This window comes from Ceratotherium simum, chromosome 22 (assembly GCF_057802395.1).
Source record: "Ceratotherium simum simum isolate JZ-2026a chromosome 22, ASM5780239v1, whole genome shotgun sequence".
NCBI classification, from domain to species: Eukaryota; Metazoa; Chordata; class Mammalia; order Perissodactyla; family Rhinocerotidae; genus Ceratotherium; species Ceratotherium simum.
Window position 1 is genome coordinate 43,857,479 of NC_141921.1, and position 114,235 is coordinate 43,971,713.

The 114,235-nt window shown below is 54.8% G+C and overlaps 1 protein-coding gene across 2 annotated transcripts; it reads right to left on the reverse strand.

Moving 5' to 3' along the window:
- Window positions 1-23,073: 23,073 nt before the first annotated feature.
- On the reverse strand, window positions 23,074-91,884 carry SPSB1 (splA/ryanodine receptor domain and SOCS box containing 1). 2 transcript variants are annotated; one of them, XM_087446864.1, is made up of 3 exons: window positions 91,673-91,884; window positions 34,070-34,912; window positions 23,074-25,123 (listed from the first exon to the last, which is right to left on the reverse strand). In XM_087446864.1, the coding sequence occupies exons 2-3, from the start codon at window positions 34,761-34,763 to the stop codon at window positions 24,996-24,998; spliced, it is 822 nt and encodes a 273-aa protein (XP_087302990.1). In that variant the 5' UTR covers window positions 34,764-34,912; window positions 91,673-91,884; the 3' UTR covers window positions 23,074-24,995. The 2 variants fall into 2 exon arrangements, with proteins under 2 accessions (XP_087302990.1, XP_087302989.1); XM_087446863.1 differs by lacking the exon at window positions 91,673-91,884 and adding an exon at window positions 51,905-52,139.
- Window positions 91,885-114,235: the final 22,351 nt, after the last annotated feature.

Below are 114,235 nucleotides of genomic sequence, written 5' to 3' on the forward strand. Positions count from 1 at the left end.
CCAATCCTCCTCTTTTTGCCAAGGAAGATTGGCCCTGGGCTAACATCCATGCCCATCTTCCTCTACTTTATGTGGGACGCGGTCACACCATGGCTTGACAAGCACCGCGTTGGGGTGCGCCCGGGATCCGAACCTGCGAACCCCGGGCCGCTGAAGCGGAGTGTGAGCACTTAACCGCTGTGCCACTGGGCCAGCCCCTTTATTTTGCTTTAATCCAGCATCCAACCAAGAATTACACATGGTGTCTGGTCACATGTCCCTTTCGTCCTCGTAACCCCCCTGGCAGCACCCGAGCTTGCCCACAAAGCCCTGATCCTACTCTGCGGAGTGGCTCCTTTAAGGATCTGCTTTACCTCCTGACCGCACGCTCTCTGAGGGCAGGACAGAACCTGTGTTAGGTTTGGCTGTGTCCCCAGATCCCCAGAGTTCCCGGCATATAGAAAGCGTGCGATCACTATTTCCTGAAGCTGAATCAAGGAGACGACATAATCCTGTGGGCTCGCAACTATCCTTTCTTTTCGTGATAAAATCTGTCGACCCATCAAGGGGGCGCAGTTGAGGAAAATCTTGGAACTCACACTCTCGCTCAGTCTAAGCTGTGGAAAGTGTGAACCACGGAAAGAACAAGGGCAGCTCGTCTTTGCTGGGCATGTAGTGTCTGTCTGAGACATGGTACTGTCCTTTTATAGCACGGAGGGAGGCAAAGGGACACCCAGGCGGGGGTGTGGGGGGAAGGGCAGGGTCAAAGCCCAGCATCTTTCTGGCTCTTTCTGAGTCTGGGCCTCCCAATGTTGCCCATCCCTCCGCACCGAGGTTCGTGTATTCCCAGGCGATCTGGGGAGGCCCGGCTAAGTGAGAACGCAAAGCTGGGCTGCAGCAAATGCTTCCTGGATTATCAGCTCACGAGGGTCATTCATTCTCCGAGCCCTCTCACTGGCAGGCAGAGCTACAAGCTGGCTAGAATAACAATGGCCCGGACTGGGTCTTTGGAGGGACAGGAAGGCCCGACCAGCCCTGCGAGACGGAGAGGTCATTCAGAGTCACCAATATTTATTGACACAGCCATGACTGTTCCTGGGACAGCTGTGAATCAGAGGAACTGCCGGGAACAGCACTCGAAGGCCAGACTCACACTGTCTGACCAGCTGCCTGCCGGTGTCCCTCCCTCACCCCCACCCCCGGCGGCGGGGCAGGAACCTTGCTGGGGCCCGTGCTGACCAGGCTCAGGCACTGCGGCTGCGGGGTGAACACACGGGGCACCTGCCTCCACAGCTCGCTGCACTGTGCTGAAGACAAACTTCCTTCCTTCATTTGTTCAACGCACTTATATTGAGCGCCTACTGTATGCCAGGCAGAGTTCTAAGCACTGAATTTGGTTATTTGGTCTACATTTTTTGAGCACCTACTGTGTGCTGGGCCTTGTCTAGATGCTGAGTTCCAGGTATTTGTCCTTTTTTTTTGAGCACCTCCTACGTGTGTTCCAGGCATGGCATTAGAACGCTGGCCCAGGGCAACGCAAAGCAGTAAAGCAAAGCCCAGGACCAGCCCTGCCTCACTCCCTTTGGGTCCTGGCGGTGCTGCCCTGGGCTGGGGAGAGCAGTTTTCCTTCAGCCCAACAGGGATCTGTGCTCCCCAGGTCAGTCCTGTAGAGGAGCAGCCTCTTGAGGGGGCAGCAAGAGTGGGCAGCCCAGCTCCAGCCCAGGACGGGTGTCCAGGCCTGGCCACTCTCAGGCCGTGCAGCCAGCTGCAGCTCTCCCGCACTCCTGGGTGCCCCCCCATCAGAGTGGCCCCGTTGCTGGGAGACACCATGCAAAAACAGTGCTGGCAGTTCTGCAAACCTGGCGTCACCCCCAGCCCCACAGGCCACTACAAGGAGCCCAATCTTCTAATTAGAACCGGCCGGCTTGGCCCGAGCCCTCCCCAGGCCCGAGCTGACTTCAGTGGCCGTAAAACTTGCAAGCTCTTTCCTGTGTGCTCCCCCGGGATGCTGCCTGCAGGAGCCTCGGAGGCTAGTCACTTCCCCTGGCCGCGGGCCGGACAGGTGCAGCTGCGGCCTCCAGCCTCCTGGACAGCAGAGGCTGCGGCTCCAGGGTGCAGGGCTGGCACACTTGCTCATGCCTCCCAGGGCCTGGCATGCTGCGGGCATGGGGAAGGGACTGCTGGACAAATGAGGCCCTTGGCAGAGGCCTCTCTCCAGCACCCTCACCCCTTCCTGCTGACCCAGTCTGCCCCAGCCCAGCTCCCACGCTGCAAGACCCAGCCCAGGGGCACTTCCCATCTGTGCAGACATACCGTGTTGCTGTTATTTTACCTGTCTACCCAGGAATTCCTCTCGGGTTGGGACTGAGTTGTGTCTATTTCCACATCTCAGCACCCACCACAGTGCTTGGCACGAGCAGGGTTCAAGGAGCTTTGTTGGGTGGCTGAATTGGAGATTCAGCCATTGGTGCCAAAACTCGTCTTGGGTCACCTGGCTCAGGCAGGAAAGAGTCCACCCCTCTCCTCCAGGGGCCAGAGATAGTAAAGCCAAACTCTTTCTTCCTATAGACCCCCAGAAGCTGGCAGGGCCTGGGCCATCGATGTCTCCAGCCAGGTGGACCGGGCTGATTCCAGCTCATAAGCCAACTTTGGTCGAGGCCAGGCTGAGGTTTCCACTTGGAGAAGGTCCCCCTGGTTAGTCTGGCCGAGGACCCAACTCGGAATCTCTGACTAAGCCCAGCTGTCCGACCTCTAGTCCCCGGGTGCAAGGGAGCAGCTGGCACGAAACTCCCTCCCCCAGGTTCTCCTCAGCCCTGCCCGCACGAGAGGTGGCTGGGCCGGGTCTGGGCTCGAGACTGTGAGGTCTTCTGGTTCCCCTTTTGCACCCCAAAGGCCATGTCAGTTTGCAGAAAGCCATGGTCCCAGTCCCTGAGAACTGTGTGCAGTGGCTTCCAGCAGAGCCAAGCCTGGCTGCATGTTTTCTGGAAAGACGGCTGCTCTTTTCCGAGGTCTGGGGGTGTTTGTCCACACCAGAGGCAGTGGGATTCCCTGGTGCGAGGCCAGAGGGAAGGGCTGTCAGCTGAGACAGGGACTTCAAAGGGCTCCTCTGGGCTCCCCACTTGGGCCTCCAGCTGCAGGATGGGCTGAGCTGCCAGCCCAGCAGCTGGCAAAACACAGTTCTGCTTGCTTGAAGCACCAAATAGCAAACAAGGATGGTGCCCGAAGGCAGCTTTCGAATCGGAGTGACAGTGGGGTCCTCCCAGGGAGTGAGGGTTAGAGGGTGACCTCAGGTTGCAGGCACAGGCCAGGTCTACATCAGCATCTCCCTGGGGCAGGAGTGGGTGGGACACTCAGTATCTACTGCCCTGGCTTGTCCTCAGCCACCACTTCCAGGGGCACACAACCCAGCTCTTGCTGATTATTTAGTTACTAATTTGTGAGTGACCCTACTGGGAGAAAGCGGGGACTAGATAGCCTCTGTGTCATGATGCTAAGGAGGAGAGGAAACTGGCATTTATTAAGCACCAACTGCATACCTGGCTTGGTGCTAGATGTTGGGAATAGAATGAAGGAGGAACAGCCTATGGGGGTGGGAGAGAGTGGGAGGGATGTGAGTCCAGGCCGGGGGCTGCCTTGGGATCAGCTGGGAATGAGGAGGCCTTGTGGGTGGGACCTGCCCGTGTGGCCAGAGAATGAGGTCTTTGGTGGGCCACGTCCCTGGGAAGGAGGGAGGGGTGGAGGAGAGGAAATGGTGTCTGGGCCGAGGCTGCAGCTGCACCCTTCTTCCAGCCTCTTTCCAGCTTTCCCTCGCCAGCTCCAGGCCCCCTCCCCTGTCCCCAGCCCTCCCCCCGGCCACCTGCCTCCTGGTCTCAAACGTTCCCGTGTGACTCAGGAGGGTGGAGAGGCAGCCTGGAAGCGTCTCAGCATCCTCTTCCAGCCGTCCCCGGCTTCTGGCCAGAATTCCCCACCTTTTCTGTGGGACCCGGATGGCCTGCGGGGCCCCTCGGTCCTGCAGAGCACGTGGAACTTGAACCCTGCTTCCACTCAGGAAAAACCTGGTACATTCCACTCAGGAAAAACCTGGCTTGTCCAAGGGTGTGGCTGGCTGGCCTTGGCCAAGGAGGGCCCTGTGCCAGCTGAGCAGCCACCGAGGTGCCCAGGCTTGTACGGGGGCCGCCGCTCAGTCTCACGGACTTAACCAAAGAGTCATTCTAAATCTCTCCAGCGGGTCACTGAGGCCTGAACAGAGGATTCTGGGCTCTGGAATCCATGCCAGGGGACAAGCCTGCAAGGACCAGGAGACAGCCTCTAGCCCCTACCCCCGCAGGACCTCTTCCTCCCGGAGGAAAGAAATGGCCGGGGCCCTGCCCAAGTCTGGTGACTAAGGTTGCGGGAGGCCTCAGTCCCCCGGAGTCCAGTTTGACAGGACTCGGGGAGGCCTTGGGCTTTTATGGAGTGGCCCTCGAGGACGGCAGAAGGTAGCAAGACAGAGACCTTGGGGCAGCCAGCCCTGCCAGGACACTCTCCTAGGCAGCACTTTCCTTTCATTCCTCTTCCTGGGGATTGCTGAGACCATCCCAGGACATGTCCAGCAGGGCCCAGCCCCTTGTCAGCAAACACCACTGCCAGGGCGCCAGCAGGCCAAGCGGAGGCCGCCAGGATTCTGCTGAATGTGCGAGTCAGTCCCGTAGGTGCCAACTCAGGGAAGGGTGACTGTGTCGGAATCCACTCCTCTCCTCTCGTAAATCATTTACCTTTTTTCTTTTTTTTAAATCTTAAAGCTCTTTCTTGGGTCTGGAATTCTGCCCCAAGAGTCCATGGAGGTGGATCTGAGAAAGTGTAGGAAGCGGCTGAGTTCTCTCCTTCCCTCCAGCGGATCATTCTCCTTGGTTTTACCTCCTGTCACTTCCCGGAGAGCGGGGACAGTGACGCGCCAGGGCACAGTGTCCCCTTGGCTTTCACCAGCCACGGGGCCTCTGCTCCTCCACCCCTGGGTGCTTTTTGGCGAAGGTTCTCTGCCTGCCACTCGACTGAGTGCTGGGCCTGTCTGTGTAGGTCAAAGGTCAGGGGTAGCATTCTCAACTGCAGGATCTAGATGGTTCTCTGAGGCAGGTCGGAATAATTTGCCACTGGTAAGAGTTAGGGCTTGAGCATAGTGCATTAGGATGGATACGAGGCAAATCCTTGTAGGGGATGTGGTAGACAGAATCATCACCACCAAAGATGTCTGCTTCCTAGTCGCCAGAGCCTGGGATTGTGTGACCTTGCATAGCAAAACAGACTTTACAGATGTGATTAAGTTAATGACCTTGAGATAAGGACTTTATCCAGGATCATCCAAGTGGGCCCAAAGTCATCCCAAGGGTCCTTACAAGAGAGAGGCAGGAGGGTCAGAAAGAGAGAGAGTTAGGGACTGAATGTTTATGTCCCCCCAAAATCCCTATGTTGAAGCCCTAACATCCCCACCGCCCCTAGTGTGACTGTATTTGGAGAAGGGGCCTCTAAGGAAGTAATTAAGGTTAAATGAGGCCACAAGGGTGGGGCCCTGATCTGATAGGATTAATGTCTTTACAAGAAGAGACACTGGAGATGTTTCTCTCCCTCTCTCTCCCTCCTTCCCTCCCCTGTTTGCACACACCGAGGAAAGACCTGTGAGGACATAGTGAGAAGGTGGCTGTCTACAAGCCAGGAGGAGGGTTCTCACCAGGAGTTCATTTGGCCAGCACCTTGATCTTGGACTTCCCAGCCTCCAGAACTGTGAGACATAAATTTCTGCTGTTTAAGTCATCCAGCCAATGGTATATTGTATGGCAGCCAGAGCAGAGAGAGAGAGAGAAGATGGAGGAAGGGGCCAAGGAATGCAGGCAGCCTCTAGAAGCTGGAAGAGGCAAGGAAACAGATTCTTCCCTAGAGCCTCCAGAAGGCAGCTCTGCGGACACCTTGATTGTAGGACTTTCAGTCTCCAGAACTGTGAGATAATACGTTTGTGTTGTTTTAAGCCATTTTGTGGCAGTTTGTTACAGCAGCCACAGGAGGCTAACACAGGGGCCACCTGGGGTCTGGCCTGCCCTGTCTGGCCTTCCTTCCCCTTCCCCTGGTGGCAGCTCCTGGATCTTCCTCTGGCAACCTCCTCTCCCTACTCTCAGTCCCTCCTTGTGCTTGGGTGGAGCTGACCTAGTCCCTGGGTGGAGCAGGTGACCAGAAAATGAAAACATCAGAACAGAGCATCTCCCTGGCCTCAGGGCAGGTGGCCTGGAGTCAACAGGCTCCCTTCTGGGACATTTGATGAAACCGTGGGAAAGAGAGAGTCACTCTTTCCATCGAGGTGGGCCTGGAGCAGGCTGAGGGCCCACCTTGAGATGGAGCCATGCAGGCACTCAGGGACCTAGAACTGAGAGAGGTCACAGGTACCTCCTGGCCACCCCGTCAAGCCCCAAGCAACCCGATCCTGAACTTTCTCACACATGAACCGCTTGATCCCCCTTTTCGCTTAACCCAGTTTGAGGTGGGATTCAGTCACCTGCAACTCACAGTCCTATAATAATGTCACTCCCTGCCATTTGTATTGAGGTCCGTTTTCGCAGGTGGGAGAGAAGGGCTGGAATTACAGCCAGCAGCACAGGAATTACTCAGCCACCCAGCCTGCCTTAAATCAACTGCGGCCGCTTGAGTGTTTGTTGGGGGTAGTTACGAAGTATTGCACTACGCCTTGAACGGTTTTATTTGGGACCTTCCATGAAAACCTGAGGTTGCTCCCTACTTGAATGTCTTCCACCCATCATTGTATCGCCTGGGAGAAAATGGAGAACTACCCCTCCCGGGGCGGCCCCTACCTTAATTCTGCTGGACTCCATCCTGCAAATGGAGACCCTCTTTTCTGGTGTTTTATTCCATGATGGTCTGGAACAGAGGGCCTGGGGCCATGGGAAAGAAAGCACATGGTGGCTGTCTGGCAAATCTCATGGATGCCCATGTGATAACGAGCAGAGAGTAAATGTGCACAGATGCCAACATGATCATTACCATTGTCAGCACAGAAACCGGGTGGCAGGACTCCCCACATCCTCTGGCAGGCTGGGGTCCATTGAGGTCTCTGAGGCTTCAGTTTCCACATTCCTGGGGACAGAAGAGCCACAGCTGTCTCTTTGGCATCTGGGTGGGATGTCACTGTAATAATAACTATTATCTAGTATCTTCGGCTTGCCCCTCCAGGTCCTGGCTCCACCTCCCCCTGCTTCCTGCCTTGGAGGCTGCTCTGTGTGGACCACAAGGGGCTCCCAGGCCCTCCACCTTCTGGTTGGGGAGCACCACAGCAGGCCGGAGGGAGGGAGGAGAATGAGGACAGGGTATTCCTTCTCCCCTTCCCTCCCTTCAAGGCCTGTATTAATTTCTTGGAGCTACCATACAAAGTACCACAGACTGGATGGCTTAAAACAACAGAAATCTCTTCTGTCACAGTTCAGGAGGTCATTTAGCCTGAAATCCAGGTGTTGGCAGGGCCGTGGTCCTCTGAAGGCTCTAGGGGAGGATCCATCCCTGCCTCTTTCAGCTTCTGGTGGCTCCAGGTGGTCCTTGGCTTGTGGCAGCGTCACCCCAGTCTCTGCCTCCTTCTTCACACGGCCTCTCCTCTCTATGTGTCTCTCTGCGTGTCTCCTCTTCTTATAAGGACACCAGTTGTAGATTTAGGACCCACCCAAAATCCAGGATGGTCTCATCTCGAGATCCTTAACTAATTACATCCACAAAGACCTTATTTCCAAATAAGGTTACATTCTGAGGTTCTGGGTGGACATGAATTTGGGGGGGTACTGTTCAACCCACTGTAAAGCCCTCTTGCACTGGGTGTGTCCCCTGACTGAAGGTCACTGCTCCCCTCGAGCTGTCCTGCTCTGCACGACTGTCTCCCACTCTGGGTGTGGGTTATCGCCCCCCCCACTATCTTCTCACATCTCGGGGTGGAACGCTCTACCAGTGCCAGTCATGGGTTCCCACACTCGCCTTTTCTCCCTTGAGGTTTCCCTACACACCACCTTATAAGTAAACCCTTCTGGAATGATCCTGAAGGTGCCACCTGTTTCCTGTTGGGATGCTGATGGATACAACGACCAGCACTGGACACTTACTCCGTCTCCTTCCACCTGCACAATTAGTATCGTTCCCGCGTGAATGAAGAAACAGGCTCAATGAGGCTAAGTTACTTGCCTAAAACCATGCAGCTGAGGTGGCCCCGTCGCTCTGCCTCCAGACCTTTGCTCTTGACCACTGGGCTTCACTGCCCTGGGCAATGCCCTTCTTCTCTCAGAATCCCAGGAAAAACCGCTTCTGCCTCTGAGAGGAATTTTTGGGGTGTGGAGACGTGGGGAGAGTGGGGCCTGACCACGTGGACTGCTCCAGACTCTTGTCGCTGTGGGTGATAGAAACTCAGCTCCCACTGGCTTCAGCCAAAGAGAAAATTTATTGGCTCATGTGCCTCAAAAGCCCTGGGGGCAGCCCGGCCTGAGGCGCCTCTGGATTCAGATGTGCAAATGACGGCCCAAGGTGGGCACCTCTCCCTCTCCTCAGCCCTGCGTCTCCCTGGGCGGGCTCCATTCTCCGGCAGCTCTGCCCAGGTAGGACCGAGGCGGCTCTCGTCGACCCGGGCTCAGGTTCCCAGCAGAAAGAGAGCTTCTTTCCCGATGGTGTCTGCAGAAGTCCCAGCGAAGACGTTGGTGGATTCGGTCACATGCAGGTGGCTCCTCAAAGGGAAACCGGGGTACCACGGAGACTTCTGCGAGGGGCAGGTGCGGCGCAGCTCCAGCCTGGCAGAGCTGAGGTTGCATCAGTCGCCTGCGGCGGTAGGGGAGGTGGGCGGGCGGATGGAGGACTGGGGCTTCTTCCTCCTTAGCACGGGGGTCCTCCCTGGTCAGAGGTCTGGGAAGGAGGAAGTGGGCAGTCTGTCTGCGGGGGTGGGGGTGGGGGTGGGGGTGAGGTGAAGCACTTGGGTGCTGTGTGCAGATGGACCCCACCTGGTCCCAAGACTTCAACAACATAAACCCTCCTGAGGGATGGGGCTGCTACTTCAGTGTCTGCCCTTGCAGTTCCAGATGCTGCCAGCCACCAGATCTCCCCTGCTGCTCCCCACAAAGGCTCTGACATAGTGAATGAGCAGGCAGGAGCCCCATCTGCCACACCCTAGCTGTGCGCCCTTGGACCAGCCCCTTTGCCCTCTGGGCCTCAGTTTGCTGCGTAAAGGGGGCCTGCTGTCTTCGTTAAGAGGATCAAATGGCCCTTGGGACGTGAGAAGGTTGCCCAGGCCCCAGCAGACATTCGGCAAGCGCCCTGTCTGAATCTGAGATCCCGGCCTCTGAGTCTGTCTCCAGGCCTGGCAGTGGAGCTGGCGCTCTGCAGCTGGTCTCGTGTTTTCACGTTCCCTCCGTGTCCTCTCTGATCACCTTGTGCCCAGCCAAGCTGGGGTCCAGTGAAGGCTGGGCCACTGATCCTATGCAGTCCTTGCCACCATCAGCATCCTCAATAATTGCTGTGGAGGCTGATGTGCGAGACTGGAGAGACTCGGGAGTGAGGCAGGGAGGGCTCTGCTTTCCCCAGGTCCTGCGTTGAATAAACATGCCTTGTGCCGACACGGTGCCAGGCAGCGCGGGAGCCGGAGAGGCAGAGGGGCTGGGGGGAATCAGAGCCATCCCTATCTGAACCCGGGCCCTGCCTCCGCCCAGCTGCGAGTCACTGTTTGGGCAAGGCTTTGCCCCTCTGTGCCTCAGTTTCCTCCTCTGCAAAATGAGGACAGACAGCAGACCTCATGGAAGTGCTGCGAGAGCTAAATGAGGCAGAACATTCCAGCACCTTGCACGGGGCCTAGTCACTATCGTAGGCCTGGTAGCTGCTTTATGGAACAGCCTGGAGTGGTTTGATTTTGCTCCAGCCCCCTGCCCCACGGCTGTGCACAGTCAAACCACTCCTTCCTGGCCCCTGACTCATAGATTTTCAATCACCTTCAATTTTTTTTTCTTTTTTTTTTTTGGTGAGGAAGATCAGCCCTAAGCTAACAAACGATGCCAATCCTCCTCTTTTTGCTGAGGAAGATTGGCCCTGGGCTAACATCTGTGCCCATCCTTCTCTACTTTATATAGGACGCTGCCACAGCATGGCTTGACAAGCGGTGCATTGGTGGCGCCCGGGATCCGAACCTGCGAACCCCGGGCTGCCGCTGAAGCGGAGTGCGAGCACTTAACCGCTACGCCACCAAGCAGGCGCCCAATCACCTCCAATTTTAAAAATCGGAGGCCCATGCGTTCTAATTCCTGGGTCTCTTCCACTCCTCCCCTCGGCTTCTGTTCTGGCTCCTCCTATGTGCTGGATTGGGGGGGGGCGGGGTGACATGAGACACAAGGTCTGCAACCTTGCCTGCCCTGGTCCTTGCTGTCCTTTCTCTGGGGTCACAGTGTAGACTGTTGTCTCCTCTGACCTTCCCCTCAGCTCCGTCCTGGTGAGGGCAGGCATGCCCTGGCCCTGGCCCCTCCCTGGGCGCACAGTAGGAACGCCGGCCTGTCACATCCACAGCGTTTGTTAGCCCCACTGGCCCCATCCTCGCCCATGACCTATCTCTGACTCTTCCCCTCCTGCTTAAGCATTAATAAGTTGGATGTGTGAGAATCATCCAAGGGGGGACAAACGACTACCTCCCCTGCCTTGTTCCTCCCCAGAATTTCCCCTGACACCCTTCCTTACACCCAGGGAAGGAAGATGCCTGGGGGGTGGCCTCCTAGTAAGGTGAGGGGACGCTGGGCCCGGTGGTCAGTCTCTCAGTGTCACTGAGGTGGGAGTAATTTGGGGCAACAGGAAGCATCTCCCTCTCTCTCCCCTTATAACGTCGTCATTCCTACCGAATGCTTAGGACAAAAGTCCTCTTGTGGTGCTCGCTGTTGGTGTGATGGGAGAGGGCGGGGGGGAGAGGAGAAAATCTCAAGTGCACAGTCCCTTTCTGAAGGCGAGCAGGGCCCCCTTTGTCTGAGGTGGTCCCGGCAGAGCCCTGTCTGCAGCCAGAGGGAGGAGCAGGATGGTCCCTCTCCATCGCAGAGCTGCTTGGTGTGGTTTGGGAATTTCCTCCCTGAATGTTCCGGCCTAAAGATGCCATTTAGCTCAGATAGGTCAGCTAAGAAAAGAAAAGACCCCTGATCCCCCGGCTGTTGCTCTGGGGAGCTGGGGAGGGCCCCGCACAAGAATCTCGTGGCGCTGACCCCTCCCGTCCTACCTGTGGCCCGGTTTTCCTCTGGCTCAGCTCCAGGGGCCCTGCTAAGGCCCTGTGGAGGGGGAAGTACCAAGGAGGGGGCGGACACTTTACCAGGGCCCCAGGGGGCGCCTCCAGGAACGGCCAGCCTCCTTCCTCCCTCCTCTGGGCCCCCCGGGGTACAGGGCTGGCGGCTGGGGACAGAGGCCAGCAGGGAGCCTGGGCAGCTCTGTCACAGCCAGCCCGCAGGGAGTCAGCTCGCCACTCCCCCGGGCTCTGGTGAGAGACGAACACAAAGCTATTTTTATTTATGATAGTGTCAGTGGGCTGGCCTCTGTCTAGACAGCTGGTGTTATCATTCGAGGCCATCCTGGACTGTGCAGCCCCATTTATTGAGAACAGAAGACAGTGTGCAGATTAAACAGCTCATAAAAATAAGCTGGGAACCGACGCTGGGCCAGGAAGACCAAGGTAACCCGGCTAGGTCAATTGTCCCTGTTTGGTTTGGACACAGGGATGTTTTCAGAGAAAACAAGAAGCAATGTGGCCCGGGGGAAGCCGGCACGCCCTGCTGGTGCCCCTCGGCGGAGCCGCACGTGGGGAGGCTGCAGTCTCTCCCTCATGCGTAGGGCAGCAGGAGGGGACGAAGGAGACGCCACCTCGCCTAGGACAGGCCTTCTGGAGCAGCTGGACTCTGTCTGCAGAGACCTTGTCCCCCAGGGCCACCAAGCACCCAGCCGCCCTCTCCTGGCGCTCCCACCCTCAGCACAGAGGCAGTTGCTGGTCACCCCAGGCATTTGGGCTTCACCGGGGAGCCAGGCTCCGGTGCTCGAGCAGGACACGTGTCCTGGTCACTCATTTACCACCTCATTCATTCATTTATTTGTTCCTTTATCCATTCATTTGTTCATTTGCTCAGTCAATCCACAAATGCGTACTGAGCGCTTATGACGTGCTGGGCAGTGAGACTCAGGGCTTGTCTTCAAGAGGCTTCCATGAGGACGTGCAGGGAACAGACATGAAAACACACACTCACGTCCCGGAGTGAAATGCTGGAGACTCCAAATTGTCTGGTTTCATCACTTCCTTAGTTACGGGGCTGCCTGGTGCCCATGAGAGAGAGGTGGACACCCCAGCCCAGCCTCCCATGCCACCAACCTCTTCTCTTCAGTCCCGGTCCCAACCTGGGCCCAGCCCCCCGGCCTGCCTATCGGCACCCTCCAGCCCAATGGCGCCGTCCCACCCTCCCCGGGGCCCCCTTCCCCTCCTTGGAGCCTCTCCACCGACTTCCTACTCTGTTCTGGATGGTTTTTCCCCAGGTCTCAGCTGGGGCAGCCATCTCAGACGTCCCCAGCTCGGAGAAGCCCTGGCAACCCCCACCCCGGGCAACGGTCCTCACAGCCGCCTCTGTGGGCTATACAGACGCAGTGTCTCCCTCACTCCCTGGAGGGTGTGGGAGGCGGGGGCCGGGAGAGGAGCACAGTGCTGCGCGTGTGAGCCTGCTGGGCGGGGGCCTGAACCTGCCAGTCCCACCCGGACAATGCACTTAGCTGCCCTGCACCTCAGTGTCCTCATCTGGAAGACGGGGATGGACGCAGAACCTCTGTGTCAGGATGAGGGCTGCGTGGGTCAGGGGCAGAAAGTGTCTGGGGAGGTGGAGCACACTGAGGCTCAGCCATTACCTTTTCTCCCTTCCACCTTCAGAGCCTGGCGCAGAGCTGGATTCAAGGGGGATAGGTTTGCTGATGGCACGAACCAGGTGAGAGAGGGAGGTTTGCTGGGAAGTGCCCTCTCTGTTAGCATCTTGGGGTTCGACTTCTAAGCTCCAAACAGGAGTGTCAGCTCCTGGCAAAGGGAAGGAAGAGAAGGCAGCAGGAGTGGCTTTGACCCAGCCCTTCCCGAGGGACAGGGCAGCTGCAGGTGAGGCTTCTGTGTGGACACAGTGGGCCAGGGCTGGAGGGCCCAGGTCTGGGCAGGAGAGAGCGCCAGCGGGGTCCGGAGCGGTGGGATGGGAAAGGCGGGGACCGGCTCTGCCCTGCAGACAATCCCAGCACTCCTCTGCTTCTGAGAAATGGGGATGCTAGTGGCTCCCCTGCAGGTTTGCCCAGGACGGAATGTGCCCAGTGCTCAGGGAGCGCTGGATGTTGTGTGGACATCTGGGTCCTGGCTTCTCCTATAAACGAGAAGGCCAGGGCGTGATAGAGCCCACGCCAGGTAAACCTGCACGCCGAGCAGGCCGGTGGTCCTCTGGGTTGGGGGAGAGAGGAAAGTGGCCTCTCCTGGTATCTGGTGCTGTCCCGAGCACGTCCTGCCCTCCCACCCCCTCCCTGGCGCTGGCTGAAGGCACAGTTTGTTCTTCTGTGTTGCCCTGAAGGCTGCCCTGGCCTTTCAAGGCTAAGTCCTCCATTCTAATGTGGCCCCTGCCCTGTCCCTGGGCCTGAGGCCTCTGTGGTCAGAGAAGACTTGGCCTCCTTCTCCGTCACCTTTGGAAAACCCAAGGCCTTCTCCTGTTGGCCCTCCCAAGCCAGCACGCAGGCCCGCCTTCAAGAGCTGAGCCCCCCCACCCCAGCCTCTTCTTGTGTTCAGCCCACATGTATTTATTGAACACCTACTGTGTGCCAGGATCAAGTAGGGAACTTCCCATTCGTGTGGCAGGTGGAGTCACTCCATCCCCAGGGGCCACACTCAGGGCCCCACACAGTGTTCTGTCCAGAGCAAGGGCTTGGTGACACCTGCTGCATGAATGAAAGTGTGACTGCAGGGGGGCAGAAGGCCCTCGGCCGCCTGAGGAAAGTGGAATGGGTTGGGGTCAAGAGCCCAGGGTTTGTTGTCAGGGAGGCCTGGTTTTGAGTTCCAGCTTCACCACTTCGGCTGTGTGATCTTGGGCAAGTGAATGAGCCTCTCTGAGCATCCGAGGTCACGGCAGCACCTGCCATAGAGGACTGTCACAGGGATCGCACGAGTTCTCGCACGCAAAGAGCTTTTGCCGGTGCACGGCGAGTTCTCGGGACTGTGTTATTGGTTAGACGTGGATGGTATGATCACGCCCACTTTGGAGGAGGGCTATGGCGGCTCAGAGATATGGATCATTTTCCTAGGACCACCAGGGAGTGGCAGAGCTGCAGCTGGAGCCCAGGTCTCCACTCGGAGTCCTTTTTCGAACCTACTACTCAGGGGAGCAGGCCTCAGCTCCCCCTGGACTCCTGCCCAGGAACGATTTTAGGAAGAAGGCAGCTTTGATTTATCTGGGGGTGCTGGGGCCCTGGCCCCCCATCAAGCCAATGGCCCGGCAGCAGCATTGCTGAGCTAACCCACCAACACCCCCAGAGTGCCTGAGGGGCTGGTCACTGTGCCCAGAAGAGGTCTGGGTGCACAGGACCTCTTCCAGGACACTCTGTGCTGCGCCAAGTGGGCTCTGAGCAGCTGCTGTGACTGCTCCCAGAAAAACAAGACACCAAAGGGTGAGGTTCAAGGACCCACACAGATAGGCCCAGGCTCTTCTCTGGAGTGTAGACAGCTGGTGGGTGTCAGGACTGGAGCACCCAGGGGGATTCAGAGCCAGAGCCTGGACCAGGAGCTGCCCAGAGATGGAAGAACTCCCGTAGGTAAGCAGAGTAAATGATCCTGTATTCCTGAGGTGCTGGGTTTAAGGCTCCGTCAAGGGGCTGCCAGTGGGAGGCAGAGAGGCTGTGAGCCTAGGCAGCATTATTATTAGTCATATGGTAGTATTATTACTGTATCCACCCAACCCTTAAATGGCACTCAGTATGTGCCAGACACTGTTCCCAGGACCTTACAAAGAGCCACTCAATGAGGCAGGTCCTATCACCATCCACATTTTATAGAGGAACCTACACAAATGAACTCACTTCTCTCCCCCTGGAAAACTCCTATTCATCCTTCAAAACCCTGCTAGGGCATCCCTGCCCTGATAACCTGGTGGAGTCCATCGCTCCCCGCTCTGCATCACTTGGTGTCCCATCTCCCATGTCTGCTGGTCTGTGCCCACCCACTGAACTCCTTGCTCAGAAGCCTGGTTTTCTGAGTCTGAATCCCTGGCATCCCCATATGTCTGGCACAGACAAGGGGTCAGATGTGTTTGTCAAATGGGACAGTGGAGGCTGTGGTCCCTCTTCTCACTCCCATGGGGCCTCCCACAGGAAAAAGTTGCTTGTCTCCCTCATAGGTGGCCAAGATGCTCTAAAGGGCGTGTCTTCCAAAGGTGAATCTGGGCTGCGCTGCTGCCTCAGCTCTTCCCCAACTCATCCTTCCAGGAAGCTACGGGTGGGGGATACACAGAAGGGGTCCCCAGCTTCCAGGGATGGCTGCAGGACACACGAGGAGAAGATAGGACCAGGGGGAGGGGTGCTTTCCCGGAAGGGCAGGCGTATCTGAGATCCTTATCTTTCCCACTTTCCCGTAAACACATGCAATAATAATAAGGCCTTGGGCACGTGCTGGCTTTGCAACTTTCCAAGGCGTTGCCCCATCCCAGGCCTCATTTGATCTTTGCAACACCACGAGCTTGGCCGGAAGGTGTCACGACTCTCACTTTACAGAAGAGGAAATTGAGGCTCCCAGAGACGGTGTCAGAGGCTCCCAGAGTCACGGGATTGGTGACCGATGCTCTGAGTCCAAACCCCAGCCCTCCTGTCCCCTTGCCTGGGTTGCTGCCCTTCTGTGGGCTGCTGTGGGCTTCATCCTCCAGGGAACTTCCTTGATTCCGCCACCATTTCAGGGCTGGTAACGGGCTCTTGAGAGAAGGCGTCTGTCTTGCCCGTGATCTTTCTCTTTCTGATTCTCTGGAGGATTCAGAAGTGAGAAGGGGGGCAGGGGCTGGGGGCTGGTGGCTCAGAGAAGTCAGGTTCCTTAGGGCTGCCAGGAAAGGCAGGCTGGGGGCTGTCCCTTGTACCCCAGGCAGGCAGGGTCCCTGGGCCAGTGTGCTGCTCCCCCAGCCCCGCAGCCACCAGGCCCCGCTCCTCCCCGCGGCTCTCCGAGGCGTTTCTTTCAAGGGAGAGCCAAAGGCCGGCGCGCTAGCCGAGGATGTTTTCCTGCCCTGTGGACAAAACATTTCTGGCGCTTTCAGGAGGGGACTGAACACTCTGTCCACTTTGGCGGTGTTCAGGATTCCTGGACGGACACAAGTGCGCTTTCACATGCAACAAGATTAATGACACAAACCCCTCCCCGCCTCTCGCCCGCCCCACCCCCGCCCCACCCCTTTCCCTTGTCACTCGCTCTGCTCCATAGCAAACTTCTGAGGAGTCATTCCAAGTGGCCTCAGGAAGTGAACACTTGAGTCATGTGTCCCTCGCCACAGGCCTCCTCGGTGGGGGGAGGGGCTGAGAAACACCCTCCAATCCTGAGTCCTGTGAACCCCAAAAGTCTCACACTGGGGACATCCTGGCCCTCTGGAGGGGGTTGGCCTCTGGCCTGACACAGTGGCCTGGATCCAAAAGTCAATCCTACTGGTGCCTCCCTGGAACTTCCCTGGTTCACCGGGATTTCCAGAGGTTTGGGAACCTTCCAGAATGCCCTGATGAACTGTGGTCTCAGCCCTGGTCCCCTGTGGCCTTCCATGCTCCATTTAAAGAGGCTGGCACCAGGGGGCTGAAGTGAGCTGGGTGGTGGGACCAGGACAGAAGAGCAGGAACGAAAGGGAGAGGTCGGCGTCCGCCTCCCAGGCCACACCCAGTGCTGGGGGTTCAGCCCTGGCGCCTAGGGCCTGCTCCGAGGGGCGCCTCATCTCAAAACTGTCAAGGCTTGTTTTAGACCCTGTCTGTCCCAGAGGGTCCCAAGATAAATGTCAGACAGAACATTCCACAAGCTTAGGGTGCCTGCAAGACACCTGGAGTCAGGGCCACGCTGCCACCCCAGAAAGGCTGGATGCTTCGGGATCAGGCTCCCACTCAAGGCAGAACAGGCTTGGGCTGCGCAGGAGGGAGCGGCGAGGCAGCTGAGCAAAGGCCCGTGGGCCGGTGCCAGGGCCTGAACCCGCTGGGGCAAGCTGAACTCCGGCGGGAGGCAGGCTGCTAACCAGTAAGCAAGTTGTAAAAACCCAACTCAGACACAACATCTGGCAGCTGCTTCAAATAGTTCTCTGTCTGAAGCTGGAGTTGCTCGCAGCCCTCCAGTAAATCAAACCATGTGCAAAGAGGAGCCCCGCGCCGACCTGAAGCACCCTGCTTGGCCGGGGCCCAGCCGCGCCTCCAGCTTCTCCTGCTCTTTAAATAGCCCGGGGTTCACATTCCATTTCCTTGTACGATCAACTCAGAGCGGCCTGCTGGAGAAGCCGCAGGGATGCCAGCTACCTCCCTCTGTCCCAAAGAAAGATGGAGGGAGGGGGGACTGAGATTCCTCAGAACCTGGCACTTGGAACATCATGCCCCTGGCTCAGCCTCTGTTTCTGATGACCCTTGAGCGACGCCGGCGCCTTCCCAGACCCCAGGACAAGCTTGCTGTAGCTGGTCAGAGCGAGACCCAGAGAGAGTGCAATGCCTCCGTCCGCTGACAAGTTTCAAGTTCTCTCCACGTCCTAGCCTTGGCCTGGCCCTATGGCTTCCACGCACAGCCTGGGTGCCCACCCCGTAGAAGAACATCCATCAATTCTAGAGCAGATCTGCTCTCATGGGACGGGCTATAAGAGGCTGGGGCAGGAGGGAGATGGCACTGTAGCTAATAACTCAGGGAATCCTTGCCTTTTTGGCAGCACCCACCACAGGCCTGGCACTGGGCAATGTTTTCCACTCTCATAAATTCATAAATCCTCATGGTCATCCTAGGAGTGGGTACTATATGAACCTTGTTCTAGAGATGTGTGTAGAGAGTTGAATGGTGGCCCTCAGAAAGATATGTCTGTGTCCTAAGCCCGGAACCTGTGAATGTGACCTTATTTGGAAAAAGGGTCTTAGCAGATGCCACTGAGTTAAGGATCTCAAGACGATCTCAAGGATAATCTGAGTGGGCCCTAAATCTGATGACAGTTGTTCTTATCAGATGGACATGGAGACACAGAGGGGAGAAGGCTGTGTGATGTTGGAGGTGGAGGTTGGAGTGATGTGGCCACAAGCTGAGGACCGCCTGGAGCCACCAGAAGCTGGAAGAGGCCAGGAAGGATCCTCCCCTGGAGCCTCCGGAGGGAGCACAGCTCTGTCCACACCTTGATTTTGGACTTCTGCCTTCCAGAACTGTAAGAAAATAAACGTGTGTTGTTTTAAGCCACCCAGTGTGTGGTAATTTATTACGCAGCCACAGGAAACTAATACAATGTGGAAATTGAAGGTCAGAGAGACTGAGCAAGGCACGCAGCTCTTCACTGCTCCGTGCTCTGCCTCCCTGATCATAAGACTGATTTTTAGAAAACTGACCTTGTTTCCATCTAGAGGGACAGAGATTCCGGGCCCAGGCAGTTTCCCTGCAAGACGTCCTCCTAGGAAAGGCTCGTTCACCGACAAGGTGGCTTCGGTAAACTTTGGACATAGACAGGGGCCTCTGGGAGCCCCAGGCTGTGTGCGCGTAATCACGCTAGCTGCTTTTACCGACCACTTACTATGGCCAGGCAGCTTTCTAAGTTCTTACAGACATTGGCTCACTGATCCTCACAACCACCCTAACGAGGAATATTCTTCCCATTTTACAGACGAGGAAATGAAGGCACAGAGAAGCAATGGGGTAGGATGTCAAGGAACACCCCCTTAAAAAGCCAGTTGAAAGTGAAAGAAACCAGACGTAGAAGGTTGTGTAGCGTATGATCCATTTATGTGAAATGTCCAGAACAGGCAAATCTAGAGTCAGAATGCTGGGTAGTAGTTGCAGGGGCTGGGAGTGGGGAATGGGGAGTGACTGTTAATGGGTACGGGGTCTCCTTCAGGGTGATGAACATGTTCTGGAACTAAATAGAGGTGGTGGTTGCACAACATCGTGAATGTACTAAATGCCACTGAAGTGTACACTTAAAAATGGTGAATTTGGGGGCCGGCCCAGTGGTGCAGCGGTTAAGTGCACGCATTCCACTTTGGCAGCCCGGGGTTCACAGGTTCGGACCCCGGGGGCACATAACGCACCACTTGTCAAGCCATGATGTGGCGGCGTCCCATATAAAGTAGAGGAAGATGGGCACGGATGTTAGCCCAGGGCCAATCTTCCTCAGCAAAAAAGAGGAGGATTGGCATTGGATGTTAGCTCAGGGCTGGTCTTCCTCCCCCACAAAAAAACACAAAAAAAACGGTGAATTTGATGTTATGTGTATTTCACCTCAAGTTTTAAAAAGAGCCCGTTGGAAAAGGGTGAATTAGGATCGCCTTGTACAGAGAACCCTGAGGGGCTCAGCCCTGAGCATGTAGTGTCTCAATGGCCCCGGGGGAGGGCGGTACTGTTGCCGTTTCCCAGATGGGCACAGTAAGGCTCCTGAGGTCCTTGTTTGAAGTTACCGTCTTGGGCAGCAGGGAGAGGAGCATGAATCCCAGGCTGTCCTGGCTCCAGAGCCCAGGCCCCTCTCCCCAGTCACGCAGCCCCAACACACCAGCTGGAAGGCGAAGTTCTTTGCTTTTTGGCTGAAGAGCATTCTACCTGCAGTCAAGCAAGCAGCCCCGATGGCAGCTTGGCTTAACCGAAGTCCCTGGGAAGGGGCTTCACAAATGGGTTTTGGTTAAAAAATCTTTCAAAAAGTGGGGCCTAGGGGTGCAGGTGGGAGAGGAGTACGCGGTGAAGAGACAGGGGAGACATGACCTGGGAGAGACGGGGTCTGGGGTGGGTGCTGAGGTCGTGGGAAAGAGCCGCTAGCAGCTCCTGAGCGGACGGCCCTGCTGGACGGCACCTGGGCAGCGGCTCCGAACCTGCGTGGCCTCTCTCGGCCCCTGGTTCAGCTTTCCAGGGACTAATTTCCTTGAAGAAACTGAGGCTCAGGGGAAGAGCCCAAGGCTGAGGTTTCTCCACCTCTGCTCCGGTCTTTCTTCTTGGATCCACCTTGTTTGCCCCTCTAAGATAAGCCCTTCCACGCTGGGGCGAGAGGCCGGCGCTGCAGGCCCAGATCTCCGGGGCTTTTGGACATGCTCTGAAACACAGAGCGGGAAGAGGTGATTCCCATGGAATCTTCCACACCAGTGGTCTTCAAGCCCCCTGCAGGCCTCTGAAAGAAAGGGGGAACGGCAGGGGGGTCTGCGTGGGTACAACTCTGCATATAATTCTGGGCTCCAGGGCCCCCCAGGGCAATGTATCAGAATCAGCTATGAGTGTTTCAAGATGCAGGTTCCCAGGCCCTACCCACTGCATCCAAGTTTCTGGGTTTTTGCTTTTCCCCCAACGTGCCCTGGTGCTTCAAATGCAGGAGGTACTTGTGAACTTCAAGTTAAGGCCCCCAAACTAGGTCCTGTCACTCATGTGCTTCTAGAAGACACATTTTTAGGGGCGTCCGGCTGTAAGGTCCACCCTCAGAAGAGGCAGGGAAGGAATAAATGAGGCCTTTGCCTTTTCTGCCTACAAAGTGAACCCAGAAGAGGCTGCAGCTGGGCCGGGTGGGAAGACAGACCCAGGGCAAGGTCAGCGCCACCTTCCGTCTAGCCAGCTGCCCTCAGCCTGGCTTTTCCACCGGGAACATTCCCTCTGCCCAGGAAAATCATTATCAGACCGGCCGTGGCAGCAGCAGCTGTTCTCGGCCTAAGAAAAATGGTTCAAGAGAAGTGTTAGCTCTCTCTTACCTTTAAAAAAAAGAAAAGTAAAAAAAGTGAGAGCCCCTCGGAGGACACAGAGGTCCAAAGCTGGGACAGGACTTCGCCGAGCACACCGGGAGGACGGTCAGGCAGTCCTGCCCGCCAGCAGCTGAGCCCCGAGAAGCCCTCCGAGAGCCATGAGCTGCTTCCTCTGGGCTTGCTGGGCCAGGACATCATTTGTTGATTCTAGAGCCCAATCCCAGCTCATGGTTTCCTCCCTGGTTGCCATGGCCCCGTACAGAAAACACAGCAAACTCCTGGCCCCGGGCAGCTCATTTATTTCAAATATTCCTTGCAGCTGGACTCCAACCATGTTTGGGTGTCTGGACTGGAGCATGAACTAATTGCTCTGTCTTCGGCCCCCTCCCCAGCTCCCCCGGCATACTTTATGGTTCAGTACGGTCCACATTCCTCATCTCGCCGAGGAGGAGCTGGAGGAAGGGCGGGAGGGAAGCCGTGTGCAGGAGTGTGCAGGAGATGGACCGGGGCTGGGGGGGTGGGGGGTGGAGGAGGGAGGGCTCTTCCCATCTATGGCCAAACCGAGAGCCTGCTACCTGCTCAAAGGCAGGGGATTAATTACAACCACATGGGCCAGTCTGCAAGCTAGTTTTATTAAGACCGCTCCCTTCAACACGGAACCCTGCTCCCCCAGAAGTCTCCCAGCAGCACAAAGGCCCTTATTTTCTCTGTGCTTTCCACCACTCCCCTCCCCGCCTGACCCCACTCCTCCCCCTGCCACCTCCTTCTAAGCAAGCGGGAGTTCCAACTGCAACCCAGACGTGAACTCCAACCTAAAAATAATTCCAGCCCACCCCTTTCCTCCAGCAGTGTCTGGGGAAGGCAGCTAGGGGTCCCTCTTACCAATACCCACCTTGATCTTTGGAGACGTTACCCAGGAAGAAAGAATATTTATCAGGAAGTCGGTTTAGGAATGTTTGGTCCATTCTCAGAGACCAATTCCAATCCAGGAACTGCTATTTTCCAGAACAGAAGTGCATGAACTATTAAAGCACTTGTTTGCATGCTTGTTAATATGCCGGGCCCTGTTCTAAAGCCTCATTTCACTCTGGCTACCTTCCTCCGAGATGGGCACTATGATGACTGCCATTTTGCAGAGGCTCAGCTAGTGAGGGTCAGAGCCAATATTTGAACCCAGGTCTGACTCAGTAGGACATGTGCTCGTCGCTGAGCCAACTCACTAACACCGTGAAAGAAATTTCCCTTTACCCAGCAACTTTTCAAGAGAAAGAGCTGACACAGTTGCAGACAGTGGTCTCCAAACTCTCTTAGGCAAGGGCTCTTGGTGAGTTCCAGAAAACTGCAGATTCCTGGGCCTGGCCCCAGAAATGTTGATTCAGTCTATCCCAGGCAGGCCCGAAATGTGCATGTTCACAAACACTCCCCTGGTGAGGCTTGTTCACACAGTCTGAGGAAGGCTGGCCAGGAGCCTTTCAGATAAATGGACATGGGACTTGGTCCCAGGGGTCTTGGGCCCTCAGACCAGGGCACTGTTCCCAGCACTACCAGATTCTGACATGCCCACAGGGAATGGAATGCATTCTTGCCAATTCTTTGGAAACTAGTCACGACATGTGATCATATCTAGTACATTTCTTGACTCTTCACTTTATCACTCACCAATCCTCCAAATAAGCCAGAATTTCCTGCCTTCTCTGCTGGGGTGTGGGGTGGGGGACTCTGCCCAGAGCAGCTGGTAGAACGGCTTCTCTCAGCCTAAGCCTCAGCAGCATCTCTGCACTTGGCACTGGGGCGGACACAAAGACGAAGGAGGGACCAGCTCCTTCCGCAGAGTACCCACAGCCTGGACTCCGAGGACGCCCACACGGCTCCACACCCTGCTCCTAAAAGCCCACTGTCAGCTCAAGCTTTAACATACACGGACGAGCCAGTGGCTCTCACAAATGTGCAGAATTTTTTCTATCAGGTCAGCAAGTCCCTTAGCCTGGGCTGCAGGCTCACGAGCGCCCGAAAAGGATGGGGATGTTCTAGGATCACCCCTCCAGGATTCTCCTCCTTCCTGGGGCTCCGGCTGGCATCCCACCCTCTGCCAAGGGGCTCACCTCATTATCTGTTGAAAACTGTGGGCAGCGAGCTGTCTGGACCCAGGAGGAGTCAGCCATGCATCTTTCCTTTCCCCCGCGGCACAAAAAGGGTCCCAAAAGTGGCTTTGTATTTTAATAAACTTTCCTTTATTAGGTTACTATTATCAACCATCATAAAATAGAATGGGAGTTTCAAAACTGTACAGGCCACAGGGCTCTGGGCTGAAAGAAGGGTGGGGTCGAGGTTTGGGGAGCTGGAGGGTGGGAGGTGCAGAGAGATGACAGAGAGCCGGGCGATTCATCCAGCGTCCGTGGGAGATGGCTGGCTCAAGGCGGTCAGGCTGGGATCTGTGTGAGGGAGACTGGTGTGCAACATTCATCAGAACATGACCCACCCTGATGCAGGAGCAAGGGAAATCTTTACAAATCTTACAGGTAAGGTTCCCCCCTGAAAAAGAACCTCCAAATAATGAGGGGGTAATTTATGTTCCTCACCCAGTCTTGGCACCAATTTTGTGTTTAAAAAATATACTCCACTGGAAGACTTTTTTTTTTTGACAAGGTACCCTACAGCAGCTGTTCAAAACATAATTCTTACGGACAAATATATATGTATATATATTAAACATTTTAAACAAATAAAGTCATCTATTGTACCTGTACAGAAATGAACAGAAGTTAGATTCTAGGAGAGCTGACTTCAAGACAAAGGAAATGGCGAGTGCGGTGGCAGGGTGCTGGGGTCTGCTACGTGGGGGAGTTGTGGGAGGGAGAGGGTGTCCCTCTCCTGCTGGCTGCCCCGTCCCGCCCCACCCTGTCCCTCTGGCTCTGGGGTGTTGTGATGAACTGGGGGCTGCTCCACGTTGGCCCAGAGCCCAGACAGGGGCACTCAGCAGAGACCTGCACTGGCTTCTGTGAGGCTCCACTCTGCCCTGGTCTCCCCCACCCCGCCCTGACCCTGGCTTCTCAGGGGAAGGAGACCCACTCATCCTCCCTCTTGGTTCGAGTGGTCCTCTGGGAAGCCAGAGCTTCTGAGGATGCACGTGGAAAACCTCAGCTAGGAAAGCAAAAGCAAACCCACACCAAAAACCCATAGAAGGCTAAAGAAATAAGACCACGTGCAAAGATGTATGAGCCCAGGTGTGAGTGGCTGCCTGGAGAGACACGGGGAGCTGCCACAGACCGTGCAGATGGGTCCCCCAAGACTTTCATATTGCACGTGAGGCGACTGCTCCCTGAGGGGCCTGCTCGGGAACTCAGAGCAGAGCCCCCTGGAAACTGTAGGTCAAGGGACCCAAACAAAGACACCCTGTGCCACGTGGGGCCACACCACAGACCTGGCCAGCAAAAAGGACAGGTGAGGCACACACATCCCGGGGAGGGGCAGGTGGAAGAAAAGCAACAGAGAGAGGTGACCGAAACAAGGTTTCCTTTCTAAATGGAATAAATAAATGGCTTTTGTTATTGTTAAAAGAATAAATACAGGGGACGGGGGCACCGACAGCCGGTACTGACGCCGGGTGCTCATGTGCCTGTGGAAGGTCCAATTTTGGTTTCTGCCTCGGTGTCCAGCTGAGTCTCTGACGTCCTGAGCTTCGTCTGCCAGAGCACGCCCCGCTGGCCTGGGCCCCAGCACTCTTCTAAGCACCTCTTAGCACCTCCGGGGTCTGCTCTCGGTGCTGGCCCCGTCCCCTTGGGACCCGGTGTGTGGAGGAGCACCCCATGCCACCCCGAGAGCTCTGGCAGCTCAGTGTAGGGCTTCCTGGGAGTTTGTTCCATGGGTCTTTTTCCAAGGAGGGGCTGTGATTCGGCACGCAGGGGACTTCCACCAATGTCGGGAAGAGGAACAGAGGAGCCTGTGTCGAGAGCTGTTCGTGTCCAGCAGGGGCAGCATGGAGGATGCAGAGGAAGAGCGGGGACTTCCTCCCACGGCCGCGGACGCCCATCCAAGGCGCAGGGCGTGGTGGTGGCGGCTCGGTGAGCTGGCACCAGGTGGCTGTCGTGCTGGTGATCCTGTGGTGAGGGTCACTGGTAGAGGAGGTAGGCCTTGAGGGAGGCGGGCAGTGGCAGTGCGTGGATCTCGCCCAGACGCTCCTTCCCCAGGGCCAGGCGCACCGAGCGGCGGCAGAGATCCATGAGCGGCAGCGGCTCGGCTAGGGAAACGGAGGAGAGAGAAGAGAACATCAGGTTAGCACAGCTCTGGATGGTTCTAGAATGAACACTACAACAATAGCAAGAGTATCATTAATATTAGTTTTACCACACAGACAATTAATAATTAAGTAAATTTACATTTTAAATTAATTATTAATAGCTAACACAGAGAACCCACCCTGGGCCAGGCACCTTTGCAAGCCCTCTGCAAGCACTAACTCATTGAATCCTCACGATGGTTTATTGCGAATGATTTGATCATCACAGGCAGACAGCATTATCACCATCCCCATTTTACAGACGAGGAAACTGAGGGACAGACAGTCCAAATAAGTTGCTTAGGGTCACACTGCTGGTAGGAGATGGAGCTAGGATTCGAACCCAGGCCATCCCTGCTCTTACCCCTGGGACAAGCCGCAGCCTTCAATGTGTGTCCATCGGAGCACACGGAGCCAGCCCACCCCCAGCACCAGACCCCACGCAGGTTTTTAGGAAGGGAATCATTTTGTGTTAACCCAACTGCTCGTGGGTACTGTTGTCGTCTCCGTCTTACAGCCAAGGGCACTGAGGCGCAGAGGGGACCTAATGAGCCAGGTTTACAGGCTGGGATCCAAATCCAGGCCATCTGTGCTCAGCATCCACGGTATTACCCACCACATCACGCTGCCAATTAAGATGTAAGGAATGCCGCCTACAGGTACACGTTATAGGAGGCAGAGCAGAGGGGCCTTCTCAGGCCCAGCCCACCCTACAGCCTGAAGGTGTAGTGTCTACAGAAACCCCAGGTCCCTGCACTTCTTTCTACCTGACAGAGTGAAGCCGAGGGCCCAGGCAGAGGGAAACTGGACATGCCAGCCCAGCCGCAGCAACTGGGACCCTCAGGATCATGCCAGGGGACCCTCACAGCCGGGGGAGCCGGGGCTGGGGCTCAGGCAGAGCTGCCTCAGGCAACTGGATCTGAGATGGACTCTAGCTGCAGCCTGCAGCCTGCAAGGGCACCTCTGTCCTTGTGTCCCTGGAGGGCAGGGCCCTGTCTTCCTACAAGGGAGGCTCTGGCCAGCCCACATCTCAGATTAACTCCCAGTTCCAGAAGGAGTCCGAAAGTTATTCCCTCTGAGGCCCGGGAGGCTGCCAGTGGCGTAGGGGCCCTGCTCACACTGCCTCCCCGGAGATGACCCCTCCTTGCTCTCTTCCCTGAAACCAGGCACAGGCGAGCACATCTGGGGCTGCTCGGGGCCACCCTGCAGTGTTCTGGAGACAGAAAGAGCTGAAATGAACGGATCTGTGCCTTCATCCATGCTGCCCTTTAATGTTGAGACTCCTGTGTGAGCAAAATAAAGATCAAACCAAAAAGCTTAGGAAAACTCGGCATTTCCCTTGAGATCCCATTCCCCCAATAAAAAGTGGATTAAAGTTCTTTAATATTCACCAGTGTGTCTCAGAATATTAAAAACAACATTAGAAACTCAATTACTGAAGCCCAAATCTTACAGCTGGGGGCGTCGGGGGAAATGAGGAGTGACTGCTAAGGAGTACAGGCGTCTTTTGGGGTGATGGAAGTGTGCTAAAAGCAACTGTAGAGACGGGTGCACATCTGTGAATATACTAGAGGCCACGGAGCGGCACACTTTAAATGAGCGAATTGTACGGCATGTGAATTATATCTCAACAAAGCTGTCATTAAAAAAAAGAATAAATCTTAGGCTTGAAAATGCATTTACTAAATTCCAGGCTTTAAAAAAAGAAACAACTACTCTTTGTCTCCCCTGGGCAGTTACAGCCCCAGCTAGACAACAGGAGGAACTGAAATGGTAAACGTTTTTCATGGAAAGCTTTGAAATGGGGCCTTTCCTGGACAGCGTGGGATGGTAAACGTTTTTCATGGAAAGCTTTGAAATGGGGCCTTTCCTGGACAGCGTGGGATGATTAACGGGATCTCTGCCTGGAGGCAAAAGGATGAACTAAACGACCTTTCACCCTTTTGGGTCAAGGAGTCCACAGACTCCTGGGGAGTGGGGCTGGGTTCTCCCACCTGCCTGCTCACAGTGCCTTGGGTCTCCCTCATCCTACGTACAGCATCCTGCCCCAGCAGCCTCACATCTGGCTCCTCACTTCCACCCTGCACAGCAGCCTGACCTCAAGCAGCTCACTCCTTCTGCCTGGGCCTCAGTTTCCCCATCTGTAAGATGAGGAATCCAGACCAGATGCTCCCCAAAGTCCCAAGCAGCTGAGATCGTGAAGGCCAGAACTGCCTCACCGCCGCTCTTGGCCTGGACAAGCTATTGAGGCCCTTCCGCAGGATCGAGTGGGGGAATTCAGTGGTGCTTCCTCTCTCACTCAGGAGCTCTTTTTCCTCTGTCCCGCATCGGGCCAGCCCCTTCCCCCTCAAGGATGTGGCCCACTGGGAGGTGGAGGGTCTTCCCCTGGTGGCTGAAGTCACTTGAGAAAACATCAAGAGCCACTGAATGTGGCCCTAGAGACCCGCTGGGCTGTGGAGCGAGGGCAGAGAGGGAGTTCCCATCATGCCCTCTTGGCTTCATGGATTTCAGGTCAACTCACGAATATCCTCACGAAAAAACAGTATTTCTAAACAGCAGAGGCCTGCACCAGCCCCCAGCTCCAGCTCCCCTATTTCTGGTGACATCACACCCGAAATTAACATCACAGCAACAGTGACAGCTATGGCTTGTGGAGCGCCTATCATGTGCCTGGCAGGGACGGTGGCCCCCAAACTACAGATGGGGCAACAGGCTTGGGGAGGTGAGAGTTGGGGTCCGAGGTCTAAGAGCCAAGGATTGGCTAGAACTTGGACATACACCCAGGTCCACCAAATTCTAGAGTCTGGCTCTTTCTATGCCAACATGAAGAGGAAGCTCCCAGTAGCCCTTTGCAGTTTATTTACCCAGAGGGACGAAGACCTACAGCTACCGCCTTCCATCCCGCTAAAAGCTGTTATGTGGGCAGCTTCCTCTGCCTGACCACCTTTGGACCACACTGAATAACTTAGTTGTGCAGGGGTCGTGAAACCAGACGGGACATGTCCTGCGTACACGCCAGATCTTCCAGGACGGGTTACAGAAGTGGCAGCTGACGGCTGCAGTGATGTGTTATGAGCTGAAAATACGACCAGTCACCCAGGCATCCATGGATGGGTCTATTCTTGGGGGCCTCAAGTTCACAAACAGGTCATCCCCCCGCCCATCTTGTAGGAGGCAAAATGACGATGCACAGGGCTACGGTCTGATTGCTTTTCAAAGGCTGGTCAGAGATCAAGAATGCACCGGACACAGAACCAGACATGGGCACTGCGCCATGGAAAACGTCTGTCCCACTGATTTCGGATGGTGGCTAATAGGACCCAAGAAGGCCTCCCCCCACCTCAATACTTTTGACTGGGGGCTGCAGGCTCTGTATCCAGCTCTATCCACAAAGCGGGCGCCCACTGAGATTCCACTGAAGAAGCTCCCAGAGAAGGCGGAGTTTATGCGATGACTCCTGTCAGGCTGAGGCGCCAGGGCGACTATGCCCACAGCCAGGAAGCTGAGGCGCTCGCTCATTTGCATAGTTTACATGAATGAGAGGGGGCGGCGCTGAGACGCCAGCATGGAAATCAGGAAGTGAATCAGGCACTATTTATGGGAACAGAAGGTTGAGGAACTGGACGAGTCCATGGCCAACTTCCACATTTCTAGGAGAAATGGTTACCTGGTGGCCTCTCTGAACATGTGCGGCCCCAGCACCCCAACCCTGGCTCTCTCCGGTTCTCTGAGAGATTGCACGCAACTCAAGCCTCCAGAGCCTGTGCTGTGTCTAGTTCATGGGCTAAAGGAATGACTTGGGGTCTGTGAGGTCAAGGATGAACGTCTCAGGTCAGGAAGTGCCCCTGATTCAGCGATGTTCGAAGGATGGGAACATCGCTGAATCAGGGGCACTCCCTAGAGCCTTTTCACTGCAGGCTGCTCCAGGAAATGGATTCTAGAAAGTCGTGAGTGGAGAATGGCCATCCCAGGATATGTGTGCATTTTCCCTTTACATTAAGCAGTTCTTAGAAAAAAGAAGCAAAAGAGAGCACCAATCCCCTGTCCTTCCCAACTGGGGAGGGACGCCTAACACCCGGCCGGGTAACGCCAGCACCCTTGCCCCCAACTCTGAGAGCCTGCTGTCCTCATACGACTAGCCTTTCGGGGGCAGGGGGTTTAGAACAACCCCTTCCCCCAACATGGTCTCTCTCCCCCAGACGGAAGACCCTGCAGGGCGGGGTGATCAGTCTCCCAGACGAGGAGCTTCCCTGGAGCCCAGCTGGAATAACCATCAGGAGAGGTGCCCTGGGAGGATACCAGGAGGATGTCACCAGGTCGAAAGGCTCCTGGAGCCTCCCTGAACCTGCAATCAAGACAAACCACACCGAACTTATCTGGGAGCCGGAAAAGGGAGAATCTGACAAGGCTGAACCGCAGGGAAAATGCTTCCTTAGTTGGGGACGCTGTTAAAAGCAGTGGGGGGCGGGGACTCATGGGTCAGGGACTCTCCCTTGGGTGACAGCCAGTCTGCTGCAGGCAAATAGGCCTTTCCCTTCTGCCTCTCCAGAGGGCGGTGGGCAGGCCTGGGGGCCCAGCTGGGCCCTGTCTTCCCACGACACTGACCATCTCCACCCCTTCGCCCCAGGAAACAGCGAGGTGACACAGCTGCCCCTCTGGTTGCAGCCTCAGCCCCAGAGGTCTCAAGCCCCAAGGAGGAGTTGGAACAAGTGGCCAGTGGTCATCGCTGGCTGGATGGTGGGGGAGGTCACACAGGGACACACTGATAACTCGCCACCTTTGCTCTGGCTCCAGCCAGCTCGGCCCACAGCCCCAGCAAAGGGGGAGGGACTCTGCTGGGGAGGGTCCGCCTGGCTGCAGGGGAAGGGCTGGGAGAACAAACGCCCAGGGAGGGTGCACACGCTGCTTTGGCTGACCAGCTCTGCAAACAGCTGCTCCCTGCTGAGGTCAGGAGCTGGCGGCCGGGTTGGGTGGGGTGAGGAAGAAGGGCGCAGACAACTTCCCAGACATCCCAGGGAGCAGTAATGGATCAGAACCACCTCGAAGACTTCGAGAACAAAGGCCAGGCCAGGCCTACACCAAGAAGACGTAACTAGCCAGACCTGGCCAGAGCTTCCGCCTATCACAGCCTGCTCCCTGGTTAGACCACGGACCCGGTCCCACCCTGACTTTCTTCCTTCCTCGGCTGCCTTGGAAGGGAAAGCAAACCCTTCCGGACAGAGGACTTGGGTGCCCTTTGACCTCACCTGATCTGAGTGCTGGGCTTCACCTGTCACTGTCTCGTCTACCCCCACCCAGGTGGCAGCATGGGGGGGGGAAGGTCTTGTGGGAAGGGTCTATGTTTGCTGTCTCCACATCTGTAATGGGTTGAATAGTGTCCTCAAATTCAGGACCATCTGGAACCTCAGAATGTGACCCTATCGGAAGTAGGGTCTTTGCAGATGTGATTAGTTAAGATGAGGTCATACTAGAGTAGGGTGGGCCCTGAATCCAATGGCTGGTGTCCTTACAAGAGAAGAGACACAAGGAGAAGGCCGTGTGACGATGGAGGCAGAGACTGAGAGAGGCGTCTATAAGCCAAGGATGGCAGGCAACAAGCAGAGGCCAGGAGGAGGCATGGGACGGCTTCTCCTCAGAGCCCTCAGAAAGGAACAGAGCCTGCCCACACCTTGATCTTGGACATCCGGCCTCCTGAACTGTGAGAGAATATATTCCTGTGGTTTTAAGCCATCCAGTTGGTGGCCATTTGTTCCGGCAGGCCCAAGAAACAATGTACCACCCTTCCCCTCCTCTCTAACCCCACCACTCCCTCAGGCTTTTGACCCCACCCTACCCAAAGGACTGACTCTCGTCAAGGTCACCTGTGATCCTCTTGTTGCCGAAGCTGACGGACAATTCTTAGCCATTAACAATTTGACCTGGCATCACTTTATCCTTCTGGAAGTCCTTCACTTGGTGTCCAGGACACCGCTCTTCCCTCCCCCTCCTCCACCTGGCCTCCCAAACATGGACGTGTCCCAGGGCTTGGCCTCACCCTCTCCCCGTCATTCCCTTAGGTGATCTCATCCAGGGGTCAAGGCTCTAAACACCATCCAGCCGTGGGTGACTCTCCCATTGACCACTGTCCCCAACTCTGTCCTGTCTCCAGACTTGCAGAGCCACCTGGACTCGTTGTGTGAGCATCTCGAATTTAACATCCCCACCTCCATGGCACCCATTCTGGCTCTAACCCCCCATTACCTCTCCCCTGGACAACTGTTGTGGCTCCTCCCTGGCCTCCCAGCAGCCACTCTTGCCCCCACCATCCATTTCTACACAGCAGCCAGAGTGATCCTTCTAGGACATGAGATGCTGTCTCAACACAGAACCGAGGTGTCAGTAAGCAGGTGGAGGCTGGCAGTTCTAACACCTTATCCTACTCCCGACACGTGCAGCGGGTTGGGGACGCTGCACCACCCTCACGGGTTTTCCCATCTGGATCCTCCAAAGTCAACAGGCTGGCAGAGTGGGGCCCATTCATGTCTGACTGGAACTGGGGAAGGCAGGAAGCCAAGGGGGCCCTGGAACTGCCTGGCATTACGATTCTGGTGGGGAGGGGGGTCCTCATCATTTACCTGGAGTGTTGAGTGGGCTCAAGTCACCAGGCACTCTAGGGTCCAGCTCGCAGGTGCAGTTCTCATAACTCACTCCTACGCTACTTCTCTTCCCCTCAATCCCTTTTCAATTTCCCAAACGAGAAAAATTACTAAAGCATCCAGCCTCCTGTCTGATACAGAGCTGACCTGGCATCGATCTACTTACAAGACGCCTGCCTGGGCCTCAGGGACTATTTCGGGAGAACCTCTGCCGAGCCTTGCCCTGACTCTGCAAGTTCTGTTCGAGTGTGCCCTGACTTGCCACGAGTGAGAGGCCCCTGCCCCTCCGGGCCACCCCGGGGTCTGTGTTCTGTATTGGAGCTGGTGATGTGAACAGTGAAGCCATGCAAACTCACATCACTGATGGACCTGTTCCTGGAGACGGGCTGCCCGCTCTTGTGGAGACCGCCAGTCGCAGTAGCCTGGCCACAACACAGCAGGCCCAGCAATTCGCTCATCTGCCTGCACAGCACACACATGAAACTCCCTGGGGCCATGGTCAACCCTCTGCTAGGAGGAGGGAGGCAGGCCCGCAGGCCAGGGTCCCCTGAGATCCTAGGTCCCGAGGCTCCCAATCCCTGCCCACCCCTGCGCAGGGCAGATTTGCCTGTGGATTTTCTACCACTGTCACCTGGGGAGACAGACTCACAGAACTCGCCCTGCTGGTTCCCTAGACCAGGTCTGAGCTTACTGCCTCAGGGAGTTTACCTGCTGGATGCACACTTGGCCACCCCTGCCAGGAGTCCCATGACCTAGGGGTGCGGGCTGCACAGGTGAGGCAGACGCCCCGTCTGGCTGTGGGCTCACTGTCCTCACTCAGCCAAAGCCAGAGAAGGGGAGCGAGGAAAGGGGGGTGGAGGCTTCCAAAGAGGAATGCCTGAGTTTGCCCTGCCTGACGGCCTGGATGTTTTCTCTGGTACCTTCCAAAGACTGACGAAGAGAAGAGGAGGAAAGGGACAACTGACGGTTTGGAGGCTGCGAGACCAGAGTAAGCATCTGTGCTCCTGACCCCCGGCCTGCAGGGTGGGGTTAGATCTTGGGGCGCCAGGCCAGACCTACCCCTTAAAGACAGCGGGTGCTTAGGTGGACGAAGCTTTCTGGCCCACTCCCTTTCCAGGGTAGGATCTGCAGATGGTAGAAGGAATCCATGAAGGAGTGAGGGTCTAACACAGAGATGGATAGTTCTGGAACCCTAGGACCTCCTGCCACTGTGGGCTCCCAGCGGTGAAGCCACAGAGCCCTCCACCTCCCAAACCAGGAGAGTGCCACCACACGCGGGCTATTTTCACACATGGTCTGAGAAAGGACACTCCCTTTTCCAAAGGTACAGGCAGAAATTGCTGCTGACTCAGCCTGTTTCTAATCCACATTCTCCTCTCCAAAGGCCTCCTGACATCACGACTGAACAAGCCCCTCTCAGGCAACTGTGTCTCAAAGGAGCCCACTCACAATCCTCCAGCACCAAGAAAGAAAGACCCTAAACCTGTCTAATGAGTGAGAGAGGCCATTGGCTTTCATTTATGTGAGAGGCCCTAGTACCCTCAAGGCTGCAAACCCCAGCTCAATAACACGCTGGCTACTGTGCTAGAATTTGATTAGCTGCAGATCAAACCTGGAAGCAGGTCAACCAGAAACAAAACCACATCTATCAAAGACCCCCATCCATTCATTGATTTATTCATCCATCCACGCACTCATCCATCCATCCATCCATCCACCCAACCACTCACCCATCCACTCATCCATCCATCCATCCACCCACCTACCCACCTATCCACTCATCTATCCATCTATCCATTCATTTATTTATTCCTTCATCCATCCATCCATCCATCCTCCCATCCACCCACCCACCCATCCACTCATCTATCCATCTACTCATCCATCCATCTACCCATCTATCCATCCATCCATCTATCCATTCGTTCATTCATTTATTCCTTCATCTATCCACACATCCATCTATTCACCCATCCACTCATCTACCCATCCATCCATCCATCCATCCACCTATCCACTCATCCACCCATCCACCCATCCATCCATCCATTCATCCATGATGCTGCCAGGTAATCTGGCAGACTCTGGCTAGACTTCCTTATTTAATCAGAGGCAGGCAAGAGTCACCTCTGCGGATCTGAATATGCTGGGCTGTCTATTCAAAGATATTTTAATCCAATGACTGTGTAAACGTTTGACTAGGCCTGGCCACGACCACAGGGATATATGGAGTCTAGGGACACTGCCACTTCGGCGCACAGAGGACACTTACGGTCTAGTCCATTCAAGTACCGCATGCGGATCTCACAGTGGCCCCAGACGGCACTCACTACAGGATACAGTTTTTTGCCCTTGAGTCCCCGAAAAGCCACTCCCATGTACTGTCCATCCACAATGAAGCTCAGCGTCCCGTCGTCCATGTCTAGGGCCACCAGGAAGGAGTCAGGGACAATGAACGTCTCGTCTGGCTCCAGGAAGGCTGGGTACGTTTTGCTCGGCTGATTTTTGCCATCATGGTAGAGCCGGTTGCGCCCCAAGTCCCAGCCCCAGGACTCGTGGTTATTTCCCACGAGGGTCGTGTACCCGACGGAGTGCAGGGGGGCGTCTGCCGTCGCCACCCCCACCACAGCATGCGTGCCCCGCTGTCTCATGGCCCACGTGATCTGCCACACGTGCAGCCCACGCGTGTACCCGACCTTGCCCCTGATGGCGTCTGTGCTCTGGGCCACCGGATGCCGGTGAAAGATCAGCTTGTCGTCCTCTTTCACGAAGACGTTGAGCGAGCGGTCGTTGTTGTTCCAGGAGTGGAGCAGCTGGACGTCGTAGGACACGGGGGGCATGTCCAGCAGCAGGTCCAGGCGGGTGGGCTTGCAATAGTCCAGACCCTGGAGCTCCTGCTTCAAGGGCCGGTACGTGGGGTCCCTCATGTCCACGGTCTTGATCCCTCCGGTGACCTTCTGACCCATGTTCGTTGTTAGTTTCACTTTGCCGCTGACTCCCAAGGCAAACTCATCAATCGCGGAGCCTCGTCTCCAGTTTTCCAATCCGGCCCAGACAGAACTCCGAGGGACAGCTGCCGGGCGACCTCTACAAGCACTGGAGCGGTCAGTATCGCCTAATGGATAGAAAGTAAAACAGGAGGTGGGTGAGCAGGGGGTAAGGGAAGGAGGGGAAAAGGTTAACTAGGAGCACAAGGCTGACGACGCAGACACATCCCAGCAGCCTGGCTTCTGGGCTCCCACCACACCTGATACAGGGCAGGCCAGAGTCTTGGCACAGAAGGAAACCCTGCTCTGTCCCCGTGAATATGTTGTCATAAAGGAGAGGGACCGTCTGGCTGGCTGTCACGTGGAGAGGTGGGCTTGGGGGCTGGGCAGTATGCCCACTGTGTCTGGTGCATGGGCTGAGACAGACAGCCAATGCTTACCAAATCCCTAATCACAGTTTCTCAGGGCAGAAGGCCAGTTTGGCACAGATCCTGAAATGAGCCCCAACGCAGTGGGCATCGTCCTCAGTTAGAGCAAGGGGAAGCTTACTTGCCTGCCACTCAGAGGACAGGTGAAGCCCCGAGAGGCAGCAGAAGCTGTTTGAGATGCCAACTACCAGCTCCTCCTCTCTTTTTTCCAGCACAGCCACCTCCAAAAGCCGTACCACCGGATCACGTGAGGGAAGGGAACCCGGGGCAGGCAGAAAGCTCAACTCAGGGCTCTGTATGTGCACTGGGCCCGAGGTCCCTGAGGCTGCAGAAACCTCCCCAGCAGGTCCTGAGTCCTGTCTGGACTGGGGCCGTTAGCGACACTCTTCTCAAGGCCCCTGGGCAGGCCCCGAGCCAGGTGGGCACAGAGGCTCTCACCCACCACCCCCAAGTAGTTCTGGACCAATACCTGGACGACCACCACTGTTCCCCACCCACACCCTTCAACTAGCAGCCAGTGTTTGGCTCCTTGGGTCCCAATAGCCCATCTGGGGAGGAAGTCCCACTCCAAGACGCCTCTTTCCTGTTCTGGCTTCACCATCCCTCGGCTCCTTTAAGGGAGAGCGGGGCCGTGGGGATGGAGGAGAAATCTCACTGTGTCCGTCCCATCCTCTCCATCAGCAGTGCCCGGAGAGTTACACCCAAGGCGGAGGCGGCTGAAATGTGGGACTGTCAGGACTCTGACCACCCATGCCCTTCCTGTCCTCGGTGCCCACCTTGGATGAGGGCATGTAACGTGCCATTTTGGTTTCCTGGGCCTCACTCAAGAGAAAAGGGTCTTCTGCCATCACAGACCTCGTGGGCCTGTGGAAGGGACTCTTGGTGGCCTGGTTTGAGGGACAGGCTCCCAGGACCAACCAGACAGGGAGAGGGTAGGCTCCTGGCCAAATAAACATAGCTAATGTATGCAGAGCAGCCTGGGTGGAGGCCATTGGTGCCAGGCTGCTGGGAAAAGCATCAGCCCGGTCACTTCTCCCAAGGAGCACTAAGGTGCCTGGGACCAAGAGAATACAAAGGAGCCCGGTGTGGAGAGGGGGTTGCAGGGCTCCTTCTGCAGTTGGCATATTGCTTTTCCAACGTGGTGGAGGATAGGGCGCCTGCTGGGAGTGAGGGCAGGGATGGCAGCAGGGAAATCTGGGGACCTGGGCCCACTGGCCTCCCTGTGGGGCACCCAGGGCCAGCAGGGCCGGGAGGAGGGGTGGGATCTGCTGTGGGGCCGGACACCTCTCAGGCCTTCCAGCTGACCTGGAGCTGCCTCCCTCTCAGCTGGGAAGAGACCCCACGAGATGATGTCTTCAAGGCGGCCAGGCCTCCTGGAGGCTGGCTCTCAGCACAACATGCCCATGTGGGGACACATCTCAGTGGGCAGGTCACGCTTCTCGTCCTCCCCTTTCTGGTGTGGAACGGAGGGCTCCTTCACTCCCTGAGGCATGGCCATTGCTTCAGAGACAGACTAGGACCCCTTGTGTCAAATGTATGCAAAGCTGGTACAGAACTAGGATGTCCCTCTGCAGCCGGGGAACACCCTGGTTCTGGAAATTTATGTGGATATCATGTCCTCACCTCCTGGATCTCCCAGGACAATCCCAATTTCAAGCTTTCAGTCCCATCAACTCCTGAGAGCCATTGAAACCTCCAGGACTTCCCCTTGGTCCTGCTAAGGGGGCACCCCATGGTTTTGGGGCCTGCTCGCCAGGCCATGCAGGGGCAGGGAGAGCCTGGGTTTTAGTGTGGAAAGGTGGTCCTGGTAACTGCAGAGACTGGCCCTCAGCTGCAGCCTTCCCTGACCCCCCTCTTCCACACCTCTCCAACCTCCCTCTGAGCATCTTCCTGAGCTCGGGAAGGCTGGTCTGAGGCAGTTCTCAAAGTCAGAAGCACCCACACCCATCTCTGTCTGGACACCCCCCTCTGGCTGGTCCCCATTGACCTCTCTGTGCAGGACACTGTGGAGACACTGGTCAGCTTCTCTGGGAGGACGAGGAGGGACTTGACTTCCTAAGAGAGTTCATTTTACTGCTTCCTGGAGAGAAGCAGCCATCCTTTCTGTCACAACAGGAAGGACCTGTCTCCCAGAATCTCATGGCATAGAAGACCCCACCCCCACCCGTGGGAACAGGTGGGGATAGTGAGGAGGAGGCTGGCGGAGGGGAGACGGGGCAGGCGGGACGTGTGGGAGAGGAAGGTGATGCGGAGAAGTCCTTCCAACACGTTAATTTAAAATACTTGGAGAGAAATGGGTGGGACTGGAGAAGGACCATTCAGGGAGGTTCAAAGGAGGAAGTGGGGGGAGGAGGGGACAAGTAACAGGTGGAGGGGGGAAGGGGCAATGGGGTGGGGGTGAGAAAGGGACAGAGGGAGGGAGAAGAGGAGGGAGGGGGAAGGCAGGGAGCTCTCAGGCCAGTAAACCTGGGCCTGCACACACCTACATCTCCTACTTCAGCTGGACCAGGGATCAGTCAACTCTTTCTGTAAAGGGCTAGACAGTAAATGTCTTAGGCTTTGTGGGCCAGAGTCTCTGTGCAGCTACTCAACACAGCCTTGTGGTGTGAAAGCAGCCCCAGACCGTGCAGAAAGAAATAAGCATGGCTGAGTTCCAATAAAACTTTATTTACAAGAATAGGCCAGTCCACAGTTGGCGACCCTGGAGCCAAACTAAGGGCCCTGCCCACCGTCTCCGTTGAGATACAGCATCTCAATCGTGCCGCAGGAAGACGATGTGGGAGGGAATCTCCCCACAGCAGGGTCCGTGCAGCCTCAGACAGAGCGCCCACAGAAGACAGAAGAAGCTCACGGTGGCATGCCCGCTGTCTGTCCCCCAGCCAGCCCCATAAGCTTTTCCTGTTCTGAGATTCCACCACCTCCCAGTCCGCCTACCAAACAGATCCACTTACATGGCTCTTGTGCTAAGCCCCTACCCTCCAGGCCCCATGCTGGGAACCATCCGAGAGGGAGGGCCCCTCCAGGCCCTGGACCACATGGCCCTGAGTGGAGGCAGTCCCTGGGAGGAAGGGGGTGGGGAGAGGGGACGGGACGGGGAGGGCAGGTAAAGGTGCCTGCGGCATTGCAAAGGTGACCACTCTGCTGCTTCTGGGCCATTCTGCCATCTGAGTCACCTCCCAGTTGGTCAATGGCCATGGCAACCCTAGGGCCACTCGACTCACGTCACCTCCCTGTCCCCACCCTGTGTCCAGCAGCACTTCTTTCTCATCAACTTCTTGCTGTCTGCACCTAGCCACCTCCTCCTTGCCGTGCTAGACCACTGGAGCCCTCCAGCTGCTCTCATCCTTCCTATTTTTAAATGTGCCCGCAGAGAGCAATCCTTCTGGGGGTCTGCGAGGAGCTCCATTAGCCCCCTTCTTGGGGCTGTAACCTGGCAGGATGCTTCCCCCAGCCTCCCCCCCATTCGCACCTCCCCACTCTGCTTTCCTCTGCCCAGCCCTGCTCCAGGGGCTTCCAATTCTGAACTTCATGCACCAAAACAGTAGCTTGGGCCACTGCCTAGGACTCGCCCTTAGCTTTTCTGAGCTTCTGTTTGCTCCTCCGTAAGACAGGTGTCCCATGCTTACCTAAGACTCTACCGAGACAATGTTCCAGAGAGGACCTGGTACAATGGCATTTTCACTTTTGTTTTTATTTTTATTTTCTAGACCATGCTCTGTACACTAAAAGATCACTGTTATCCATCTTCTTGGTCACTGCACCTGGTCCTACAGATGGGTGCTATCTTTGGGCCAAGACCCAAGTGCTTGGAATGCTGAGCTAGAGCACATCAAGTTTAAGGTCCCTTGGAAGCCAGAGGTCAGCAAACTTGTTCAGTAAGAGGCCAGAGAATAAATATTCTAGGCTTTCCAGACAATATGTAAATGAATGGGCATGGCTATGTTCCAATAAAACTGTATTTCCAAAAACAGACAGTGGGCTATGTTTGGCCCAGGGGCCAGAGTTTGCTGACCCCTGTTCCAACCCATGGAAAACTGCTGACACTATCACCAAAATATCTGGACATGGAACTGGCGGGTGGGGAGTTGCACCACCCACGGTGCCGAGTGACAGAGACAGTGGTTTGGCCAACGTAGCTCCTGTTAAGACTGTGCCAGGGAGAGAGGCCCCAGTGGACACCACACTTCAGGTAGGAAGTGGGAGAGGCAGTACAGGCCGTCCTCTGAGACCACCCCGCTTTCCTGCTATTCCGAGAGAAAAATGCAGATGTCCGGGCCTTACAGGGCCTAGAGTTGCCCCAGGAATGCCAGGGCCTGAGAGGGCTCAGAGAGTCCTTGGTGAGTCTCCAGGAGATGGGAGGACCTAGCCCTTGTCCTGACCCAGGAAAAGCAAAGCCACAGAGCGCGTGGCCGTGTACTGCCCTGTAGGGCTGGAATGGGAGAAGCAGAGGACAGAGCTGGCCCTGCTGCTGCCGCCCCACCCACTAGTCTCACGCAGCCATGCACACTCATGTACGCGTGCACACACACTCAGAGCACTGGCGGCAGTGGCAACCGGGGCTAATGGGCAGGACAGAGGTGTGCAAGTCCAGGCAGTGCCCCGGCCGGCTGCTCCCACTCATCATTGCCTCTGTGGGAGTCCTTGTTCCCAGAAAGCACCTTTGCACATCAGCCCCCGTGTCCCCAAGACCACATCTGCTGTTTCCCCTCATGGCTGTCTCAGGCCTACCCTCAAGACAGACAAATTCCTGGTTTGTACGCTTCCTGCCCCACCAACCTCCGACTGCCCAATTAATAAACTGTTCCCACTGTCCTCAGTCCCCGGGGCCGCACGGGCTGGCTGCTGAAAACAGGTTTCCAGTGCCTGGGGCTTCCCGAAGGCCAATGACCCCCTGGAGAAGGGCTGAGAAGGAAACACCAGCCAGAGCCGGGGGCCCCGGTGGGGCTAGGGGATGCACGTGCTCATTGGGTGGGTCGTTAACCCTCATCAACAGGCTCAAATGCAGCAGGATGAGTGTTTCAACAGGGAGTAAGAATGCGTGTGTACACGTGAACACACACACACACATACACACACCCTAGAAACATGGCCAAGCCTTCAAGATTTTGCATTTACTTACAATAGAGTGAAAGAAGATCAAAAGCTTGGGGAAGAGGGGGAGGCTCCGTCTGCTATCAGGCCAGATTCCACTAAGCCCTATGGCGTGACTTGGCTGGATCCTTTCCTCCTGCTGAGAAGCCCCCACCCCACCCAAAACACACACATCACCCTCGCTGGGTCAAAAGTCAGCTCAGGGTTCACTGCCAAAGGAGATGCCTCTCGGACCCTCTAATGGGCACAAGCCTCCCACCCTGTGTCCCCGGCAGCTGCCATGGGATGGGGCGGTCTGGGGCTCCAAGAACCCACCAGAGCCGCCTGTCCATAAAGGAATTCCAGGTGGACCTCGGGGATCTCAGCAGATGAGCTTCCCAAAGCCGCCTCCTCCTCCCACTGCCGCCAGAGAGAGAGCCAACCAAGGCGGTCTCGGTCCAGGGTCTGGGAACCAGTGCTCCTATCACAAAGGCCTGCTTCGAGAAGGGCCTCCTGGGGCCACAGCTCTCCATTGGAAGGAAGAACAGAACCTCACAAACCATCTTCCCTCGAGTTTCCTGGGGCTCGTCCAGGTGGGCTCCTCTGTGCCCTCAGGTGGAGGGGCAGATCTGGAATTGGTAGATGTGCAGGGAAGGACACCCAGAACTGGACAGGGATCCCTAGAGGGTGGGGAGGAGTCACAAGCATCCCTGAAGCACACTGTTTGCGGTCTGAGACCTGGGCCAGCGAAGGGCACCCATCTTAACACAAGCCTTTAATGATCTAAGGCAGCGATTCTCTCTGGAGGGGGAGGGAAGGGGGAACCCCCATCCCTGTCTCCTGGGCACCTGTGGGTAGAGAACACCTGTTGGGTACACCCCCTGTTTTCACAATACAAGTCACAGAGAAAAGTGATGCTGGCAGAGGGAGAGGGGGGTGAGCAAGCCCTGTGGAATGCACATAGTTAAAAAGGTTGAGGGGAACTAGAGAGGATGTGGGGCAAAGGCCACTCATGTACAGGTGTGAGTGTGTGTCCGAGGCAGACAGACAGACCCCAAACTGGGACACGCTTCTCGGTGTGCAGGTGCCATATGGCAGTCCTCATCCAGGAGCAAAACACTCAACAATCACCCACCAACAGCTCTTCTGGGGGTCTCATCTATGAAACCCTACGGCCCTGCACAGGGACACGTGGACGAAGACGATCACGGCGCCACGAACTCCAGCAGCCCTGGCGAGGAGACGGCCCCTCAGATGTGCTGACTTAACATAAAATGTAACGTGATGCTGTTACGTTTTAAAAAGCAAATTGGAGAACAATATGCAGAGCGTGATCCCATTTCTGTAAGAAGAGAATTTACAAAGATTCTATCTGTGCGCGTTTATCTGTTTGTAGGCATAGAGAAAGGTCTCGAAGAATAAACACCAAACCTTTCACAATGGTTAATCCTGAAGGTTGGGGCAAGAGAAAGACACGTTCACTTTAAACACTTTTTGAATTGAAATAAAAAAAAAAAAGTGTGTATGACTTTTGTAATGAAAATGGTTTTTAAGCATACAAAAAAGAATAAAAGACCGAAATACATTGATTTAACACACTACATTCACAAGAACGCGTGGTCCTCAAAGCAATTCCTAAAGGATCGCCACGTGTCTCACTTATAAAGCCAGCACAGGACAAATGTTTAATTAACCCACCAAGACACACACACGTCAAGAATCCACAGTCGACAGAAGCGCATTTAGAATAAAGAACAAGAATTGCTGGGTACAGCTCTGGAGCCATCCCAAAGAGAGACATTATTTCTATAATATTTCTCCTAAGACTTCCAATTACACTGTTTGTAAATCACAAATTTTAATTAGCCCACTAAAAATGGGGTAGCTGTCTGTCTCCACTGGCCCAAAACAAGAAAAGAACAAGTGCTCTGTCCCCAAACCCGAAACCCAGCCACGGCGGCTGTACATGGGTTCTGCGCCCACAAAGACCAGGCGAGGAGGCGAGGAGGCAGAGACTGGAGAGGGGCAAGAATTTCAACCCTCGGCTCAGAGAGGCCAGCACGCTCAGCACCTGCCTGGAACTCAGCTGTCCCTTCAATTAAAGCCACATCTCTGCAGTTCCGCCTTCCAAAAAAGCACTTTCGGATCAATTGGCCCTGGAGCCCCATCTCTACTGAAAATTATCCTTTTGTTTTGTTGTTTAAGAAAAAGTTTGTTGAACAAGCAGTACCCTCCGTTGGAGACACATCTGAGGTGACTGGTGACACATGGATGGAACAGGGGTGGGGGGTAGAGGGTACACAGGGGAGGCCACTGGAGAGCAGCAGACCCACACTCACCTCCTTTAGCTCAGTTCCCCCTCAGACTGACCCCAGAACAGTAAAACCATTGTTTTGACCCAAGACGGGGAAAGAATGAAATTCAGGATGTAGAACAAGGTGACCTATTTATAAAGACTCCTTTCACCTGAAGATCAAATAAGCACCCTCCCTCCACCTCCCCGCCTCACACGTCGGTGGTTGCAGCCCAGAATTTTGCAAGAGAAGCATGCCCCGAGCGATCTGTTATTATATCAGAATGCAGTCTCTGCAGCCGGCTGAGTGGCTGCCTGGCTCCGCCTGCTAATTAGGGTTTCATGCTCCTGTGAGCCTGGGCTCAAGAACACGCTTCGGGGGTGGAGCACTCAGGGTGTGCTCCATGCAAGCCTGGCCAGGGAGCCTCTGGCCAAGGTGCCACCAACAGCAGGACGAGATCATGTGGTTTCAGTCCCCCACCCCATCCCACCTGCCCGTTTGAGGAGAGACACCTGGGAAAACCCAGGAGAGCTGTGTTCTTGCTCAAGCAAAGATATAAAAGTCAGTCTCTGCCCCTAGAATCAACAAAAAGTATTGGACCCTTCTGGAAAGTTCTGACGAGTGATTTTGGAGAGAAAATCCCACACGGTCCAGAGCTCTAGCCTCTGACCTCAAAAGACCAAAAATGCACCTGCCGTAAACACCTACGGAAGGACCCAGATTACTCACAGCACTTTCAGAAAGGGCTCGAATCAGTTAAGCCATGGCCCTGGGAAATCAGCATTACATTCATACAGAGACTAAAAATTAAAATAAAGAGGCACGACTGCAGCCCCATCGAGGTCGTGACGGCAAGGGCCTGTGCGTCGTTCAGAAAAGCCCTGATCTTGGAGGGACCTCAGGGACACACAAGGACACACGGCGACCTTCCTGAAAGTTACCGAGACAGCAGCAGATGCATTTCGAGTGGCATGAAGTCTAGATCACGGACCCCCTGATGTCGCTCAGCCTGGAGGTCGGGTGTTCGTCAAACTGGGCCCGCCTGCTCCATGTAGGAGCTGGGGCGCCCCCTAGAAAGGGGGCAGCAAGGCAGGGCGCAGAGCAACGCCATGGCCACCTCCACAGGAGAGCCCACGGGAGCCCAAGGGGAAGGGCTCCTTACCCCTACCTGGCTGGCGGCAGAAGCCTGCAACTCCCCGGGGGCACTGGGTGGCCCCAGCAAGCTCCTTCCAGCCCTGAGATAAGTGGGGCTCACCTTCCATGAGGCAGCGCCTGGGGGAGCCTCCACAGGGAATCAAGGGCCGGCCTCCGGCAGGATGCTCACTTGCCTGCTTCCCTCCAGAGCTGACTGGCCTGAGAGGAGCCCTGGGGCCACTCCGCCGGCCACCAGCCTCCATCAGGGTGGCCCGGGAACGGAAGTCTGACCAGGCCCAGGCTGTAGGGCCCGGAGGCCTGAGTGGGAGTGGTGACACTCTGGCCTCTTCCAGTGGGATGTGCCAACTGGGAAAAGTCATCTCAGAGTGGTGCCTTGGGTCACCCCGTGTCCCTCCAGGGAGAATGAGCAGGACGGTGACCAGGCTGAGATCTAAGGGGGAATCCACTCACAGAGATGGGAGCGGCCGGCTGCCTGGGGAGTTAGAGGGGCCGCTCCACTACTCCCCCTTCACTGGGCAGTGAAGCTCTCAAGAGGAGGGGAGGTGGCATCCGTGACCGCAATGTGGGATTGTGTAGCTAAAGCACTGGGCACACAGTAGGTGCTTAATACATGCTGCTCCCCGCCCCCTCCGCCTTCCTTTAACACCAGGGGACACCTAAAAGGATGGAATCTGGAACGCCAAGTGCGGGAGAGCACTTAGCCAGGGAACGCCACGGCAGGCGTGGGTTAAGACCTCACAGGGTGGCCCGAGGAGCCCAGCCCCGTCAAGCGGGCGTCTCAGAAGGGGGACTCCCGCAGGCAGCCCTCCGCCAGGCGGCGGAAAGAAGGTGGAGAGGCAGGAAGCCCCGCGTGAGGCCACAGCTCTGGCAAAGCTGCCTGTGGATGCACAACCTCAAAAACCCCAAATTAAATAGTGTAAACCCTTTAGGTCAAGAGCAGGGAAAGAAGTCCCATAAAATTTCTACAGGAGAAAGAGGCTGTGGGGATATTCTCCTGTAATTAGGTTCACAGGAGAGGTTCTCCAAGTGGGGTCCCCGGACCAGCAGATCAGCATCACCAGCTAGAGATGCAAATGCTTGGGCCCCACCCGCGACCCACTGGATCCCAAACTCTGGGGGTGGGCCCAGTTGGCTGCATTCTGATGAGCCCTCCAGGGCATTAGGGCGCTGCTGGTTTAAAGGAATTCTAGCTCAACATTTTGGAATCTCAAATCTGTATTAAATAAGAACTGCCAGGCTTGGATTTATAACCACAGTTTTTTTAAACTTCTCATTCTATCTGGATTTGAAATATTTCAGATGTCATACACACTCACAAGAAACCTCAATCCAGAAAATGTATGAAGTATAAAAGTGCCCCTCCCCCTCTGGAGCATATACAAGTGCAGATTTGGGAACAGTCCTCTTCTAGCAAAGGATCACACCACAATACTCTCTCCCAGTGTGCTTTAGCTCCATGTCCATTTTACGTGTTAGTAGCCGCATAATATTCCAGTATCATAATTTCTGTGCCTTTCCCTTATAGACGGACGTCTGGGCTGTTTGGCTGTAACGACAGTCATATGTGGGGAGTTAAGAATCTCTCCACAACAGGATGGCCTTAGGGCACTTTCTTTTCATTTAGTTCACGGCCACCTCTCCTCACCCTCAAAATCTTGGACCTCAGAATCCCTCGCCCCCTTGTCCATTGTTAGTAGACGAAAATCAAATGTCACAGTGACCCGCCACCAGTTTCCTGACCTTTGAACAGACCGTGGCGGGCAGAAGGCACCCAGGAGCTTCTGCACAGCTAGCTGGACTGAAGTTTGCCAACTGGACCTCGAATGGACCGCAGCCAATGAACTTGGAAGGGACTCTAAAAGGAATTGGGCAGTGTGTCTCCTAGTGCAACCTAATTGCCATCCCGTGTGGGGTTTCACGGAACTCAATAGGATGCCAAGGGAGAGGTAAAACCCCGGGCCTCACAGGCCAGCTGGTGAAAGAGAGACTTATACTTTTAAAGCCACGATAGCTTGCAGCAACTTCCTCTTCTACGTTGACGGCCTTCCTCCTCCAATCCCGTCAACACGGAAAGTCCTGAACACCTGGGCTGACAACTGCACAAGGCAGGGCCTCAGCAAATCCAAAGGTTGCGAATAAATTAATCTTGAACTTCCAGGCAAGTGGAAGGGTCTGGGTGCCGTAGACCCACGGTGCCAGCTCATCACATGGGGGATAAGACAAGCGGGCATCTATGGAGTATTACACACCATCAAAGATGCTAGCTGGAAGGGTCCCTGAACAAGAGGCCAGGAGACAGCTTTGCTATGTCAAGTGAAATGAAGGATGCAATTGGATCTGTCCTAAGAGTAAAATCTAGAAAAAATTATACAGGCATACGCAGGAAAAGAGATGAAAAGGAACCTAGAAAAATGAAAATGTCTCCGCGTTCAGAGTGAGAAGCTTAGGATTTTACCCTTCTTTCAAATTTCCTTACCATAGTTTTATTATTGTTGCAAGAACATAAATGGATGAACCCAAATGTCCATCAGCAGATGAATGGATAAACACATTGTGGAACACATACACAGTGGAATATTATTCAGCCATAAAAAGGAATAAAGGACTGACACATGCTACAACGTGGACAAACCTCAAATTCTTTATGCTGAGTGAAAGAAGCCAGATAGAAAAGGTCGCATATCATATGATCCCATTTATATGAAATAGCCAGAATAGGTAAATCCATAGAGACAGAAAGCAGATTAGTGGTTGCCAGGGGCCAAGGGAGGGGGAATGGGGGGTGACTGCTAACAGGTCAGGGCCTCTTTCGGGGGACTGAAATTGTTTTGGAACTAGACAGAGGGGGTGGTTGCACAGCATCATGGATGTACTAATGCCACTGAACTGTACTCTTTAAAAACGTTAATGTTATATTATGTGAATTTCACCTCAACAAATAAAAAACCATAAATGGATGAAAAATATCCACCTGTCCAAAATCCACACGACAGGAAGTGGGTGAGGAAGGGGGCTGTGGGCCGAGAGAAACACAGAGCATGCAGAGACCTGGCGGGGGAGCCAGGCCCGTTAGCCACGGTTACACACGGGGACAGGGCTAACGACATTCATATGTGGGGAGTTAGGAGCCTTCTAGGGCCGAGTCGCTGCAATCCAGTTCTCCGCTCCCCGCCTACCCCCCTTTTCCTTCCTCCAAAAGAAAGAGTGCAGAGCTGTGGTTTGGCAACGCTGCCTTGAGCCGGCACCTGTAGATCGAGTTTCTCTGGAGGAATCTGGAGTGCGTGCCTGCATCTCCGTGCCGGCACCCAAAATGTGGTGTGTGGAGATGACCGACACAGGCACGAGCACCACTGCTCTGAGGATGAGGACACGGAAGGTCCGACGTTATGGCGGATCACTGGTCCACACGCTCCCCACGCTGGGAACGAGGCGGGACGAGGAGAGAGAGAGGCTGAAATTCCCTGGTCCCGCTTTTTCACAGGGCAGGTCAACACCCCAAGGCCACTGCAAATTGGCAAAGGCCCTAGTCTGTGATATCAAGAAACCATCCTAGCCACTCAGATCCTGCTCGCTCCCTGTGCCGATGACGCTGGTGCCTGCCTGCCAGCTATGATGCCACACCACCAGGCTTTGGCCCAGGCCAGGAGGGCCTCAGCCTAATGCAGTTTGACTGGACCTGTTGCCACATGAAAACCTGCTCTAATGGGTTGAGTTTCTGCATTCTCATGAGGATTATTGCTCAGAAACCTGGAAAGACCCAAGCTTTCTCACGCCAGGTGCCACCGTCTCCCACAGACCCTTTCTGGTCAGACTCACTCATGTAAAACATGGAAAGTTGGCCAGAAAGGACCATGCTCAGGGCTTATGTGTATACAGCAGATGCCTAATAAATATCTGAGTTGCTTACTCACCTATCCCACAAGCACCTGTCAAGCCCCAATGGGGTAGCATGGGCTTCCCAAGACCCTTCCTTTGCTCCTCAATCCCTGAGAACTCCAACAAAGCAGATGATTCCAAACTGTGGGCCACACGTGTCTAGGAAACTAGGATAGTGTTCTGCCTACACTGCCAGCAAGCATCCTCCCCAGGCTTCTGGAAATCGGTAGGAACCAACAACATTGACAAGCTAGGCACCTGCAGAAGCGACCCAACCTGAGAGATGGTCTGCAAATGTTCAGCTGATGAAAACACCCAAGTCCAAATAAGGTGCCTGGGGCCTGGAATTCATTCCAAAAATATTTATTAGGCACCTACTGTATACACACAAGTAGAAACCATTGCCCTCATGGAGCTCACAGTCTATCATCAAATGATGATAACCATCATTTGAACAATTAATGCAGACATTTTTATCTGTTGTGTTCATGTGGCAGCCCCAATGCCCAGAGCAGGGCCAGAAACACAGTAGGTGCTCAATAAAAAAAAAAGTGTTGAATGAATGAATATCTAATACAGGGTCAGGTAAAAAGTGTCAAAGGAAAATGAAGCAGAGTAGTGAGGATGGAGCAAGCGATGAGGGAAGGTGGTAAGGGAAAGCTTCTCTGATACAGTCATACGTGGACAGAGGCCTGGATGAAGGAAGGGAGAAAAGCATGCGACTATTCAAGGGAAAGAGCATTCTGGGCAGAGGGAACAGGACATGCAAAGGCCCTGAGGTGGGAGCATGCTTGGCATGTTGGGAGAACAACAAAGAGGCCATGTGGCTGGAGCAGAGGGAGGGAGAGGCTGTGGAAGGAGACTGGGTGAAAGCCATGCAGAGGGCTGGACCAGGCCTTGTGGGCCGCAGTAAGGACTTTGGATTTTGTCTTCAGTGGGACGAGAAACCAGCAGACGGCTCTGAGCAGGCACAGGACGCAGTCTGACTTCTGTCCTAACAGAATCCCTCTAGGCCGCTGTGTTGAGAAGAGGCTGTTGGCCGCCAGAGTGGAAGCGGGGCGACCAGCGAGGGAGTCAGTGCAAGGATGCCGCCTGGAGAGGAGGTGGCAGAAGCAAGAGGATCCAGAACGTAACCCAAACTAGCTACATCCCAGTAGGGGATATCACACCTTGTCTAAGGAGAGGGCTGCTTACGAAAGGTGGTGGTGAATGAGGACAGGGACACAGAGCCAGGGAGATGGCGGCCTAATCCAGGCCCCAAGGACTCCAGCTCTTGTTAGGTCTACTCCGATGGTGACAACAGAGAAATCGGGCTACAAAACTCAAGGCGCAAGTCGTGAGGGCCACTCGCCGGTTTCCCTGGGCTCTGCCTCTGTGCCCCCATTTGCTGCTTTCAGAAGCGAACACAAATCTTTAGCACACCTGACTGTTCTACTCCTTACTGTGTGTGGACAAAGTTCTTCAAGTTTACACATCAGTCTCTTGTGAGTTTGGTAGATATCTCTACCAAACTGTATCAACACTGGATACATTGGGGAAAAAATCCAATTCCTGAATCTGCAAAATGTGGGTGGGCCATCAAGACCCCAAGGGTCCAGCCCATCCCCTTGGGATCCTCATCTGAGTAGCCCCACTGCCTCTATCCAAGACTTCTTGGAACTGAGACAGGGTTGATCAAGGGCAACTTGTTTACCAAGTGCCTGCAAAGATGGAGAAGACACATGCAGTCTGGAGCTGGGTCCCCTGGGCTTAGACTTCAGCTCCACCAGTGGGGCGAGCTTGAGCAAGTTCTCTAAACTCTCTGAGCCTCAGGTTCCTCATCCATTGAAACGGGGGTGATGACTGTTCGACCTCACTGGTTTGCTTTAAGGGTAAAACGAAAGCCAACACTGTGGATGAATTTGTAATTTAGTGGTCTGAGAAGGAAGCAAGGAGGGGAGGGAGGGTTTTTTGAGAAGGGGGTCCCTGGTACTTCCCCAGTGGTGGAACGCAGCCATGCAAATCCTGAAGGCCATTCTCTACCCCAAACTCAGCAATCTCCGCAAAGAACAGCCGCCTCCAGGCATCCGTGACTCAGCTCTGTGGCTACCTCTCGCCATCTCGAGCTCATTGATGGCAACAGAGAGGCCCCCACGGGAAGCCCTCAGGTGCAGTGAAGGCCGGCAGCGGTTTTGCCCGCCTCTGCTGATCTCTCCTTGGTGCCCCCCATGTTCCCACGCTGTGCCTGCTCCGGGCAGGGGTGGCAGCTGTGGCAGTGGGTCTGCAGCGTCCTGGGTGGGGAGGGATGGTCCGCCAGGCCTCTGCGCTCTCCAAGGCCAGGTGGCCGGGACACACACATCCAGAGAAGTTTCTGGGGAGAGCAACTTGGATCTGGGGTGAGTCTGTTCCATTTACCATGTTTTGAGAACACAAAAGGAAGAAAGGGGAAGTGGAAAAAAGGGAAATTGGCCCAATATCCATTTAATGGGCTCGTCCAGGATGGCAATCGGGGCAGAGGGCGGAAGAAGCAAGAATGGAGGCACTTGCTTGTCCAGCAAACTCGTCAGCCCGACTTCGGAAACGTAAGCAAACCCAGGATCGGCCACTGGCACTAGACCAGGTCCCCTGGGGCTAGGTACACGTGAGGGCTACAAATGCACATTTCACATGCTCGCCTCACAGGGCTGCTCTGCGACATCAGGCTGTGTCCAAAAAGCTTTTTCCTCTGCAAGCTGGACTTTCCGTAAAATAAAAACAGCAGCATGGTACCTTCACAGGCGAAACGGGGAGCAGAGGACGTGTCCCACACTCCATGTCAAGCACGGCCTTCCTCGTCACAGCTGTGGGCGGCTCAGATCACAGACCCAGGCGTGCGGACCCCTGCCCAGCCCTGGTGTGCTGCAGCCAGCCCCAAGGCTGTCTTCATGGCCGGCAGCACGTTTCCATGGCTGGATAATGACCACAGGTCCCCTCCCGCTGAACACACTGAGTATTTCTAACGCTGTCCCAAGTTTCCGTTCCCATATCAAAAGCGCCTCTTTTCTGCTGAGGCAGCAAGACCTGCCAACAAAACAAGCCGCTGGGACCCACGTTTTTGTAACACAACGCCTTCCCTTGAAACACACTAGAATGAATCACTGAGGTTTAATAGTATCGGCAGCTGGGCTGGTGGAAGGAATCCGTGTGAAAGTCGGACAGCGGAGCTCAGCCGGTCCCCACATGCCAGGCCCCAGCCCCTACCAGATAGCCCACCTCTCTTGATTGACAGTCCCCCCTCCCCAGGCCCCCAAACAGAAAACCAGACACAACTGAGATCCTGCCTGCAGAGCAGTCCAACTCCTTCCCCGAGGAACAGTCCCTTCAGGGGCGAGGGAGCCAGTCTCCCCGCGTGTCCTACATCTAGTTACGCTCAGGGCGGCCCATGGACTTCTGCACAGGCATCGCCTGGGAGCTTGTTGGAAATGCAGAATCTCAGGCCCCTCCCCAGCTGACTGCCTCCGAAAGGCACTATAACCAGATCCCAGGTGATCTGCGTGTCCAGGTGTGGGTCCTCCCCACAGCAGAGGCCTGGAGGAAACACACCAGAAAGAAAGAAAACAGAGGAGGGTCCATCCCTCTCCAGGAGGCCAGTCCTGAAACATACCTGACTCCCAACAAACCAAATCTGGAAGCCGACAAGTTTCACAGAAGTGATGGGCAGTGCCTGCCAGTGCCCCATCCTTCTGCCCGACCCACAAGAGTGGGGGCACATAAAACAGGCTGTGGATTCCCTGGCCCAGACCTTCTAAAAACCCTCAGTCACTTGGGGTCCAGGAAGACAAGGTTACAGCAACACCACTTCCAGGCTTCTCCTCCGCTCACAGTTGGTCAGGGGCTCCCGCTGCTCCCTCTCCAAGCTCCTTACAAGCCTCCTCAGCTCCCTCTGCTCCTCCAAACATCCGATTCCCCAACTAGCCAAGCCAGCCTTGCCATTCTCCAGGACCTCACGCTTTCTCGCGGCCACACCTGTTATAACACCATTCCCTTCCCTTCAAACCATCCCACCCGACCGGAATCCCGTTCATCCAAGACCTGTCCTGGCCCTCTCGGCCACGGAGCCTTCCCTGGTCGGCTTCACGCCCGAGGCTGCTTCACAGCACATCTCCTTCTTCCTGTAAAAGCTCCCCCAGAATCACCTCAGGACCCTGAGTCCTGCCAGAATCCAGAGTGACAGTCACTCATGGACCCAAGTAGCATTCTGGCTGAGGTCCGCAGCCCTGCCTGAGAACCACCCCCACGGCCCACCAGCGAGTGGCCTCACGGTCTCCCAGACACCTACCAGAGGATCCGGAGTTCTGGAATGTTTCCGGCCAGGGCCTGGGGAGAGCGCCAGGAGAGAGCCCCCGGGTCCTCAGACTGGGGGGAGCGCTGAGGAGGAGTGAAGGCAGCGCCCTGGCGCCCCGGGAGCAGGGTGCCTCCCTGCCGGCGGCCAGGCCCCGCTGGGTCCCCCAGGCCGCCTTCGCCGGGGCTGGATCAGCCCTGGCCTGAGTGATCTCCGCCGTCACCAAGGGGAAGCGGCCCTTGGTTACCACTGGCCCAGAGAACACAGAAGGCCAAACAAACACTGGACCGGCTCCTCGGCCGGCCCGCTCCTCACTGCTGGGAACAATTACAAGGTCATCGGCCAGCTCTGAAAAGCCCTCCAGAAGGGAGGCTGCGGGCCCACTGGGAGGCCACTTGTAACCCGTTCCCTTCCTCTTGCTGCCGCTGCACCCTCCCCAAGGCCCAGGAACACCCCCCCGGCCCCCGCACTGGGAGAAGCCCAGAAAAGCCAGGCTGGAAGTCACAGAGCAAGTTGGGCAAACGCAGATCACGGCCGGACACTGACCCCATTTTAGCAGCCACTAAGTCAACTTGCCAAAACGACAGGTGGGCCCAGCCTGGCAGGTGTGGAGGTGACGTCCCCGCAGACCCCAGCCCGGCCTACGGGGGCAGACTCACAGCAGCACTGTTCCCTTAGCCCCTTTCCCAGCCCCTCTTCCAGCAACAACAAGCTCTTTTTTTCCCAGGCAACTTGTCATGATATGGACAGAAACTCTCCAGCAAACGATAAAATGCCCAGCTTACCAGGCTCCAGCTGGGGCTAGCAGAGATTGGCCAGGACTGCACCTGGGCCACGGCCATCCCCCCAAGAGCTGGCCTCAGGGGGGACTTCAGGCACAGCCTGGCCACTGATCCCCAACCACCTCCTGCCCCACGGCCGGGGCCTTGGCTATGTCCCAGGTCCCCACAAGCAGAAACTGAAGGGAGGACTGAGTGGAAATGGGGCAGGGGAAGAGATGAGTGACACCCCACCCCGCTGTCTCCAAGCATCAGGGGGGCGGGGGACACACGCCAGGAGAGGTTTCCTGCCTCTCCCCCACTGTGGATTTACACCTGAGCCTTTAAGGTCTCCAGGCACCCATCCTAGCCATGCTCTCTCTTCCCTGCTCCCTCACGGGGAAGGTGGGAGCGTCCCCCACCTCCCCAGCCTTTTTTGGGGACTGACTGCTGACCTTGGAAGGGGAATGTGGCAGCAGGTCCAAAACTCCCAGAAGTCACGCTAGTCTCAGGCTAGAAAAGCCCACCCTGGCTTCACGGGCCTCCTCGGGGACAGAGAGAGACAGAGAGACAGAGAGCGAGACAGACAGAGACAGAGAGAGAAACAGAGAATGAGGCTGGAAAGGAAGCAGAAGGAATGGGAGGCAGGAAGGTAGAGGCCCCACAGCCTCGACAAATGTCAGCTCAGGGCCCCAGGTGGCAGGAGTGTCCCCATCAGGAGTGCAGGGCTGAGGCTCTGAGTAGAAGCTGCTCATAGAGTGGGACCCTTCTCTGAGCAAGGCAGGAGGGTCAGTGCTCACAACCAGAGGGGAGAAGGGTGGCAGGGAGCTGGGGTGCAGGGCAGGAGACTGGGGTGCAACTTGCCCACCCCTAGCCTTGCCCTGCTCTCCCATCCTCCCAAAGAGGGTTTCCAAATGCTCTTTGTCCCCAAACCAGGGAGGTCTTGAAGGTAAAACAAGCCAACCTCAATGACCAGGCAGGCCAGTGGCTCTAGGGCCAGAGAGTGGTCACCTGGCCAGGTGCAATCTATCCGCCTGGGTCATGCTCTTCGGAGTGAGGAGGGGACACCAGTGGTGGCCACAGCGGCAGTGGCAGCTCTATTGGGCGGGCCAGGCACTTTGAGGGGTCCCCTTTTAAAAAACAAAACAAAACAAATCAGTATCTCTGGAGGCGAAGGCCAGGCTCACTTGAGCATCAGGAGCCAACCTCCCCGTCCTCCTGCCCTGCTGGGCCGAGTCCCTGCTTGTCTCAGAGGGACCTGGGGGCCAAGTCCCACCCCCAGCCTGCCCCAGTCACAGAGAGCTGTTCTTCGGGGGATGCTGAGCGGCAGGAGTTAATCCAGGAGGTTAGAGTCTCAGACTCTGACTCTGACATGCTGAGAACTAAAATGGAGCCTTTCTAGAATAACCAGGCAGAAACTACCAGAAAGCCACCCTCCCCCTCTAATTTGAGCTGATGGAGAAGCTTCTTCCAGACTTTCAGGTGTGGACTTTGATATCAGAGGGGGAGGTGAAGGGGCCGAGAGTCACTGGACTAGGACTCCAGCCCCTGCTGGGACCCCCCCTCTTCCTCCCTTCGAGGACTTCCCCCAGGGCAAGGCGACCACTGCTGCTTTACCCAACGGGAGCCTAGCTAGGGAAGAAGCCACTTAGCAGTGTTCTCTGTTTAAAAATCCATAAACTGGCTTTCTCCTTGTAGTCCTTCTCCTCACATGGGGAAGGAAAAATTTAAACCTTCAGGAAAAAGTAGAAAGCTGCTTCACCCAGCCTCGCTCTTTTCTAACCACTAGCGATCTGTTCAGCAAATGTGATGGTGGGGTCCCCGCAAGGCAGAGCCTGGGTGGGGAGACTGAGGCAAACAAGCCACGCGATGCCCACAGCCTCACAGGAGAGATGAGGTCTTCAGAGTTCTAGTAGAAGAGGGTGCATGACCTGGGGGGCTGCTGGGACAGGCGCGGGCAGGCTGGGCAGGGTGTGGGTGGAGGAGGGGCCGGATTCACAGGGATGTGCCCTTAGAGGGGTCCTGCCCAAGGGCTGTGATTTCAATAAAGAGATGAGCCGAGGGAGGAAGTGGGCAGGAGAGGCAATGCTGGAGGGAGAGCCCTGCCATCACCATTGGCTGGGGAGGTGTATTTGGGAACCGGCATGGGGGGGTGGTGGAGAGAGAAAGAGAGAGAGGGAGGGAGCGAGGGAGGGAGGGAGGGAGAGGGAGCGGGGGAGGGAGAGAGAGAGAGAGAGAGAGAGAGAGAGAGAGAGAGGCAAGGCGCTTGAATGCCAGGATAGGGAGTCAGGACTCGGGCACGGGGACCAGCTGGGGAGGCGACAGATCAGAAAGCTTCCTCTGCAAGTTCATCCAGCCCCCGGAGTTTTCAGACGGAAGAGAAAGCACTCTAAATGGAGAGCTGATGTGCTCTTTCCACAGAGCAGTTACAGTTGCTCTGCTTAATGAAAGCTCCATGAGGGGCCGTGGTTCCCTGAGCACAGCAACTGATGTCCCTTTATTGTCTCAAGGCGAGGGGACCGTGGTGACGGAATGGCCTCCTGCACAGCCCTCCCCCAATCGCTTCCTTGTATGCTGTCGGAAAACACTTTTTCTTTCTTTCTCTCCTCTTTCTCTCTCTTTCTTTCTTTTGCTTTGCGGGAGGTAGGTTAAGAACCAGGAAGAAAGAATTAGAAAATTTCTTTTAGGTAAACAGAAAATTTGAAGTGTGGTAACAACCCAAGAAATACCACTTCAAACCAACAGCATGAGAAATCTTCGCTAATTTTGCACATGCAAAAACAAGAAGGATAATAAATACCTACTCTTCTAGACTGCTGAGAGAATCAGAGACAATAATGAACACACAAGAAGAGGCCAACACTTCCCAGCACATAGTAGGTCCTCAAATAATGCCGGAGGCTTACACGGCCCTCACTGCCCGTGGGGCACTTCTGAGCACTTACACGTATTAACGTGTTAGGTGGTGGCTGTAATTATTACTGTCACATGATGTTCACGCAGTCAGATCTTAACTCCAAAGCTCATCTTCCAACCACTGACCACGGAACCAGAGAAACACAACCTTTCTTTGAAGCACAAAGATACCTTAAAGATTATTCAATAAAAACGCTTCGTTTTATAAAATGGTGCAGCCGTGGACTGTCATGGTGACTTGTGTTTTAAAAGAATCACTTTGTATCTGTACACCACATTCACAGAACATTAAGCACAACAGCCAAAAGGCGGAAGCAGCCCAAGTGTCCATCAACCAATGAATGGATACGCAATGTGTAGTATATACATACAAGGGATACCATTCAGCCTTAAAAAGGAAGGAAATTCTGACACATGCTACAACGTGGATGGATGAACCTTGAGGACATTATGCTGAGTGAATTAAGACAGTCACAAAAAGACAAATACTGTATGATTCCAGTCATATGAGGTCCCTAGACTGGTCAAAATCAGAGACAGAAAGTGGACTGATGGTTGCCAGGGGCTGGGGAGAGGGAACGGGGAGTTGTTTAATGGGAACAGAGTTTCAGATTGGGAAGACGAAGAAGTTCTGGAAGTGGATGGGGGTGATGGTTACACAATAATGTCAATGTACTTAATGCCATTGACCTGTACTCTTAAAAACGGTTATAATGGTAAATTTTATGTTATGTATATTTTACCACAATAAAAAAAATGCTTCATTTTATATGAAAATAAGGAAGAAAAACCTGAGGCACAGAAAAATTAAGTGATGAAAGAGGGGTCCCTCTATCCTGATGCTACCAGAACGAACGCTGAACAATGCCTAAGATATGTGGCCAGCCATCCCTGGCCACGCTCCATCTGCATCTTGAAGCCAACCAACGGCCCAGGGTGTCCACACACTGGAGCCGTTTTCTCAGGAGCCATGCTGAGAGGAAAATCAGCCTACGCAGAGACAGAATGTCACCATTCACTTGGTTAATGGGCTCCTCAGCCCCTCCGCCAACCTCCCTTCCCTCCATTTGCAGGCTGCTTCGGGGGCAAGTCTATGCTGCACACTCACACGCTGTTTCACAAACCTGACAAGGAGACAGAACTGGCAGGAAACAGAAATGGACTTGAAAAAGAAGATAAATTTATGAAGGGCCAAGCCCAAAATGGCTAAGAAGCTGGGACAGGTTGCTGTCCAGGAAATGACTCATGTCTCCCCTGGTCCCTCGGGGCTGCTCCGGGAACAGACACTGAACAGGGCAGCCCGAGGTTCTCGAGGTTCTCACGAGGAAGGCGGCTTCTGGCGGATTCCCCCATGGACCGTGAACCTGCCGGCCCGTCTTGGACACCTGGGGTGGCTGGTGCCCAGCGTGGCCCACGAGGGCAGCTCTATCCACGCTTGCTGATGAAGAGCACTGAAACCAAGCTGCACGCTGCAGAGCCTGGGGTGCCAAGTCCGCCCCGTGGCCCCAATGCCTTCTCCTGCCGCAACCCACACTTCCTGTGGCCTCTGTCACCCTCCACGCACTCAGGCTGCAGAACCCAGCCAGCTGACTTCAGGCCCCAGCCACTTTAGGGAAAGTGCTCTTCCAAAGTCATGCCCTCCTGATCGATAAATTGAACGGCCTAAAAAAGCACCTTCTCCACCTCTCAACAGCATTTGAAAACCCTGACCACATCCTTGACCCTGAGGCACCAGTTTCCGTGACAGTTTACTCCCCATTCTGCAAGGCCCCCACCCTAGCTCCTTCGCCAGTTCTTCCTCCTGCCCCTTAAACACGGGCTCCTCTGCTCTCGAGGCTCCAGGGAGCATCTCCCCTCGACCTTGACACATCCACCCAACAGCATCGCTCTTACGGCAACCCCGCCCCCGCCCCCCCCCCGACTCAGATGCAGCCCCTCCCGGCCTCTACAGCTCTGCCAACTTCTGTCCTCATCCTCCTGGTTGGTCACCCAGATCCAAACCCCTCATCTCCCGGGTTCCTCCTCTTCTGGGCTTCCCACATTATCCCCAAAGACATAAATTCCCCCATAATTGCCCAAATCTGTCCTCACTCTCATTGTTCAAGTCACTCAACTCCTCTGAATTGGTCTCCCTGCCCACAGCGCATCTCTGACCCCAAACGGTCTTCCAAAAACAATCTCATTTAGAAGGTTTTTTTTCATTTTAAAGATTTGTAATTCAAAAATGTACAAAAGAGACACATATTTTCAACACCTAAAATGAACAGCTGTCAACAGTTTGTCACATTTGCTTCTGGTCCTTTTATAGCACAATAATCAAATGGCCAGAGGGTGTAAACAGGCAATTTAGAAAAAAGGTAAATGCAAACGGCAAATAAACCTGTATGAAAAGATGCCCAACCTCCCAGTAAAAGGAGAAACACAAAATTAAGTAACAATGAGCTATCATTCTGCACCCTCCAGATTTCTACAGAGTCAATACAGAGACAGCACCTGCTGCTGGGGTGGGGGGAGCGTGTGCCCACATGGCTGATGGAATCCGAGTCAGTGCAGTTTTTGGAAAACAAACTGGCAATCAACCCAGCAATTCCACTCCTGGGGCTTCAGCCCAGAACAAAAGCACCCGTACCAAGGAAACCTGTACTGAGTGTTTGTTACAGAGTCACTGCCATTTTCGGTCACTCCAAATTAAGTGTATTGCCATCGATGGATCAGGTGGACAACTCTGGTATGTTTGTACCAGGAACCATTACACAGCAATTAAAATAACAAGGTAGAACCACACAGGAGCCCGGGGGCATTTCCACACACATTCAGTGAGAAGAGTGGATGGAATACGAAAGGCGAGTCCATTTTAATAAAACAATGATGTCCCCAAAGATACATACACATATATGCCTGGGCAGGCAGGAAGGTGTGGAACTATTTGGGTGTATTAACCTTCAGTAAGAGGTGTATGTTAAAGAAAAAAAAAGAACTGGAAAATAACAGATGTTGGCAAGGATGTGGAGAAATTGGAAGCCTTGTATACTGTTGGTGGGAATGTAAAATGGTGCAGCCACTACGGAAAACAGTAGGGCAGTTTCTCAAAAAACTAAAAATAGAATTACTGTACGATCCAGCAATTTCATGTCTGGGTACATGTCCAAAAGAATTGAAAGCAGAGTCTCGAACAGATATTTGTACACCTGTGTTCACAGCAGCATTATTCACAATAGCCAAAAGGTGGAAGCAACCCAAGTGTCCATTGATGGATGAATGGATAAGCAAAATGTAGTCTATCCATACAATGAATATTATTCAAACTTAAAAAAGGAAATTCTGACACATGCTACAACATGGATGAAACTTGAGGACATTATGCTAAGTGAAATAAGCCAGTCACAAAAAGACAAATACTGTATGATTCCACTCACATGAGGTAACAAGAATAGTCAAATTCACAGAGACAGAAAGTAGAAAGGTGGCTGCCAGAGGCTGGGGGAGGGGGAAATAGAGAGTTGTTTAACAGGGACAGAGTTTTAGTTCTGTAAGATGAAAAGAGTTGGGGAAATGGATGGTGGTGATGGTTGCACAACAGTGTGAATGTACTTAACACTACTGACCTCTACACTTAAAAACGGTTAAGACGGTGTTATGGACTGAATGTTTGTGTCCCCCCAAAACTCATATGTTGAAACCCTAACCCCCAACGTGATGGTGTTTGGAGGTGGGCCTTGGGGAGGTGATTAGGTCATGAGGGTGGAGCCCTCAAGAATGGGATTAGTGCCCTTATAGGGAGAAACACCAGAGACCATCTCCCTCTCCACCTTGTGAAGATATAGCAAGACAGCTGTCTGCAAACCAGGAAGAGGCTCTCACCAGACACCAGATCTGCCAGCACCTTGATCTTGGACTCCCCAGCCTCCAGAACTGTGAGAAATGAATGTCTGCTGTTTAAGCCACCTTGTCTATCGTATTCTGTTATAGCAGCCCGAGACGACTAAGACAGATGGCAAGTTCTGTTATGTGTATTTTGCCACATAAAGACATGCTGCAGGTTAAGATCAGCCTGGGATGGGAATGGGGCGGGGGGGAAGAAAGGAGAAGTGGTGGTAGGCAAACACGAATGTGTCCACATGAAGTTACCAATGTGTGTATACTGGCTGTCAGAATATGACCATTGGCACTCAGGATTTCAGGCGGCTGGTACTGCTGCATATTCACATACCATGCATCGTTCAGAGTCTTCACAATGAATGTGCAACATAATCAGGAACAACAACAAAGCTATTTTCATCGTGGAAAAAATTACCTACAGTAAAGCACAAAGGTTGAAAGCACCAAACCCCCTGTTTTTTCCATGCAGAACTGACAACTATTAACAATGCTGATGCAGATTGTGTCTTGTCTCCTGGGAGCACCTTGTGAAGAAAGCCCCCTAGGTATGTGCACGCATTCTCCTTTAAATGTGCATGGTTCTCATCATGACCTTCTTGGTCTGACGTCTTCAGTGGCTTCCTCCTGCATATAGGATCAGCTAGAAACTTCTGAGCTGGGCACCAAAGGCCATTCCCACACCGACCTCAGCCCACTTTGCACAGAAAGGCTTTCTCGAACCTTCGCTGGCTCTAACAGCTACTCCTGTTCCCCTGGCTCACACACTTGCCTGTGGAAGTCCATCCCACCCACCCACCTAGAAGCCGTGACTACACAACCATGCAGACTCTCTGAACCCTCTGCAAGTTCCCCATCACCTTAAATGACGCCTAACTAACTAACCAACCAACCACAGGGTGCAGGCCCTTTCCTTGCCACGACCTCATGCTGGACTGAAACAAAACCTTGGTACGTGCACCCTGCCCTAACTCAGACACCCAGCAATTGTTAACAAATTTGGGTGAGAAAGGATGCCCTGCGTACCCCGAATGGTGGTATGAGCCCCTTACAGACCATCAGGCTTCTCTTTTTCTCTGCACAAACATGTGGCAACCTGCTCCTGGGTCATGGAATCAGCTGTCCGTCACCCAGGGCAATTTTCCTCCATGGACTCTGGGAATCAGCCCTGGAGAAGACTCCAAAAGTTTCATAGCATCAAAGTTTTGAGAATAAAATGTCCGTAGGGTGACACCACCCACAGAATGTCTTCCACATCCCTCCCACTGTACATGTCCACACCCAAGCCCCCGATCCTCCCAGCTGTTGGTCCAAGGCCGAGATCTTGGAGGTCTCTTGGACTCTAGCACTGAGTTCTGGTTGGTTGTCAGGCTCACCTCTCGAAACAATCTCCACCCTCACTGCCTCTGCGCTCCTCTCACCTGTCCCACCCATCGTCCCACGTCGCCTTTCCAGAACACTCCATCACTCCCCAGCTGCAAGGCAATCTCCCTCCTGCCCTGATGTGACGTCCCCTGACCGTGGCACACACCCCCTTCATCCATTCAGGATCTCGCCTTTGCCTCCCTCTCCCTCCCGCACCCAGGGGCCCTCAACTGGGGGCACCTGACCCTAAGGCAGAACAGAGCCACCTGTGGTTCCCCTCGAACTGTGTCCAACCTCCAGGACTCTTCCAGCAGCCTTCCTGGGGTGCCTCCTCCCCCGCCCCGTGCCCCGGAGAGAACTCTCCTACACTCCATCGGAGCTCAGGCAAATTTTTCTATCATTTACCAGCGAATTCCAGCAAATGGAGGCTCCACACATGTTGGCTTAAGACAGAGCAGTGGTTCTCGACCAGGGTGATTTTTACCCCCAGGAGACACTGGCCTGGGGACATTTTTGGTGGTCACATCTGGGGGTGGGGGGTGCCACTGGCATCTAGTGGGTGGAGGCCCGAGATGCTGCTAAATATCCTACAGTGCAAGGACAGCCCCCCACATCAAAAGTTATCCTGCCCATAATGTCAACTGTGCCACGGCTGAGAAGCCCTGAGACAGAGGGAGCTGCAGGTGAAAAGGGGCAGTGCATTCCCATGACAAAACCGTCTCCACGTGGCCAGAAGTACAACCCAGGACACCCACACCTGTGACTCTGTATCAGGACAAGGTTGGGGGGGCACCTCAACTCCACGACTCTGCCAAGCCAGGAGGGAAGTGGCTGAGTAGGAACTCAGTGTGCATTCCAACACTGTCACCAGCCTTCTGTGTCACCCTGAGCAAGACATTGGCCCCTCTGGGCATTAGGTTTCCACGTCTATAAAACGAAGGGTTGAAGGAGATCAGCTCTTCTCCAGAGTGCTTGGACAGAGTCTTAAGCACATGAAAAACTGTTTCTGAGTTTGGAGAAACGTTGTATCTCCTCCTAGAAGGCCACAAAGCCCATGAGCATCTTAAAGGCTCTGAGAAGTCCTGCAGGACAGAACCTTGGCAGGTTTTGTTTAACTCGAACAGTTCCCACACTTGAAGAGAAGGGGATATGGTTCCCCTCCCCCTACATTTTCCCACAACAGCCCAAGGGATGCCAGCTTGGAGGGCCTCCGGATCTCTTTCAGCTCTGCTGCTTCTGGATTCTACGATGAGCAGGGCCCCAGCCTCCTCCCACAGCCACCCTTACCTGGCTCTAAAGGAGGTGTAAACTGTGCTCAGAGTTGAGTGTTATACAACGTGATTAAGGGGCTGTTTACCTGCTCCATCTACGCAAAGTCTCTGCAGGGTACACACCACGCTCCCAAGTCCCCCCGAAGTGTAGGTCTGACTAGAGCACTCATTCGTGAGTCCAAGGTCAGGAGCCTGTTTTTTGGTGGGTAACCAAGGCCAGTTCTGAGCCCCACTGGGCCCGTCCTCTTCATCTAGACCAGGATTTGGCAAATGATGACCCACAGGCCAACCTGGCCCACTGTCTGTTTTTGTAAATAAAAGTTTTATTGGCACACAGCCATGCCTTTTTGTTTGCATATTGTCTCTGGCATTCCCGCTCCCTAAAATGGCAGAGTCGAGTGGTCGCGAGGGAGATCATACAGTCCACAAAGTCTACATATTTACTCTCTGGCCCTTAGAGTTTGCTGACCCCTGGTCTAGACCTGAGGAAATGGTGTCTACCACGGAAGAAGCAGGGGCCAAATCTCTCCCCCAAACTCCTCCAAGAGCTGTACCAGCAGGCCCAGGCCCCCACGTCCATATGCACCGGGATGACACCCAGCACCCAAAGCACAGAGAAGTGCCAGGACCCTGCTATCTGCTCACCCCGTGCCTGCCCACTCCCTCCTTCCCCCGCACCTGTACTTCCCCCACCACAGTCTTCCCTGGACCCCCGGTGACACCCCCTCCCTTCACAAACCAGAGCCTCATTTACAGCAGAGTGTACTTTTTTGGTTATGCACCCGATTAGCAAACTTTTAAGCATGTAACCCCCAAAAGACATATACTGTACATACATGATACTAACATGCTTCTCTATCGATAGATAATATATGTTATGAAACACACACCAAAAAAAAAAGGAAATTAAACAGGAGGAGATAAAAATAAAGCTATGAATTTCTTCTCACACCCCGGCAGACGGTCTTAGGGGCAGCCCCCTGGAGGCCACTGGCTCAAGGCATCAGCCGGCACCCTCAGGTGCTCAGCACATGGACCGAGGGGGGCTGTGCTCGTCTCTTCCCCAATAGACGGCAGCAGATTTATTCAAGAATGAGGAATCAGGGGCCGGCCTGGTGGCGCAAGCGGTTAAGTGCGCGCGCTCCGCTGTGGCGGCCCGGGATTCGCCAGTTCGGATCCCAGGCGCGCACCGACGCACCGCTTGTCAGGCCATGCTGTGGCGGCGTCCCATATAAAGTGGAGGAGGATGGGCACGGATGTTAGCCCAGGGCCAGTCTTCCTCAGCAAAAAGAGGAGGACTGGCAGATGTTAGCTCGGGGCCGATCTTCCTCACAAAAAAAAAGAAAGGAATCACCCTGACACTTGTCCCAGAAGAGCCCGGGGTTGGGGGAGGCTGGGGCTCTGGGGACCCAGGAGCCTCCCCCACCTGGCTGCAGGCAGGAAGGGAGGGATTAGGGACCCCCCAGAGAAGGCGCCAGCCACTCCCGCAGTAGCACCATGGCGCATCCAGGGGGATTTTTATGTTTTGACTCAGAGGCAATAAGTCTTTCAAATTAAACGAACGTAGACTAAACTGCAGTGACGAGGAAAGCCCCTTGGAAACAGTCGGCCCAGGGTGGCCACTGCTGCCAGGCGGGTGGGAGGGAAGAGCTGTGGTGACCACGGGGCTGGCAGGCGGGGGCGGGAGAGCAAGGGTGACCTCACCCAGTGGCTCCCTTACGGAAGGTGGGCCTGGGCCCCTGCAGGACGAGCTGTGGGCACAGTAGCTTTGAGGAGTTCTCAGACACCCCACCCAGTTCCCCCACGGGGCCCTCCAGCCCTCAGTCTGGTCGTCTCAGGCCAGCCCACCCACCAGGAAAACATGGGGCCACAGGCAGTCAGTGACCCTGGGGGAGCGACCTCCCATCTCTCACCCTCTCAGCCACTCAAGTTGTGCCTTTAGCCACAGTTCGAGGGGTGGTTTGGGGCGACTACTCGGACACCAAGCACTGACTTTCTGTGGGCACTTCTGGCCGCTCGGAGTGCTTCCACAGGGTCAAGTCTGGTGGCCTCCATGGCAGGCGGGTGAGGGACAGGTTCAGAAAAGGGGCGTGAGAACCCAGCTCTTCAGCAGTCCTGCGGGGTGATGCTTCATTATCCAAAAAATCTCATGAGCACCAAAGGCCCAACCAACCCAAGGCAGGGAAGAGCAAATTCAGCCCCAGGGAGAACACTCTGCCCGACCCCTCCAGTGCCAGCGGCCAGCCCAGCCACACTCCTGGGGACAGACAGAATCCAGGGGCTGCAGGGGTGGGGTGGGTGCGTTACTCTGACCTCAAGGATCCCAAACCCCTTGTGGCATCTTCTCTGCTCCTGGGAGGAGTCAGGGCAGACAAAGGGACCTGAATACATCTTCCCTCAAGTTTTTATGGACAAGAAATTCAACCACCGGGAACTTGCTGCCAGCCCAGGAAGCAGGGCCACCCAAGTGAAAAGGCAGCCTCACCGGGCAACCGGCTGCTTTTAGAAACACACCCAGCTCCTCCGCCACAGACATTAGCCGGCAGCTAAAAGAGGGAAGTGAGCGCAACAGCTCTCCGGACAAGACGGGGGCTGAGAGGATGCTGGGGGAAAGCTAATGATAGGATTCAAGTCCGCCGCCCAAATTTGTCCAGACGGCCTCATATGGAGAGGGGCATCACAGCGAGTGTGAGAGCCCACTGCAGGAGGAAGCGGGAGCAGGGAGGGGCCTCCCCTGGGCCAGGCTCTGTGTTGAGCCTGCTCCTGAGGCCCTGACCACATGCACCCTCCCAGCCCGCCTCCAGCCCAGCCAGGCTCCGCACGGTGCCTTTTCAAACGCTCATCTGATTGTGCTGCTTCCCTGCTTAGAACCATCCAGAGGTCATCCGTGAAACACACAGGTCACCTTGGCAAGTTTACTGAGTGTCTATGTAGCAGCTACTACGTGCCAGGCACAGGGCCAGCTCAAGGACAATGGTCAGACTCTCACATATAAAAGTGTTTTATGACCTGGTTCTGACCATCTTTGTGGCCTCATTCCCCTCCCTTCCCTGCCACCACCCTCCTCCCCCAAAACACACAACAGCCCGATGAAAACATGCACAGTGTCCCTAACACGTAGGGGTGGGCATCAGAATCCTCTGCCCAGCACCTGGCTTCTCTTGTTCTGGGGACACACCTCACGTCTCTCTTGAGGACTGGCCCTGGGCTGTGGGTAGGTCCTGCTCTACCCCAGGGCTCTAGGGGTGGGTACACGGCCTGAGTCTGCTGCATCTGGGCATCACCCACCCCCGTGGCAGTGAGTATACAGGCCAGGCAAAGCCAACCCTGAGACTTTTGCTTAAATGACCTTCTGAGAACAAGGCCAAAAAGAAAGAAAACAGATGCTTAAAAAGAAAGAGAGGCAATTGCAGATGCCAGGGTTTGAGCCTCTGGATCCAGCTGTACCTGAAACCTCTTGACTTTTTAGCTGCTTGTAGTTCAGCAAACCAGCCGATTTTTGCTTGAGGCCGTTTGGATTCGGTTTTCTGTCCCTTGCTACTGGAAAAGTCCTAACCAGCTCACCAGCCAAGCTTTTTAAAGATTTTACTCTTTTGCTTATGATATTTCTTTCACTTGGAATGTCCTGGCTTTCTTATCAGGCTTTTTCCCATGGAGACTTTGAAACCAGACTCAGGATCCCTCTGGAAAGCCTTCCTGACCTCTCCCGCATCATGCAGATGCCCCTACTCTGTGTCCTCTCAGTACCTGTGCGTTCTTTCCACTCATTCACCTGCTCCTCAAATACAAGCTAGCCACCCAAGCCCCCTCCCGTTGGTCACCTCATGCAGGGGGGACAGATGCTGTGACCACTGGTTTTTTTTACCTGTCTCTCCCCCCTTGGAGGCAGGGACCAGGTTGTTCTAGTACCTGGTCCAGAGCCTGGCACACAGCAGGTGCCAGATAAGTGTCTGCTGAAGGAGGCGGGAGCAGCCCTGGCTCACGGGGGCGCACCTTATCCATGGTCGCCTCGTGGGCCAGTGATGGGGCAGAAATCCAAGCACGTCCAGGAGCAAACTCCATCGGTCCTACATTCAGTCTATCCAGAACGCAGCCACCTTCACCACCTCGCTGCTCCCTCCTGGGCCCCAGCACCAGCCTCCCGTGCCCTGACATCCTCGGTGGCTCAACTCAGTGAAAAGTACGTATCCCACAGTGGCCCAGAGGCCCTCACCGTCGGCCTCCTGCACCTCCTCTCTCCTCTCCTCTCTGTCCTGCCTCACTGGCCTTCTGGCTACTCCTGGCACATGCCAAGCTCCTAGCTCAGGGCCTTTGCACATCCCAAGCCCTCTGCCTGGTACGAGGTAAACTGGGCCTGGGTACCCAGCTGGCTATTCCCTCACTTCCATCAGGCCTCTGTTCAAAGGTCGTCTCGTCGCTGAGGCCTCCTTGCCCAGCCACTCGACCTTAAATGGCAACCATTCTCTGCCCCCAGCACTCCTGCCCCCGTACCCCACTCAGCTCTCTTCCACAGCACTCTCTGATGATGTTCACTTGGTTATCTGCTTAAGACCTGTCCTCCTACAAGAATACATGCTTCACGAGGGCGGGTGTCTTGTTCACCTCTGTGTCCCAGGGCCTAGAGCAGCTCCTGGCACATCGTAGGTGCTCAGTGAATGAATGAGTGGCTCTTTCCATCCCATGGAGCCACCTGCCCACACCACCACACTCCACAGAGATGCCACCTCCGTGGGAGCAACGCCTCGGGCCTCCTCTCCTACACCATCTTTCTGAAAGGGTAGTCAAGTGTCCATATGTCTGTCCCCTACCTGCTCTGGAACCTTCCCCTAACCGATATGCAGCTCCTCTGCCCCCAGCCTGCCCTCCAGGCCTCTCATTCCTTGAGAACTCAGTCCCCAGATGTGACAAGAGCTCCCCACTACGCAGCCAAACCGTCCCCAGTGTGCAGGGCTGGCTGGTACCCAGAAAGTAGGGGGGCAGCCTCAGCACCTTCCCTCAGCCTACACCAGCTGATCTTTTCTGGAAAACCCCGAGCCAGCGATGGGAGCAGAAGCAGGCCCCATCAGCTACCACACGCTGAGCCCAGGGTCCCAGCTTCGAGCGTCCACACAAGCCCTCCATTCAGGGGGCAGCAGCCGGCGGGTGGCTGTGCTTCCAGACAGGGCTCCCACGGCCCCCCACTGCCCGCCTGGCACAGACGCACTCACGAGGTCTTCCCAACACAGCCCCACCCCTGCTGCCCATCCTCTTGGTTTTCCTGGAAAGAACGTTTCTGGTCTGGATCCGACAATGACCGTCTGGCCTGGTGTCAGCTCTAAGAGGTCAAGGGTCACAGGAGTTATCATCATAGTGAGTTGTGGCTCCAAGGTGGTCCTGTCTGTTCCCATGGAGAGTCTGGGCGCCGGGAGCCGCTGGCTGCCTTCTCCTCCCGCCGGGAGCCACACACAAAGTTCCCTTTATGGGAATGAGGCGCGCCGGGCACTGGCAGTTGCAGTCTCAGGGAACCCCAGGTTTGGGTTTTCTCCAAGGGCACAATCAGGCTTTGTCTGGACTCTGCCCCAACCCCCCCACTGGCCTCCTTCTCGGGTACACGGCGTCCAGGACCCAAGCCCTTCCAAGCCGAGCCATCCGAGGCTGGGCACAAAGAGAGACCGGAGAGGACAGCAAGGGACGTGCACCCAGCACCAAATGCAATCCACATTCCCCACCAAAACCTCATGGAGGACCTACTACGTGCTGAGCAATGGAATCGCAGTGGAACCCACCACAGAAGAGGGTGATGGATATGATGACAGCTAATTAGGACACAATTCACTGATGCAAGGAATTGTTGTGAGTCCCACTACGTGTGGGCGCTGTGCCTGCAGCGGGTCCACGGTAGCGAGAAGAACAGAGCTGCCCACCTGGAGCCCACTCAAGCTGCATCAGACGCGTCAACTTGCTAGAAAAGCATGAACGTGTGATTATCCACCAGGGATTTGGTCCCCTACTTTGGCACACAAAAAAGATACGGCCTAAAAAACCTAGGAAAAAAGAAATGGAAAAAAACCTAGGAATTGTGACCGAATGGAGCAAGCAGGATGCCCCAAGGAGGGATTCTGGAGCTCGATTTCAGGTGGCCAAGGGGAGCTGGTACCCAACAAGCCTGCATGTGACCTCCTTTTAGGGGCTGTATCCTGGTTCTCCTTCCTGTAGGAAAAATCCCCCCGAATTTCCCACCAGCCACAGGGAGGAAGGATCTGAGAGGAAGGGAGGGAAGAGGCCCACAGCCCCATGGTTCCAAGGTCCCGCGCTGCATGGCCCCTGCGGCCTGTGAGCACCGCAGCAGAAACCTATTCCTCATCACCCTGGAAGCCCAGCAGCGGATGTCGATGGTGTGGACAGGGCATTGTCCCGCTGAGGCCCAGGAAGCCTTAAGGATCTGCAAAGGCTGCTTCTCCAGAATCTGCCCAGCTTGGGCTCTGGGTGCCTGAAGATACAGGGCAGCCAGGTAGGAGGAAAAAACCACCTCCTTGGAGGGAGATGTGTCTATGTTCTCCCTTCTCTGCTTTGTGCACATCTGAATTCCATGAAGACTAAAAATTAAACCCAAATTAAGCCCTCCATTGCAGACAGGGCTCCAGGCCCAGGTGAGGGGCAACATGGTCCAGCACTGACTTCCGGGCACTGGGCCACTTTGTATCTCGGACCTTCTAAAGTCAGCCTTGGCACTTGGGCTATACAGCAAATATCTTCCGAGATCCACCATGATCTCCACCAACAGGCCCTGAGGGACGACTCCCCAAACCAGCGGTGGGGAGAAAATGGAAAAACCTCAGCGATTTGCGGAAGGAGCATCCGCTGCTGAGTGCCAGGCAGAGGGACTGGGGGGCCGGAGAGGGGCCAAGTCAAGCCGCCAGCCCCTGTCGGCTCCGGCCCAGCAGGAATTAGTCTGTTCCACTGAGACAGTTAAAGCCGCCAGCCCAGCCAGGGGACTTCGTGGAGCAGAAAAGGTCGGATGCTCAGACAGAGGGTCGGGAGTGTGGGTTTCCCCTTTCCAGTATGGCCGAGAGGAGGAGGGGCCGCTGGCAGGAGCATCAGGCAGGCGCTGCGGAGGCTGCGGAGGCTGCGAAGTCCTCGAAGGCCAGAGCAGGGGAGGGGCAGCCACCCTGCCCCCAGACATTCGCTGCCCCTCCACAGCCAGCATCAAAGAGTGACGGCCCGACACTGTCACCACGGGGAAGGTCACATGCGGGTCAGTGCCGGAGGCACGGGAAGGGAGTGACCTATTTCCAAGGCCCATTCAGGAACCTCGCTGCAAGGCCAGACGTCTGACGCAGCCAGACAACAAAGGAAAGAGGGGCCGGGGTGGGGGCTGGAGGTGTCGGATGGCCCAGCACAGCGCTCCCCTCCATCACAGGGGCCCCCACTGCTGTGCCGCAGCCTCCTGCTGAGCATCGGAGTGGCCAGAGCAGGACCAAACTGCACCACCACCTGCCACTTTGTGCTGGCTCACCTGACCCTCCGGAATATTCTGCCAATTTTCGGCCTTGGTGGAACCAGAGGTAGTCCTGGCCTCCCCAAGATTTGGCCCATCTCTCCGTTTCTTTTTTTTCCTTTTTTTTTTTTTTTTTTGTGAGGAAGATCAGCCCTGAGCTAACATCTGTGCTAATCCTCCTCTTTTTGCTGAGGAAGACCCGCTCTGAGCTAACATCTATTGCCAATCCTCCTCCTTTTTTTTTTTTTACCCCAAAGCCCCAGTAGACAGTTGTATGTCATAGTTGCACATCCTTCTAGTTGCTGTATGTGGGACGCAGCCTCAGCATGGCCTGAGAAGCGGTGCGTCGGTGCGCGCCCGGGATCCGAACCTGGGCCGCCACTAGCGGAGCGCGCGCACTTAACCGCTAAGCCACGGGGCCGGCCCCCATCTCTCCGTTTCTCATAGGCTTTGAGGAACACTTGTACCCTGGCCTTCTTCACATACACCCCTTGTCAATCAACCATCAAGTCAGGACTTTTAAACCCCACTTGCCAACAGGTCAAGTCACCATACAAATTGGGGAGAAATAACCAATGAGAATCTGTTGAAAACTTGTGAAAGTGAGAGAGGCACGGGCTTTGGAGCTGACAACCCTGGGTTCAAGTCCCAGCTTTGACCCTTCCCTAGCTCTGACCTGACAGTTTCTGGGCCTCATCCCCATCTGCAAAACGAGGACAATAACACATCTGTCTCACAGGGATGGTGTGAAGGTTGGACGATGCCGTGCACACACATCCCAGAGCCTGGTACACACCAAGTGCTCGTTAGAGAAAAGCTACAGAGATGGGTCCAAGACAAAGGAGAAGGCACTCAGGTACTAGGGATGAAGCCTCAGGGATTTGGGTTGTTACTAAAGAGCCAAGCAAGATCCTTATAGGATGGGACCTCAGGGAGAGTGGGTACTGAAATCCCCTGCCCAGTGCTAGTCCCAGGAGTGAGTTACTTGGACGGCCTTTGCGCATCTGCACAACAGACACATCGTGGCTGCTCCCCCACAGCGAGTAAATGAACAGCGAGAGCCCAGAACGGGGCCACGCACAGTGAGCACTCGGTCAGTGGCGCCCATGGGCATTGGTCTTGCTGCTGCACCACCAGCCCATTCCGCCCGTAAACGGCCACCCGAGATCCCTGTGCAGCTGAACAAAACTCGCCCATGACCTCGGCCATGCTGAGGCCCGTCCAGTGCCCGCCTCCTGCCTCTTGTGACTCAGCGTGATTCACACCTGAACATCGCTGAAATCAGCGGGTCCCAGAGTCGACCGCATGTTACAGCCACAATTGGCAGCTTATTTAAAAATGGTGACCCCTCCTCTTGATGGGTCTCAGACGTGATGAAATACAGCATTAATGAGCTGCTTGCGTCTGTCTCCCTCACTGGTTCACGAGCTTCTCGAACTGCTCTCTTACCCATTTTTGGCTGAATAGCAAGCGTTCACTAAAGGTCTGAAGAACCAAACTGCAGAAACACCACTCCAGCGGGTACCAAGGTGACGACTAACAGGTCAGGGCAGGTTTAGATAAAGTCGCACAGGGTCTGCTCTCTCCCAAGAACGGGGCCTAGTGCTTGGAGCCCACCCCATGCCATCCAGGATGCTTGGAATTCCACCAGACACACGTGCTTTCTTTGTCAAGAGTTCTGGCCTCCCCTCCATGCACCACTAACCCAGAAACTTGACACTCAAAAGCAGCAGCTAAGCCCAAGGAATGCAAATGTTTAAGGCCCCCCGCCTGGGATGCCTCTGCAGACTAAACTAAGAAGGTTTAAGAGCTTTTTTCAGCTCCGTGTGTGTGTGCATGTGTGTGTATTTGAGCGGGGAGGAGGAGAAGGTTCAAAGGGAAATAGGACTATTTTCAGTACCTGTAATTACACTGTGGCCTTTTTCAGCCAGTCAGTCCCATCGCCTTGGCCTGGGGAGTGGGTCAGAGACTCAGGAATTCAGAGAAGCAAATGGAGCAGAGGAGAAGCAAGATGCCCATTTTAAAAGGCGGGAGGGTATTCCACTGGAGCCTGTGGCGTGAGCCCTCTCAGTCACGCCAACCCTTTGTGTGCAGGGCTTCCCATAATTCCATCCTACTAAAACCAGCCACGACAGCAGGTGCAGCTTCAAAAACACCAGTGATGTAAACGAAAAGTTCCCCCAAGGAAACAAGAGACACAGAGCCCGCTCTCCAGGGCACCTTCAGAAGGAAGGCCATGATCAGCTGGAGTGGGGGCAGCCACCAGGGGAGGTGGTCAGCCCTACAGCCGGGATAAAGTGATGGCTGAAAAACAACGGGCCGATTCAGTCCACTGTGTGCCAGGCACTGTCTTAGGTGCTGGGGGTGCCGAAACAGGTAGACGGAGCTCCTGCCTTCAGGGAGATAGACAGAAAGACAGGCAACAGACAACCAGGGAATATGATCTGATTAGATCAAAGACGCTAACTTTTCCACTGTGGGTGAAAAGGCTGGCTAGCTCATTCATTCGTTCATTCATTCCTTCTTTCTGCGCGTTCCCACTGAGCCCCCACCGTGTCCCAGCCACTGTGCTAGGCAGGCACCAGGACCCAACAGTGATGACCAAGGTCTCTGCCCTAGAGGACGTTTCAGCGACTCCCACCACATCCCCCAGAACTCCCAAGTGCCTCCTGGATTTCTTAGAAGCCCCTGGGCCAGGCACTGAGCATGGGGACCAGCCCCAGCTCCATATCACCAGCTGTCTTAGAGACATGGGGTTCACCTGCATCACGCTTCTCCTGCTCCATTGCCTGAAATACCTGCAAAATGGAAGGGGGTGAGTGCATGCTTCCTTGAGCATCCAGGAATAAGCTAGAAACACTAAGCAAACCTGCTGTGTAGAAATCCCCCCAGCAATAGCGTGCTCTAGAACACCAAGATACAAGGGGCTCCCACAGCTCTCCAGGACCTCCCAAACAAATAGGGGAGGCAGGGACCCCCCACATCTGCACAAGACTGGGGTAAGGCGGGCAGGGGGGAGGCCAGAGGAGTTAAAGCCATCTGGCTGGAGTAGGGAGGAAGGAGGTGTTGCACATGGACCTGAAGATAGAGACACACCCAACACAGGGAGGACAGTCCTGGCCCGAGAGGCAATGATGGTTAATTATCACCTTCCAGGGTGTCTTATTGCTGCTGCAACACCCCACCCCCACCCCACCGCCTGGAACAATGGCTGGCATATAGGGGGGCCCAGTAAATACTTGTAGAAGGAAGTTTCTGCTCTGCAAATTCAGGAGGGAGGCAAAGAGAAACCAAGGTTGGGGGGCGGGGTGTCCAGAAACAGTGAGCAACAGACACCAACCTGGACATCTAGAGGCCCTGGCAGGGGACTCTGGCCCTGTCCTGAGCAGGTAAGTCTGGCTGGCTGCCTCAACAGAAGCCACTTGACCCACTGGCCTTGAAAGTACGGATTCCTCTCCACCCTTTTGAGGAGAGTGTCCCGCCTCTGATCCCAGAACCAGGCAGGCAGGTGGCCGGCCCAGGGCCAGGCCCAGCCAGGGTCCTCCCAGGAGGTCTGGGGCTGGATGCCTGGGGACAGAAAAAGAGGGAGGCATCCTCCCACCTTAGGCTAGCAGCTCAGGTGGCCACAGACCAGCGGGCACGGACACAGGAGCTAACTCAAAGTGAGCTGTCCTGCCTCCAGCCACCAGGATGCACACTGCTTTGAAGCCCACCCTCAGAGAGGTGGCTCTACCAACACCACCCCCACCCAAACCACACCAGCCTCGCCTGGGCCTGGGAGGAGCCCACGGTTCAAAGCCACATAAAACCCATCACGCCCTGCCACCCCAATCCATTTTCTCCTCTGCCCCTTCGTGGCCCCTGCAGGCCCCTCTCTCTACGCCAGTGGACCCCTGGGGCTGCTCCACAGTAACGCCTTCTCCCCACTCAACATCAGCCACGCAGGCCAGCTGACTTCACCAAGCCCCTAACCCAAGATGGTCCCCATCTCCTCCTCACTCTGACTTCAGAGGGGAACAGCAGCGGCCGGGGGCCCCCAGGAGGACCTCGTCCCTCCAGCTGGCTTCTCCTCCTGCCCCTGCATTTCAAGGCCCCAGATGAGGAGTAGCCATGCCGGGTGAAGCACTGATCCGACAGGGGTGGGACATGTTCCATGGCCATGGTGAATGACACATTGTGGCTGTGGTGGCTCAGGCGGCCCAGCCTCCACCAGCCTCCTCTCTCTCCAGCTCGCCGTGTGCACACACCGACCTGCAGCCCCGTGATGTTGCTGCTTGGTGCCCTCCCTGTGCTGCCCCTTTGGCCCCACCTCTCTCGGCCCTAACTACTCTTCAGGACTCCCTGCAGGAGCCCCCCAAGGCTAGGTTTCCAGGCTAGGGGTCCCTCCTTGGCACTCTCCCCTGCACCCCTCACTCTGTGTTATAATTACAGCTCATGTGACTGTTCCCACCACAGACAGTAAATCCTCAGGGGCAGGGACCCTGCCTTGTCCAGCTGTGTCCAGAGCCCGGCAGAGGCACTGACTGGGCGAGCTGCCCAAATTGCTAGATATACAAAGAACAATTCTCTGATGAAGGAAACAACTGCCCATGAGGCTCCAGCCACACAAGTCTTTGCCTTGTGGCAATTCTGTAAGATAAGTCCCAGGCCCATTTTCATAGATATGGAAACTGAGGCTCAAAGAAGCTAAGTAATTTGTCTGGGATCGAGGTCAGAAGCCAAATCAAAACTCATGGTCTCCCCAGGATGCTGGAAGCTTGAGAGTGGAGGTGGGGGGGGGCTCGGGGATGAAGAGGGACATGGCAGGAGGGCCTCGTGGGCCACAGGTGAAGGACGCTGCCCTCGTTCCCTGCCTCCTGTCCCTACGGCAGCCTGGGGATGCTGCGTCTCAGGCAGGGCCGACACTGCCAGAGAGAAGAGACAGCAGGGGCTGTGCAGACGGAGGAGGGACACAGCGGGGGGCCAAACCACTGCTCCTCTGCAGGGCAGCCAAGGACCAGGGGCGTCATGGGCCTGTGGGTGCCCATGCCCACCTTCGCCCCTCGCCTGCGGTCAGCCCAGACCACACGACACCCCCCTTGCCAGGCCACAGGCAACGCCATCACTCCCCACGCCGCAGCTTCCCAGAACCAACGCCACGGCTCCCCAACCTGCTGGAAAGGGAGAGTGAGGGCAGCTGCTTCCTGTGGGCCCACCCGGCTGTCAAGGGGCCGCAACTGCCCACCCCGCTTCCCCTGGCTCTGGGGGGACGCTCCGTCAGACTCTCACACCAGCCTGGCTCTCTCGGCAGGCCCAGGGCGCCGGGAAGTTCCAGAACAGCACAGGCTTAAAACCCCAACAAGGACAATTACACGGGGCCGGGACGCCTCTGCGGCCTTCGCCTGTGTCCTTGTTTCCTGTCTGCGTGTCCCAAAAGCCACCAGGGCAGGACAGAGGCCGGCACGCAGAGCCTTAACAAACATGGGATGAACGGAAGGTCAACGAAGAACGAACAGCACCGCCCAAGGAGCCAGCTCCATGAGTTTGAATCTGGCTCCCGATCTGGATCCCAGACAAATTACTTGGCCTCTTTGAGACTCAGTTTCCACATCTATAAAAGCAGACAGGATAGATCTATAAAAAACGGGTTCCCAGATACCTAAACTGAAAATCCTGGAGTCATACTGATTTGGAGGATGGTATCTATTAAGCACATACAACACACCAGGTACCATCTAAGCTCCTGGCGGTTTTGCACACATACATCCCCTTCCACCAATGACAGGTTTCTTCCCTTCTTCCCTTCCTCCTCCCTTTCCAGTTCTTACACATCCTAAGGTCCAGCTTCAACATCACCTCCTCTAGGAAGCCTTCTTGGATTCACCTGCTGAGAGTAAACCCTAAACTCCATCAAAATGATCCAGAATTCCGCTCGCCTATCATTGCCTTTATCACCCTCTGCCTAACATGATATTGAGAGTTATTTGTATATTTGCCCTCCTTCCTTTCCAGAAAGCATACGAAGCAAGCTCTCGAAGCCCAGGATTAAGGATTCTAAATTCCAAGGCGTGTTCCCTCCTCAGAGCAGGAAGGCACATGGGCGGTAAGGCCCCACGCCACCTCAGGCCTTGGATCCGCTACGGGAAGGACAGCACCTGGCCGCTCACCCACGTCCACTCACCCCACCCATGGGGTGCTCTCATACCCTCATTTCAGGGATGGGAAACTGAGGCCCAGGTCACAGGGGCAGGAAGTACCAGAGCAGGACTCCAGCCACCTCCATCTGACTCCTGCCTCCAACTGCTCCAGCCCCGACACCCAGACTAAACACGGCTTCCTGGAGAGGCCTCCTCCAGAGAAGAAACCCATGAACCAGAGAGATCACACAGCAGCCCACCTGCGTCTGCACTTGGGGGCAGTGGGACGTGTCTGGGCTCTAAGATGCCCAAACACTCCCAGAGCTGCTGGTACACAGCGACTGCCCAGAGCCCTGAGGTGCCCCCTGCATGGATCAGCTCCTTTGCCACAACCTATGCCCCCTCACCATCCGTGACTAAAGGGTCACGCCTGGCATGGCAGAGGCCCCAAGACCCTGCCCAACGCCAACACCGTAGTCTGCTCTGCTTGGCCACTGCCCACGCCAAACCAGCATGCTAATGTTACCTGGCCAAGCCTGTGTGGGAAGACACACACACACACACTCCCTTGTCCTCTAGGGGCTGCCTCTCACCCCTTCACACACACACACACACACACACTCTCCATTGTCCCCTGGGGGCTGCCTCTCACCCCTACACACACACACACACACACACACACACCCTTGTCCTCTGGGGGCTGCCTCTCACCCCTACACACACACACACACACACACACACACACACACACACACACACACCCTTGTCTTCTGGGGGCTGCCTCTCACCCCTTCACACACACACACACAACACACACTCCATTGTCCCCTGGGGGCTGCCTCTCACCCCTTCACACACACACACACACACACACACACAAACACACTCCCTTGTCCCCTGGGGGCTGCCTCTCACCCCTACCCCTTCTCCAGCAGACCTGACGTGTCTGGGCACACTACTACCTCCAGCTCACCTGAAGAAGGTGGCTGGCCAGCTGGGGAGTGTCCCCTTCCCAGGCCGGGTCCCCTGGGAGGTGCAGCAAGTCCCAGGGTGGTGCGGCCAGCTCTCTCATGGGCACCCTCCTCCCCCACAGCTCCACTCCCCTGCCCCGCAGGGCAGGGCTGCTGTTCCCTGCAGGACCCGTGGCCGCCGCACCTCCCTGACCTCCTGCACCTGGGCCCCGCTTGTAAATGACTAAGCGATTTCTCCCTCAGAGCCCGCCTGCCAAGCGGCCCGCTGGCTGCAGAACCGTACCAGGATGCCCAGAGCCGCACGCACTAAACCCATAATTGGCGAGTGCTCTTCTTGGGAAAGAAAACCCCCTCCGTGTTGTGTTTTGTTTTGTTTTCCCCTTAAATGAAACAAATCCACCCACGTAGTTACTGGAAACTCTAGCCTGTGAAACTGAACCGTTTGCAAAGAGAATTAGTCAGCAACCTTGTGAGCAGAGGAGCAGTTCCTCCGTAGGTGGAGCCGCCCGTGCTCTCGAGGTTCCCATCCAGGAGGGGAGCAGGGTGGCCCCATCCTCCAGGCCACATTCCCCACACTGCAGGCAATGCCCTGGGAGTGGGTCGAAATGAGAGAGAAGGCGTCTCTGGTCCTCAGGGCGAGTCGCCTGCACTAGGTCGCAGGTAAGATGCACTTCTTACTATAGGACTTTGTAAAACATGCACAGTTATAAGCCCTGGCTCAGGAATCAGACTCGTTCAAATCCCACTCTGTCCAGTCAGTTGAACCTTCTCAGGTCTCAGTTTCCTCATCTGTAAAGTGGGGATAACAGCCTACCAGGTACGCTGTCAGGACCACCAGAGACGCTGTACAGGAAGCGCCTGGTGCCTGGCACCCGACAGGCAGCCATAAATGCTGACTCCTGAGTAGGTGCCTTCGGTAGGGAGCTAAGGTGGGCAGATGTGGCCGTCTTAGGGCTCTGTCCCCAGAGTCCGTCCCTCTCGGTGCAGGGGAATTTGCTGAGCTGGTTCTCTGCCCTGCTACTCTGCCCAGGATGTGGCATGGTGAGGTGGCAAGTGGGCCAGGCCAGGCACCAGTAGGTACAGGTCTAGTCCCAGTGCCCTGAGCCCCAAGCAATGTGACCCCACTGGTCTCCTTGGTCTTGCCCTCCTCATCCGTACAGGGAGGCACAGACATTTTATTCTGTGTTGTTTCCTTAAAAACAAACAAACAAAAAACCACTAAGTTATTTGCCTACATTTTGAAATATCTGGATTCCTGGCTTCTCTTAGGGGGAAAAGGAAATGGACGCCCTCGTGCACTGGAATCCACTCCTCTGGGTAAGACAGTCCACCCTCTTACACAGGACATAGCATTCCGCTTTGCCACAGTCCTCCCCCTACCCTATCGCCTTCCACCCGGCTGCCTCATTTGCACCTCCTCCCCAGCCCCTGGGGGCATCTGAGTTTGTGACCCAGTTTAAAACCCTAATTTTATTTAGGAACAAGACCTAAGCCACTTGTCACTCGAAATATCCACGGGAAGTGTCCCTTGGGAAGGTAATTAACGTCTGATGCTTAAGGCTGATTTTTCTTGGAGAAAAACAAGGCTGTGTAAGAAGACCTACGCCCCAGTCTGGCGGAGGGAAACCCAGGGATGAGGCAGGAATTTTCTGAAGCTCTTTATGTGATTTATCAGAGAACAGAATTGAGTGTCCGGGGTCCTGCCCTTCTCCTTGCTAACTTCCCTCCCTCTCCTTCAGCTTCTGAACCAAAAGGGGGCCTCACTCCGGATCCCACCCTGTGGACAGGCAGAAGGCAAGCAGTGGGAGTCAAGACGCTGACACGCAGGCCCTTCGGGAGGGCTCCAGGACGGCTGCTCGCAGAACGGGGAGCCCCCAGCTTTTGGAGCTGGCCAGCTGTCTTGTTTATTAGAGGGGTCAGGGGAGGGAGGATTTAGCGCACACAGCCGGATCTACTCACAGCCCAGCAGAGATGCTGAAAATGTCAAGTGGCATTTGAGGGCATTGTCGAGTTGTCTCGGTCACCCCTGAGGGGAAAAACACAAGATTCAGGATCTCCAGTTTTCCTGCCTCTCCAATGACACCTGGTTCATTCAGTCTTCACCAGCGCCTGCTAAGGGACAGCCACCGAGACACAGCAGGGGGCAGGCTGGACATGCCTTAACCCTGCGCTGCAGCACCCCATGAACCTGTGCTCAGCGCCCTGGCTGTGCTCTTGTGCCTCCTACACTTCAGGCACCCTTCCTGCACCCTCTCCTTCTCTCCTCCAGAAAGTTCTCTCCCCCGCAGCCCCCAGGCACATTCACATTACAGAACTTACATTGCACATTGTATCCCAATGACGGCTGCCTTCTGACCCACTCCCCATCCCACCGGATCACGGACCTCTTCACGCTCAGAGGCCATGTGGGGCAGTGTCAGAGCACAGAGTGGGTCTGCGTCCAGCATGACTTCTTGGCTATGTGACCCCAGGCAAGTTATGTGACTCTTTTGTGCTTCGGTTTTCCCATCTGTAAAATGGGCATAATAAACACCACTCAACAGGGTTCTTGGGAACAGTAAATAAGTTAATGCATGGAAAGTAAAGAATGGTGCCACATAGCAGTGCTCAATAAACATGAAGCCAACTGGTCTGAACCCAGGAGGAAAGGTGGGCAACACGCACAGGTCCACCAGGGACACACGTGGCCGTGGGCCTGGCTTTGGACAATCGGCACGCGCTATCGCCGAACACCTCAACTTTACATCTTCCACACAGCCCAAAACTCCAGCCGGGCAGCCTTCAACAGGCGCTTTCCAAAACTGTGCCACTTCAGTACGATGACAAGGCGGGAGACCGTCCCATTCTCACAAAATTCAGCTCATGAGCTGCTCACCCAAGAAATCTCCACGGTCATACCTGCCTGCAACACCTACGGGGCTCGGGAAAACTGCCACCCCCACCCTGGTTCCCCCTGCAGAGCACGCTGAAGGAGCGAGGAGAAACGAATCCAGGATGGCATTGACGGCTGCCCGACTGTCAGTTACTGAAAATCATAAGTGACATCTACAAGGGGGGAACTGCATGGCTTGTGAATTACACCTCAGAAGACTGCTAAAGAATCCCGCATTAGCTCCTGCTGTATACACTCTGAGTCTCGAAGAGATAGCGTCCCACCGCTAATATCCAGAAAGGTCGGGTACTACCTGCTTGGTCCTATGAAAAATTCAGGGGAAACAGTTGCACCAAGACAAAAACTTGGTCATCACGAGGACTCCCGAATCTCAGTGCTTTCTCACTCTCTGGCTTAAGGAGAGAAAGTCAGCCCCACTTTTCTACTTTGTCTAAACACAGCTATTTGATCTGGCTAGGACTGGAGCGTGCTTCAGCACCACCGAGAAAATTCCCCATGGACGCTCTAAACCCACCTTCCCAGGAAGAAAACAGAGACCATCTCCCAAAACCCAACCCATGGTGGATCAAGCCGACACCCGGCAACTCGGGCAGAACCATCCTGAGTGCTGCCAGTTCACCCTGGAATTGACCGTGATCCGCTCCTGCAGTTTACTGAAGCGTTTTGGGAGGAGGGCAGAGGCAGGAGGCGGCAGGAGAAGACCGTCCCCAGTCTGCCTCTAGGAAAGTGACCCCCAACTTATTTTCAGCAGTTCAAACTATTTCTCCCCAAAGTTAAGTCTTGAACGGAACCTTACCCCCCTCAAAAAAAAAAAAAAAAAGATAAAAGTCAGACTGCTCTGGTTCAAAGGGCTGTCTTCCCGCTGCGACATGGCAGCCCGGACACTCTGCGGGAAACCTCGGGCCAGGGGATGCGGCGTCCGCACGCCTGCTCTTCCCAGACACGCAGGACAGAGCCCCGGCCCCCTTTCCGAGCAGGCCTTCCCAGGAGCTCAGTGCTGCCCTGGCAGAGCTGCCTAGGAAAACGAGAACACAGTTTAAACCCCAAAGCACAAGAACCTCTTCGGACCCTCTCCAGAAAGGAAGACGCCCCATGTGCACTAAGGAGACCAGTGAACGAGTGGTAAGTGTTGCTCAGGGTGATGAAGACATGAGGCTCACGATACCAGTCTCTGCTCTTGCGTATGTTCAAAATTTTCCATGAAAAAAATACATGTAAACGCTGATGGCAAAGCAAAACCTCAGTGGTGGTGAGACACCCTGGGCGGGGCGGGGGAGAAAGAACCCCAGCCCTGGCTCAGCACTCAGCTCAGACACGGCCTCCCGGGTCGGCGCTGTCTGGGCATCTCTCTCGGCGTAGGCACCGTGACAGCCGAGACAGAGCGGGCATTCAGGGAAGACTGGCTGAACGATGAAGGAATTAAACAAAAACAAAAACCTTTATCCCGAGCTGTCTAGACACCCCTGAGTGTGACACGATGGTGAGGAAGACGGGCTTTCTGGGACCCTGGACGGCACGAGGCAGGAGGGAGCAAAAAAAGGACAAAACATATTAAATACACAAAACGGCTCAAAATTGGCCCAACTGGATGGAACTGGATGGAAGGGGGGAAACCCTATCTTTTTGAACATCACATTTCTCCAAAGATGAGGATGTGTTTTTAAAGGGACCCTGACATTTATATATAATTTATATATAATTAGAACACAATTCACATTGGCGTTGGCTCTTGGGATGATTTTTCCAAGCGTCACAAATGCAAGGAGACCTTTCTCATTACAGCATCTTAAAAGCTCCAAACTGAGACCCTCAGATGAGCAAAAACCCTCACAAGTCTCCCCTTGTCCCGTGGTCTCATCCCCCAGAAATCCATGAGGTGCTCCATGACTTGCAATGGGGCCCCTCGCCTCGCACAAAAATTGCCATCGTCGGAATCCTGTGTTCAATCTGGGGGTTGCATGAGGCCGGTTTCCTGTGTGGTCTTCCCACAGCGTGTGGGAGCTTCACAGAGCCTCCCCATCACCCCCCACCTAAGGAAAGATTCAGGGCCACAGGGCAGCACACCCCAGCCAGAAACCCCAGCCTTGATCAGACCTGCAGCCAAATTGCCAAGTAGATGGTCAATGATCTGCTGAGAGAGCCCCCAGCCTCCAGGCAAAAGGACGGGGGCTGAACTGGGGCTCCTCGGAGAGAGGGCCAGAGTGGTGAACGCAAGAAGGCATAGGCAAGTGGAGACAAAAATTTCTAGTTTATCCACACATCTTAGGAACAACTTTTGGGGTGAATGGGGTGGGGGAAGGATTCAAGGTCACCCCGTACCCACTGACAACCCCTGAACCAGGCACTCGAGGCCTCCCTGCTACACGGCAGCCTTCCCGTGATCCTCCTCCTCAAAGTCACCCTACCTCCCTGCCCCACCATGAGAACCCCTCAGCCTAGAACAAATCCTCCTGAACAGTCACACGAGGCCCTCCTCGCCCACCCAGCACACCTGGCAGTCAGCTGAGGGTTCCCGCACACACCTGTCGTCTCCACCTGCTCGATCACTGACTCTCAGGGCCCAGGGCTGCTTTGTAAACCTCCAGCATCAAGCCTGGCGGATAGTAAGTGCCCCGTGAACGACGCCGGTGTGTTCCATAGTCATGGGAGAAAGAACACAGGCTGTGGAATCAGGCCAACCTTATACCATACGTGTAGCTGTGTCACCTCCGGCAACAGAAATCTCTCTGAAGCTCACTTCTCCCATCTGTAAACAGGGAGGTAACACCTAACCCACAGGGCTGTTTGAAAGATTAGAAATCCATCTATGTGGCAAGCACAGTGCCTGGCACACAGGAGGCATTTCATAAAGGTTCAGACTACTTCGGGCAGAATCATACTCAGAGCAGATGGGAGTGGAGACCCTAAACTAAATGCTGGCCTGAGACGGGAGGGGAAAGGCAGGAAAAAGTTGTCAGGGGGCTCCAACGACTAAGGGGCCAATGTTCCCTCAGGTGGCGGCAACTCAGGTCTTCTGCCATGCCTGGGGCAACCACCAGTCTCCTCTACACACTGTCCCCCCGCCCGCAGTCACGGCACCACGGCTCTGGGGCCCTGTGCCGGGACCTGCTGCTGGGGTGCCGGGGACCCAGTCCAGGGTGGACACAGAGCAAATGGTGCGACTGCTCGTTGACACTGGCCAGGGCATCACTGCCTCAGAGCACCGGCAGGCAGCTCTCGGCCATCCTTCAAATGAGACAGAGATAGTCCACCCGCTTCGGGGCCTGACAGTCAGGTCTCAGAAAACACGGGGAGGAAAAGAGAAGAGAAAGTGACTGGCTAAAGCTGAGGCTCTGGTCCCAGACAGGCCCACAGGATCTGAAAGTGGCACCAAATTGCAATCCTGTCAGAGACCAAGCCCGGAAACAGCCCCCACCCCAGGCGGCCGGGGGAGAATGAGCTCCACCAGACACCAACCCCAGCCTCAGAGCCAGGCCGCACGGGGACACACGTGGCACCACTGCTTGAGACTGGGGAGACGGGGGCTGCACAAAGTGAGCTGGGGACAAGGTCATGCCCTGAAGGCCATGTCATGGGCTTGGGAATTTACCCCTAAGAGCAATGGTCACTGTTGATGGGCTTCAAGAAGGAAGGTGACATCATCAGGTGTTCATTTTAAAAAGATTGCTGGAAAAAATTAAAAGTAATAAAAAAGATCATTGGCTGCAAGAGGACAGTGGCTGGGTCTTCGGTGGCGATAGATACGGAGGGAGAGGCAGGTGTCTGCAGATCTAGGTGAGACTTTTAGACAAGCTGTCTGAATCAAGCTGCTCCCACCTTCAAGTGGCCCCCCCCCAATGAGCCAGAAAGGGAAATCCAGCTGCCATCTAGGAAACACCACAATCTTCCAGGCAACCGTAATTAGCCAGAAGCCAGACACAAAAGGTCACAGAGTGGACGATTCCATTTATAGGAAATGTCCAGAAGAGGCAAATCCACAGAGACAGGATGCAGATTGGTGGTTGCCAGGGGCTGGGGGAGGGGGTATGGGGAGTGACTGCTTAATGGGTACACGGTTTCCTTTCGGGGTGATGAAAATGTTTTGGAAGCAGATAGAGGTGGTTGCACAACACGGTGAATGTACTAAACGCCACTGAATAGTTCAGTTTAAAATGGTTAATTTTATGTTATGTGGAATTCACCTCAATTAAAAAAAAACATAATTAGCCAGTGTCACAGAGCACATCCACATATCAAGAGACCTCCTGGAGTTAAGACCCTCCATTGAGCCACCAACCCCATTTCTGCTGCGGGAGCCATCATTTCCCGACAAACCTGGGGCCACTTCTGAATCTCATCGGCCCCCTACGTCCAATTTATCGAGTGATAGTTGATCTTCCGACCTGTCTCAGATGACTCATTTCTGCTGCTTTCCTGCTCCCGTGGTTACGGGTGTACACCCAGGAGCCAGGCTGCGGGGTTTGGCTCCCAGCAACTCCCCTTACGTCTGGGTGGCCCTGAACTAGTCTCAGTTTTCTCATCTGTAAAATGGGTAGCACCTGCCCCCAGGCATGGGGGGCATCACTGACATCATGAAGATGGACCGACTTTGGGCACACACAGCACCTAGAAGCCACCCAGTCATGCCAGCCTCCAGTTGGCAGCTGTGAGCCCAGCACAGTACCTGAATTTTTATGACCGGCCCTTCAGTGCTGCCTCTTCTGCACTTGATCTCTCATGCCCGGCTCTTCTTCCTACAATGGTGACTCCATCACATCCAAACTGCCCAGCCTGGCTTCAAGGTGCCCTCAAGGCTGGCCCATCCACCTACCCCAGGACCCCACACTCCATCCCATCTCCACCTTCCCCATCTGGGCTGGAGGGTAAGAGGCATCCTGAAGGAAAATGGGTTCTCTCCCCTCACACACCAACTCTGCTGTGCCCAGAATGCTCCCCGTGGTCGAAACCTGGCTATTTATACTGAAGACCTGCTAAGCAAAGTGCTGCCGGAAGCAGCCTCCACCACGAGGGAGGCCCGAGGACTCAGCCATCCCGCTACAGGGACCCACGGCCGAGAAGGAGAAGACGGTCGACAGAAAGAGCAATCGCCCAGAGGCCCTCAGGCACACCTTGAGGAGCCCAAGTCAGAGCTCGCCCTCCAGGAGCAGCCCATGCACCCCGGCCCCTCCTCCGCAGGCCCATCCAGGCATCCTCCTGCCTCCCTGCCCCCACTCAGCCCCACTCCAGCCACACACGTGCCCATGCCCACGTTCCTCACCTGCCTCCCTCCCCCACCCTCTCCCTGTCACCGTCCCCACAACGCCCCGGGTACTGTCATCGTGGGAGATGGGACTGTCTTTCCCACCAGACAGAGAGGTCTCTGAGAGCGAGACCCCATTCCATCCTTTGTATCCTCAGCCCCAGCAGACTGGGTGCATACTATAGGTGTTCAATAAACGTTTGAATGAAAGAACGAATGACAAGCAGTCCCAGAATAGCTCACGAGAGGAGGCTTGTTTCCGAGTTCATGACCTCCCACCGGTCAGGGGGGACATTCTGGTCTGGGAATTGAAAACCTGGTGGTCAGGTTCTGTGAGGGAAAGTCCACGGGGGGCAATGCCACGACCCCCCAGCACGCCGTGGGCCGTGCACCGTGGCCAGTGCTGAGGCACATCACCTCCCTGAAACCTCATGGCCACCCCATGCGGTCAGGGAGGCCGAGGCTCTGAGGGGAAGCCTGTGCCCGGGCCACCCAGCCAGGAAGTGCTGGCGCCACCTCTGAGCCCGGGTTTAGGTCTCTCCAAGCCCTGCCTGGAACCACTAAGCCACCGGCCTTGCTTGCACTCATTCGTCTACCGGGTATCCAGTAGGAACCTACTCTGTGCGCTGAGCACTGGGGACGCAGTGATGAACAAGACCCACATGGCCCGGTCTGCTCTCCTGGAGCCCACAGGCCAGTGGGATGACAGCCAGCTGCCCGTGGTGCCTCGAGGGGGTGAGTGTGCATCCGGCTTGGGTTACTGGGTGGAAGGTGGAGGCAGCGCTACCCGCCAACAGGACACCACAGGAAAAAGTGGGTCTGGGAAGAGGGGTGATAGGAGGGCTCGGTTTTTAAAAGTTAAGTGAGAAGGGCTTGCAGGACACCCAGGTAGAAATGTGCAGGACCAGTCAGCAGGAAACGTGTGGGGCGGGGGCGTTTGTGCCGGAGAGACGTTGGGTGTCTATAGATGCAGGATATAGATGGCGGGCGCCTGACACTACGAGGGGAGCAGGGGCACCTGCGTGGGGCGGGGGGGCAGGGCTGGGAGGGCAGGACGCAGTGGGGGAGACATAGCAGGAGGGGCCAGGAGACACAGCAGAAGCAGGAGGGGGCACAGCGGCCCGGAGGGTGGCGAGAGCTCCCTAAGCAGGGAGGAGGGATGACGGCTCCCCAGCAGCAGAGCTGGGGAGTGGATGTGGACTAAGGAGCGCTCGTGAGTGCTGGCAAGTGGGACGCTGACCTCTAGGAGCTGCTGGAAAGACCCAGAAGAGCCAGGGAAGAGAGGAAGTGGAGACCAGGTGTGTGACCTGGAAATGAGAGGCCGGACGGTGGCTGCGGGGGCTGCTTCTCTCACCTGGTAGCCCCTCTGGGGCTCAGTAGTCACGTGAAGCCAGGGCCCGGGTGTTCCTCCCCGAGACCGTGGCTCCCCAGCGCCACCGGCTCCCACAAGCAGCCTCACCGTATCTCTGACCAGCCGACAGGCAGCAGCCTGTGAGGTTGGGCCAGTCACATCAGGGTCCAAGAAGTCCACCACCAGAGTCCCTTCATCTGCATCCCCAAAAGCACCCCAAAGGCACACGATGAGGCCCCTCCTGGAGGCTGTAACTCTCAGGGATGCAATAAAAACCAGACACCCAGTGTCCATCCACGGATGAATGGATAAGCAAAATGTGGCAGATCCACACAGTGGACTATTACACAGCCTTAAAAAGGAAGGAAATTCTGACACATGCTACAACACAGATGAACCTTGAGGACATCATGCTAAGTGAAATAAGCCAGTCACAGAAGGTCAATCCTGCCTGATTCCACTTATCTGAGGGACCCTGAGTAGTCAAATTCTTAGAGACAGAAAGTAGAACGGTGGTTGCGGGGGGGCTGGAGTGAGGGGGACTGGAGAATTACTGTTTACAGGGACAGAGTTTCAGTTTTGCAAGATGAAAAGAGTTCCGGAGACGGACAGAGGTGATGGTTGCACAACAATGAGAATGTACTTAATACCACTGAACTGTACTCTTAAAAATGGTTAACATGGTAAATCTCATGTTATGTATATTTTACCATGATTAAAAACAGAAAAGTACAAAACCCCTAAACCAAAAGAGGCCTTCCCAGACGGCTCTTGGGTGCCCTGGCGTCCACCATGGAGACCCCAGTACACCCCTCGTTGTCAGAGGTGGACTCTCCCCGAACATGGAGGCCTGGGCAGACCCGAGGACACTGGTGCAAGGGTCTCTTCCCCGGCCGTAGATGACAATGCCAGGAACGAGGGTTCCACCCCCGGGCACACCTCATCTCATGCCAGACGCTCTCCTGCTGATGGCGTCAACCCCCTTTGAAAGACGATTCCAAAGTTTCTGTCTCCAGCCCAGGCCTCTCTCTCGAGCCCCACGCCTAGCTGCCATCTGGACACAACCGTATAGACCGTTTCCAACTGGGACAGGTTCAAGGCACCTCCCCAGCCCTCTCTATAGGGTCACCATCCACTATGACCCCCAAAATCGCGAGGAACCTCACAGACATCTGTAATTCTTCACCCTTCTTCACACCCCACGTCCCACTAGCTACCAAACCTGCCGATTCCCCCTCGAAAATGCTGCCAGCCTCCATCTGAACCAGCAGGAAACAGATCCAACGTCACACAAGGAAACAGTTTTAACAATCAGAGGCCCAAAAGCAGAGCCAGCAGCCGCGTGTGGCCACACGCAGCCTGTCTGGCAAGGGCTGTTTGCAGCTGGGGCAGCCGTCGAGACCTTGCCACCAGGTAGATCTTACATCCCTACTCAGTGTGGCGTTGACATCCCACATGCCCTTAGTCTTGGGCCCAAATCACCCACTGCCTCCCTCGTTTTCCCAGACGCACCCCACAGGCACAGACGCTCCCACACTCCTCCACCATCGCCCACACGGTGAATTCAAGTGAATTCAAGACGGTTAAGCTCGGGTTTGGGCGGGTGCACAGCTTGTTGGTAATCCACACCCCCGGCCGCCGGCCCCACCTCGGATCCCCATGCCTGCGTTGCACAAGGCCCAGCCTTGATGGGGGACAACGCCGGGCTGTGCCTTGGCGGTTTCTCCTCCTGGTATCCAAGGGAGGCCCGGGGAGCCTGCGCATGCTGTTGATGTGGTTTGTCTCATGACCAGTGGACTCATTTATATGTAATGTTGGGCAATGAACAGAACTTTTAAAACACAAAACAAGCAAGAAGTTTCCCAAAGGCTCCAGGGGTGGCAACAAGACAGATTCCTCAATGAGCTGTCCTCCCCTTCTCACAGCCAGGAAGGACCCTCAATTCCAAGTCAGGAAGAGTACGCTCGCCCCGGCTTGCCCTCCAGTGGAGTCACAGTCCACCTCTTCTCGACCTGATGCTTCCCTTAAATGCTTCTTAGGAAGTAGTTACAGATGACCTGACATCACATCTGAGATTTGCCTCAAAATAATCCAGCATGAGTGTGTGCACGTGTATGTGCCCACGTGTATGTACATGCGTGCATATGCGTGTATGTGAGTGCATGTTGACAAGTGAAGCTGGTGAGGGAACCCTATACTCTTCTCTCAACTTTGGTATATGTTTGAAATTTTCCATAATAATAAAAATTTTTCATTAAAAAAATTAATATATGCTTCTTGAAGAAAAGACTAAGGCGATGGAGGTGGCAGACTGTCCTGGTTAAGAGCTTGGGCATCAAAATCGGGGGGAGAGACTTGCTGCACCACTCAGCAGCAGTGAGACCTCGGCCAAGTCACCTGGCCACTCCAGCCTCTGGAGAAGGTGGATGGTGGGAGAACCAGCTGCCCGGGGTTCTTGGGAAGAATGTGTCAAGGATCAGAGCCTGGTACTAGTGCATGCGACAACACTGTCTCCCGCTGTTATCATCATCATCATCATTGTCACTACTATCAAACAAGCTCATGTCCTTACAGCACTCAGCAGCACAGTGCCTGGCACCTGGCTAGAGAGGGACTTTTAGATTTAGGAAGGACACTATCATATAACTGGGAAAAGGGACAGCACTAGGCTGAAAGCCCAAAATAAAAGTCCCTCTAAGTCTGGATTTCCTCCCTCAGGCTTGCGGGGGAAGGACAGGATTATGCACCCATAGGCGTACAGAGGCACACCTATACCTGCCCTGTGCTTTGTCTGATAAAGATGCTCATTCTCAAACTTTTCAGGAAGAAAAAGATAAATCGATTCACACACACCAGCCACAACCTTTTTCTTGAGAAGAATTGGTGTGAAATTCCTGGACTAAACTTGTGAACACTGTAAAAATCAGAGGTTTTGCTAAATGTAAAAATGCATCAACAGGCAAGTCTCTGCTGACACGGGAGGAGAACGAGGTGCAGGAAGGGAGGAGGCACAGTACGTAGGAGCACAGCATCCATGGTCCTCGGTGAGCCAGGGGCAGCGCTGGCCTCCACCAGCTGGACCTCCAACCCGCTCGCCAGCTCCTCCGTAGGAGAAATTAAACATCTGGCTGACTCCACAGTGGGCGAGTTTTACAAGGCAGCCCGGGGGAGCCCACTGAAGGGTGGTTTCAGCCTTGCTGGAGCAGTCCAAGGAACGCAGCCTCACCCAGCTCCAAAGTGACATCACCCCCAGGCCCCTGGCAGGACCACTCCTTCCTGAGAGCCCTGAAACCCACTGATTCTTCCCAGAGCCCCAGCCTCCCTGAAGCCAGGTCTGCCCCTGCTCGTGGCTGTCAGAGCCACTGTGGTCAGTGTGCCACTGCACTTATTCTCTCTGCTTCTCTAGTGGTAGCCAGACAGGGAAAGAAAAGGAAGATTGGTAAAGTTATCGCATTAGGCCACTCCACACCTCCCCATCCGCAAACACACACACACACACACTCTCTCCATCTCCATCTACTGGGTAAAGTGCTCCCTGCAGAAGAAAAAAGCAGTGAGAGAACAAGAGGAGTGCTTAACATGATCTAATCCAGCGTGTCACTCTACAGCTGGGGAGCCATGAAGTGCCTGGTCCATGACCTCAGCACTGGGGACAGTGACCAACGGCAACAACTAGTGCTCTGGAGACTTGGTCCATAGCCCTGGCTGTGCCATTTGGGTAAGTCAGCCACCCTCTCTGTGCCTTTGCCGGGAAAGAAAAGGCTGGCCTAGATGGATGCCCTGTAAGACAAGGGAGAGAAGACTGCCTATGCCCCTAATGCTTAATCTAGCACTTTCCACCACCCAGAGGGGGAGTGTCAGGAAGGGATGGAGCAGAGAAGGGAGGAGCAGCCCCTGCCCCCTTCTTTGCTTGCTGTCCTCACACCCAACAACCAGGATGAGGTTCTGGGCCCCCTTCCCAGCTGTCCTACCCCAGGAGAGAATTCTTCTAAGGACACCAAACCTTACTCACTGGGGATGGCGCTTTTACCATTAACACCTGTTAAAACTCAACTCATGACCAGTTTCTGATGCTACCGGCTGGAGCGTTTAATTAAATATTACTCACTCAGGAAGCAGCCTCTGCCAGCTCACCCCCAAAGTGTACAGTTCATTTTCAGAGAAACAGAAAGAGGGAGGGAGAACGAGCCTGTGTCTCCTCAGCTGGCATCAGCAGAGCTTCCCTAGTCCCGGGTCCCGGTCCAGCGCAGCCCACTCTTGAGAACCAAGCAAGGAAAGTCAAGCTAAGTGGCTCTCGGTAACCAGCAGCCCCACCGCTGCGTTACCATGGACGGCACACACACACTCACTCAGAGACACACACTGACTCATACAGAGACACACTCACATGCACAGACATACAGATACATTCACAGACACTCAACAACACACTCAGAGATACACACACCCCACAGACACACAGATGCATTCAGAGAGACACACACAAATATACTCAGACACACTCATACTCACACAGATACACTCACAGACACACTAACATAAAGATACACACTCAAAGACATTCACACAAAGACACACACCACAGACACACTTATAGACACACTCTCACATGCTACAGACACACGGACACACTCAGGCACACTTCACACTCCACATTCACAACTTTCTCGGAGACCAGCGGTCTCTCACTGCAGGCCAGTTAGCATTTCGAGGAGCCTTTGCCTTGAACTTGAACAGGACCATCACCAAGTCCCGACTCACACGCGGGCGCGGGGTGACCCATCCCGCGGTTCCACCGACGGACCCAGGCTGCTCTGGTTTCTGTGTTTTAATCGAGTTCCTGACATAACACTTGGCTCTCCCTCGGTTGCCGGGAGAAGCCGCGGCGGCTCCGGGGCGGCGGGGAGGGCGGCGCCGCCCGGGTGTCGCCCGGCGGGCTCCCGGGGGGAAGCTCTGCGGGCCGGGCGGGGGAGTCCCGAGGGGGCCAGTCCGGCCGCGCTGCAGATCCGGGCCCCGACTGGCGGGAAAAGCGAAACTAACTTCGCGGAGCGGGGTCGCGCTGCCCCCGTGCGGGTGGGGCAGGTCGGCGCCCCCGCCTCGGCCGCGGGGACAGTCGCGGGAAGGGAGGCCTCGGGGCGCCCGGCCACCTAGAAGTCAGCGGGGGCCGCCGCGCGCCCCAGGCCTCCTTCCTGGGTCTGCAGCCTCCGAGGCTCAAGCCCGGGCGCGGCGGCCGCCGGGACCCCTGCCCCGCCTCGCCCCCGCAGGTGGGACCCGGGGCCACCGCGACCCGCCTGCGCCTGCAGAGGCAGCAGCGGCGGCGGCGCTGGGCGGCGCCCCAGCCCCCTCTCCCGGGACCCGCGGCGCGAGACGGGCTCCCCGCGCCCCCCTAGCGGGTCCCCAGCCGGGACCCCCAGCCGGTTCCCAGTGCCCGGCCCCGCGCCCACCTACTCGGTCCCCAAGTGCCGCGATCCCCGCGCCCACTCCCCCGCCCGGACACCCAGCCACCCGCTGCCCGTGCCCGGCCCTGCCTACCGCGCCGGGGAGGCCGCCGCCGCCGCCGCCCGCTCTCGGGGCCCCGGAGGCTCGGGGCGCTCGGGCCGCGCCCGCCGCAGGGAGCGAAGTCGCCTCCTCCCCGCGGCCCCGGCGCCAGCGCCTGGAGCCTGGTTCCTGTGCGAGCGCGCGGGCTGCCCGAGCGCGACTTCTGTGCAAAGAAGAAAAAGCAGCCCAAGGCTTTAAAGTGAAAAACGAGAGAGAGCGCCGGGGGCGGGGCCACCTCGCCCCGCCCCGCCCCGCCTCCGGGCTCCGGCTCCGGCTCCGGCTCCGGCGCGGGGCGCTGTGCGCGGCAGGGGCGGCCGCGAGGGCGCGGGGCGCGGGGCTCTCGGGGCCGGGCGAAGGCGGGCGGGCGGCGCGTCACGTGCCCGGCGCTCGCTCGGCCGCCCCCCGCCGCCGCCGCCGCCGCCCCCGCCCCCTCCTCCGCCCGCTGCCGCCCCACCCGGAGGCCGCCGGGGCGCGCGGGGCGGCGCGGAAGCTTCGGTCCCTCCGGAGGCGTCTTTGGGAAAGGCTGGGCAGCCTCCGCTGGGCGAAAGGCCGGCGTTGCAACACCAGGAGGGCCGCGGCAGTGCCGGGCCCCGAGGGGGGGTGGGCTTACTAATAATAATTTTTGAAACCTCTTGGGAGGGTGAGGTTTGTTTCAATAACCTCGGGAGCAAGGCCTTGCTTTCCTCATCTGAAATTCCCAGCAGTTTAAAGTTCCGTAATTTTAGGGCACAGGAGAGGAGGACGTGCCCGGGCAGATAATCCAAGGATTCCCCGCCCTGCAGGAGCCCGGCAACGTGTCCGTTTCGGTACCTGGAGGGCCGGGCGTCTCAGGACTCCTAGGCCCGGGGGCCCGCGCACCTCGGCATCCCCAGTGCCTGGATGGCTCCGGGCATACAACAGGCGGCGCTCCATGCATGTTTGTTGAATGAATGAATGAGCAATTGCCTGGTAGGTGCCACCTCTGAGGACTTCTCCATGGAGAGTGTCCTGTTGCTCTAGCTCTTTCTCCCCCTGCCCCAGCAGAGCGGTCACTCGCACCCTAGAACTGGGGAGATTTTAAAGAAATTACTATTTTAAGAGCAAAATCTCCTTACCTCCTCCACCCCTCACTGTGTGTAGTGTCCGTTGAAGGGAAAGGGGCATTAGCATTGCTGGAGAAGCTGTCACAAATGTTTCTAGTTATTTCGTCCTGACCATAACCCTATAAAGGAGGAACTAATGAGGAAGCAGTAACTGGCCAGAGGCCCTTATAGCAGAGCTGGGAGCCCAACTGCACTCTTAGATCCCAAAGTTTGATGTCTCCTCACCTCGCTGTACTGAAAATCAGTTTTGTTTTGAATTTAAAAAAACACTGGCTGCCATGGGCAAGGCGGGCCTGAGTGGGTATTCTGGCTGCTCTGTTAACAACTCCTGGTTCAAGTCGCCTAGGAATGGTGACCCCAGGTTGGTCGGGTGGGCGGCCATTGTCAGCAACCCAGAGGTGCTTGGAATTTAAAAGAGCAGATGACTCTCTTGAGCCATTGTGCAATTTGAGAAGTTAGCTGTCCCAGGACATTGTGGCACTTGGGAGAACTGTGAAAACACCGGGATGGCAGGGGGTCTTTCCAAGTTACTGGTGTACCCCAGAGTAGTCTAATTCCTGAAAAACACGGCCCCTCTCTGCTTCATTTCTCTCCCTCCAGGGGGTAACCATGGGTGGTGTGTTACACAAGAAGTGTGCACCCTCACCAGGTGCCGGCCTCTGGGGGCCTCTGGCGGCCCCAGGCCGTGCGGCTCTCAGCTTTCCTGAATGGAACTCCTCAAGGCCTTACCTCTCATCCGGGAGGACACCTTCCTGAGCAGACTGGGGCAGATGGTGTGTAACTCAAGTGGCAGGGTCTGTTCATTTGGGGCCAGAGACCCTACCTTTGATGTGAGGCCCTGAAACAGATGGTTCAATTAGAAGTCCTCAGCACTCCCACCCCACCCTCCTTTGGCATGAATCTTGAAATCTCAGCTCTGATCCAGTTGGGTATTTAGATCCTGCTGACCTAAATTTCCCAGAGGAATCTCTGGGGAGTGAGCCTTCCTTTCCTCCAGGACACTGGGCAGGTAGGCCGGACAATGCTTGGAAGCAGCATCCAGGGGTGACCCGTTGCAGCATGGAGCAGTGTTGAGCAATCGTGGAGACCAGATTGTGTGAAAGGAGTGTATGCTCATCATATCAGTGCTGATACTATTGTTTGTTAAAAAGATACATAATCTTGCAGTATTGTGACATTAGCTGATAAACACCATCCAGGAATTTGAAGACTGACTCAAGTCTTAAACCAAGTATCTGTATTCCACAGGGGTGAGTAGGGAGGGGGTGGCTCTGGGCTCCTGGTGGTGCCATCCCCCCAGCTCCACCCCGCACCCCCACACACATTGCATCACTTGCATCAGCGCAAGTTGCTCATGTCTCTAAGCTGTTTCAGGAAAATGATGAGGAGAAATTATTAGATAGCAAATTAGCTTCAGCTGCTTTTTCTGATGATGAAAAGTCTGTCCAGAGATGTCTTGGATAGCCTTTCAGCCCTTAGAGCAGAACCCTGCTGCACTCACAAGTTCCCATCTCCTAGGGGCTCCCATCTTCTCTGATCCCTTTTGCTGATTAGAGTGAATGGGCAAGGGATTTGGAATTAGACAAGCCTAATGCAAACCCCAGCCCTGCCATTCACCAGCTATATGACCTTGACCAAGTTACTTGACCTTTCTGAGACTCAATTTCCTCATGCGTAGAAAAGCTCTACGTGTTTCCCGGGATTTGGGGAACAAATGTACCTGGGATTTGGGGAACAAATGTTAACTGAGCACATGTGCAGGGTTAGAGTGAAATCAGGGTTTTGAGGAATTTCAAGATAATAGGTACATTTTAGATATTATCATTGACAATAATAAAAAGAAGTTTCCTAGAAAAGCATGAGATCCATAACATAGAAGTGTGGCAAGATCCACCAGAACAGAAAGAACACTGAAGAATATTAATAAAATTTAGGCCTGTTTTGCATCCCTAACATAACACATATTTATCTCATAAAGTGAAACTGAAGTAGAGGGGACCTTGTCTTATACAACTTTGATCTTAGGGTGTTCATGAATTAGTACATTGATTCATTTCACAGACTCTTTGGCCTTAAACTTCCAGGGTTTTCACACAAGATCACATGTTATTAGACAGTGACACCTGCTGGCAAAGTGTGATATTGCAGTGTAGCTCTATCAGACATTGTTAATCATCAGAATAAAGAGAAAGTTTCGGTAGCTTTAAATGAGACACTGGCTGATAACCAGGCTTGCAGAGAGTTCCTGAGACCTTGAGAAGAAATTAATAAAGAGAAGATCTTGGGCTTGCAACAATAATTATTGCAAAGTTCTTCAAAAAACAATTTTGAAATAAAAGTGAGCAGGCTGTGACCTTGGTGCCCATCTTAACACTTCACCAGACATTTTCAACAGTCTTTCAGTGTATTTTTTCCCCATGGGACAACATCTTCAATATTATAGTAAAAATCCATTAAAATAATAGACGTAAAGCAGCACTCCAAGTATTTATTCATTTGGTCCTTCAGTATTAATTTTGTTATTAAATATTGAGGAACCAAATGAATAAATATTTAACAGCACTATTCAACATGCTGGATAGAGTAATAAACAAAATGGACCAGGCTCCTGGCCTTAGAGAATTTACATTTAAGTGAGACAGACAATAAACAGTAAATGAGGCCATTTCAGATGGCAACGAGTAATAATAAAGAATCATTTTACATAAATTTTCTCTGCAGTCTATCTTTCTTTAGACAGAGAGAGACCTATATTCAGTGACCTCAGTTCAAACTTTAAGACTCTATATAAAGATTCTAGAAGGGTCAGCCTTCTGTCCCAAATGACAGATCAGAGATCGCCATTAATCAGGGACTCATTTCTCCTTCTTGTCCCCCATAGCAGGGCTTGCTGTCTTTGGTAGACAGCTTGAAAGTGAGTCCAAACTCACTGGTTCAGCTTCTCTGCTCCATCCTCATCTCAGGATGCCCAGGCCCCAGCCAGAGCGGCAGATGGGCCATTCATTCAGTAAACATTTATTGGGAGTGAGCTGTATGCCACTCTGTGCTAGGAGCTTGTAAAGTTAGCATTGATTTCACAAGGGACCAGTTTGAAGAGTGAGAATGAATCAGCTCCCATCCTGCCTCACTCCTGGAAAAATACATCCAAGAGCTCAGAGCATCAGTCCTGCCACCTTTCTGCACAGACCTTGGCACATTCCGGTGGGGAATTGGTGATGCCAGTCCTGGGCAGGCTTTCTCCTCATTGGGGATGTCCTGAATCTTTCTCTCCAGGGGAGATGAGGTTGGAAGGAGAAAGAATTAAGGTATGCAAACCTATAGGATGATCATAGATATATATATTTAAAGGTAACTTTTATTGAATGCTAACTGTATGCCAGGCACTGGGCTCTGTGTTTTATATCTATCATCTCATGCGACCCTCCTATGAGGCAGGTACTAAGATTATCTGCATTTTACAATGGGGAAGCTGAGACACAGAGTGGTTAAGTGGATCGCACAGAGTCGTCCAGCCAGTAAGTGGCAGAGTCTAGCCCTGAACTCAGAGCAACTCAAAAGCCCAAGCTGTATGTGGCCCAGGTCAGATTGACCCTGTGAACCCAGGGCACCAGGAGCACCAAGTGGCAGAGAGAAGGGTAAGTGCTGCCGTCTCAGTCTCTGGAAGGGGTCAGGGACAGAACAAGAGCCAAACAGGAGACCTCTGCAAGTCGGAGACAAGCCTGACAAGGAAGTGAGTGACGCCCCCTCTAAGGAGTGGCTCTGTGGTCGGGTGGGGGTCAGCAGGGTAGTCAAGAGAAGAGTGGGATACCAGGTGGCCCACAATGGGCCCAGCTCCACGTTCCATTCATTTTATCCCCTTACTAAGCCCCAACACTGTCCACCCCTTGTCACCTCCTCTACCTTCATCCTATGCAATGCTGCGCTGGGTTGAATAGGGTGTCCCCAAAATTCTTGCCCACCGGGAACCTGTGAATATGACCTTATTGGAAATAGGGCCCTTGACAGATGTCATCAAGTTAAGATGAGGTCAGACTGGGTTAGGGTGGGCCCTAATCCAATGACAAGTGTCCTCATAAGAAGAGAGAGATTTGGGCACAAACAGAGGAGAATGTCATGTGATGACAGAGGCAGATACAGTGATGCATCTACAAGCCAAGGATTGCCAACGACCACCAGAAGCTGGAAGAGGCAAGGAAGGATACTGTGCTAGAGACTTCAGAGAGAGCATGGCCCTGCTCACACCTGATCTTGGGCTTCTAGCTTCCAGAACTGTGACAGGATCAATTTCTGTTGTTTTAAGCCACTCAGTTTGTGGTCCTATGGTTATGGAAGCTCCAGGAAACTGATACACATGCCATCGTCACCTCTCACCTGGATGACTGCCACGGCCTCCCCCCCACTCCCTGCTGGCACTCACGGCCCCTCCAATCTGTTTCCCACTCAGCAATGGATGTGATCTTTTCAAAATGCATATCACACATGGACCGCCACCCACTGCTCTTCAAACAGAATCCATAATCCTTAACGTGCCCACAAAGCTCTAGGTGTCTGGCTTCTGCCTGTCCCGTCAGCCCCATGTGGGACCCTCTCCCACCTCTCCTGGTGCTGCCATCGTCTTCCTGCAGCTCCTTCAAGTCCCGTGCTCCCTCCTGCCATGAAGCATCGCCCCGAGGCCCCTCTGCCCGGATTTCCCTTCCTCGCCTGCTTCCTAGTCTCCCTTGTCCTCCTCCAGCTCCCATCCTGTCCACCCTGAGCACTGCCTCCTATTGCACGCTCTCCCATGTAGCCCTCCCTCTGCACTTGTCACAGGGGAGATTTTTACACTTCCTCCTCTCAGACCTTAGCACACAGTAGGCTTCTGTATCAGTCAGCCATTGCTGCATAACAAACCACCCCCAAAGTTAGTGGCTTTAAGCCACAATCATTTATTCTCACTCACATTTCCACAGGGGGGCTGGGGGCCAGCTTGTCCTTCTGGGCTTGACGGGGTGACTCTGCTTTGGGCTATAGGGCTGCCTGACTTGGCTCACAGGTCTGCTCTGCGTGTTCACCCGGGACTTGGGCTGACAGGGCAGTGGAAACCCCTGGGACACTCTTCTGACGACAGGAGAGGTGCCAAGAAGGAAAGCCTGATGGTGCAGGTGCCTTTCATCTCTGCTTGAGTCACATCTGCTCACTTCCATTGGCCAAAACGAGTCACACGGCCAAGCCTCAGGTCATGATGGGGAAGGCCGCCTCTCCAGTGGGTGGAGTTGGGGCCAGTAAATATTTACTAAACAATAATCTAATCTCCTGCAGTCCTCAAGCAATATGTGTTGACTAAATATATTTGCTTGAGCAAGATTAATCACATGGAAATAAGGGGATGAGGAATTCCAGGAGGGCCCTGGATGCTTTGCCGCCAGTGTGGCCCTCAGGAAATGTCTCCAGGAGACCTTGCAGAGGTCAGGGTTAAGCTCCTGTGGAAGAGCGTAAAGGCGCCCACCCAACTTCACCTCGGGGCGAGAAACGCTGGCCCTGCCAGTGGCCACAGAGGGGGACCCTGGGACAGGGACCCTCCTCACTCCCCTCACAGCTCCCCTGGTCTCTCCCCTGGTTACACTGGTCCTGTGATGCCTCACAGCCCGCAGCTGGCTGGCCAGTCAGCCCTGAGTGCAGTTCACCAGAGAGAATGTGTTGAGTGCTCTGCGTCCCAGCGTGACCTGCTCTCCCCTCCTCTCCCTGCAGTGAGAGAAGTGCATGTTCCAATGTTCCAGAAGTTACCTCACAGACCCCCTCCCCAGGGGAGGCAGGAGGCGGCCCCACACTTTCCCTCTCCACCTGGAACATTAGCTGGGCAGCCTTCCACTCATAGAATCCTCCAAGATTAGCACTGGGAGGAGGGGAAGATCCTTGAACACCATGATGGCCAGGTGGGTAAACTGAGGCAAGCAGGCATGAGTGACTTGCTTGAGTCCTTGAAACTAGCTGGCACAAAAGCCAAAAATTGTCCTCAGTGCTTTAGATTTAAATTCCAGAACTGGAAGCAGAAATGTTTTTAAAGTCTCTCTTTGTACTGCTGACCCAAAGCCAACTCAGAAATCTCCACAATCCTTCCTTCTTCCAGAGGGAACCCCAAGCTCAGCCCCTGGGCTCCTATATAGAAGTCCAGTATTATTATTATTATTTCTGTTGTACTGGTAACTCACAGAAAGGCAGGGCGGCTGAGTGGACTCAGGTACCTGAAGGACAGGGTGGAATCCTAGCCCGATCAGGACTTTAGGAGTCACCTAAGCTCCCTTTGCTTTAGGCTCCTCGTCTGTGAAATGGGGTTGATAACAGAGAACACCTCATGAGTACCATAGCAGACTTTTGCCCTTTCCATCTCTGGGCCCAGGGTCACTGTGACTACGACCCGGCCGCTCTACAGGGACACTGGCCAGCCTCCCACAGGCGTAACCTTCCAGTGACCCCCTGGGTGCTCCTCTGACCTCCTGTGCAGGGCTTCCCGGTTGATGCTGAGACTTGGGAAACCCTGTGAGCCTGGTTAGCACGCATGTGTGGGTAGCCCAGAGGTGCAAAGGTTAATGCCCACAGGGGCAGACCTTTGATCAATGGGATACGGGAGCCGAAGGATAAACTCTGGTTCCCGAGATGCAGGTCAGGTGGCTTCCCCAAGACAGCCCTGAAAGGCTGAGCAGTAGGTCACAAGCCCAGGAATGCTCCTGCATTATGGTTCCCTCTCCCTCTGGCTCTCTTCCCCTCACTTCTGGCCTGGGATCACAGGCGTTGAGAGGATCAAAGAGTTAATATTCCTAAAGCCCTTAGAATAGTGCCTGGCACGGCGCCTCTGTAGGTGGTAGCACTCATTAGTATTCTTTTGTTTGTTTGTTTTTTGTTTTTTTGGTGAGGAAGATTGGCCCTGAGCTAACATCCGTTGCCAATCTTCCTCTTTCTGCTGAGGAAGATTAGCCCTGAGCTAACATCTGTGCCCATCTTCCTCTATTTTTGGTATGTGGCTTGCCACCACAGCATGGCTTGACGAGTGGTGCGTAGGTCTGCTCACGGGACTCGAACCTGCAAACCCTGGGCCACTGAAGCAGAGCGTGTGAACTTAACCACTATGCCACCGGGCTGGCCCCTCATTAGTATTCTTGATGTCGTTGTTACTCTCATCATAGCAGAACATTCAAGGAAGGGGACTTCTGATGAAACATGGCTGACCAAACACTCATATTCATCTTTCTCCCTCCCAAAATTTCATTAAAATGAATTTTTTCAAGTATAAATGCATGGAGGACAAAGAGGATGAGAGAGAAGACAATAGATGAGGGATGTCATTCACAGAGTGTGCAAGTGGTGGTGGGCCGGGCAGAGCGGAGAAAGTGCCCGCAGTGGGGAAGCACCTAGACGGCAGCCACTGCATCCACAGAGTCCGGAAGGCTCAGGAGCTGGGGATCCAAGTCCCTCCAAAAGTGGGCAAGAGGCTGGTGAGAGGGGGCAAACTGGCTGAAGATGCACACGATGGAGTGGGATTCACAAATCCCTCCTGGCCAGGTGCAGCCAGGTTGCTGCCCACCCACCCGAGGGGAAGCAGGGAGACCAACCAGAGGGTCCTGGGCTTGGGGACACCAGGAGGAGTGGAGGGGTGCGGGTGAGTGAGGCACCTTACTGAAACCGGGGATGCAGCCTAAGTCCACATGGTGAACGGGGACCCCTGCTCCCTGCCCCTTGCCCAGTTCCCAGGGCACCAGCAGCCAAGCTTTTCCCCCACAGACAGGAACCTAGACGAATCTTTTCTTCGGAAACCGACCCGTCCAAGAGCAAAGACCTACGGATCCTCACGTTTGAGGACCCTCAACAGACAAGTGCACACCACCAGTTGATAAGCGCCCCACCCCCAGATACACGCTAAGTTTCCAATCAGCTTTTTAAGCCTCACTTTCAAACGTGAATGGATAGCCAAGGATGGCCAACGCTTGAGGAGAGTCTCTGTGTCGGTCAGAGGAGGCGAGGTCACGCACGGGAACAAGCAGCCCCAAAGCTCAGCAGCTTCAAATGACAAGTTTCCTTCTTGTTCTCACTCCCTGTTCACCTCCCTGTAGGAGGCTCTGCTCCACGGCGTCCGCACTCGGGGACCCAGACCTGCGGAGCCTCTACCAGCTCGTGAGCTGCTGTAATGACTCTCCACCTTTGTTAATAATTTTTTTTTCAATGATCTGAAACTTACAGAACTCTACACTGCAAGAGCACTGTAGAGAATTTTTTCTTGAACCATCTGAGAGTTCTGACGTGATACCTCATAACTCCCCAAACAAGGCTAATCCCCTACCTGACCACAATACACCCATCAAAGTCAGGAAATCCACCACTTACTCCTCAGACCCCATAAGTTCTGCCAGTTGCCCAAACAGTGTCCTTCAGAGCAAGAAGCCCCAGTTCAGCATCACGTGTCACATTTAGTTGTTGCGTCTCTTCAGCCTCCTTCAGTCTGGAACGGATCCTCAGTCTTGCCCTGACTTCTTGACCTTGCCCCACGGAAGAGCACACGCAGTTATTTCATGGACGTCCCTCAGTCTGGGTTTGTCTGAGGTTTCTTCACGACTGGACTCATGTTGTGCTTCTTTGGCAGGCAGATCACAGGAGCGATGCTGGGCTCTGCTCCTTGCCGCCCGTCAGGTGCCACTTGATTTCCATTTGTCTCAGTACTGGTGACATTAACTTTGATCACTTAATTAAGGTGAAGTCTGTCAGACTTTTCTATGGTGAAGTTACTCTTTTCTCCTTTGTAATTAATAAACATTTTGCACGTAGGTGCTTTGAGACTATGTAAATATTCCATTTCTGATCAAACTTTCATTTGATTTATTTGTTTATATCAGTATGGATTCATGGGTTCCTAACTCAAAGGATTATAATTTATAATATAATTCATGATTTATTTTAATGCTCCAATTGTGCCTGCTTTGACCAGTGGGACCCCTTCGGGCTGACCTCTGCCATGTCCTTTGACTCATCTCCACCATTCTCCGAGTACTTCCTTTCCCACAGCAAGATCCTCCAGGCTCATTTTATACTTTTCCTGGCATCAGCCATTTCTCTAAGGAGCCCTGATTCCCTTTACTGGAGAGAGATACTTAGAACCCAGGATCTGGGTGTTGTTTCTCCTTGGTCCTTGCCCTTGCTGGACCCCTGTTCAAGGAGCAACCATTCTGGGCTGGAGAGGAGGCCAGAAGATTTCAGAAGTGGAATCAATGGATGGCCTAATGTGCCTGACTGTACTGGACACAATGGGTACTTATTTAATAAAAAATTGTGATGTAACTATGTTATGAAGTTGGAAGGAGAGGAGTGTGGATTCTCATCCCTCACGGGTGGAAGATAATAGTAATAATAACGGCCAACACTTATTAAGAGCTTTTTATGGGCCAGGCCCAAAGTACAAGTGTCAAACCATTTCCTCTTCACATGAGTCCTGCGGGGTAGGGACCAGTGCCCCACATTATAGCTAGGGAAACTGAGGCATGGATGAGGTAAATAACGTCTTCAGGATTGCACCACTAGTAAATGGCAGAGCCTGGATTTGAACCCAGGTAATCTGGCCCGAAAGTCAGCATCTTAGCCCTTATTCTATGTAGCTTCTTATATTTTAGACATTTAGGTAATGTCAAAAATGAAACAATTATGCAACAGTAGTGTAAGCAGGCTATGGAGAAATATGGCAATAAATATGGGAAGAAGCAGCTAAAAAGAATTGCAAGCAGTCACCTCTTTGGTGTAGCAACTGGGCGTGGGGAGGGGTGGGGCAGGAAATTGCTGGGGTGTTTTGTTTTCCTTGTAGCACTCTGGTATTTTAAAAACTATTTGCATGCATTATTTTTATTAAGATACAAGTCAAATGAAGAAAAGGAGCTTCAAATGATACAAAAGGGATCGCCAGACCCCTCTCAGGAGGCAGCCCTCTGGCCAGCTTCCTGCGTGTCGTCCAGACTCGTCTGTGCTCTCTGACATGGGGCTGTGCACCACACACGGTCTCCCTCTCGCTTCTCTCCCCCTAACAGTCTGTCTTGGAGATGGCTCCCGTCAGGGCACAAGGGTCTCTCTCTGGTGTTCCACTGCTTGGCTGTGGCTCAGAAGCAAGCCAGGTCTCCCAGCTGACAGGGGCCCTGGGTGAGCTCTTCTGCATGTACCTGAGGACCCGCATGAAGCCAGCCATTGACCCAGAGGGAGAGCCCTGCCCGGCCACCACCCGCTGTTGGCGCAGGCCTGTGGAGGATCTAGGGGAAGGCGAGGTCAGTAAGCCGGCTGGCCTGGGCATCAGAGCCTCCCTGTCCACATTCTCCTTTTAGGGTTGTCTGGCCACCTTGTCCTCTGATTTCTATGTGCCACTGAGATACCCAGTGCCCCTCTGTATGGCTGGCACTCTGGGACATTGGGTCTGCCAAATGCCAGTCAGCCCCTCCCATCCTTAGGATGGAAATCCCCCTCAGGAGTGGGCCAGCCCTCTCCCTGTCCTCCACCTTGTCCTTGTTCCATGTCCCTGAGAGCCAGAGCTGCTCGGTGTCTGGGTGAGGTCCCCAGGGTGCCCACTCGGAACCCAGAAGGAGGAGGACCGGGGTGGAGTGAGTTGAATTTCCTTTCTATTTAAAGAAAAAACCCAAGTCAATATTTTTAGGTGCCAGCTAAGAAGTTGCTTCCTTTACACAGGGTCTTCTTCGTCTGCTGTGTGCTGGGTGGTGGCTGACCCAGCCTGCAGAGTTAGGACAGGGAGAGGAGGAGGCGGGAGTGGGGGTGGGGGGCTTCTGTCTCTCTGGGCTGGTTCAGGACAGATGCTGACATCTGGTTTTAAGTGAGGGGTCTTTTTTTTTTTCCCCACTCAACCAGCGGGTTTGCCTGGAGCTCCAGTAGGAAGTTTCAGGAAATTGGTGGCAATTTGAACCCTGGCTCCTTCTGGCCTCTGGATTTCATTCCGATACCAGACCACCCAGGCGGCTGGTACTTACCAAGAGTGGGCTGAGCTCTGTCTGGAAGCCGCATCTGGAAGACACTCTGCAGTGGATGCCTAAAGCCAGGGCCATCTGCAGGGTTGTCAACCTGTGTTTCTCTGTGCCCAGCAGGGCTGGTTGCAAGAAGGTGCTTGTGTGTTTGTGTGTGCGGGTCACCTCTGTCTCCCAGGGCAGCTGAGAATGACAAAGGGACTACCACAGAGGCCCAGAGAGAAGCCCTGCCTCCACTTAGGAGATTCTGGGCTCTGGGGTGCCGTCCAGGGAGAGGTAGAGCGTGCACAGGTACTGAAGCCTGGGCTCATGTGTAAAGCAAGTGCAGAGTAGAGGGCTGAGCGGCCAATACGCGGGTCTGGGCTGCTGGATGGGCAGCTTTGCTGCTAAATCTGCCTCCACCGCCAGGATTCCGACAGTTCCAAGAGCACTCTGGGAAGGCTCTGAGCTTTCAAAGGGCTTCCAGGTCACTAAGTAGGAGTAGATCCTCCCCGCCCCTGGGAACTCACCCCGGCGGCTGGAACCTGAGAGAGCGGCAGCTCCAGCGCCCTGGATGATGAGACGGAGGCCCAGAGACGGGAAGGGGCTGGCCCACGTCCCACAGCAGGGCATGCCTCTTGCTCGCTCCCAGCTGGAGCATCTCTTCATGGAGAAGCGTCTGTGATGCTTCCCAGGATGGGTAGGTGCCCCCACCAGGCGTTCCCACAGCCCCCACAGCTCCCAGCCAGCCTGCGATCCCTGGTCCTTGTCTCTCTCCCCACCAGACTGGGAGCCCCAGGGAGGGTCCTCCTCTGTCCTGCGCCCCATTCATCCCAACAGCACGCACGGTGCCTGGCACACCATAGGTGCTCAACACATGCTGGCAGGGTCGTGTGAAGTCAGCTGTCAGCATTCACTGAACTCCTAACTTGTGGCCCCCAGGCCATGTCCCCAGAGCCCTGCTGTCCCTGCCCCCAGCCCTCTCGGGACACCTACAGCACCCGAGAGTGCTCTGTCAGGGTTCCATTCTCTCACTAGCCTGTCTTTCCCGGATGCAGGGCCCCGTCTCCGTCGTCCTTGTATGAGACAAGCCCCCGGCACAGGAGAGACCTGCGACTGTCAGATGAACAGGCCGCCAAGGGGCGCCACGGGCCTCCCATAGCGAGGGCCACACTGAAATCCCGCTCTGTGCCTCCTCCCCGGGTAACAGAGGAGGAAACCAAGCTCATGGTGGTAAATCGGGCCGTCCCTGGGCAGCTGGACAGCAGGGCCGGGACTTCAACCAAGATGTTTCCGACTCCAGAGCCTAGCTCTTACCCTCACAACGTGCCGTCTCCTCCCAGGTGTCCTGAAAGGCCGAGGACAGCAGGGATCCCGAGTCCTTGCGCCCAACATCCTACCGAGGGGGCAGAAAATGCGCCACAGGCCAAGTCGGGCATCACTGGCTGTTTGGACAGGCCTCGGGTCTGAAAGGAAATCGCTCCTGGCAGGAGCCCCTGTGAGTGGGAGCGGGCTGTGTGGGCAGAGCCTCTGCCGCTGATACAAAACACGTGGCACACAACCTGACAAACCGCTGCCGAATCAGTCGTTGACTCAGTCATCAAGCACTTACTGGGCGCCGACTGTGTACAGGCAGCGGGGCCATGGAGGTGAGTGGTTGGCCCTTGCTGGGCTAACGGGGACGGTATGTCAATAGACAAATCATAACGTGGTCTGGAAAGGGAGGAGCCTGCCGCCTTGTTCACGGCTGTGTCCCCGGCACCCGCCCCAGTGCCCACACCCAGAGCTATTTGTGGACTGAATGAACGACTCCAGTGGTGAGCTGGTCTGGCAGTTCGGCCGCCCCCCGTCTTGCTGAGCCCTCACGCCACAGCCAGACCTGCTGGACCCTTCCCCGGTTAGAAGTCTCTTGATGACCCCCCCACCACCCATGAAGTGATGCTCAAAGCTCTCCCCCAAACCACCCTAACCTCCCTCAAGTGGGAATATCATTGAAGTCTTGTGTTTTGTATTGGAAAGGGATGGAATTTTGTTTTCTGCTCCAGGTTTGTTTTAGCATAAAAACATTTTCTTTCAACTCTTGGAGCACAGTGTTTGTTCTAAGAGATGGGGCTTCATTTGTCCTGTGGCTTCAAATCTCCCCAACTCGACAGTGATCCAGTTTGAGAAGCTGGGACTGACCCAGGACAACGTCCAAGCTCCTTGGCTGGCCTTCAAAGCCTTAGATCTGACCTCTGTTACCTCTGCTGCCCTTGTCCAGCACTTGCACTGTCCTCACCAGCAGCGCAGGACTGTGTGCGGCCCTCCACCCAATTCAGGCTGCTTCAGGCCTCCTGCCTAGGATTCCCTTTGCAGCCTCCTCTCCTGGCCAACGTCTACTCATCCTTCAAGACTTGACTCAGCACCACCTCCTCCTCCAGGAAGCCCTCCCAACCCTCGGGGGGGCTCAATGCTCTGCCGGCGTCCTCCATAATGACGTCTAGTATCGCACTTCTAATGCAGTATTAGAATGATGGTTCACGTCTGTCCACTGTATCATCCAGTACTCTTTAATGACAAATGACAAAAATCCAATTCACATTAGTTTAAGTTTGAAAAAAAGGTGGGATTGATTGGTTCACAAGACTGGGGAAGGGCTGGGTGGAGGTGACAGGATGACAGGGAAGGTTGGAGCCCTCGTGCCTCTTGTCTAACCGGCCTCGTTCTCCTGGACAGGAGGCCTGGCTGCCTGCTTCCCAGGCAAACACACAGACGGCTCCAAGTCATAGGAAAAGGAGCCCTTTTTCCACCAGCTCCAGGTAGAAAACTCCAAGGCAGGTGTGTCAGTCCAGGTCCCAGCCTCTCGGCACACACACATTAGGATAATTTGAGGAGTTGCGAAAGGGGCTCTTTACAAAGAGCCATTAGGGAAACCTCAGGGGACAGCGCAGCCCTGGGCTGCCGACAGGGTTGGGAGGGCTGTTCTCACCTCCTAGACCTGAAGGGCCAGTGGGAGCAAGTACTGGGACCCCAAGGGAGGAGACACACAGGGAGGCCCGGCCGCACACGTACTGAGACCTTCCTACAAAGATGTGGTCAGCCCAGGCGACCCTTCACAGCTGGAGTAATAAATTACCCTCCTCACTCTTGTCTCATTGAGGGATCTGACTGGAGCTGGGGGCCAAGGGAGCATGAGATGCAGCCCATGCAGACCAACCTCTTGGGGCCCAGATTGTGGGGGGCAGGGAAGATGGAGAGGGGAGCAAACAGATGGAGGACGGGCAGACAGAAGACAGCCTGGACTTCTCTGTGGCCAGGGAGGGGAGTCTGATGGGCCCAGCCTCCGGCATCTGCCCCGGCGAGAGGGTGGGAGCTATAACCAGAAAGGGAGGGAAGGGATGCTGGAAAGGTCAACCCCTCAGTCGCTGCACCCCTCAGCACTGGCTAGGCCCCAGGGATCAGGGCCCATGATGGGCCTCCTTCTCTCTCCAGGGTCAACACGGATAAAGGCTGAAAGGGATGGATGAGGCTGTTGCAAAGCCTGGTGCACCGGGCACGCCTGGGCACAGATGTCTTCAGTGGCCTCCTGGGAGGTGAGCGGTCCTGGGTCCCACTCTGAGGTGTAGACGCTGAAGCTCAGCTTCTCCAGACTTCAGGGACAGCTGGAGGACCACACTGGTCTCCTCCTCTGCAGCACAGCACCGCGCTCCCTCATGCCACACCACTGCCCTTCTCCAGGGTATGGCGGGCAGGCCGAGGTGTCCTGAAGCCCTGGCCCTGGGAAGAGGCCCAGAGGAGCTGCCTCCCTGCTGGGCTGGGCTGAGCTCGGTTGGGGGACATCCCTGAAGGGAGCTGCTGAGTGAATTCTGGATGGGGGAGGAAAGAAGGCCTGGACACTGCTGAGGGGAGAAGGAAGGTGCTGAGGGACCGGCAATAAAGAGTCCCTTTTTAGGAAAAACGGAGCCTATTTGTGAAAGAGACCCCAGAGCATTCTTTCTCAGGAAACTCTCTACCAAGGGGCCGTCCCAGGGTGGGGGGCAGAGAGCAGTGGCTGCAACATGGGCAGATGGTGTGGACACAGCCCTCAGGGGAGGCTGTAGCTGGATCCTGGCCCACAGTTGCCCCCGTGTCACCCAAGGTCCAGCCCAGGGAGTTTCCCTCCTCAGGTGAACAGCCTCGCAGCATCTGCCGCCATTCACATCCAGTCTGTTGGCATCCGAGCCCGCTTAGGATGTCACTCAAATTCAAGAGATGGGCAACTGCAATCTGTGTCGTCCCTGGTCCTCTGCCCCGCACTTCAGGATTTTGTGAAAATCCTCCATGGCAGCACATTAAGTCATAATATTTGTGAGGAATCAAACCATGGCTAAGAATGGAGAGGCTGTGGTGGCCTTGGAATTTTTGAGGCACTAAGAGTAATTTTAGTAGTTTGCTGTGGGGGAGCCAAGGAAAGCACTACAATCCATGTTTATTTCGGAGAGCACGAAGACACTTCTCGGGCACTTCCCCTCCGTCTCACTCTCTTTCTAACTTTGCTCTCGAACGCTGGTGGGCGTCGGAGCAGACTGCCTGCGAAACGTTGGTTGTCAACACGACGCTTGTAAACATCCCCCCTTGGGGGATGACTTGCTTCTGAAAGAACTTTATGAGTAGAAACACTTTTGGGTGGATGTTCCCTTCTCCGGAACATGGAATAACAATTGCTAAGATTGTTATTTCTATTAACTAGACCGCCCTGATTTGTAAGGACCAGTAGGCTCTGAGGGAAGTCTGAATCCTCTAACATACATTCAGCCCATGTGGTGGATCCACGTGGGTCTGGGGCCAGCATCTTCTCCTTTTGGGATTGACCTACCAGGTTGGTGCAACACCCCAGGGATGGACAACTGCCCTCCACCCCCAGCCCTCATCCTGCTCTACCCGAATTTCCATGAGGAGGGGCTGTGGGGCAGGAATCTGATTAGAAAAAGGAGCACGGTATTTGCCTTGAAGCTGCATCTGCACAGCACTTGACCAAGACTGAGAAAATCTCAACTGTTCATACCCAAGAACTGGGGGTGGGGGTGGGGGCTGTGAGAGGGCTCTCCAGGCACCTCCTGGTGCTGCCCGCACAGCAACCCATGCTAGACCCAACAAACTCCTCCCCAGGGTGTCCCAGGCAGAGCCCTGAGCCCAATGCCCCCTCTTCTTCTGGTACCTTGGGCCATCTAGATGCCGTGAGCTGCTAGCAGCCACGTTCCCTTGTGGGAAAGGCTATCTGAAGGAGGCAGGAATGACGCCAGCACACACAATAGGGTCCCAGAGTAAACACAGGACATCCAGGTAAATTTGAATTTCAAATAAACAACAAATAGTGTTTTAATATAAGTATGCCCCAAATGTTGTCTGGGACATACTTCTACTACAACTGTACTTTTGTTCCTTATCTGAAATTCAAATTTAACTGGGCGTCCTGCACGTTTATTTGCTCAATCTGGTGACCCTAATGAAAGAGGGGCTGAGCTCAGCTTCCTGGCGCCACTGCCGACTCCCTGAACGCAGCAGTGCTGGAGCTGCCCCCAGCCCGGGCCTTCAAAGGAGAGGGGCCCGGCATTTCTGTTTTCTTTCAGATCTAGTTTGAGTTCCGTTTCTCTCACTTGCAACCAAAGGGGTCTGGATTAAAACAGCAAGTGGTGGCCACAACTTGGGAACAAGCTAACATGTGGCCTGGGGATCCAGGGGCCTGGAGACCCACAGTGTGGAACCAGGGACTCAAGAACTCTTGAAGGAGGATTTCTGGGCCTATGCCCTGGTCTGCAGCCCAGGGCGGCCTCTCCTCTCTTCTCTTTCAGGTGCCACGCTTCCCATGCAGCTCATGGCCCAGGCCGACCCGTGCTCCCCTCCTCTCTCTCTTGACCCAGAGCTCTCCAGCCTCCTCCTGTGTCTTCAAACTCTCCCCTCCTTTCTTTCCTCATCCATTAATAACTATTGTGGTTATAATCATTATCATATTGGGGCTTGTTTTCTAGTACAAAGTAATTCATGTTTACTGGGCCATTTTAAACCTCATACTTCCATAATTTTAAAAGAATAAAAAAAGCTTTTCTAACTATAAATACCCTTTGTTTGTTGCAGCATATCTCCAGCAGTGAAATGCTAGAAATAACCTAAATGTTCAACGACAGAGAATGGGAAACGTCAACCAGGATGCTTTCATTCCATAAGATATTACACATGCGTGGAAACTAAGTATGAAGACCACGAGCAAGCAGGAGAACGTTCATGACGAGAGATGCATAAAATAAAGCAGACACAAAATTGCGACGACAAAGATCACAAGATAAAGCATCCCAGGAGGGAAAGGGATTGCTGAACATGAAGACTATTAGTAGGTAGAGTGATGGGCGTTGTGGACAATTATTCTCTATTTCACGTTTTTTATGGTGCTTTTTATACATAAATAGAAATCCAAACGGGAGAAAATTCACCTTTTTACAAACTGCCTTCCCTTTTGGTTGGAAGTGAGAAAGGAGACAAACCTGAGCTTTTGTGGCCCCTGGAATTCAATTCACGAAGAGAATAAATGAAGTCACACCGCCCCCGCCCCCCACCCCACCCGCTCCACAGGCTTTGCTCTCAGGGTTGGCAGACATTGTTCTAGTCTCCTAGACTTGGTGGCAGCTGGCAGATCTTAATGACAACCCCTTCACCCCGCTACCACCCTGGCTTAATGATAGTCTCCGCTGTGGATCAGCAGGAACAAGCTTCCTGGAAGAGGAAGCAAGAGCTGGCCAGGCAAAGTGGAGCCCCACTCTCAGGTGGAGCCCTGGTCTGGGGGTCCGACAGAGGCTGGAGAAGCGCAGACGGCCTGGCGGTGGGTGGGCCGCTGGCAGCCTCTTTTCTCCCTGGAGCAGCTGCTCCTGAGATGACCCAGTGGTTAAGGGTGTGGACTCCGGGGATGGGCAGACCTTCGCGGCTTTGCCACTTGGTAGCTGTGACCTTGGGCAAGTTAGGTAATCTCTTGATGCCTTGGTTTCTCATCAGCAAAACGAGCTCTCTTATCTGTGCTATGTTAGCTGCTGTCGTGGTGGTGGCCTCAACTTACTATGGCCACAACCTCCAAGCTGTGGCTGTGTCCAGTAGGCGGTGACCTTGGAGAGTGCTTTTAACAGAAGAGTAGGGGGTGGAAGTAGCTAGGGGGCCATTAAGACATCTGCTAGTGAAGAGGGCAGGGAGCCATCCGTGCAAAATAGTGTTTGTGTTAAAACGGTGAGAGCTGACAGAGATGGCAAAGGAGGAGGGGGCACTTCTTGAAGATGGATGCATGAACCCAAAATAAAGGAGATATGAGGATTCAAGAGAAGGAGGGGTATGAGCTCCATGAGGACAGGATCTTTGGTCCCTGTGGGCCCCCTGTGCTGGAACAGAGCCTGGCCCTGAACCATCAGATGCTGAGTATCTAAACCAACCCCTACTTCTCCAGGGCCAGCTCCTTGAGGCTGGGCTGTGCAGGGCTGTGTGGTCAGCCTGCCCACCCACAAGTGCAGGTAGACGACGGACGCATCCACGACATGGTGGAGCCCCAGCTTTGACAAGAGAGAGGCTCAGGGCGGGGGGTGCACGTTCAGGAAACAAAGGAGACACAGTTATGCCTCCATCTTCCTGGACAGGAGAAGGTGAGTTCCAGCGTCAGGAGAAGAGGGCGGTAACTTGGTAAAGAGCCCACAGGAGGCCAAATCGGACAGAGAACCAACAGGGAAGAACGATTAAGGACCCTGGACAATAACAAAATGAAAATCACAGACCTACAAAAATCCAGAGTTGGGGGCCAGGCGATGGGAAGCTGTGTGAGAGCTGACGACTGTACCTGTCAAAGTCAACAGACCCCAAAATCAAAATTGGGGCACTGAGTTAAAAACCATGTTAAAAACCACTAAGGACTCCAGCCTCTTTCTGTTTTCATACAATTCTAATGTTAAAGAGATCTTTTTGGAAATATGTATCATGTGACAAAATACTTACGTGAAATTCAGCAATTCCTTCAGTTTCAAGTAAAATTGTTAATGCACGATTAACATTAAAATTAGCATCAAGAGAAGGATCCTATTTTTATAAAATATCTTTTATCTCTTCTATTTTATCTATGTCTTAGAAGATGTTCACCTAATGCCACTACTGCTGATTTCTGGGGGACTGGACTGCAGTGACTTCTTTTACATTCCTAAGTGTAATTTTCAGCATTGTTGGAATTCACTTATAACAAGCATGCCTTATTTTTACAAAGATATTTGTGATTTTTTTTTTTCTTTAAATAAAGCCAATATGCAAAGATCTTGCAGTGGTTAACGTTGAGTGGAGGCAATCTGCAATGGAGTCTCGTCTTGTGCTTTTCTGTCTCTGTTTTCTTGTTTCAGTTTAAAAAACAGGCTTGTGGGGCAGCAGGGAGGGCCTCATTGGTAGTGTGAGCTTATTTTTATGATTTTTATTGCCAACAATGCTTCTTCAAACAAAGCCAGGGGCTTGCAATGGGAAAGAGGAAGGGGCTGTGCAAACGGCTCTGGAAATGGCAGAGTGGGGGGCTTCCCAGTCCTACCCCCTGGCTGCCCACGCCTGCTGGGGTCCAGCAGCCGGCAGGTGGGAAAATCCCCAGGCGTGGGGGTCAGACCAGGCCTTGCTTTGTCATGCCCTCTGTCCCTCTGGTGCCAACAAGAGTGCTGCCCCCGAGGTGGCTGAACCACCATTGCACCCACTGCCCCAGCCCACTGTGAACACAGGAGATCCAGTCTCCCCTAGAGACGAGAACACACGCTCCCCTCTGGCTGCCACACCTGCCTCATCCTGCACCTGTACAGCCTCTCCCACTGGCCGCCCTGGCTTGGAGAAGCTTTGCTGACTGCACCCTGGGGAAGCCTCATGCTCCCAGGCACCAGCTCCTATTCTCTTCTCCTCACCCACAGGCCCCAGGACTGGGGTCCTGCATACCTGCCTGGGGTCCGACGAGCAGACTGTCCCGAGTCTGTCTTGGTGACTCACCTCCAGGTCCCTGCTGGGGCATCCTCCCTGGGTTACCAAGGAGATGGCTCTGCTCAGCGTCTCCTTCAGAAGAAGGGGGTACAACAAGTGTCAGGTAGACCTGTGGAGGATGACACCTGGACAATCCCAGAGTTCTACCAGCTGCAGCTGACAGTTCGTGCCCTGCTTTCATGATTGCCCTTCATTCATTCATTCATTCACACATCTGAGCTGAGTACCAGAAGCACAAAACTGAATAAGGACACGTGGAGTCTCTGCCCTTGGTCCTCAGCAGACAGGTGAGGGCAGATGGGGAGCAGTGTGCAGCAGAACAGGCACCAGTAGAGCCACAGCCACACCGTCCCCTTCTGCTGGGAGCTGGGGCAGGCAAGTGGCACCCTCCAGGGCTCTGATGGTGGGTCCACAGAGCTGGCAGGAGACCCTGAAGAAGACCTTTAAGCCAGCAGTTCCTGAGCTCGTCCACCAAAAACTCTTTTTATTATTTTCACAATCCCTCCCCTCCTGCCCTTCCTTCTGTCTCCGCTTTTCAAAAACTTTCATCAATCAGGAAAATGGTCCAAATAAAGCAATAAGAAAACAGCCAAAGCCATACAGCACTGGACCAACCAGAGCTGGTGTGACCACACAGGACTGATGAAATCCCAGCCCCAGATGGAGAGATCTGCCCTCGCGATCAGGCTGAACCACCTCTCAGGTCAGTGTAGGGTTTCTGCTGGGCTTCCTGAAATACCTAACAAGCTCCCAGCTCCGAGCCCTATGAAGTTTCCGTCACAAGGTACAGCCCAATTCCAACTGGCTGAAGCACCTATAAACGACGGTCAGCAGGCAGACTTGCGGCGTGACGGAAATCTGGGTCTGGGGATGGCTCCAAAATGAGGCATCCTTGGGCTCTGCTCTTACCACATCGCCTCATTCTCAGGCTTCCCATGGTGCTGAGACGGCTGCCAGTGGCTCCAGGGTGACACATCCTCAGGTTTAAGTCCAGAGAAATGGAGCAGCTTCAGCCCATATGGTGGATTCACTGATTGGACCAACTTGGGCCCCGGGCCCTCCCTGAGCCAATCACTGCAGCTGTAGGCACTGGATCTCCTGACCCACCAGAACCCTCCAGAACACAAGTACAGGGAGGCTCCCCAAAGAGGGACCGGGCACCAGTGACCCTCCAGTGCCGCCTTTGTGGACACTAGCTGGGCCCCACGGTCTCAAGTTTCAGGAGGCTGTGAGCCCACCTCATTGACACACAACCAATGGCCATCACCACAGAGAAGCGGGAACCAACACTGATTTCACCCCCAGCTCTGGTCTACCTCCCGGGGAAGCGCGTTCTCTGTGCTGCTTCCCAGGCCGAGGCACGATCCAGCACTGTGACGGCAGCCTCTGCTTTCCAGCCTTCATTCTGCCACGGGCCTTCCCTTCTTCCCTTTGGGCTCTGGGTATGTGTCTGTCACCTGCACCCCGTGGTCCCTGGCAGATCTCACCCCTGCTGCGTGTGAAAGCTGCTCCTGTCACTGCCTTGGGTGGTCACTAGA

Excerpts from the sequence above, each read along its gene's own strand:
- SPSB1 (XM_087446864.1), bottom strand. The coding sequence starts at position 34,763 with ATGGGTCAGAAGGTCACCGGAGGGATCAAGACCGTGGACATGAGGGAC. Across the intron at positions 25,124-34,069 it reads GTACTTGAATGGACTAGACC|CCGAGCCGCTGCCGCTCATG; the intron begins GTAAGTGTCCTC and ends CCGTTTCCCTAG.